Source organism: Esox lucius, chromosome 19, assembly GCF_011004845.1.
Source record: "Esox lucius isolate fEsoLuc1 chromosome 19, fEsoLuc1.pri, whole genome shotgun sequence".
NCBI lineage: Eukaryota > Metazoa > Chordata > Actinopteri > Esociformes > Esocidae > Esox > Esox lucius.
Window position 1 is genome coordinate 40,193,784 of NC_047587.1, and position 144,179 is coordinate 40,337,962.

Genomic DNA, 144,179 nt, shown 5'->3' on the forward strand with positions numbered 1-144,179 from the left:
TCATAGTCAGTAATGTTAGGCGTGTTCAAAGTCTTTCATTTAGACATTTTGAAATATTTATTCAAATTCAGGTAACCAGGTTGACATTGGGTGTATCGATGTGTCAATAAAAATACAATACAAAGATTGTTTTTTTTAAAGCACACAAGGTAATTTGTTCTCAGGAGATTGTCTCAGAAGAACTGTGACATGTTCAGATATGTTGTGCCGAATTGCTCTTTCTCAGCAGTAAGGCTCCAATCATACAACCCTCTTTAAGAGTTTAACTATTGTACCATGTGTCTGAAGGTCAGCCTGAGTCTGTGTGGCTGTTGATCAAGGTGCTTTCTCTGTGATTAGAACAATGCTTTGCTGCTCTTAAGTTTTCAATGGATACATCATGAAGCTGGTTGTGAGAATGCCAAGTGCGCTAAGCTTCATTAAGGCAAAGGGTTGTTAAATTGAAAAATCTAAATGTATTTTGATTTGTTCTACACTTTTCAGTTACTACATGCTTCCATATATGTTATTTCACAGTTTGGATGTCTTCACTATTATTCTAGAATTTAAAAAATAAAGAAATACTCTTGAATGAGTAGGCATGCCCAGACCTAATAAAGGTACAGTATATGCATACAAAAAGCATTTCATAGTTTCAAAATGTTTCTAGATGAAATTGTGCATTATTTGAAAAGGACCCTACTGCCAATACTTTTGACCATGACCGTATATTGTAATTGGACCAATGCATGACAAGTTTTGTTTTGCCTTGCATGATAATGGAAATAAACAAGTCAGAATGAAGAGATGACCGTTGTATTATGTTTTAATTCAGCAACAAAATTAAGAGTTTTTAGGAAGAACAGATGGGGGTATGTAACGCACACAGGGATTAGCAGGACACCTGCGCTGGCAGTATGGAAGGATCTTTAACAAAAATAGCTGGACTTTTAAGGCACAACCAAACAAATACCATCAAAATACAATAGGAAAGGAAGAACTTAAATAGTGACAGTGACCAGAAACACAGATGAAGAGAGGGCATTGGTCAAGCCATCCATCCCAGGACCTAACAGGGTAACTCTACTCAAGGAATAACCCAAAACATAGGATTGTCCAAAGGCGGTTAAGAGCAATGAAAGGCAAAAACAAATGCCCTCCAAAAAACAATGTGCACTGAAACTTTGTACTCCTCACCTGTTTGCCGCCACACACGCTGAACCAAATATGTTTATCTTGGTATCATCAGACCACAGGACATGGTTCCAGTAATCCATGTCCTTAGTCTGCTTGTTTGCGGGCTTTCTTGTGCATCATCTTTAGAAGAGGCTTCCTTCTGCGACGACAGTCATGCAGACCAATTTGATGCAGTGTGTGGCGTATGGTCGGAGCACTGACAGGCTGACCCCCCACCCCTTTAACCTCTGAAGCAATGCTGGCAGCACTTATGTCTATTTCCCAAAGACAACTTCTGGATATGACGCTGAGCACTTTGGTCGACCATGGCGAGGCCTGTTCTGAGTGGAAACTGTCCTGTTAAACCACTATTTGGTCTTGGCCACCGTGCTGCTGCTCAGTTTCAGGGTCTTGGCAATCTTCTTATAGCCTAGGCCATCTTGATGTAGAGCAAAAATTATTTTTTACCAATCCTGAGAGAGTTATTTGCCATGAGGCGCCTTGCTGAACTTCCAGTGACCAGTATGATGGAGTGTGAGAGCGATGACACCAAATGTAACACAACTGCTCCCAATTCACACCTGAGAGCTTGTAACATTAATGAGTCACATTACACCGGCGAGGGTAAATGGCTAATTGGGCCCAATTTGGAAATGTTCACTTAGGGGTGTACTTTGTTGCCAGCAGTTTAGACATTAATGGCTATGTGTTGAGTTATTTTGAGAGGTATTTTTTCAGTGTTGTCACATGAAAAGATATACTCAAATATTTACAAAAATGCGAGGGGTGTACTCACTTTTGTGAGATACTGTATGTAATAGCATCTATAACCTCTCCTGTTCTCATTTTGTTTGTCAAGGCTCTGTGTTGCCCATTATGATTGTGGCCACCGGTTTCATAGAGGACAGGGAGAGCCTGTTATCTAAAAGTAGCTGGGTTTTGTGTCGCTAACGTGCGTCTACGAATGAATATGTTTCGCATGTAATTATGAGGGGGAAATAGTTTTTTTAATTATACTGAGCCTAGTTTCAAAAGTAGGGAGACAGTTTCCACCTACATTTACCATTGACTATTAGCTCACATTGAAGCATACTAAACTATTTTACGAGGAATATGTTTTGTGTCATTTTTGGACAAAATAAAAGGCACATTGTTAAAAATTAAGCATGGATGGAGCAAGAGAACCTGCTTTAGTATCCGCAAAAAGACTGAAGATTGGTAGCAAATTTACCATTGAGCAGTACAATGATCCCAAGCACAAGGCTAAAGAAATAAAAGGTGAATTGTCCTACAGCTGTCCAATCGAAAACCTGATCTCAATACCACAGTCCACAAACATTGTCCAACTAACCTAATATGGTACATTATTACTCCAAAATACTTAGAGCAATTATTGCAACAATTGTTCTAGAATTATTGTGCTCCTGGTAAATATTAACAAAAAAGGCAGTGAAAAATGCCATAATTGTTTATCAGCTTGATGTTAAACTCAAATAATTATATGAATAATTTGTTTTAATTGAGTGAAAAATAAATGTTTTATTCAGAAATCTTTGTGCCAACATTATTGACACCCAAGCATTTAACACTTTGTGCACCTCAACTTTACCAAGATAACAGCATTCAGTTGTCTCCTTAAACGTAGCAAAGGTTTTGCCAGTCCTCCATACAGAAACTCTCTGGATCCTTCAGACTCCTTGTTCCTCGCTTGTGGACGCTCCTCGTCAGGTCGGCCGATGTCTGGCGACTGTGATGGCCATTGCAAAAGCTTGATTGGTGAGTGAACTATTTTCTGTGGATTTGAAGGTACCCTTTGGATTGTTGTCCTGTTGCGAGATCAAATGACGACCCAGTTTTAGCCTCCTATGGAGTCCATGATGCCATGTATCAGAATCCATCCCTTGAGTTTGTGGCCAAAAAGCTAAATTTTTATCTCGTCAGATCATAGAACCTGGTTCCTTTTATCAAGCGTGTGTATGCACAAATCTTTGCATAAACCATTTGGATGATAATTTCCACACAAGGTGTTGGATTTATCAATATGAACGTTTGCCTGAGAATGTTGGCTTTACACGAAGCAAACACCATGCGTATGAACATATCAAGAGGTGGAACAAGGGAACAGTTTCTTAAACAAATCAAAGTCATTGGGCAATATTCTGACAATGTGTGGATGAAATTGTGAGAATAATATGACATGATGTTCAATGTCATTGTTTCTTCGATTGTGAATTCAGAGAACACCAGAATTAGCAGTTCCGCCACTGGCACCCCGTTCTCTTCACAGATGACAGTACGTTCACACTGAGCACATAATGACAGATGTGAATGACTGGAGACACCATAGTGAGCGTTAAGCTGCCTGCAACATCATCCAGCATGACCGGTCCAGGAGCTCACTGATCCCCTGATCCAGGTCTGGGAGGAGATCCCCCAGGACTCTATCCGTCGTCTCATCATGTGCATACCCAAACGTTGTCCGGAGTGCATACAGGCACATGGGGGTCATACACACTACTGAGTCACAATATGATTTGGAATAGCCTATGATTTCAATTGTTTACTTTGATTTTTCATGTGCATTTGAATCCAACCCTCAATTGGTTGGTGATTTTGATTTCCATTGACCGTTGTTACATAATTTTGTTCTCAACAAATTACACAATGTAGAGTAAATAATTTTGATCTTTAATATATTTCCTTCATCCAGACTCGATGTTTCATTTAAGTGTTGTGATGGTAATTCCATGTATCGACACTCGGAGTAAGCAACACAGAGAAAGTTCTCTTGGCACATTCTAACCGTTTTATTATTACACACACATAATCGTCTGAGGAGTCTCTGACTCAAAACATCAAAGTAAAGATCTACATACCAGCCAATGGAAAGGCAGACATTTCTCAAATGTACCTTAGTTCAAAATTACCATAACACTGTTCCCTTAAAGAGCAACTTGCAGGTTGGACACCCCAATACAGCATAGTGTATATTAATGATAGGATACTAGATTTTCAAAAACTGGAGGAATATATAACCACCATAAAGAATATTTTGAGATAAAATTGTAATAAAATAACTTCTGCGTATATCTATCACTGACGTAACGCGAGGAAGTCCGGTCCAGTTCATGCTCAAATTACAATGGACGTGGATGAAGAAACCGAGCTCTTCTACTTCGGCGAGCATGCCTATGATGGCTCACTGGCCTATAATGGCTCACTGGCCTATAATAATGAGCCTCCTAGGCGAGATAGAGGTCAGGGGGAGGAACAATGGGCAGAGGAGAGAAGTAGAGTTGTGGTGTCAACAAAACCAGTGGCGAATAGGGCAAGTGACTTGGTGAGTTACTGTGTAGCACGGTGGCTAACGCTGGTTCGTCTAGGCTAGTACATTGGTGTTATACAATAAATCTGCTTCAGCAAACATACTTTCGACCTTGTTTTATATTAAACATACATGTAGATTGTCTTAATTTAAGCCAGCAACGGGGAAAACGGGGTGTTTGGGCTAGCTGCCTGCCAACAGCTCATAGCTAGCTTAATAAAATACGGGGGAAACGGGGGTGTTTGGGCTAGGTAGCTGCCAACAGCTCATAGCTAGCTTAATAAAATGCGGGGGAAACGGGGGTGTTGGGTTAGCTGCCTGTCAACAGCTCATAGCTATAACTTTGTGCAAACTGCATTGACGTCAAGGCAGACAATTGCGAAAACCTGTTCTAAAACTCAGTATCTCCCTCTCTCTGTATACTGACGCCCTGATGCTAGGAACTTGCAGTCAGCGCATTTTTTATCCAGATGAGGGAATGGTTTCAGACGCAATTTTAGCTACTCCTGTCATCAAATTAACAGCTACCAAATGTTTGCTAATGCAACAGTCAAGCTAACATGTAGCTATGTTACTAGTTAGATGGTGGATTGCCCAATACATACATGCTCAAATCACTTATTTATTCTGAAATTATTAGACTAAAACATTACAAAAATCAGCCAAATTAAAAGTAAAAATTATTAAAAGTAAGACTTACTCTGCTAAGAGCTCTTTTTCGGTGGATGGAATTTCTGCAAGTGCTAGCACTTGGTCCTCGATCCAGTCCTGCCCGCGACAGGTTCAGGTGAAAACTTTGATGGTGGTGGACTTGATTCCATCGAGTGCACAGAGGGAACAGCATCGGTAATCAGCCTCACATGGCCCTTACTCCGAAATCCCATCCGAAACTCCAACAAATCTCCAGGTCTATAACTCTCCGGAGTGAAATGAGTGCCACAAACGACCGAGTGTGTGGTGACAGACGCGGCAGTGAAGTCTGCTCTCTGCACCCAAAAACGAATTCCCTTGCTTTTCCTATAAGGAAAATGATGTACACGATTTCCAGACAGGTTGGAATAATTGAAATAATTTACCATTATGACTTGACTTCTCTAAAACGTTCTCTGTATTGTGAGAAGCGGAGCGGGAGCACAACCTATTGTTTGCCTCTGCCTATGTCATATGACTGAGAAAGTCGTATTTCAGAGCCTAGCTTAAAATTGGCACTCTTTCATGGAATTTTCTGCTTTAGGGTTTTTAAAGGACCTCTTCAGACAACATTAATTATTAATTAAATTATGAATTCAACCTGCACGTTGCCCTTTAATTTTTTTGAGCAGTCTAGTATGAAATATTGTGGATCTACCTTGATAAGAATGAGACAATAGGACACACAATTAGAGATGGCTGATGTTGGAAGAACTGGCAAAGACTGAAAGGATTTTCCAGCCCCAACTGTACTTCTTTGTTGAAAGTACAGTTTGGCTTATCAGCAGGGGAGACCGGGCAGCTGACCCCATGAACATCCAGTTTAACAAGATGAAAACGCCACGGGCGGTAACGGGAATCCCAGGCAGGCTAAATTAACACTAGGACCACCAAATGCCTACAGGAATTGATGTTTGATTTCCTTCCATGAATTTTCCTAAATGGGCGTATATTGCATTGTTACGTTGTCAGAATTCTAAACTCACAAACGGAAAACAATTTAGAGACTATTTGCCTGTTATTTTCCAATTTAATCGGCCTACAGCCGACGGCACTTAGCGTTGGTACCCAGGCAGCCCGCAAATGGTACCCAGGTGCTAATCACCCCTCACTGAATGCATGAGGTCAATGGATGAATGAGATACTCCCAGATGAATGATAGTTGAATTTGAATGAACTTGCAACTGAAATACAAGATTTCCAAGAACATTCAACAAATAAATAGGCTATGATTGAAACATAATACAAACGATATAGGCTACTTTCAAAATATGTATCACACATTACAATATTTTTAGGCTAATTCATCAAATGTAAATCTAAAATGTAAATCTAAATATTTTAAGAAATTTTCATCAATACAATCGACAAATTACTTTTCTATATTTTCATGTAGGCTACTGTAAATCATTCAATTAAATTGTATAGGCTACATGTTGTTTACATTCTTTTTCAGCTGTTACATGTACATGTCTACCTCGAGAACCTCATTGCTGCTAACCCTGCATTTCAGTTGCGCATGCCACCTTGCACCTTCAATTTGCACATTTATACATCCCACTTACAGCATACATTATTCTTAATTTTTTCACTTGTACATTTTTTGCACTCTTCTATTTGCACTTCTGGTCAGATGCTAACTGCATTTCTTTATACTGTGCTTGTACTTCAATGACAATAAAGTTTAATCTAATCTTATGAATAGCAATGAAATAGCAATGACATCAATGGATGAATGGGCGATAACCCCCGATCAACCCAGACACACCTATGCATGTGACTGAAGTGTAATGATGAAGAATGATGATGAGGGTAGAAATGTTATATAATCTGAACTCGGTGAGCAAGTCAGACACAACTCGGACGTTTAGTTCACAATAGCAAACAGAACCTGAAGATTTGATGCCCTGACAGCATTGCAGATGCTGCAAAATCAGTCAGATAGAAATAGATCCCGAAATCGACATCTCAGATGTTGGGTCTTCATCTGAATCTAATAATGAGCTGCCACCTCCAATGCCTGAGCCTCCTCGCAAAATAAAAACTGAACCAACAGCGACCGCAAATGCCACTGTGAAACACTACTGTAAGTTAACATTTTATCATCCTTTTACTCTGCTCATTGGATTTTTATTTTAAAATGTCATTATTTATCTATGTCACGTTGTGTTAAGCAAGGAGCCCAGGCACAGGATGAGCGGTGAAACAAGGGTTTCCTACACAAGGTCAATTATAGGCTGTAGTAGTGAGGATCTGGTGTGTGTAATGATGGGAAGTCCGGGGTGATGTGATGAGGAACAGGTGTGCGTAATAGTGGAGAGTCCAGGGTGTTCCATGAATGCGGTGCTACTGTAGCAGCGGGAAGAGTGGACAGTGGTGGCTAATAGGCCTGTGACAGGGAGCAATGTAGTTGAGATTTCTCGGAGGGAGGCGTGATCACTGGAGGCACTGTGACAGACTACTGTAAATTATCCTCTGAGCATCCTTTTACTCTGCTAATCCTATTTACAAATAAAATTAATTGAATAAAACATTGCAATAGTATTACTTGGAGAGGCTACATATCCTTGGATTTATCTATTTTATTTCTACGAGTAGCCTGGGTGCTATTAATTCTTTGAAACCTTTGGTGTTAATCAAGGAACCGTGCTTTAGGCCTATGTATGGCTATTCATATGGATGTCTTTTGATCGTCGCAAACTGGTCGATAATGTCTGTTATTTTACCTTGTACATCATTAAAATGAGATCAAAAATAAAATTCTAATGGATTTATTTTGAATAATTTTAAGTGTTGTGTAATTTTCATTTTGTACATTTGTAGGGCCTAATAAACAAATGAAAATATTTTAGCCTGTTCTATGTATTCTTTTTTTTGTAATTTATTTTCGTATGATAAGACCTTCAATACAAACACATTTCACAATTAATTAACCATTTAAAACAAACAAATTCTGCAATTCATTCTTTTTTAGACTATTCTATATAGCTTGATGACGACCCAGTAGATGAAGTGATGCTCTTGCTGGATGGTGATGCTGCAGAGGAGAATGTGTATGCAACAGGGCCGATTCAGATGCTAATGAGAAACAGTTTTCTATTTAACTAGATTTTTTACTCCTAGACTAAGCTTAATCCGGTTCTGTGAAACTGGCCCAAAATGGACTAGATTGTTAACAATGTTACCTTATACACTCACCTAAAGGATTATTAGGAACACCTGTTCAATTTCTCATTGATACAATTATCTAATCAACCAATAACATGGCAGTTGCTTCAATGCATTGAGGGGTGTGGTCCTGGTCAAGACAATCTCCTGAACTCCAAACTGAATGTCAGAATGGGAAAGAAAGGGGATTTAAGCCATTTTGAGCGTGGCATGGTTGTTGGTGCCAGACGGCCGGTCTGAGTATTTCACAATCTGCTCAGTTACTGGGATTTTCATGCGCACCCATTTCTAGGGTTTACAAGGAATGGTGTGAAAAGGGAAAAACATCCAGTATGCGGCAGTCCTGTGGGCGAAAATGCCTTGTTGATTCTAGAGGTCAGAGGAGAATGGGCCGACTGATTCAAGCTGATAGAAGAGCAACTTTGACTGAAATAACCACTCATTACAACCGAGGTATGCAGCAAAGCATTTGTGAAACCACAACACGCACAACCTTGAGGCGGATGGGCTACAACAGCAGAAGACCCCACCGGGTACCACTCATCTCCACTAAAAGAGGCTACAATTTGCACAAGCTCACCAAAATTGGTCAGTTGAAGACTGGAAGAATGTTGCCTGGTCTGATGAGTCTCGATTTCTGTTGAGACATTCAGATGGTAGAGTCAGAATTTGGCGTAAACAGAATGAGGACGTGGATCCATCATGCCTTACCACTGTGCAGGCTGGTGGTGGTGGTGTGATGGTGTGGGTTATGTTTTCTTGGCACACTTTAGGCCCCTTAGTGCCAATTGGGCATCGTATAAATGCCACGGCCTACCTGAGCATTGTTTCTGACCATGTCCATCCCTTTATGACCACCATGTACCCATCCTCTGATGGCTACTTCCAGCAGGATAATGCACCATGTCACAAAGCTCGAATCATTTCAAATTGGTTTCTTGAACATGACAATGAGTTCACTGTACTGAAATGGCCCCCACAGTCACCAGATCTCAACCCAATAGAGCATCTTTGGGATGTGGTGGAACGGGAGCTTCGTGCCCTGGATGTGCATTCCACAAATCTCCATCAAGTGCAAGATGCTATCCTTCAATATGGGCCAACATTTCTAAAGAATGCTTTCAGCACCTTGTTGAATCAATGCCACGTAGAATTAAGGCAGTTCTGAAGGCGAAAGGGGGTCAAACACAGTATTAGTATGGTGTTCCTAATAATCCTTTAGGTGAGTGCATATTTCAATGATGGCTTATATTTTGAAAATGAAAATACGAGTTAGCACTGCTAGCATAATATTCTTCTGCTAGAAGAACGGTAATGAAGCATCGAATGGCCATCACTAGTGTTCGGCTCTGGCTGATATTGTTTATCTGAAAGGCCTGGCAGTTCTAGTGTTAATCATTTAAAGTAATTAATTAATTCATTTAAAGTAGTTAATACATTGTAAATACATTGTAATTTAAGCACATTTTCTATGTTTTTTTTGATACAGTGTGCTGATTTTACATGGCCACCCCTGAATGGTGAATAGTTCCATCTCTGCCCCCCCATTTAAATCCTAGAAATGCCCCTGTTCATAATATAATTTTCAAGACTGTTGGAAAATCATTCCAGGGTAACAGTATGCTTGTTGATATTAATACTTTAAATGTTAATGATAATGTATATAAATGCCTCAACATTTATATACATTATAGAACTCACCAAATATTAAATGTTAACCCTTTGGCGCTTACGATCACACCGGTGTGATCAATCTAGAGTGGTCCCTGAAGCGTACGATCACACTGGTGTGATTAGAACGTCATGTTAAGAATGCACCATTAGCATGCCTAGCTACAAGTAACGTAACAATGGCTGGTCAGACCGCGCTGTTGTTTACTCACATTTAGCTCAAACAGTGTTTATAACTTTATTTCCTGATTGTAATTGTCTCAAGACCATACTATGATATTAACTAGGTAGAAAGCATTGAAATCGGGACAAGAAGTGTTACTTATGTACCAACAGACAGCCAACACTAATACACAAAAACGCATTATATTAGCGACTACTACCGATCAAAACCATTGCAAAAACTTTCTAGAAGTTACGTTACCCGTTGTATGCATTTTATATAGTTTATTCATTTTCACTGCACTGAATTACTGGTCACGATTTGTTAGCTAGCGGGCAGCTGACGTTTTCTAGCTAGCTACAGTTATAAATCAACCAACTTTTGCAGCTCTTAGAATTCGAGTCAACGAGAGAAGCTTGCAATGCAATGCATGTAGTGTTCCTTACCTAGCAAGGTGACTGTTCAAATGCTGGCGTGAGTTCAAATGCTTGAGAGTACTGAAGTCACGTGCAAAAAAACTCACGCTGGGGGGTCGGTAAGGAATATTAGAAACTCACGTGTGAAAAGGTTAATGGAAATGGTAATGCATTTAAATGCCTCAACCTTGTGGAGAAATATAGAACTCACCCAATTTGACACTAATGGGTTAATTTATTAGTAGCATCATGAATGGTTAGCTAGCTGGAGCTACTCAACTCAAGTATACACAAACTCAGTGTGCTCAAGATAATCGGTTTGTTGGTAAAAAAATTGACATTAAGGTTAACTCAGCCATGCATTTAGGATTTATTTAAAAAAAAGTCATCTTTCAAAAAGGTTTTTGGTGTGTTTTTGCTGCATTGTGTAGACCCAACTAATTGATAATGACATTTGTTGCCAACAATTTGGAAGACGATGAAGCAGAGGTAAGGGAACTCTTCGGATGACCGGATTTGGATTCTGAGAAGGAGTGCCCTTACCACCCTTATCACCTGTTGGAGGCTGGCCAGCAACAACCCTGGTGGCGCGCCAGCGACCAGCCCAGAGTCAACCCCCAACAATAATTTTTTTTTTTGGGGGGGGGGGGGGGGGTTGTGGGTCCTGCAAGGGAGCCTGAGTCGTGGCAGACGCCGAACGTTCCCTAGCTCCTGCCACCATCCCTGAGGGGTTTGGCGAGAAGCCCTTGCTGCCACCACTGGAGAGGTGGGCCAACAAGCCCCTGCCGCCTCCACCTGCTCCTAATCCAAAACCTGATTATCTGCTTGTTCATGATACTCTGCCTGTTCTTGCTCTTCCTCCTTCTTGTCCTAAAGCGGGGCCACAACCTTCTCCTGGTCCTGAGGCGGAGCTGCCGCCTGCTCCGGAGCCTCCGCCTTGGTGCCCCCTCCCCACTTTTTCTTCTCTTGCAGCTGGAGCATTTCTATGATTTCTAGTTCCAGCTTCCCTGTTTTTACAAAAAATACCTGTTTTCTCAAAAAAATTAAGGGAACACTTAAATCACACATTGGGTCTGGATGAACTAAATATATTCACTGTACATTGTGCAATTCGTTATGAAAAAAATGACGTAACAATGGTCAATGGAAACCACAATCACCAACAGATTGAGGACTGGATTCAAACTCACACCTAAAATCTAAGTAAACAATTGAAATCACAAGCTGTTCCAACTCATAATGTGATTTAGACGTTTGTATGGCACCCGTGAATGTCTGGCCATGCTCCTGATGAGACAGCGGATGGTGTTCTGGAGGATCTTCTCCCAGACCTGTATCAGGGCATCAGTGAGCTCCTGGACAGTCTCTGGCACTACTTTGCGGCGTTGGATGCACTAATACATAATGTCCCAGAGGTTTTCAATTGGATTCAGGTCTGGGGAACATGAGGGCCAATCAATGGCATCACCCCCTCCATCATCCAGGAACTACCTACAAACTCTGGCCCCATGAGACCGGGCATTGTCCTGCACCAGGAGGAACCCAGGGCCCACTACACCAGCGTCAGTTCTGACGATGGGTCGGAGGATTTCATCCCGGTACCTAATAGCAGTCAGGGTACCGTTGGCAAGCATGTGGAGGTCTGTGTGACCCTACAAGGATATGCCTCCCCAGACCTGACCCACCGCTTAACCAGTCATGCTGGGTGATGTTGCAGGCAGCATAACGTTCACCATGGCGTCTCCAGACTCTTTCACGTCTGTCACGTGCTCAATGTGAACCTGCTCTCATCTGTGAAGATGGTGCGAATGGCGGGCATGCCAATTCTGGTGTCCTCTGGCAAATGCCAATTGAGCTGCATGGTCCTGGGCTGTGACCAGAGGTCCCACTACAGGACCTCAGGTGGGCCCTCATGCCACCCTCAAGGAGTCTGTTTCTGTCTGTTTGGTCAGAAACATGCACAACATTAGCCCACTGGAGGTCATTTTGTAGGGAACTGGCACTCCTTCTCCTGTTCCTCCTTGCAGAAAGGAGCAGATACTGGTCCTACTGCTGGGTTGATGCCCTTCTATGGCCCTCTCCAGCTCTCCTTATGTAGCGGACTGTCTCCAGGTATCTCCTCCATGCTCTTGAAAGGGTCCTGGGTGACACAGCAAACCTTCTTGCGACGGCACATATGGATATGCCATCCTGGAGGAGCTGGACTACCTGTGCAACCTGCGAATGGGCTACAGGTACCGCCTCATGCTACCAGTAGTGATAAGGACACAAGCAAATCACAAAACTGAAGAAGAATCAGGAAGGATTAGGAGAGAGCAACTGTCTGTGGCCACCACCTGATAAATCATTCCCTTTGAGGGGATTAGTTTTGCTATTGCCTCTCCAGTGCACCTGCTGTCACTTTCATTTGCACAAACCAAGAGACAAACCTTGTGCTTCCGGTGCGCTGTAGAGATAGGTCACACTGACAATGGCTCTGTGTTCAGTACATAGTTCTGTGCTTATTTCTGTATATACTGTTTTTATTTTTGTTCATGCTGCACTGTCGCTCATTTGGAAATGTGTTCCAAATGAGCAAAATGAATACAGACTTTTACACTACTCACCAAAGCGCATGAAGTGATTCCTTTGTCCTGCCCCCTATTTGTTTACCCATATGCTGACGAAGGAGAAAGAAGTGGGGCAAATGTGCCTGTATTCTATGTAGATCTCGCACAAGATACTGCAAACCACCATTACCGAGCATTTTACTCGCAAATATTCAATCCCTGGACAATAAAATGGACAAACTACAGGCACGGATAAACTTTCAAGTACACTTTTTTGTGCTAGTTTTGTGCAATCCAACCCTGCCATCACCCATGCGTAACAGTTTTTTTTGCCAGAAGACAGCTATTATTTTATCACATTTGTTCTTTCTATAGCTATGAAAATGTACTGACCTTTATACACTTTGTATTTATTGTGAAAACAAAACTTATAGCTGCAGTAACCGCTTAGCTAACCTGCACACACTGCTTGTCATGGAAAAATGAATTAAAATGTCGTATTTGGTTGTGACCGGGACGTGACAAGTTCCAGTGCGTAAGTTTAACCCATTTCTAATTCTGAGGGGGATATGTCCCCCCGGCTCCTATGCCCTTGTTCCTAGCTAACGGTGATTGCAACATTGTAAGGTTTCTTTTCCTCCCTGTTTTGTCATCTCAAATCCTGATGGTCAACAGTATTTTAGATATTTACAAATCCCATGCTGTAGCAAACCTACAACATAAAAAAGCTCACACATGATTGCAGTCTATCTAATACGGGATAATCCAGAGTCAAATGTACCTAAAATTACATACTTCTAGTTGGTTAGAAAGGTAGCAAGCTATCCATCCGACATTTACCTTATACTCCTAACAGCTAATGTTGTGCTGTGAAAAGTCAAAACTAACCTTAACCATGGGAACAAGGATTATGAGTAAAGTATGACATGTATTCTAAGAGAGTCTTATTTATTTAATGAAACACAAGTGCAATGGATTTTGGAAGAGGACATAATCGAAAAAAGAGAAGAGTCTTAACATGAACAGTCACATCAGGCCCATTTCAAATGAAATTGTAAACCTACCAACATAAACATGCCAATTATATTGGGGGGGGACACATTTTCTTTCCTTCAACATTGGGGGAATACGTGTCCCCCCATTTGCCCTGGGAATTTTGCCCCTGTAGTTGAGACATAGCGACCTCCTCTTATTGTGTTTCTGAAAATAATAATCAAACCATCTCATGTAGTTCATTAAACTGCACTGTCCATAGCCATTTAAAGGCCAAGGCAAACTTTTGGCACAATTTCAGTTGTCTATAACAATTCATTATTACTCTAAGAATATTTTGGCATGCCCAGACACATACATACATACCGATCAGCCATGACATTATGATCACCTGCCTAATAGTGTGTCGAGGCCGGTCAAGGCATGGACTGGACACTAGACCTCTGAAGGTGTTTGTCCAGCACATCCCTAAGATGCTTGATTAGATTGAGATCTGACCTTCCAATTCAACATCTTAAACTCGTTGTTGTGTTCCTCAAACAATTGCTGAACCATTTTTTCTTTGTAGCAGGGCTCATTATCCTGCTGAAAGTGGCCAGTGCCATCAGGGAATACCGTTGCCAAGAAAGGGTGCACATGGGCTGCAACAATGCTTAGGTAGGTGGGACCCAAGGTTTCCCAGCAGAACTTTGCCCAAAGCATCACACTGCTTCTGCCCACTTGCCTTCTTCCCATAGTGCATCCTGGTGCCATGTGTTATCCAGGTAAGCAACGCACGCACCCAGCCATCCATGTGATGTAAAAGAAAACGTATAATCATCCGACCAGGCCACCTTCTTCCATTGCTCCATGGTCCAGTTCTGATGCTGACATGCCTATTGTAGGTGCTTTCGGCAGTGGTCCCAGGGGTCAGCATGGGGACCCTGACTGGTCTGCGGCTACGCAGCCCCATACGCAACAAACTGCGATGCACTGTGTGTTCTGTCACCTTTCTATCAGTACCAGCATTAACATTTTCAGCAATTTGAGTTACGGTAGCTTATCTGTTGGATTGGACCACATGGGCCAGCCTTCACTCCCCACGTGCATCAATGAGACTTGGCCACCCATGACTCTGTTGCCGGATCACCGTTTTTCCTTCTTTGGATCACTCATAGGTACTGACCACTGCAGACTGGGAACACATCAGAAGGGCTGCAGTTTTGGAGATGCTCTGACCCAGTCGTCAAGCCATCACAATTTGGCCCTTGTCAAAGTCTCTCAGATCCTTGCCCATTTTTCCTGCTTCTAACACTTTAACTATGAGGACAGAATGTTCAATTGCTGCCTAATACAGCTCCGGAAAGAAATAAGACACCACTGCACCTTTTTCTTTCCTTTCCAAAATAGCTGAAAAGTAAGGTTTGGGTAAGGAACAGAAGGGTTAAAATTAAGTGACCACTGCAAATTGAACACTTCTGTTCCTCACTCAAAACCTTCCTTTTCAACTTTTTTGGAAAGGAAAGAAAAAGGTGCAGTGATCTCTTAATTTTTTCCGGAGCTGTATAAGGTGACAGGTGACATGATAATGAGATTATCAGTGCTATTCACTTCAGGGGTCTGTGGTCATAATATTATCGCTCATCAGTGTATATTCTCTCTCACACACACACACGCACACACACAAACACACACACATACATATTTCTTCCAATTACAACAGTAGCCATTGTTACAATGTTACTTCCTGCGAGCCACTGGACCTTTCTAGTCTGCTCTGACTTTGTTTTTCCATGCTTTTCTTTAAGTTGGATACTTTACGCACTGTTCATCACAAAATTGGAATAGACTGTTTTTGTTAATTGAAGGAAAATTCTAAATTCCAGTGATAAAGAATCCGATGTTCACTTTTTTATTCTAATTATACATAAAAGAAAGGAAAATACACCGGAAATTCTGTGTTGTTTATTTTACCACCTTTCCCACATATACATTTTTTTTGTTGTCATTCAAACTAAAGTGGATTAGCATCAGTGCAAGTTGGTGTGTCTTTTTCAATTTTTTCTGTAATAATCCTTGACCTAGACAGTACAGTATATAGTCAAGGCATACTCCTGAAGCAATTGGCTGTGTGCCATGGCGCAACAAAAGCAGCCAGCCCAGCTGCTCCAAGAGACAACCCGGCACGCCTCAGGGGACAGAAGAGGTCTGAATTAAAGAGGCTAGTCCACAAGCGCAAAACCTAAGACTATCAAGGATCTTGAAATGTGCTGCATGAAGGAGTTGTCCAAATGTCTGCACCAACCTTATCAGGTTTACAAGAAGTGGCTCTGTGCTGTTATCCACTCCAGGGGAGGCTTCAGAAAATATTGATTGTAGGTGTGCCAATATTTATGAAACCTTTGCAAAAAAAATCTCAAAATGTTTTGTTTATAACACAATAAAAGTATAAGGCCCCCTTCAGTTTGAGGCCAAAATATGACACATTTTTGTGTTTATTTTTTGCGTATACATTTACTCAATTACACGGAGGACATTACTTCTTGAGTTGACTGTATATGTTTGTGTGCGTATGTACTGTATATATACGTACACAAATACATACATGCATACATATTGTGGTGCGAATTAGCCCGCACACCACAAGCCAGCATTGCACCAACGCCACCAATAGAAAAAGCAGGTTCCTTTCAGAATCTTCCGGGGCATCAAGCTGGGCCAGCCCCACGTCTATACTCCTGCCTCTTGGGACCTTGTCAGGGGCAAAATTTAAGGGCTCCCAGGGAGCAGCTCACGGAACAGTCTAGAATTAAAGAGACAATGTGGCACCAGACAAGGCTGCAAGGAGGTGGATAAAGACAGCAAGGAGAAGGAGAGGGCAGAAGCTGCCAAACCTTCGACTGCAGGCACTCCTTTCTCTCTTTCTCCCCATTTCAATTCATACAGTGCCCCTTGACATTATGTGAAACCCTTTTGTAATTATAGATTTATTTTGTGTTCACCATAATCAGAATCAGTCTTTTTTATTTGACATAACAGGTTTTTAGTTATTCCATATGTTGGTTTAGAGGAAATCAGGCCTATAATAGAAAAAACTAATTAAAAGTGCATGTGCAAAAATAAGTGAACCCCCAGGTCGCATGAATTAGTTAATTCAAATAGTAAGTTAAATCAGGTGGATAAAGAAATTGGGTACCAAATGAACCAATCAAAATGATCTTTAGAAAGGAGTTTGAGTGGGACTCTGATAAATAAAGATGAGAACCCAGTTTGGTGTTACCCACACAAGGGAATGCAAAATACAACTTGCAATCAATTTTAATCCTTTGACATCTCAATTTTTTTTTATATATATAAACAGATATATACAAAATTTAATAAAAGCAAATTGCATTGACCAAATTATTGGCACCCCACAGCATGTACTTTGTAGTAGCTTTAACTGCCAACAAATACTTATTGTAGCAAGCAATAAGCTCGCTGCACCTTTCTACTGCCAATTTGGCCTACTCTTCAGTAGCAAATTGCTCTAATTATTCAATGTTTGAGGGGCACCCTCCACCAAGTGCTGTTTTCAGCAATTGCCATAAGTTATGGGTGGGATTGAAATGCAGCTGGCCACTCCAGAACAGTTCCATCCTGCTAAAAGGCCCATGACCTCCCAGAAAGACGCAGTTTCTGGACACTGTGTTGAATACTGCACATGTTGATGAGTTGCTGATTTCATAATGTTGTGTGTATTTTAGACTTGCAGTACCAAAGGAAACAAAGTAACCCCACAGTATTATCAAATTACAACGAACGTTATTTTCACTGATTTTCTTTGTTGGTTGTTTCGAATGACAAGTGAGTGTGTCCTTTCACATTGATCTGACCAAGTTCTGAAAAGAAGCTTTTAAAAAAAGCAGAATGATGCAAATCAGATGCCTAGAAGAGACATGCCACAATCTCCAACTGTCTCAAACTTGATCGATATACATCAATTACATATTTATATAAACTGTTCCAGGACCGCTTTATCTATTCACAACCTATGTTGGCTTCTTCAAAAGAGTACACAGTAATATTTCTCCAGAACATCCTCAGACATTTTGTTCATTGCTATCCTAGAAGCCCACCTGAAGCCTGTTAGTGGGCGGATTTTCTTGAAGCCTCTAAAAACAATAAAACAGAGAACAATTGGATAGCTGCAAGCAATATTCTCCTTTTCAAGTACACAATCCACGTGTTGTTTGCATTTGTCAGAGGTATCATGAGAAACAGCCTCTAGGTAGAGTCCTGGATGGGTGTAATTGATGTGCAGAGTGAATTTCTGTCAGGCCTATCAGAGAGTAAAGTGAAGCTACCGTAATGCCTAAACCGAATTAAACCAATTTCCTAGATCACATATTAACACTCCCCACTGTGTATGCTGCTGAATAATTCTAGCACACTTATGAATCAAAGTACTTACACTATCTGCAAGTAAGTTAATAGAATGCACAGCGTGCTGCCTGAAGAAGTGTAAGGTGGGTGTTTTTACCAATTTTGAGCAACTATTCCCAATAATTGTCAGAATGGCCAATCTGAATTCCACCAATTAGTTGGAAAATAAGACATTTTAACATGCCTGTGTAAACCACATCTAAATTACTTGACTTTTAGATTTCCTTTGAATTAATTTGTGCACCCCAGGACTCATCCAGATACTGCAGGTTGAAGTTGTAGTCGCTTGAGTGTGCAGATGTCCTATTCACAAAGTTTGTGTGACCCTGTCACCTTAGCGTCAAGGCTGTTGCGTTTCATTAAAATAATCTCCTGAAAGGGATCTTTTTAATGTGTTAGTGCTCAACACAATAGCATACTCAATCCTGCTGCCTGACTTCCTTTACAGACAACAGTCCCATATAAGGAAGGTAACAGCTGATCAAACCCACAAAACGAGTGGTCTTTTAGTACCATACACAATCAACTGAGGGGTGCCGAGGGAGGAAACGGTCTCTGGATGATGGCAGATGACTTAGATTGAGCTTTACCTAATAGTAACTAAATAGTGTTGAACATACACTTTATACAAGTTTTGTACATCCAACAACAATATGAGAACACATTTGGGCCGTGAAGTCTCGACAATTTCAAATTCTACCAAAACAAAACATTAGTATACTGTATGTGGTGGATGACCAAACACAAGTAAAATAGCGTATATATTACATCTATTCATTGTAACACCAGCTCTACCTGCCTTGACGGTGCCCCACCTGTTCCGGCGCTCAGCCTTGCCGGTGTACTAACCTTCCCTGGTGTCCAATGGCAGAAATGCACCCCTCCAAACACCTGATCCCAATCGCCTAATATTTAAATCCCAGTTGTCACCATTTTTGTATGGACTGTTGTGTTTCTGTTGTTGTACATCGCCTGTGTGGTGCTGAAATATACAAAATTGATTTCTCTTCGTTTTGATTATTTCTCTTTTTTGCCTCCTTTTTTCCACTCACACACCTCACAGAACAATAAATTACACCCTGAGGCTTTTTTCTTTTGGTTTCATTTTTGGTTGTCATTTCTTCTTCCCTTTTTCAGTAGTTTTTTTGGTTTTCCATCTTCCATTATCGCAAGATGAGCACAGGATGGCACGAAGAGAGGTCCGGATCCCGCAACCGAGTGCTGGAGCTAGAGGATAGGCTCCAAGCCATGGAGGGACAGATCGCTAGGATGGTGGTGGCATTTGGCAATATGATGTCCCACTTGACAATGCCCTGGGCTGCCATGGCTGCTCCCATCCCTGATCATGTGGAGCCTAGTCTCGGTCCGGTCTGTGAGCTCCGGAGAGCCCTGCCAGCTAAATATGACAGTTCTCTGTAGGTCATGGCTTCCTTCTTCAGTGTGTGCTGTATTTCAGGTGGCCACGATAACCTCCCTTCTCACCGACGGCGTGTGGAATGGGTAACCCCATGGGAATGGGATCTGCGGAGCTGATGTTGTTTCTCAGATTCATCCCCCTGTTCTGAGCAGTGTTGGATCATCCCACTGAGGGGAAGCAGGGGGGCAAGTGACTTCTGCACTGTAGAAGGGGAATGGGCACGCCATCAGATTATGTTCATTCATTCTGGACAGTGACCGTGTCCATTGGCTGGAACGAGCAGGCTCTAAGGACAGCTATCCCCATGGCACCAGAGAGTGAGGTCCAAATGGAGCTGGCTCGTGTGAGCAGTTCCATGCCACTGGATGCTTATGTCAATCGGGAAATTGCCATTGACGGGCAGATCCAGGACTCTGACAGTGATTCTCCCTGGTGGCATGTGCCGGAATATGAACCAATGGAGCTGGGAATTACGAGGCTTCCCACAGCAGAGAGAGACCGCCAGAATCATCAGGGACTGTGCCTGTTGTGCAGGGAGAAGGGGCACGTCCGAAAGTAGTTTCCCTTGGCTAAGACCCGGAGCAGGAGGGAGGTGAGTCATCAGTCTAAATCATCGGGCAAAGTGCCAGCCAACATCACCAGCCCTTTGTGTTGTTCGATTTTGTAGTCTGGTGGCTTTCCTCCTTATGTTTCTACAGCCCTGATCGACACCGGGCTGTGGGGTTTCATCGATCAGTCCCTGGTCTCCGCTCTCCAGCTGCTGTGGTGCAGGCTGACCTCCTCACTACTCATCCAGGCTCTGGATGGTCGGCCTGTGGGATCCAATACCATCACTTTCTGACCCACCCACTCACTCTCACCATCAACGGCTGCCATTGAGAGAGACTGGAACTGCTGGTGATGACTTCATCCATCCACACCTTTATCCTGGGTCTTCTCTGGCTCCAACAGGACAACCCCAACCTCATCTAGAGCAAGCGGAGGATTTAGAATTGGTAATCTAGAAGCCGGAAGACCTGCCTGACCATCATCTGCGGTGCTGCATTAGTGGAGAGCCCGGAGGGCGTCCTCCAAATCCCTTGCTTCAGCAAGCATCTTCTTCATAAAGAAGGATGGGGGCTCCAGCCCTGCATCGATTACCAGGGCCTGAATGACGTGAATATCAAGTATACGTACCTGACGACCCTCATCCCCTCGGCCATAGAGCAGCTGAGGGGGGCATGCTTATTCACGAAGATTGACCTCTGGAGCACGTACAACTCGGCTTCGCCAACATTTACCGCTGGTTCATCCAGGGCTTCACCACGCCACTCACGTCATTGCTGAAAGCCCAACCTCAGCATCTCTGCTGGACCTCAAAAGCTGAGGCGTTCCTTGAACTGAAGGGCCAGTTTTCCCCAGCCCCCCTATTACATCATCTGGACCTGATAAAGCCCTTCATGGTCGACCTGGACACGTCCAAGGTCGGGGTGGGGGCGGTGCTCTCCCAGCAGCACGAAAACCCACCCAGGCTACATCCTTGCACCTGCTGCGGAGGGATGGGTGACCGAAAGCTACTGGTGATAGAGGATAGAGGATAGAGATAGAGTGACATTTTGAAACGTAATACTACATAAAAATTTACTTCACACTGCCTATCCAAATACAGTGGACGTGAAGACGTATGATTGAAAACTGCTGTCTATGTAGTATATATTGAGGAAATTACTAAATTATAATACATTAGGCTACATCACATTCTACATAATGTATCTGCACCTTTTACTTCAAAATCCACGTATGATCTTGATGAAGATGATAGCTATGAGAAGCTCTTTTAAACTGTCATAATACTTAAAACTCCTTTAGCACAGAGTATAACCATATCAAAACTCTCGGGTTTAATTGAGCTAGCTAAAGTGCATTTAATCTGATGCTCAACAGGTACTTTTGCCTGTCAGTACATAATTAAGTAATGTGTAAGGGGAAATGGTGATGGCACAGAATTGTATAACAAAGCCAAATGCTGAAGTAGCGTGACCAAAAGTGGGAAGATACTGGTCTCTGGTAAGGTATGTATGAAGTGTTCACAAATGCATGAGATAAAACACTAAAGTCGCATTAAAGCCAAGTGTTTGAGAGTAATGTTAGAATTCAACCTTTCAAAGGGAAGGCAGAAAAAAACATTATTTTGGTGAACTTGTGAGAGTAACCTGTATGAAAGTTTGAGAATGTTAGATCTTTTTTTTCCTTCTTCAATTTTCCTAAACTGATAAAAACCAGTTAGGGGCAATGCACTTAATTTTCACATCTAAAGGTAACAGATTACATTAAAAAAAAGTCAAGCACTTATCTTTGTCAAATGCCATCTCAAATTAATGTCTGCACTCATCTCTCAGGTGCCTGAATTTATAGAGAAAAGAAATATTAATATATTTGAAGCAGACCTTTTTTCTAAAATAACTGGATTTGCTGGGAGAGTTGTCCTACGTTATAAGTGGACTGATGACAATTTAGTCAAGTAGTTGAAGAAATGTTGAACAGCCAAGTTTGGCTCTGGCATTTTAAAAACAATAAATACTGCAGTCTGTGACTTGTGAATAAAAATAGTATTATACAACTTCCCATTTCGGGCTGGATGTGTAATGTTTGTATAATCTAACTAGAATCTGTCATACCTCAACTAGCTATTTGCCACATACTACATAACATACAATATTATACCATGTTCGCTTTTACAGCGTCTCTTTTACAACATGTGGCCAAAAATTGAAGAAAGCATCTTCAAAAGAACATTCCCAGGCCCATTCATTTGCTATGATAGAGTATTATAAACGAATATATTTTGACAGTTTGAGGATGATTGCCTATCACCAAGATACAACCCGAGTCAACCAGACATGTCACGGTAAATCAAGTTAACAATGGTTTGATTTAATAAGGTAGACCTTGATTTCCCCTGCAATTCATTGTGAGCGAACAATGTCACAATGGCTTGATGCCCCTTTAGGGCATATTCCTGGGCATTGCATTGATGGTTTCCCATCTTAAAAATGTACGGTAAGACTTCAAACATGGAAAGATTGATTGATAATGAAAGAAAAGCTCACTGTCAAACAAGAGGGCACATAAATGCTCCACCATTAAAAACTTTAAATCAAATATGTTGTACTGAGCTTTCAATAGTCTATTGCATGCATGGCATTGCCAAACCAATGGGCCTTTAATCTCTCTGGAGGCTTAGAGGGCTGGAGCATTAATGTCTGACTGAATTAATGGCCATCCTTTCAAATGAAAACTGGAGCAGTGGAATAATTAAAAGCAACACCATATTTCACAAATCTATTCCCTGGTCGAACTGGTGAGCAATTATTCGACTCCAACTGCCCAAGGTGTCTGTACTCTTAGGGCCCTTTTTAAGTGCTATGGCCATCCAGTTACCTCTGAAGTGTTAACAGGGGGTGTTGAACGTAATCTCTGGCCTTCCATCCCCACACTACTTAAATTATTCATTAAGAGCTCCGTCAATTTTCCAGGGCAGTTGTCAGACATCTCATAAAAGCCATGTGTTTGACATTCACTGAGAGACAATTGAAGGACAGAAATCGATAGGTCTATATTGCCAAAAGGACATGGCAACTCTGATGTTTGTATGTCACTTCATGTTCCAAGATGCTGAGTTAACCTCTTGCCTAAATAGATGTTTTCTAGAAAAACATCTTACAGGTTGAATTTTGTTCAGGTAATCCTTTAAGCATAAATGTTTTAAGGCTATAATATAACACTGAAAAGGCCTACAGTACAGTACTTCACTGCAAGATAATGATTAACCAGTGAAAATGTTTGCAGTCAGAACACTCGTACTGGTTTATTCATGCTTTTTGTTATATGCATCAACTTTCCTTTTCTAGTTAGACTCTCAGGTCTATTCCCAATCCTAAAATTATACAAAGATTCTAAAGTGCTAATCAGAACATTTTTTACTGGTTAATCTAATTGACAGTTGGCCATCCTACACATTTAACCTCGATCAAGTCAGACTGCTCTCATTTTCAGTCATTAATGTTAATTTATTTAGATGAATCCTTTGAAAATAAATTTCCACCTGTTGACATCACATTACCTGTCTGTTATGGATCCATTAAAAATTAATTATATGAGGCCCAGTAGTCTAAGTCAATGCCTCGCAGTATAGCTGCATTATTGTGGCCAAGAGATTGAATCCTGGTCACAGCATACCGCTGACAGTGCCCCGGGGTCTCACATTATGGGAGTGAAAATTAGCTCAGCACTGACTGAAATTGGTGAGGTGGATATCAGACATGTTTGTCTCTCCTTTTTGCACTTTATCGACTCCTTGTGGTAGGTTAGGTATCAGCAAACTCCCTTGTGATTTCTATTTGTCTTTTTTCCATAATGTGATGAGAAGGAAAATGGCTTGGCAAGATATGCATCTGAGGACACATTCTGCCACTCTCCCACTAGGGAGTTGTTGCAATGAGACAAATTGGACATCATATAATTGGAAATCAATACAAAATAATTCAGGTGAATATACGTAATACACTGGGGGAGGAGCAACTGAGATGTTGAATACAGCCACCTTTCATGGAAATCAGTTTACATTTGAATACAAGTTTATAAAAAACACGTATTACAAATAAAAATGTATTACAATTTTAACAGTAAAATACCCTATTTCAGGGAAGTCAGCACCCCTCTCAGTTAAAACTTGGTGGGACCAACTTTTGCTTGAATTCCAGCAGTGAGTCTCTTTGAATACTTCTCTATTAACTTTGACCAACTTTGCACACCTAGACTGTACAATATTTGCCCTTTCCTTGTTGAACTGTTCAAGCTTAGTCAAATTGCATGGTGGCTGCTCATGGACTGCACTCTTCAAGTCATTCCGCAGATTCTTACAACTGCTAAATGTCCCCAGTAATGTTACATTTGTTTCACATGAAAAGTAGCTTTAGAAAATCACGACCCCCTTTCAAAATGCTACTTGTGAAACAAACTTAACAGGACTGGGGACATTTAGCAGTTCTAAAGTTAGTATTGCTCTTAATACCAAAGCGTTGAGCAGAATATTCATAATAATAATAAACCCAACAAGCCAGTTAAACAGGCACTGTGTAGAGTCCTGCTTGTATTTAAACAATAACATAATTTGGCTCCTCTTCCCTTACCGCACAAAAAATAGTATCAGCTTGTCCAGGGTGGTTTAGGGTGAGAAATGTTGATGGGAAATATCTCAAACATTTTAAAAACAATTCTGTAGAATTTTTTTTTTAAACATAAATTCAAACATTAGCTGCAAATGTCTTGTCATTTATGCTTCTGTTTATGCAAGAAGTACAGTAAAAATACATATCAATCAATCAAATGTATTTATAAAGTCCTTTTTACACCAGCAGTTTTCACAAAGTGCTTTTACAGCTGGAGTCGTCAGGTATTGTCTTGATCTTCAACATAGCCAGGAGAACTATGGACAGGAGCAGCCAGGAGTCTTCCGAGCAGCGTAAGTCCTTGGGGCTGAGACGGGGGTCCAGTGACACTATGGCCCTATGGGGGAGGGCCCAACAGGCAGGAAGTCAATCCACCCACATATCCATCCGTTAAACATTTACAGTTAGGTAGCAACTGCTAAAATATTTTTCAGCTACTGTAGTGTTGCCCTTTTTCTTAATGACTATTTAATAATTTTGACAGTTGACTTTCTAAGTATATAGACAGCTAGATGACAATCACACAGTAATATTTATTTTACTGTGTGACAATTTTTAATCCCTTGTGCTTCTGATGTTACAAAATCATGTCATTACCTACCTTTTATTAGAAATTAAAACAATGTTAGGTGCCAACATGTGACAGCTGCTCAGTGGGGCGCTGTTCGCCCTCTCCAGTGCTCCACCTTGCCAGCGTACTAACTGCCAGCTGGGGACGACGGCAGCAATGCACCACACACACACACCTGCACCTCATTAGTTATTATGTGGTTATTTAAGTTCCAGGGTTGTCACACACACCTCACAGGTTATTACGTTTTCTCTCTGTGTTGAAACCATGTGGTGCTGCCTTTTTTGAGAAGTGATAAAACTACGAATGTGATTTCTGTGTCATTATCGTTTTGTTATTTTCATTTTTTGCCTCACTTTTATGCAAATGCTGCCCTCGCACCTCACGCCTAAACTCAAATAAAACAAGACATTCAAATTATTTAAACTAAGTTGAATCGAATTGTCCTTGGATGTAATAGGCAATTGTAATCTGTATTCCTTGTTGTACTTTCATTTTGAAGGTACTGTAAATTGTTATGGAATTGCAAAATGTAGCATATAATGCCTCGTTTCCATTTGTGCCAGTCTTCCTATTCTGTCCCTGATGCAAGTAGGTTGCACTTCAACAGATAGTTAAACAGGATGAGGGTTGAAGAAAAAGTCGAAACCAAATAAATTCTTTTTCGGTGTTTTACTTTGAAATCTTCAGTCCCACAACGTAATTATTTGTGAAACTACAATACAAACAGAAAATGCACATTAAGTACTAAGTATGAATAAAGGAAGATTATAAGAAGGAACACAATCTAGTGTGAATATATGAAATAGATATAACAATCTTCTTTGAAAATGTACAGCAAATGTTTTCTTAAATCCTATGAAATACTCATTTTTTTAGCATATATGATTTTAAATAAACAAACTTACAGACGATGGCCTCTTTGGCATGAAATAACAGAAGAATATATCTTTTATCAGAGAGACATCTGCTGCTGCATCACTGCTGTTGTGAAGTGAAAACTAAGATGGCCACCACGACCTCTAACCTAAGTCACAAGATGCATCTTAACCAATCAAATAAAACCTAAATTAAATGACTACTTAAATAGTCAGAACACTCCCCGTCTGGCATTTTAGAAATATCACTACTAACAATGCAACAGTTCCATAAAACTTCATTCCGTCTGTCCTTCCGGTGACAGAAGAAGAATCACTTGCGACACAGGTCTCAGATAAGTTTTACTCTTCCCATCCTTGATGACCTTGATTTCAATTTTCCTGATCTTTTCATCATCGCCTGGGAAGACCTTAGTGACAAGAGCCATAGGCCACTCATTCCTCTTAACTTGAGTCTCCTTCATAAGTACAATATCTCCTTCCCTAATGTTAGGCTGGTTGGTGTGCCATTTGCGGCGACTTTGAAGATTGACTAGGTACTCACGTCGCCACCTTTCCCAGAAGATACTGGCAAATTGTTGAACTTGCTTCCATTTCTGGCGACAAAGATCATTTTCAAAGTCCCCTGGAGGAGGAGACAAGACACCAACTTTCTGAGTCAAAAGAGTGGCCGGAGTCAACAGGGCAGGTGAATTTGGGTCACTTGAGATTGGTGCGAGAGGTCTTGCATTCATAATTGCAGAAACTTCTGCCAAGAATGTTGCCAGCATTTCATGAGTGAGATGAGAGTGACTGTTTTGAAGCATCATGGAGTCTAGTATGCGACGTGCAACTCCGATAAGACGCTCCCAAGCTCCTCCCATATGGGATGCATGAGGGGAATTAAAGATCCAACGACATCCTTCCTCATTCAAGTAGCTCCTTAAACTAAGCTCATCTGCAAACATTCCCAGCTCCTTACAAGCACCCTTGAAATTTGTGCCACAGTCTGACCTGATTTGTTTCGCTGGACCCCTTATGGCAAAGAAGCGGCGGAGAGCGTTGATAAAGATGGATGCATCAAGAGAATCAATCAACTCAAATAGATTTTTTTTGATAGATGATGCATTTATGAATCACACTATGAATGCGTCTTTTCGCCCCGACTATCCAAAATCCTGCATTTCTGATTGCACCTTCTGTAAACAAGCGACCTTGGTGTCTGACCCGTTCATGAAAGTGTCACGTGATGAGAAGGGCTATGTGGCTTTTCCCAGGAATGATAACCGGATGCTTTTCTCTTTGTTCTATAGGAGCATGCTTAAGTCTGCCACCTACTCTCAGTAGGCCCATCTTCGTCAATGAAGGGGTTCAGAGTTCTCAGTCCACAGGTTTTTTGAATTTCCTTCCCTTCAGAAAGACGAGCGAACTCAACACAGTAGCTCTCCCGTTGGGTACATTGTATTAGCACAACTTCTGCTCGTGAAAGTTCCTCTGGGAGTACATTGTAACAAAGATGCCACTTTTTACAGCTACTTGCCAACTCAGTTTCAAGTTTGAATGAATGGATGATGTGAATTAAGTTTCATATAGCTTGTAGGAGACATTTCCAGGTCGAAAAGCGTTCAAAGCGATGTGAGCCAAGTTTGACAGGAAAGTCATGGGGTGTCAGATCTGTATGGTTGGAGCGTACTTCCACATCTGAATCAGGGTCAATTAGATTGTATGATGGATTGTCTTCAAGACGCTCTGAATCAGGATGAGAATGAAACGCAGGACCAGAAAGCCATGAGGAATCTTTCAAGTCTGAGGCGGGCACTGAACGGGTTGCATGATCAGCAGGGTTTTGACTTGTGGAAATGTAATGCCACTGTTCTGGCCTTGTAGATTTCCTAATCCGTTGGACTCTATTACTCACGTATACATAAAACCGTCTGGTTTGGTTATGAATGTACCCCAACACTACTTTACTGTCGGAATAGAATTCTACAGCGTTTGGTGTAATATCCATCTCATCTTGAACGAGGTCTGCTACTTCTACTGCCAGGACTGCTCCTCCAAGCTCTAATCGAGGTACAGTGTGAGCGGACAGTGGAGCAAGCTTAGACTTGCCTAGCAGAAACCCTACATGATCCATTGTCATTCATCACTCTCAGGTAGGCTACTGCTGCAATTGCCTTTGTGGAAGCATCTGAAAAAAACATGAATTTCTTTCCTTTGTGCTGAAGATAACGAAACCTTTGAGTACACTCTGGGTATTTCAAATTGAACTAGATCCTGCAAAGAGTGTTTCCAAGTCTCCCATTCAGCTTCCCTGACTGTTGGCAGAGGGGCATCCCAGTCTTTGGTGTTTACTGTCAGGTCACGAAGAAGGAACTTTCCTTGTATTGTAACAGGTGCTGCCAACCCAAGAGGGTCAAAAACAGTGTTGACAGTTGCTAAGACACCTCTACGTGTAAAAGGCTTCTCTTCTGCATCAACACGAAAAGTGAAAGTGTCTGTTTTAAGATTCCAACTCAGACCAAGGCTCCTCTGAATAGGAGGAGTATCCTTTTCCAGATCGAGGTCCTTGAGGTCTTTCACATGATCCTCCACAGGAAAGGCATTCATTACAGCAGGACTGTTAGATGCTATTTTATGAAGCCTCAAGTTGGAACTTGCTAGCATCTCTTGAGTTCTTTTTAACAGATCAACTGCTTCCTCAGCTGTGGGCACTGATTTCAGGCCATCATCCACATAAAAATTACGCCCCACGAAGGCTCTTGCGTCTTTCCCAAACTCAAGTTCTCCATGTTGAGCTGCACGGTGAAGTCCATAGATCGCTACCGCGGGAGAGGGACTATTCCCAAAAACATGGACCTTCATCCTATACTCCATGACGTCCTTAGAGAGGTCATTGTCTTCAAACCACAAGAAGCGGAGAAAGTTGCGGTGATCCTCTCTTACCACAAAGCTATGGAACATCTGTTCAATGTCAGTAATAAAGGCGACTGCTTCTTTACGGAAACGCAGCAAAACACCCAGCAGGGTGTTATTCAGGTCAGGTCCTGAGAGAGACACTTGATTCAAAGAAAGGCCTTTGTACTGTGCACTTGAGTCAAAAACAACTCTGATCTGTCCTGGCTTGCGAGGGTGATAGACCCCAAATATCGGCAGGTACCATACTTCCTCATTTTCCTTCACAGGTGGAGCTAATTCTGCATGACCTGCATCGAAAATCCTTTGCATGAATGTGATGAAATGTTCCTGCATTTGAGGCCTCTTTTTTAGTGTCTGACGGAGTGACAAGAGACGTTTCAAGTCCCTATTGTTGGGTAGCTGTTGGCGCAGATTCCGGAAAGGAAGAGGTGCCACCCAGCTGTTTGAGCTGTCAATGAACATTTCCTTGTCCATCAGTTTCATGAATGCTCGATCTTCAATGGAAGGGGCTATCTTTTCGTCGTCTTGTGTCCGTTCGAAAATAGTGTTACCCAACAAGTACTCAGGGCAGGTGGATGGGTACGAATGACAGCCATGTAAAGAGATGGAATGATCTTTACTGCTCGGCTTCTCTTTCACCTGTATCTGATTAGGACATGGCTCACATATGCTTGGACGTCCATCGTGAAGTATGTTTGTGCGGAACACGCCAACTGAGCTAGGTTTATGTGCTGACCCCAAGCAGACATTTCCCACTATCACCCAGCCAAAGTCGAGTTTTTGTGCGTATGGTGAATTGTTCAAACCATTGAGCTGTTTCCTCACTTTGTGGACTTGGATGATGTCTATTCCCAAGAGAAGCAGTATCTTAGCACATGGATCTATCTCTGGTATTTTGTGAGCGATAGATTTCAAGTGAGGGAACTGGTGTGCAATGGTGGGAGATGGGATCTCAGAATGGTCGTCAGGCATATAATTACATTCGATGAGTGTTGGGAGTGATACATGTGTCTTTCCATCCATAGATACAGCTTGAAACCCAGTGGCTCTTCTTCCTGAAGTTTCTGTTACCCCAGCACAAGTTCGAAGAGTGTATGGATGTTCTGTTCCCTTTACTTTGAATAGATCAAAAAACTCAGGTCTAGCTAGAGACCTATTACTTTGCTCATCGAGCACTGCGTACATCTTCACCATCATTTCTGGATGATCCTTAGGATATACTCCTATCGGGCATATCTTAGAGCATGATTTGGGTATTGGACTGTTTCCACAAATCTCTGTGCACTGTGAAGTTACATTAGGAGAAGGGCCTTTATCCTCCTCCCCGCCATGATCTGGTACGGGTTCTTTGATGGACCACGGTGGAGGTCCAGGATGAAGTGCGGACACATGTCGGTCGCTCTCACATTCCTTGCATTTGATTACTGCCTTGCAGTTCTTTGCCAAGTGAACCGTCGAAGCACAGCACCTATAGCACACACCATTTTCTCTAAGAAATGTTTGTCTTTCTTCTAGGGTCTTTAATCTAAACCCACGGCAACGTCTCAGAGGATGAGGTTTATTTTTGTGTATAGGACACTGGTTTTCTACGTCAATAGGTTCATTATCGGAACGTCTTGCGGAAAGAAATCCAATTGACGATGTTACACCCGTTTTGTGGGTAGACACAGCCATCCTTCTTTGCAATTGTCCTTTAACCAACGGCTCCGCTTTGATCTGGGTTGTACTGGCTGCGCTAATGCTAAAGCTTGGATCATTTCGAGCACGTGCTTCCTGACAGACAAAGTCAGTAAGAAAGGAGAATGGAGGGAAGGTAACGTTATACTTCCTTTTGTACTCAGAACCCTGATAAATCCATTTTTCTTGCAGGTGATAAGGCAGCTTCTCCACAATTGGATTGACTCCTCTGGAGGTATCCAGATAAGAAAGTCCTGTCAAGTATCCTTCAGCTTTAGCCGACTGAATCTCACGTAGCGATCTCCGAGCTCTTGTAATTTCAGAGGATCTTGTTTACTGATTTTTGGAAATTTCTCAATTTTGTCGAAAAGTGCTTTCTCAACCACCTCAGGGGATCCACACATCTCCTCTAGACGATCCCAAGCCATTATAAGCCCTGCGTCAGGATACCTTATATTCACTGACCTGATACGTCTCACATATTCTGATGACCGACTGCCTAACCACTTAATCAGTAAATCCAACTGTTCGCTAGAAGTGAGTTTGAGCCCACTGGTGGCATTTAAGAAAGAAGATTTCAGCCCAGTAGTTTTCTGGGTGATCTTCAAATTTTGTGAGCCCGGAGCTAATGATCTCACGACGGGCAAGAAACCTTGCTAAATCACTCATTTCAACTTCTCCATGAGAAGGTGACTGCATAGGAGCGTTGTGATTGTAAGTCTGTGCAAGGGGCCAGTAATTAACTGGACTGTACGTGGCAGGCTGAGGCTTTTCAATCTTGATAGCGTTAGGCTTTGAGACTGAATTATTGACCTGTTCGACAAAATCAGGTGGCACACTCTTACGAGAGCTTTCCGTGAACTGCATGTTTTCACTTCCGTCAAGATTTATGAAATCAACAGGTGGAGTGGCTAAACTTATTTCCTCAGAAGGAATGGCAATGGAGTTATTTGAGTGCTGCTCCACATAATCACTGGTGCGCTGCATGGGGTCTGCAGCAGGAGCAATCGAGCTATGTGAATGATAACTGCCTCCCTCCATGCTCTCTACAGCCTCCTCTAATATTCTTGCTTCGGCCATAGCGGCAGCAGCCTCCTTTTCATGTTCTAGCGCTGTAAGACTGCCTTCCATGCAGACTTTTTCTACTTTTATTTCAGTTTCTTTCTTGACAAAATATGCACGTGTACGCTCTGCCTCAGCTCTAGCACGTGCTTTAGCCGCAGCCATGCTAGCCGATGTCCTACTAGACCTTTTAGATGAAGTTGTTGAACGTGCAACAACAGATCTAGTTTCCGATATCTTGTCAGTCTCCGATTTTCTCTCACCCTCCATGACATATAATGGTTAGATAGTACCTCAAAGTTTAAGACTGGATCGATACAGAAGAAATTAGATATGAGGAGATAATTCACTTGAGCGCAGACTCTGTAGCTTGATTGAAGAGATTCCGTCTTTCCTCGGACAGAAACTACATCTTTTCACTATTCTTTCCCTGATGCAAGTAGGTTGCACTTCAACAGATAGTTAAACAGGATGAGGGTTGAAGAAAAAGTCGAAACCAAATAAATTCTTTTTCGGTGTTTTACTTTGAAATCTTCAGTCCCACAACGTAATTATTTGTGAAACTACAATACAAACAGAAAATGCACATTAAGTACTAAGTATGAATAAAGGAAGATTATAAGAAGGAACACAATCTAGTGTGAATATATGAAATAGATATAACAATCTTCTTTGAAAATGTACAGCAAATGTTTTCTTAAATCCTATGAAATACAATTTTTTTTAGCATATATGATTTTAAATAAACAAACTTACAGACGATGGCCTCTTTGGCATGAAATAACAGAAGAATATATCTTTTATCAGAGAGACATCTGCTGCTGCATCACTGCTGTTGTGAAGTGAAAACTAAGATGGCCACCACGACCTCTAACCTAAGTCACAAGATGCATCTTAACCAATCAAATAAAAACTAAATTAAATGACTACTTAAATAGTCAGAACACTCCCCGTCTGGTATTTTAGAAATATCACTACTAACAATGCAACAGTTCCACAAAAATCTTGAAATACAGGCAAGTCCACAATTTTAAATTAATTATTATAATAAATATTGCTGAAAAATGTCTGTCATTTCTTTGTTAAGAAACAGGTGGCTGATGAAGTCCAGAATTTGCTGAGTGTTGGACTCCACAACTTCAAATACATAAAATCGAACAATGTGATAATGTGATTAAACACTACAGGGATGCCGAGACGCTCCAAATGGTATGACACCACTGACTCCATAGACTTCAGAAACACGAGCAACTCCCCCAGAGGTTCCCAGGCCCCACAACTAGCTCAAAATCAGATATGCCCTAATCCAACTGTAAACTAGCCCATCCTTCATCAGTTGGCAACCAAGCCAAACTTTCGGTAAGATTAATTTGACACGCTTTACCAACCTACAGACTGTGAAAACTTTTGCTTCTTTATTTTTTAATTCCTTTTTTTAAAAGTGGATTCAGCTCCTCCTTCACCTTATTTAATTTTTTTTATAATGTAATTTGCAAGTGGTATGCAAAGGAATTGACATGTAAGACCTCGTATTTTTTCAAATGTATAATACAACATCACGTTATTACTATAATCTGCACTTTCGTTCCTCGTCTAAACTGCATAGTCTCTGATATGATATGTCCACGCTGTTAGATTCTGTCCAAGTTTGATCCATGAACAAAATAAATAAATTTCTATCTCTTCTATAATTACAGAGGCAACACGGTCTTTTATGCAAGGATACATAGGAGGTGGCCAGTGGTCATAACCAACCATTACACATTCCAATACCCTCAAATAAGAAAGGTTTATCCTACAACAGACCCTTGTATGGTATGTTCCAACCTATGGTCAATGGACCTATCCATATAGCCTATGTCAGTCACATGGGCAACTCCTAACAGGAGGTATGGACAGAATGTATGGACAGGATGTATGGGGCCCATCAGTAACAGGCAACACGTCCTATCTATGGTCCTTCTTTCAGAGTTAGTCAGCACATCTGTGTTGTGTTAAGTTTCACATGCCCATTTCCCATCAACAGTTTAGGTTGCATTGAAATACACTGCTCAAAAAACACATAAGGGAAGACTTGATTCACACCCCGGGTCTCGATGAACAAAATATATGAAAACTCAAAATCTGTACTGTACATTGTGTAATTTGTTAAAATAAAATTGTAGACCTGCACGAGGCTGGGATGGACTATAGGACAATAGGCAATCAGCTTGGTAAGAATGCAACCACTGTTGGCGCAATTATTAGAAAATGGAAGAAATTCACGATGACGATCAATCTCCCTCGGTCTGGGGCTTCATGCAAGATCTCACCTCGTGGGGCATCAATGATCATGAGGAAGGTGAGGGATCAGCCCAAAACTACACGGCAGGAACTGGTCAATGACCTGAAGACAGCTGGGACCACAGTCTCAAAGAAAACCATTAGTAACACACTACGCCGTCATGGATAAAAATCCTGCAGCGCACGAAAGGTCCCCCTGCTCAAGCCAGCACATGTCCAGGCCCGTCTGAAGTTTGCCATTTGGATGATCGAGAGGAGGAATGGGAGAAGTTCATGTGGTCTGATGAGACAGAAATAGAGCTTTTTGGTCTAAACTCCACTCGCCGTGTTTGGAGGAAGAAGAAGGATGAGTACAACCCCAAGAACACCATCCCAACCGTGTAGCATGAAAGTGGAAACATCATTCTTTGGGGATGCTTTTCTGCAAAGGGGACAGGACGACTGCACCGTATTGAGGGGAGGATGGATGGGGCCATGTATTGCAAGCTCTTGGCCAACAACCTCCTTCCCTCAGTAAGAGCATTCAAGATGGGTCATGGCTGGGTTTTCCAGCATGACAACGAGCTGAAACACACAGCCAGGGCAACTAAGGAGGGGCTCCGTAAGAAGCATCTCAAGGTCCTGGAGTGGCCTAGCCAGTCTCCAGACCTGAACCCAATAGAAAATCTTTGGAGGGAGCTGAAAATACTATTCTGGAATAGTATTGAACTTCTTGTTAGTATTGATGTCGACTTCTGCCTGCTCATGGATCTTGAGTTAATTAAATTCAACTCGGTCTGCAATTGGGACAATACCGCTAATTACTGACTGAGACAGAGCTGAATAATGGATTTATTTTTTTCATTACTATGTGCCTGAAGGACCTACTCGGGGTAACGGGACAGTCACTGAAATATGATTTTTGGACAAACAATCCCTTTAATAATAATCTACCACGCTCAAAATATCCTGTAATGGTCCATTAAACAAGAAAAGAAACCAGGCAAGCCTAGTTCAGCCGGCCCGCAATAGAAAGTGTTGATTGTGGCTGCTCTCTTGAGAGTCAAACCCAGGTCACCCATGTGAAAGGCTGTGTCTTTAACCACTACGCCACAGAGCTGACCATTTGCCAGGTGTCAGTATATTTCGTAAGACACCATTAATCATCGCGTTAAACTGAGTAACATTTCTTATTAAGTTTACCTCCACCACAAATAGTTTCTATGAACTGCATGACATTTGCCACTGGCTGTTTTAAAAGCTTATTAGCCAGTAATATGTCGCTATTTGCAATTACGCAATGTGTTTTACTTTGTAACATTTCTCATTAATTTTACAACCACCACAAATAGCATCTATTATTTGTATGGCTTTTGCCACTGGCCGTTTAACAGCTTATTAGCCATTTGTGAATGACATTGATACAATAACTACTTTATTAATATAGGTGACGTCAAGTGAAAAGACGAGAGAATCGTGTAGCCAGTGAAGTGTTTGACTATCCTAAAATCCACCAGCAATAGTCACAATATAACAGTAAACTAGTGATGGCTGTTCTTCTAGCAGCGGGATATAATGCTAGCAGTGCTAACTCAGATTTTCTTTTTCAAAATAAAAGTCATAATTGAACTATATAAGGCGATATAGTTAACAATCTAGTTAATCTAATCAGTCTTTTTATGTTTAATGTCCATTCCAGTGTTGTTGTTGTCTGTTGTTTTATACATACTAGATTGTTAACTATATGGGCTTATACATTTCAACTATGGCTTTTATTGTGATAATGAAAATCTGAGTGCTGCCAGCATAATATCCTGCTGCTAAAATAACGCTAATGAAGCTTTGTTTGGCCATCACTACAGTAAACAGTTTCATTTTAGGCTTCCTGTAGCTACAGAAGGTTGTAGCCAGCGAAGTTTTTGTCCATTCTGAACAAATCCTCTTTTACAATTTGCCGTTTTAACAGCTAATTAGCCATTCGTGAATGACATTGAGTATCTAGTGTATTGAATAGGCTAATTCTTTTAGTGCTTCTTTTTAAACTGCTTAAAGCTTTTAAAGCTTAAAGTAATTTTCTGAGAGTGTTATTTTTATAAAACAAGCTATACCTTTTTCAGATAATCGGGTGAACCTGCTGTTCTTCAATATTGAACTTATCAAATATTAAAGAATAATGAGCTAATTTAATTAAAATGAGTGCCTGATAATTTTTAAGGTAATGAATAGGTTATTGCATCTTGTCCAGTCTTTATATTCTTACTTTATCTTTTTTAGTTATGCAAGACGGTTTAACACATTTTTGGCAATAGTAGGACTTACAAAGTAGGTACATTTTATACTGTATGTCTCATGCAGATTTTAAATCACCTCCTATGACCTCCTATGGCTTTGCATTGTGAGATTGTTGACGTGCTGTACTCTGCTTGCTGTTACCTACCTGGCTACTTGCCAAACATTTTTGAATTTACTCTATATAAACTAATTGGTTAAATTCTACTTTAGGAGTTTACCAACGCAATATTTTTATGTATTGACTTTTTACCCAACTTTTCTTTACCGGGACTCAATTTGGATATAATTAATGGAACTACTCACCCCTGAACACCCAAAGCTAAGTACCATTATTATAGTTGTTGTAGCTACAACACGGAGGAATAGAGATAACAGAGTTAGAGGCTTGGCTTCAGAAGCAAATGTCCGTCGCAGGAGGTAGAGTTTGTAGATAACTGGTTCTCTTTTTGGGACTCAAAAAGCCTGCTAGCATAGTGGAGTCTGTCGATAGCATAGCAAGAGTAGTTAGTACAGTTTTGACTATTGCGACTGTAACTCATTCCAGGCTGAGAAAAGTTAAACAAGATAGTGCTAACAATAGCAACCTTATTAAGATAAAGCCTTCCTCCAACTCGGTCACAAATAAAAATGACTATATTACCTCGCATCTCAAAATAGGACTCCTAAATATTTGATCCCTTGCTTCAAAGGCAGTTGCAGTAAATTAATTAATCTCTTATCATAAACTAGATGTTAGATGTTGTGTGAAACATGGCTAAAGCCTGATGAATTTACTGCCCTAAATGAGGCCTCTCCTCCGGGCTACACTAGTGATCATATCCCCTGTGCATGCTGAAAAGGAGGGGGTGTTGCTAATATTCATGACAGTAAATATAAATGTACTCTTAAACACATCACTGGTTTTCATTCTTTTTAAGTTTTAATCATGAAAGTTAACGAGGCTGATAAATCGTTTTACATAGCTACTATTAATAGGCCCCCCGGGCCATACACAATGTTCCTCAATGAGTATCCGGAATTATTTTCTAACCTTGTAGTCATAGCAGATAGTATTCAAATTTTTGCCGATTTCAATATTCATATGGAAAAGTTCAATGACCCTCTTCAAAAACCCTTTGAAGCAATAATTGACTCAGTGGGTTTCATCCAAAATCTCTCAGGTCCAACACACTGCCACAATCATACCTTACATTTTGTCCTGTCAAAAGAAATGGATATTGTAGATCAAATAATTTGTCCCCAAAATCCTGGAATATCAGATCACTATCTTATTACATTTACCATTACAACAAGAAATCCACTTGCTCTGCAAACAATGAGTTTCAAAAGCTATACTATAAATTCTCAGACTACAAATAGATTTGTTGATATTCTACTCAAGTAAATAAATCTGCAAACGATCTGATCGAGGATCTAAATTCAACGCTGCGACATACTTTAGAAATGGTTGCACTACTAAAAACAAAAGAAATACGCAACAAGAAACTTGCTCCCTGGTGGCGCTCAACCAAGTTGGATGTATTCAGACTAGCCTGGATAGATAATACACTACAATACCTAAAAGCAGCTTATTTCTCCAACTTGATTGAGGTGAACAAAAACAATCCCAAATTTATCTTTGATACAGTCACAAAGTAACGCTCAACAAGTGAATTGGGTCTTCACTTTAGCTGTAATGAATACATGTACTTCTTTGATGAAAAGATCATCACCATTAGAAAACAAATAACTGACTCCTCCTTAAATAGTTACAGTCCCCAAAATCTAAGTTGTCCTGAGAATGTCCTGAACCTCCCTGACCAGGTGTCAATGGGGACACTTGAATTTTTTGATCCCGTATCGCTCGACACATTTACTATATTTGTAATGAGTTCTAAACCCACAAATTATCAGCTAGACTCGATTCCAACAAAATTACTTAAGGAGCTATTTCCGGTGCAAGGTCAGCCAATCTTGAATGTAATAAATTGCTCCCTTTCTTCCAGATGTGTACCAAACCCATTAACAATAGCGGAAATTAAGCCTCTTCTAAAAAATATCGTATCTGGATCCTGACATATTAAACAATTAAAGGCCAATATCAAACCTCCCGTTCCTCTCAAAATTCTTAGAAAAATGTATTTCCCAACAACTGAATGCCTTCCTGAAGACAAATAACATTTATGAAATGCTCCAGTCCGGTTTCAGACCCCATCATTGCACTAACACTGCACTTGTGAAGGTAACAAATTACTTTCTAATGACCTCAGACAAAGGTCCTGCATCCGTCCTGTTGCTTCTTCAACTTAGTGCTGCCTTTGACACTATTGATCACTCCCTTCTCTTAAAGAGACTGGAAACCCATATTGGGCTACGTGGACATGTTCTAGCCTGGTTTAAAAGATATCAGTTCATATGTGTGGATGGCATATCCTCTGACAAATCAAAGGTAAGTTCTGGTGTTCCTCAAGCCTCGGTTCTGGGCCCATTATAGTTCTCACTACATATGCTGCCTCTGGGTGATGTAATCCAGAATCACAATGTAAATTTTCACTGTTATGCTGATGACACACAGTTATATATTTTGATGAAGTATGGAGAAGCCCTAAAATTTGCTACTTTAGAAGCATGCATTTCAGATATTAGGAAGTGGATAACAGAAAAACATTTATACTCAAGAAAAAAAGAAACGCTCGTTTTAGACCTTTCCTTTGATGAACATATAAAATATATCTCAAGAGTTGCTTATTTTCAATCCTCGAAACATTGCACAAATCTGAAACTTTCTATCAAAAACTGATGCAGAAACATGCATCCATGCTTTTGTTACTTGATTAGATTACTGCAATGGTCTTCTTTCTGGTTACCCTGATAAATCAATAAATAAACTTAAATTAGTGCTACACATGGCTGCTAGAATCCTAACTAGAACTAAACACATTTGAAAACCAAATTATTTGAACACATTACTCCAGTATTAGCTTCTTTACACTGGCTGCCTGTTAGGGTTAGGGCTGATTTTAGGGTTTTATTGTTAACTTATAAATCAATACATGGACTTGCTCCTACTTACCTCGCTGAAATGATCCAGCCATACATGCCTACACATAACCTACGATCACAAGATGCAGGCCTTTTAATTGTACCTATAATTTCGAAACAAACAGCCGAAGGCAGGGCCTTCTCTCATAGAGCTCCACTACTGTGGAATGATTTGCCAATTAAGTTTAGAAATGCAGACTTTCAAGGGTCTACTAAAGACTCATCTCTACAGCATGGTCTATGATTAAGTATAGTCTGGCCCAAGGGCGTGAAGGTGACCAGAATGGCTTGATACTGTCCACCCTTGCTGTCTTGCCAGGTGGGCTCTCATCGCCACTGGGATGGCCTCCCTCCAATGCCATTTGGGGGCAGATTCACTGGCTTGTTGTTGTCTCTCTGTTGCGCACTTGTGCAATTGGGCTCTACTCTGCTGGCAATACTCAGCCTTTATTCAGGGTGGTTGCGGTTGATGCGTGTCCCTTTGGTTGATGCTCGGCAATTGATTTCCTGCCTGTTGTGCCCTGTCTGGGGCCTGTCTCAGCCCCAAGGTCTTACGCTGCTATATTATTGGGCTGGGGGAGTAGGGTAAGTTCTCTTTCTCCACTATAAATCCTTGTAGATCTAAGGAATGCATTTTAAAAATGTTCCTTGTTTTCTGCCCTGTTTTAAACTTAGGAGGACATGAGGTCTTGGTCCACACCTGCAGAGTACCAGGCTTGAAATACATGTTACTGTTCCTGTCCAAAGTCCTCCTGGTTGTGTTGCAGATCAAGACGATACCTGGATCGATACCAGATCAAGACGATACCTGAATGTGCCATCCTGGAGAAGCTGGACTGCCTGTGTAACCTGAATAGGCTGCATGTACCGCCTCATGCTACAGGTAGTGACAAGGACAGTAGCAAAATGCAAAACTAGAGAAGAATCAGTCAGGATGGATAAGGAGAGATCAATTGTCTATGGCCACCACCTGCAAAACCATTCCATTGGTTGCCAATGTCCACAGTGCAGAGTCAACCTGTCTTGCAATGGGCATGCAGCGGTATTTTGCGTCTTGGTGTTCCATCACAGGTCTCAATCTTTTAAAGAGGTAGTGACCCCAGGGATATATGAAAGTCACAAACCCACTGGACGCTCATATGGGTGGACACAACACTGTCTTACCAGTCAGTGGATCATACAGGTGTCCATCTGGATGGTGCATGTTTTTTTCTGTGGAAATTCATAATAATCTAGAAGTAAAAACAATTTGTAATAGTATAAACATATAAATATCCCTGACAAAATAAATGTTGTTTTTCCTTTTTCATCACATCTTGTTTAGATTAGCGCATTAGTGCCTTTCCATCAAGCAAGCATGAAACATTTCTGATTAGTACACATTCTGCTACCAGATTCCAAACCTAACAAATAAATTAGAAAACATCATGTCAATTTGGAACTTTTCCCCATAGATTTCTGTACAAACTTCAAAGTCCTATTATAACATATCAAGCCAGTCTCCCACCTACCTTAAGGACATGTTAACATTTAACACAGCAACAAGAACCCAGGATGATAGCCTTGTTTTTCTGTCTATGTTCTAAAGACATGGGTAGGTGGAAGGCTCCCCAGTAGAGCGCAAGCTTTCTGCAGTAGCCTGCCAATCCATAATCTCAATGTTTTTAAGAATGGAAACTAACTTTTTGATCTGTTATGGTTAGTCTGTTTCATAATGTGTCATATTTCATTTTTTTCATAATACTTCATGTCTATCATTCAAGCATTTGTTAGGTTTTGGCACCAGAGATGACAACACATTGACAAGGCATTTATTCTACCAGTCCACCCTCTGGCCCGCCCACCTGACTGACTTTGTGGCTGCCATCGCCATCGTCAAACCACCACACTCTCATCCATTCTCCATACAGCCCCTGTGATACTCTGCCAGCTAAACTTACATTTGCACAGACCCAGACATACAGATGATAGAGACACAACCCATGGGTGACCAGCAAACAAATAAGCTGACTGGAGGTAGTATGAAAACATTCCGTCAATTTGTGGGCCAGTTCAGCCAGTTCACCATTCTGGACAGAAACATTAAGGATCTCGTTGTGTTGCATTCATTGCATACCAAATTCCATTCTGTCAGAAGTGAGTCAGTCAAGAGGCTGTGCCAGAAAAAGTGAGAAGGGAACTGTCCATAAAAAGTTCTTATAACACCTTCCATGCTTTATCTAGTTTCTAAAGTAGGCGCACAGCATTTAAAGGGGCAACATGTAAGATTGGTACTCTATTGATGTAAACACCAGCAAAAATGATCTACAGATAATGGATGTATTTCAAAAAAGCAGGGTTAACATACTCTGAGTGGAAACCACGACTCTGGCTTGACTAACTCTGAGCTGTCAAACTCAGAGTTAACGATTTCAGAACAGGTGGTAACAATTAGTTCAGTCAACTCGGAATTAAGTTAAACTTGAGTAAAGCACATGCACAAGGAGATAAAAAGCTCTCATCAGTGGAACGCAGATAATGTGATTCACCATAGCAACAGGAGAAAAAGGTCTCAAACCCCATAGTTCTCCCCAGTGGAGATATATTAATGAATGCACAGAATATGAGTATATGGCTCCAGAAAAAAATAAGAGACGACTGCACCTTTTTTTTCCTTTCCAAAAAAGTTGAAAAGGAAGGTTTTGTGTGAGGAACAGAAGGGATCAAAGAGACCACTGCGAATTGAACACGTCTGTTCCTCACTCAAAACGTTCTTTCAACTTTTTTGGAGAGGAAAGAAAAAGGTGCAGTGGTCAAAAAGAATTCCGGAGCTATATTTTCAAGAAAAAATAAATAAAGTATCAGCAGCAAAAGAACGTGAGCTAGCATGTCAGAAGATTGCCCAACTCAGACAATCCGTGAGCATTAATTGAAAAAAAGTCACATCTCGAGTGTTCCACTCATTAAACGTTTATATAATGTGTGTCTGGGGGTGTACTAATAAGTTCAGAGTATATTTAACAAATGCACCGAATAACGCGGCGTCATTCGTGACATGGCACACATCTGCATAGTAAGAATTAAGAAATATATAAAGCAAAAATATAGCTATAATATATATAAAAATGTAAACCAGTAGCAATTGTAAGAGAGTAGGATGGGAAATATGAACAATATGGATAGAAGTATTGAATATTATAAATATAATAGGTGTAATATTCCTATGAATGGTACATACAAAATAATATTCTAATGTACATTACATAGAAAGATATCAGAGCATTTGGAATGTTCATGTGTGATCAGTATGATCATAAATCATTGTTGCTGGTTGAGGAGCCTATCGGCCTGAGGGAAAAAACTGTGAGTCTGGAAACGCATGCCCCAATGTTCCGGTAGTGTCAACCAGACGGCAGCAGTGGTATGAATAGACGATAGCCTTGGTGGCTGTAATCTTTGATGATGTTCCGTGCTTTCCGAAAGCATTGTGTATGGTAGATGTCTTGCACAGAGGGGAGGTGGCAGCTGATGACGCACCCCGCAGACTTCAGCACACTCTGGAAGGACTTGTGATCGGAGCAGCTGCCGTGCCAGGCAGTAATGCAGCCTAAGAGGATGCTCTTAATGGTGCACCTGTAGAAGTTGGTGAGCGTTTTTACAGACATGACAAACTTCTTTAGACTCCTCAGGAAGTATAGTTGCTTTTGGGCAGTTTTCACTGCCGAGTTAGCTTGGGTCATATATATACAGGTCTATACAGGTGCAACCCAACAGGCACAAAATTTACTTGGCAGCAACTGAAGATGAAATATGAAATATACTTCAAACAGGACAGTATAATATCAGTACAAACAATTTTGATGCTGTTTAGTCTCCCCTACCTAATTCAACACCTTTCAGTGGATTCATTCAAGATATATTTATGTAGTAAGTGAAATTTAAGCAAAAAATAAGTACAATTCTCAAAATAATTAAATTTCTTTGCTGGCCTATCTGCACATTAATGCTTTGGAAATACTTCATATTCACATAATCTCCTTCAGTTACTGAAGGAGCTGTGATAGGAGTGAGTGCTATCTATGCAGCCAATCCCTGGACTCCCTAAAATATGGACTGATTAGTGCTTCAAGCCTCAAAGCTTCATACTAAATAAACTGATTACTGCTTAGACTGAGACTTGCAATTCTGTGGAATTCATTTTTGATGAGTCTCGTGGGTCTGTGACTTGGGAACACATTTATTTACGGCGGTTGCCTTGGACATAATGCTCATCATCACAGTTATACAGAAAACTGCAACACAAATAATTTGATTATTATATGATTATCGATATGAGGGCTGAGAATATTGTTCAGGTGAATGATCGCTTGTGCAGAAGAACGATAATGCTCAAACAGATAATCATTAGGGAATGATAAAAAACATCCAACCGGGGTCTGATCATTCTGATTTCTGCAGAGTATTTGTGCTTCAAGTGGCTCTTTGAGAAAAGGACACACCCTATCAGAGAGCACGTTTCAGTTAAAGAGTAGAAAAAACCTAGTTGGATAAAACCTGCTAGCGAGCAGGTTAGCTTCACGGAGTATGTTGCCGTAGTATCTGACTCAGAGTAACGCTGAACTGGCTCTTTGAAACCGTAAAACCAGAGTCTAATAACTCAGAGTTTTCACTAAAACCCGCTTTCTGAAATACCCCCAAACATCTTGAGTAAATGTTTCAAATCGTTGTCCACAAAATCTGTGTCTAAGATGTTCCCCATTAAAACTTTCTCGCTGGTCCCTCTTTCATTTTGCATGACTGGTAACCTCCTTATACACGATTTAGACAGTTGATGTACTATCCTTCCCAACCTAAACCATCATAGACTAGGTAATACCATTCAGATCTTGTAAGGGACGAGAAAGAGGCGACAAGTCGTGTTATTGTTCAGGATTCTAAACAGTGCCCCTTAAAATAAATCACTGTGTTAAATACGTCTGTGCTTGACAACCAAAAGTGAAACACTTGTTAACCAATTATTAGCAAAGCTTGGAGCCTACATCCAAATTAGTGATCAGAAAGCACTTGTTCTGCCCATTCAGATACACAGGAACCCTATTTACAAAACCCTCATTAACCAGGTAAATGTTCACAATAAAGTATTCATTTCAGGCCGATTTTCTATTCTGTTGCACTCTGTCAAGTTGAAAAGAGTTGTTCATTGCCTTGATCTGTTAGATGAAAAGTAGGACCCTCCTGGTTCAAGCTGTGCCTGCAGCGCTGGAGAGGGCTTCATCTTTAATGGGTCAGAGGTCAGACCTCACACAGGGTTTCTTTGCAATTGGGCTCAGTCTTTTTTACTCTTACACTGCCTGACTGTCCTGTTGTGATCTTCAGGGTACTGATTGAGCTGTCATCTAAGAAGAATGACATGTAGATGGAAATGACAGAGCAGCGTTGCCTCTGAGCCTTCATCCTTTTCAGCCCAGGTTAACACTCATATCTCCAAATCACCCCCCCACCCCCCCTTTTACATCGAATGTCGTAACAAAGAGATTCTCAGACATTGCCAGCCTCAAACCACAAAGCGCAAGTAATGCAGTGTTGGTATAGCTAGGAAAAACTCCCTTCAGGCAGAAGTCTAAGGCTCTGAGGGGTGGACATTCCTTTTCTGGCTGTACCAGGTTGACATTTAAAAGTACACGTGGCCATTATGAAAAAGATAATATTCCCAAGATATTCAAAGTTTCATAAAGTGGCCCAAGTGGTCCAAGCTGCAGTCAGTGCATGTGTACTGCTGAAACATAGGTTCAAATCCACCTCCTGCTCTTTCAGCAAAAAAATTCTACTTTCATTACTTTCCTGTCTAAAAAAACCACATAAATGCCTAAAATATATATCTTAGATGAAGAAAATCCTAAGATTACCAGCAGTCAGAAAAAACATAAATGGTCATAACTGATGCAACATTAAGATTCTCACGTCACATGGCTTTTCATAGTCAGAGGTTTAATGTTCCAAAATAGGTAGTGGAAGTACTCCTATCACCATATTGTAGAGACCTTCAAATCTAACCAACTACTGATGTTCAGTTTATTAGTTGGAGCAGTTCTATAAAAGTAAAAAGAAGACTTAACCATCCAGTGGCTCCCAAGAGGAGGGTCAGACAGCACTGCCATAAATGTTAATAGTTTGTTTTTGCCATAAAAGGCATGAGTTGTAATACACAAAAAGATAGTTAAGCTGTTGATTAACAGAGTAAATTGTAAGCTATAAAATAAGTTGCTGATGCTATGTTATTATGCTCTCAGTGATTTAATGAGTGAAACATTTAACATAGAACAAAAAATATTAGGTTTTAAAACATGTCACATATTACAATTATTTGTAACATGAGTCTGATGTATACTACTTATACTTTGACTATAGAAATACACTCACCTAAAGGATTATTAGGAACACCATACTAAAACTGTGTTTGACCCCCTTTCACCTTCAGAACTGCCTTAATTCTACGTGGCATTGATTCAAGAAGGTGCTGAAAGCATTCTTTAGAAATGTTGGCCCATATTCATAGGATAGCATCTTGCAGTTGATGGAGATTTGTGGGATGCACATCCAGGGCACAAAGCTCTCGTTCCACCACATCCCAAAGATGCTCTATTGGGTTGAGATCTGGTGACTGTGGGGGCCGTTTCAGTACAGTGAACTCATTGTCATGTTCAAGAAACCAATTTGAAATGATTCAAGCTTTGTGACATGGTGCATTATCCTGCTGGAAGTAGTGGCAGAGATGGGGACAAGTCACACATGGTCAAGTCCAAGCAAGTCTCAAGTCTTAACCATCAAGTCTCGAGTCAAGTCTCAAGTCACAGTTCAGATAAGTCAAGTCAAGTCAAGGGTTCACCCTAAGCAAGTCAAGTCGAGTCCTTATAAGTTTCAAGTCAAGTCACAGTACTAAAGAGATGAACACACACACACACTGTCCTCTGTTTCTGACGTCGGCGAAGCTCGATTTCAAAATCAAATGTTTTTCTCCTCCGCTGTAAAATGTTTTGGGGGGACGAAGCGGAGGGATCTTGAATCAGCCTGAAGGGGTTGTATTCGCTATAACAACCGCCTCGCTATACCTTATCCCGCTTATTACATGGCTACCTATCAAATAAATCTATAATTTGACACAAAATATTGATTTCAAAAGGAATTTATTGATTTAAAAACGATTGTATTGCTTCCTCTAAAGAAAATAGTCCGTTCCGTTGCTGGTTAGAATCCCGCTGCGTCCATAGCAACGCGCTGTTTTTCATGGCAACGGCCTGTTATCAAGAAATAACACGCATTCTGCACTGAAATTCAGCCAATCCATGTAATAAAGGCTAATAATAACAACCTTTTAAACTAATTATTGTGACTGAAAAACTGCCTAATATGTAATTACGCTGTAATTATTCTTGTCTGTATGAGTAAAAAAAAAAAACCTCTTCGAAATGTTTAGGTGCTAGTAATCACATCGGCGCCTCCATGCTAGCCTTTCATGCAGTAAAGTTAACTGTTATGGTGTAAGCACAATGCTTTTTAGTTTCCACACGCAGTCCAAACACTTGAAAATGCCTACATTTAATACAGACATTATAGCCTACGTGTAATAATATACATGCCCGCTCATTTTAAGATGCCCATCAACATTAAAATTCAGGCTATGCCACTGTTATAGTCAAATTCCCTTACATATATTTACCAGACGTATTCAGTAATGATAATGGTCACATTTCTAACAAGAAAAAAAACAAAACATAATATGCAACCAAGGCCAAATTATGACAAACAAAAGATTAATTCATTACATTACTAACTTAATCGTTATAGATCTTAGTGAAACTGAATATAAAGAGATTACTTTCTTACCTTTCCTTGTGGTTCTTAAAATAACGAATTAAATTTGACGTTGTTGCATATTTTGCATCTGGCAAATCTTTTTTTATTCACACGGTCCAGTTCAAAGTCCTTGTATCCAAACGATACTATTTGTGGAGCTCGACTAACGTTACTGTCTGCCATGTTTGGCGCGGTTTGAATTGTGCAGCGTTAAAGGCACATACGCTGATTAGTGGTGCTGATGTCACAACTTATAAAATAATTGTATTGCTGTTTGTTTATTAAAAGTTCAAGTCATTGTAGAGTCTTCCACTTCAAATCAAGTCTCAAGTAACTTTTTCTCAAGTCAAAGTCAAGTCTAGTCATTTTCATACTTTAATCAAGCAAGTCACAAGTCCTGAAAATTGTGACTCGAGTCAGACTCAAGTCAAGTCATGTGACTCGAGTCCCCCACCTCTGGTACATGGTGGTCATAAAGGGATGGACATGGTCAGAAACAATGCTCAGGTAGGTCGTGGCATTTAAACGATGCCCAATTGGCACTAAGGGGCCTAAAGTGTGCCAAGAAAACATCCCCCACACCATTACACCACCACCAGCAGCCTGCACAGTGGTAACAAGACATGATGGATCCATGTTCTCATACTATTTACGCCAAATTCTGACTCTACCATCTGAATGTCTCAACAGAAATCAAGACTCATCAGACCAGGCAACATTCTTCCAGTCTTCAACTGTCCAATTTTGGTGAGCTTGTGCAAATTGTAGCCTCTTTTTCCTATTTGTAGTGGAGATGAGTGGTACCCGGTGGGGTCTTCTGCTGTTGTAGCCCATCCGCCTCAAGGTTGTGCGTGTTGTGGCTTCACAAATGCTTTGCTGCATACCTCGGTTGTAATGAGTGGTTATTTCAGTCAAAGTTGCTCTTCTATCAGCTTGAATCAGTCGGCCCATTCTCCTCTGACCTCTAGCATCAACAAGGCATTTTCGCCCACAGGACTGCCGCATACTGGATGTTTTTCCTTTTTCACACCATTCTTTGTAAACCCTAGAAATGGTTGTGCGTGAAAATCCCAGTAACTGACCAAATTGTGAAATACTCAGACCGGCCCGTCTGTCACCAACAACCATGCCATGCTCAAAATGGCTTAAATCACCTTTCTTTTCCATTCTGACATTCAGTTTGGAGTTCAGGAGATTGTCTTGACCAGGACCACACCCCTAAATGCATTGAAGCAACTGCCATGTTATTGGTTGATTAGATAATTGCATTAATGGGAAATTGAACAGGTGTTCCTAATAATCCTTTAGGTGAGTGTATATTGGTGCCTTATGTATAAATCAATATTTAGACCTTCATTATTACCTAAAATAATGTCTATTAAACATGATTTGTCTCTTAATTGACAGGCATAGTGCACTTTGGAGAAGATTAAAATCGTTTAAGACTCATTACAACATGCTTACAATTGATGCAATCCTACTATTTCAGCTTCTCCCATGAGCTAACTTGTCACACTATATTAAAAGATGGAGCTGAGACTGATGAGATCCATGGACAAATCCTGCATTTGGGCAATCAAATATTTTTGACATGATAATAAATTCTCTACCAACCAATGGAACTTTATAAATCAGGTACATTTGCCAGTAGAAGGATATTTGGATACAACATATTTGGTTTCAAATATGAGCAAGTATAGGGTGCTGATATTGATGATAATTGACAAGACTACTTTACTGTACAATAAAATATGTAATTTTACTTTTGAATGAAAAATTCACAATATTTTAACTGGGATTCAAATCTTAGAACATAAACAGGTAACATGTACGCTGACCTGTGATATATGGCTGTTATTTATTGGAAATTATACCTTTATACATAAATATAATGTTGATCCACGTGATACACTGGTTGGAAAAAGTGTGAAATATTGCAAAGGCATGGTGCAGATGTATGGGACAAAGGTAATGGACATTCCTGAACCCAATGTTTTTTTTTCATTAGACACATCTAATTATTCAGTTGGAAATGGCAAGATTGTGAAGGGCAGAATTAGATCTTAAGAATAATGCAAACATTAACTGACCTAGGGTGGTACAGTGTTCAAAGCTGCTGCCTCCATTGCACATGTATTCCTGCATAATTGGATTAAATCTGTCACATTGTTCATCGAACAGAAAACCTAAGCATGTATCAAAGGATGCAAGGTAGCTACTTATGAATTAGTTTTATTTCATTTTCAACCTGCTAGCTGCATTTACCTTTCTAAAACACAACAGTAACACTTTACATTAAGTTTAGCTTCATAAAATGGTCATCACACTCTAATGACACATTTTGAAATATTACATATAGTGATTTTTATGACTGATTAGGACACCTATGCAAGTCTGTCAAAACATATCTAATCATTCTGTAACACCAGTCTTCTTATAAACAGTATTTTTATATTACATTTCATTATAAATGGTAGATATCAATATAATTATGCATGAAGTGATGTCAGATATTTACCTTCCCCAATGCTTTGTTTCTCATAACTAGGATGCCAGCAGTAGATTTCAGGAGCAGGACATGACATCCCCTTTGTGACTAATGACCAACATAAGGGCATGTACAGCTAGGTGATAGGCATATCTGGTTCCAGTGATTATGGTCATAATGCTTCTTTTGTATTGTCATAAACTGTATTTTCTCAGTTCAAGTAAAGTGACACAGGATGGTAATAATGCTATCATGACATTTTCATGAACTGTATTTTGTCAGTTCAAACTGACACAATGTTTAGTCATTTATTCAAAATAAAATGATAGGAAGACCATGGCATATGACTTTGTATAGAATATAAAATCTACACTAACATCAATTGCATGACTAGCATGGTCTCATTTTGTCTAAAGTTAACACACACACACACACCCACACATATATAAATATATAAACATACACACATATATATACACATACACACATACATACATACAAACAATAAAAACCAAAACAGGGTTTTGGAGAGTTTCAAACTAACCTTCAGAGTGTCTGACTTGCTAATCTTCTTACCATTAACTGGACATGCTATAGGGAGACTGAAGTGTTAAACATTGCAATGTACCTATAAAGTTAATATTTTAAATGAAATACGGTTTGATTGCAGCCATCCTTACATTTGCATGGTCTATGTATGAACTCCATGCATGAGCCAACAAAATAATCAAAATAATGTTTGTTTCAATGCATACATCCTAGTTAACATAATTAACTAAACAGGCTACAGTTTGCTGCTAACATACAACATATAGCTTTGGAAAAAAATAATGTATGTTTAATAATTCCATGCAATTAAAAAAGTGGTTATTAGATAACAAAGAAGTCATAGCTACCTAAGTACCCGTTGCCCTCCTACAAAAACTAATTTCAAAGGCACCTTCCTGTTATGATCCACACCAAAACAGATGTTTGGAATCCAGACTTGGAATCATCTGACGCAAACGTACAAAATTGCTAGGCAGGGAGAGTGGTCTATGGACAATGCAGATATCAACACACAAGTAGTCTAATAATGGTTGGAAAAAGGCTTAGTACGTCTCAGACAAACTTTCAACCATACTTCACATAAACCAAAGAGAAGCACAGGTAGAAATAGAGAACATAATCAAAAACAGGTGTGTAGGAAAACAGGTGAAACCAATCAGATCCAAAATTCAAACACAAAAACATTCAAAAACAAAGGGATAAAAAACTAACAGAACAGGTGACATTTAAGAACAAACAACCAAAACCGAACAGAACAGAACCTCATACCTTCTTCAATTGTGCTAACAGACTTTGCACCAACCATTATTAAAACTCAATCGATACGTTTACTTATGGACATCAAACTAACACTGAGGCCGCTAAAATTTCAATAGAGGTTGACTAAGTCAACATTTGCCACTCAGCCTGGCTAGCTAGCTAACAATAATGTTAGCTGACTAACTGTTTGAAAATTTGATTTTTTTAGCTTGGAGGCTAACTACCTAGTAATGTTAGATTGCACAATACATTTGTTACATTATGTTTTTAGCGGGCTATATGTTAATATTCATCTGGGTCAGCCAAACTTTATTTGCTTAAGAGAGAAAGGAAAATACATATATTATGTCTGACTCTGAATACGAGCAGTAAGCACATTTTTCGGGGGATATATCCTTACTTGTTCTAACAATAATACACAGATTGTCACGGTCGTGGGATGGAAAGGACACAGGCGCAGAGTAGAGGTAGGGAAGGTAATCCATGTTTAATCAAAAAAAAGAAAGAAGGAAGGAAGGAAGGACTCCAACAAACAAAAAGGCAGCAACCAGTGACATGGGTCTTCCTTACACAGGATACACAAAACCAAAATGAACCACGCCTTGGGGCCTAACAAACTAAACTTAAATAGGGTCCCCAATTGGAGGCAATAACTAACACCTGCCTCCAATTGGGGAAACCAAAAAAAGGAGTAGAGGTGGCTAAAGGCCACCTCCTGTCCTGTCCCGGCTATGCCCAGAGCCCAGCGCAGAGATGGCTAGGGGCACAGCCGGGACGTGACACAGATGTTGAATTCACCGAATAGAAGCTTGGAGAGCAGCTAAAGGGGGGCGATGGTGAACACGTTAATCCCCAAACCTTGCCCAGAATATCCGGTGGCAATGAATAATTTGTGTATTACAACATAGCAATCAGAAGAATTACTTCAACCCACGGGTTGAACTGGGTAACTTGATGAAATGGATGTGTACAGTTTAAATACATTTATACTACCATGACATATTACTGAATGTAGTTTGAAGTGTTTTGGAGTCATTTTTGGACGATGATAATAACACTAATTACAGACTGGGACAGAGCTGAATAATGGATTGTTTGAAAAAATGACTTCTGGAAGATCTTTTGGTAAGTTATCTTTGAGAATAATATGAGTTTTGGACAAAGTACCTCTTAAAACCTAAAATACCTGGAAAAAGTTCACTTTAAGACTGGCCAATACAACAACTTTAAAAATAACCCAACTGCATTGCTTCCAACAAATGCTAGTCAGAGTTTTCTGGTTGTCTAAAGGGGTGCACATTAACATTTTTGCCCATAATCAGAAAAAACTAAACAGGCAACCCCTCACCAGGACCAGGATTGGGAAACACCCTAGGCCTAGTGCATTCTTACTAAATTTAAAGTTAGTAAAACCATATAGTGTTCCTTGATTTGTCCTCTAAATGGAACCTTGTTTAAATAACTCTTTGCATGTTCATCCTTGTATATGGTTGTAACTAGACACTATATAAAGGGTTCTACCAAGAACCATTATATAATCTAAAGGTGTATCAATCTGCATTAACTTATTTTAGATCAGGAGCATGATAATTGTACTGTAGCCACGTGAACCAAATGTTTTGAAATCACTAATTTTTCCTTACCAAGTAGGCCAAGGACCCTGTTTCACATAAAATTAGCCTTCATTATATAAAAATATATAATAATTATATAAAAATAGGAATTATATTAATGCTATTACATACTGTAATTATATATATATTTTTTAATTAAAAGTGTATTCATTTTTATTTGAACTACATTATTTGAACTATAACTACATCAACATTCATATCTGGAAATCTTGAACTGTGAAAGGTGTTCACAGTTTTGCTGATTGATCCCACTAATTGATGGGTACAGACCAGATTTTGAATTTTGGGTATGAAAGTTTCAAGTTAGGTATTTTTCACAGGTGAAGCATCATTACTATAATCATACAAACCAGATAGGCCTATCACCTAGCTGTACATGCCCTCATGTTGGTCATTAGTCACAAATAGGATATCTTATATGTCCTGCTCTTGAAATCTACTAGTACTGGCATATTCATGAGAAACAAAGCATTGGGGAAGAAGACAAAATACAGTATATGAAAATTTCATGAGAGCATTGTGACCATCCTTGTCAGCCTGACAAAATAAAGTTTATGACAATACAAAAGAAGCATTATGACCATAATCACTGGAACCAGATAGGCCTATCACCTAGCTGTACATGCCCTTATGTTGGTCATTAGTCACAAAGACAATGTCATGTCCTGTCAATGTCAACTTTATTTATAAAGCACATTTAAAAAAGCATGTTGACCAAAGTGCTATACAGGGCAAAATGGTAAAACATTTACGTAGGTACACGTAACAAGAAACAGACAAAATAGCAGCACAGACATTTGATGCCAACTCAGCTAGAATTAAAATCCAGAGTAAAAAGTTGTGTCTTTAGCAGTGACTTAGAAGTGTATATAGTATGGGCGTTTCAAATATGCAGTGGTAGGCTATTCCAGAGGATTTGACCACCCACCGCAAATGCTTAGAGAACTAAAAGTGACTGGTTAGCTGACCTCATGTCCTGCTCCTGAAATCTACTGCCGGCATCCTTGTCATGAGAAACAAAGGATTGGGGAAGATATCTGACATCACTTCACATCATGCAATATATATATTTATACAAGAAGACTGGTGTTACTGAATGTTTTGATATGTTTTGACAGTCTTATGTAGGTTTCATAACCAGTCATAAAAAATGCAATATATCTCATAATATTTCAAATTATTTGTGTCATAAGTGTCGTGACCATGTTATGACAGGCTTTGATATGTTATGTCAGCTGACATGGCATGTTTTATGACAGAATTATGACCATGTTATTACATGACAAATCTAATAAAAAAATAAGGGTTTCAGAAGTTAGTATTTCTAATCTATACTCAATGACCAGACCAAACATGATAGCTGTTTGAATGTCTGATCATTAAGATCTCTCACTGGATCTTTGTTCAGTATGCTTTCGCAGAGAAGAGGCACATGAGTGTTAAATTAACTCAATCGGGGTCAACAATTTCAATTGGTTAACCCTTTTATCAAGCACAAGTAAATAAAACATTTTCATTGTCTTTTCATGCTACAGAAACTGTCTAGTTAAATGTTCTCAAGTAGCCAAGTAGTGTTGCCATTTTTAGAACCTACAATCTTTGTCTGGTAGCAGAAACATCCTTGTGTGTTAATGCCCCTGGATGAGTTTAAAACTCTAATTCTTTGACTGTAAATGTTTCAAACAGGCTGCATCAAGTTGTTGTATTGATTTTAATGTATGTTGCGTTGATTGCTTCTGCAAAAGTGGTTCTAACATGCAATGATGTTTGGCTAAAAACGATATTATGTGAGACCATTTACAACAAGTATGACAAAAAATTTAAAACAAATTCCGTTGGTACTGTGACAGGTTTATAATGGCAATAAGGCAACTCAGGGGTTTGTGGTTTTGTCAATATGCCACAGCTAAGGGCTGTATCCAGGAAATCTGTGTTGCGTAGTACATAAGAATGGCCTCAGTGCATATAGAAAACCCTGGGGTGCCTTATTGCTTAAATAAATAATACAAATGTTGAATAATAAAAAAGAACACAAAAACATTGAATTTTGAGGGAAGCCAAAAGTAATGTAGATGTCACCCCTAAGGAAATGCTTTGTCTAGTTCAAAAAACACACATAGCTGGGTTCCAACTGACAGGTAGCACCATGCAGAGAGAAGGATGCAGTATTCATTTACACGAGCAGCCCAAATCGGATCTGCATTTGGATCAATCACACCAGCTCTTCCCACATCAGATCTTTTCCCACCGAGTTGCTTTGACTCATCAAATTGATTTGAAGACAAACTCATCTGACTCATCTGACAACAATTATTTGAAAACAAAACCACCATATACACATTATACCATTATATATAATATACACAACATATCCATTGTACCTATCACCATTACTTATACGGCTTATTAGACAACATGTTTGATCTCATATGCTTTGAAAGGATTGAGGCGAGATAAGGATGAGATTTGATTTCTGAATTAGCACGATATTACAGTAGCGATGTGTACTATATATTAAATGTGAAACTTGTAAATAGCTTAACATTTCAAGATCTTTTGCAGAATCTAACTAATAGCAAGTATTGCACATACTTTTGACCAATTCAACTGATTGAGGTAATGGTTATCCACAGAAAAGACCTAGAAACATTAACCCTTGTGGGTGAAACTAGGTCAAAACATTCATTGTGCAGTGTTTTGATGTCCTCAGCATCCACATGTATTATCTTGTGCATGTGTCATGTGTATGGGCTGTGTGCGCAATATGTGAATGCACGTAAGATAGTTCACAATTGACTTCCCTCCTGTGGTAAATGTGGTAGCAAGCAGCAAATGCAATGATAACGTCCCGGATTCACAGAGTTTGGCTTGTGAATCATCCCTGAATATGTAATGTGAGTTGCTCTAAATATAGACTTGATGGCCCTCCCCTAAGAGGCTCTCAGACAGGGACAGTCAATGATGCGACACTCTGAAAAAAGATTTTTACATATCAGCTCCCTCCTGTCTTGACTCTACACAGTTCTCCCTACATATGCATGGGCTTCCTCTTTGGTGTCCTTAGTGCCAGATGTAGCCATTTTAACTGTCCATGTATGTTATGCATGGAATCGTATTTGAGGGAGAGAGAATTATCTATACAATTATAACTTGTTGTTTGTGTTGCTTGCCTTTCATGCGCTATAATTAATCACATATATCAGTCACATTAACTAAAATAGGGCTTTTTAAACATTTTAATATCAAGTACTCCTACATATGTTGAGCCAGTGTATTTGGACCCCGTCCAGGGTAAATACAATTTATATTTTCAGCCTGTAGGCTACGCATATGAGTAGGATTCTAATATTACCAAGGCATGTATTAAGTAGCTAATAATATAATACAGCGTTCATATGTATACTGTATTGGCTGATAGCCATGGTATATGATAACGCATACAATGGGATTGACATCACAACACTTCTGCTCTAATTACATTTGTTACCAGTTTATAATTGCAATAAGGCCTCTCAGGGGTTTGTGGTATATTGGCACTATACCACGGCTAAGTGCTGTGTCCAGGCACTCAACAACACGTTTTGCCTAAAAACAGCTCTTTGCTGTGGTATGTTGACCATACACCACTCTCTTGTGCCTTATTGCTTAATCATATTTCAGTGAGTCAAAAACTGAGACATGCCTCCTCCAATGCATGTCATCATGCCATTCTGCTTCACCGGGACATTTACACCAGCACACGCTGGAAGGAGAGTGAATTTTTAATCCAACACCCACAATTGAGCTTCCAGGTGCCTTCCATCCCACCTACACCAGACAGTGCAAAGGCATTTTGCACCACCCCATGCCAGACCCCTCTAGGCATGCGGCAACCAGATTTTTAACTATCGGACGCAATTACACAACTTTAATGTGAGGCAGTGACCACTGCAGCACTTGGGGGGAGGGGGAAATCCATACACGCAAACTGTGATCTGTGTGCTTTCCAGCTAAACAACTAGCCATTCTGACACATAGAGCTTCCGTTTATTTCCCCCCACAAAACAGGAGCAATTGGTCCAGTGCGCACAGCAAACTGTAAAAAAAAAATCCCTGAGACAGTAATGAGGATCTGGCAATGAGGGCCTGTTCAAATCGTCGCACCACTGGCAACAAAGCAAACACCCACATCAGTGCACACACAGAGACACTCACACAGCCATACATAAACATCAAGGCACAGAGTAAAATAAAGACATGTACTTGACAGGTACATTAACACCAAGACACTGCAAATGTGGAAAGGCATTCAAACATACATGACAGGCATATATATTGTTGATATGTTTTGTGGCAGGCACAATTTTTTTATTTTAAAGTGTATTTTCTTAACAAGTACAATAGGCTAATAAGCTACCATTTGCACAAATAAGGCAGTTTAGTCATTTTTTATTTTTTTCTGGATTTTAAAGTAACCTGATCCTAACAAAACAGTCGATTTAGTCTTCAACCAACAGCTGAAAAAAGGAAATCATTAAAAGGCTACTGGTAGATATTAGTTGATTGGCTCATTAGTATGTCAAAAAGCCAGGCAACTTAAAATGGTTGAGTAATGTTAGTTAGGTCATTTGTAAATACGAAAGGGCTGGTTATTTAACTAACAATAACATACATTTCATACAGCTCCTTAATGTGGGGTTACAAATGCACACATGTTCATTTCCTTAGTCCAGCTCTGTTTTGCACAACTTTAGTACCATAAGTTGATTAACGTGATTGCAAAGCAATTTACATAAGATGATTTGTGGAGGGTTTGATTTAGCTCTAAAGGCCATGAAGACAAGTAGTTGTATGTCCTGACGTAGTAATGCATATGACAGTATGTTACACTTAACTGAAGTAACTGCATACCTACACAACCTCTCATCTTGCTCCAATATCCAATAATTATATTAGCCTAGTTAAATTAATTTAGGTTAGAAAAAAATTCACATTTGATGCAGGGACTCCCTGGGCCTGAGCATGCGCTGTAATGTGGAAGATGAGTTCATGGCCCTTGGATCAGTTTTGTTTTGGCTTGCGAAAAAAACCCAGCAAACCCACACTGACATGTGCGGTTTCACAACCACATAGCAGAGAAGCCTTCACGTTGATGCTCAACCGATGTAGTCAGTAGCAAACCTGAGCTGGTGACTGTCATCCTCCATGGGGGTCTTCCTGGAATCATGAGGAAAATGGTCCCTCCTTCTGTATTCATGATCAGAGACCAGGGACGAGTCATATATTGCTGCTAGGGTCCAAGGTCATGTGCCTGCATAATCTCAGATGAATTGTTAGCAAGGGCAGAAAACTACATGGATTTTGTCAGCCGTTTTTGGAGTGTCTGTGCCTTCTTTCAGATTTACCAATACCACATTATCTCTGTGGGCCCCTCCATTTCAACAAGCTTTTTCTTGATGGAGACAGATTTCTCAGTGTTGAGTGCTTTCTGTTTCATTGTGGCTTTCTCCACATGGATTGCATTTATATCCTCAATGTGTTTTGCTGGGGTATCTTTAATACAGTCCGGTTGTTTATGCAAGAGAGCAAATCTTTCTTTAGGCTGGGTTTAGATTACACACAGAAATCCAAACAGACACACTGGCATTGCCTAGGGTTGCATGCTTGTGTGCCAGGAGGAATTTTGAAGCATTTCTTGAATTCTTGTGTAGCACCGGCCTTTTCAAATGAAGCACTGGTTATTAAATGGCTATTAACTGTTGCTATGAAAATATGTTCATCCAATGTATGCAATTAATCCACATATACTGTACACTACCGTTCAAAAGTATAGGGTCAATAAAAAAAATATTACTTCCATAAAAATATTTTTTATTGAAATAGTTCTGTCCTTCAAGCTTTCATCAAAGAAACCGCCATTTGCAGCAATTACAGCCTTGTAGACCTTTGGCATTCTGGTTGTCAATTTGTTGAAGTAATCTGAAGAGGTCTCCCCATGCTCCCACAAGTTAGATTGGCTTGATGGTCAATTGTTACATACCATACAGTCTAGCTGCTCTGACAACAGATGTCCTTCCTTTTTCAAGATCCCTTTTACCATGTACAAATCTCCCACTTTACTACCACTAAAGCCTCCCAGACCATCACAATGCCTCCACTGATAGACAGATGGCGCCAAGCATTCTTCCAGCATCTATTCATTCTGTCTGTGGCTCACAAATGTTTTTCTTTGTGATCCAAACACTTAAAACTTGTTATGGATATTTTTTCCAATCTTTCTCTGTCCCATGTCTGTGTTATTTTGCCCATCTTAATCTTTTTTTAATGGCCAGTCTGAGATATGTGTTTGTCTTTGCATCCCGGAGTTGCCATGACACAGTTTACATTAAGAGTTGTGTTTTGCAGGTTCTATTTAATGCATCTGCCATTTTGGGGAACTGTGAGGAATCTGATTCTCAAACTTGACTCTCGAATGTATTTGCCCTCTTGCTCAGTTGTGCACCGGGGCCTCCCACTCCTCTTTCCATTCTGGTTAGAGACAGTTTGTGCTGTTCTGTGAAGGGAGTAGTAAAGAGTATGGTAAAAGATCTTCAGTTTCTGCAATTTCTCACATGGAATAGCCTCCAGTTCTCAAAACAATAATAGAGTGATAACTTTCAGGAGAAAGTTTTTTGTTACTGGACATTTTGAGCCTGTAATCAAACACACAATTGATGATGCTCCAGATACTCAACTAGTCTTGAGGACAATTTAATTGCTTCTTTAATCAACACAGGTTTTCAGCTTTGCTAACATCATTGGATAAGCGTTTTCTAATGACTACTTAGCCTTTAAAAATGATTAATTTGGATTAGCAAACACAAAGTGGCATTGAAACACAGGAGTAATGGTTGCTGCTAATGGGCCTCTGTATGCCTATGTAGATATTGCATAAAAAATAAGGTGTTTCCAGCTACAATAGTAATTTCCAACATTAGCAATGTCCATACTGTATTTTTCATCAATTTTGTCATTTTAGTGGACAACATTTTTATTTGCTACTCATTTCTAAGTGACCCCCAACTTATCTTACTTACTATGAGACAATTTTTTGTAAGATTACATTTCTGCCCCGCAATTTGATTGATGGCAGCAGAGAGAATGGCACAATCATAAAACCAAATATGGCAACAAAGAAAGAGATAAACTGACCCCTGTTCAAAAGTCTGCATACCATTAGTTCTTAATACTGTGTAATGCCCCCTTTAGAATCAATGACAGCATGCAGTCTTTTTTAATGGCTATAAGGCCCAGAATTCTTGCAGGTGCCCAATCGTCATGGCTAATTGCCTCCAGGTCATGCAAAGTCTTTGGTCGTCTTGCATTAACCGCACGTTTGACATCTCCCCAATAGTATCTTCCATCCAGTATTTTCTGATAACACTCTGCATTCCTCCTGCCATAAATTTTCACAAGATTCCCCATTCCTTTAGAGGCTGCCCCCTGTTCACTACAGGCCTTGTTGACCCCTCTCCAAACATAGCGCTTATGGTTGTGACCATAAAGCTCTACTTTGGTCTTGTCACTCCAAATTACAGTGTGCCAGAGGCTGTGAGGCATGTCAAGGTGTTGTCAGACATATTGTAACCAAGATTTTTTGTGGCATTGGAGCAGTAAAGGCTTCTTTCTGGCAACTCTACCATGCAGCTCATTTTTGCTCAAGTATCGTCATATTGTGCTCTTTGAAACAACCACACCATCTTTTTCCAGAGCAGCCTGTAGTTCTCCTGAGGTTACCTATGGGTTTTTCTTTGTATCCTGAACAATTCATCTGGCAGTTTTGGCTGAAATCTTTCTTGGTCTACCTGACCTTGGCTTGGTATCAAAGATCCCTGAATTTTCCACTTCTTAATAAGTGATTGAACAGTACTGACTGGCATTTGCAAGGCTTTGGATATCTTTTTATATCCTTTTACATCTTTATAAAGTTCCAGTACTGTCACGACTCCCTCCCCTGGGGCTCCCCCTGCTGGCGCACCTGGGCTCCGGCGGTCTGCGTCACCGGCCTTCTGAAGTCACCGCCCCCTTTCCTCTGCTACACCAGCGCACTTGTTCCTTGTTGTGTGTGTAATTAAGTTAGGTATATGTCTGTTTGTCTGTTAGGGGGTGTTGTGGGTTATTGTTTGTTTGACGATGTTCTGTTGAAACCTATGTTATTCCTTTTCCTGGGCACATTGCTATTGCCCCAGTGGTCTCTGTGCCTGCCTGTTTGGGCACCCTACTATGCTCGCTCAACCCAAATAAAAAGTCTGCAAGCTACCTCCATGCGTGTGGCTCCTGTTTACACCGACAGTCCATGAGAAGTACCTTGTTATGCAGGTCTTTTGACAATTATTTTCTGCTCCCCATGGCTCAGTATCTAGCCTGCTCAGTGCATCCATGTGAGAGCTAAAAACATGAATTGACTATTTATACAAAGACACTAATTGCAATTTCAAAAGCAACATGTGTGGGAAATTCACCTTTAATTGCCATTTTCACCTGTGTGTGTCACCTTGTGTGTCTGTAACAAGGCCAAATATTCAAGGGTATCTAAATTTTGATCTGGGCCATTCGGGTTATTTCTGTTATCATTATGATTTAAAAATGAGCCAAACAACTATGTGATAATAAATGGCTTCATATGATCACTATCCTAAATAAATGTTTTGCATGATCAGACATTTTTCAAAACCAATGACAAAATTCCTCAATTTCTGCCAGGATATGCAAATTTATGAACACAACTGTATATTGTACTAAAACGGTTTTCTTTGTTTAGTCATTGCCACCAATCGATGAGTTTTTCTTGTTCATGACTCATCTGTCCATGGGTCTGAAACAGAAGGAATTGGCCCATTGTTTTAATATCCACCAGTCAACAGTGAGCCGGATTATCATCTCTTGGGCCAACTTCCTCTACTTCCTGCTTGGGTCAGTATGCATATTGATTCGTAAGGATACCATCAAAGCCATCAAAGCCATCAAAGCCATTGAACCCAAGTTCAATGTATATAAAGACTCATAAAGGTTGTTATCGAATAATTGACTAACTGACTGACTACCCCTTGTTAAATAGTGTAGTGATTAGAGACATTGATCTCGTCACAGTCAAAAAACTATGCATTAGGATTTGTTCCGGATAGACAAAAACTTTGCTGCCTATAATCTTCAGTAGCTACGTTATAGTAAGCCTATACTAAAACTGTTCACAGTTATATTGTGACTATTTCTAGTGGATTTTCAAAGTACGCATCCATGCATGCTTTTTGGGGTAATATAGGCTAGATCACAACCCCTTTGGCAGTAAAAGATTATGGGTTTCCATGATTAACTCATCTTTTCACTTGACGAAAATGTCAGTTATCGTCACCTATATTGAGTTATTGTATCAATGTCATTCACAAATGAAAGAAAACCAATTGTTGTTGGTCATGAAATTAAATAGTTTACCATACCATACCATCTTCTTCCGCTTATCCGGGGCCGGGTCGCGGGGGCAGCAGTCTAAGCAGGGATGCCCAGACTTCCCTCTCCCCAGACACTTCCTCTAGCTCTTCCGGGGGGACACCGAGGCGTTCCCAGGCCAGCCGGGAGACATAGTCCCTCCAGCGTGTCCTAGGTCTTCCCTGGGGTCTCCTCCTGGTGGGACGGGACCGGAACACCTTCCCAGGAAGGCGTTCCGGAGGCATCCGAAAAAGATGCCCAAGCCCCCTCAGCTGACCCCTCTCGATGTGGAGGAGCAGCGGCTCTACTCTGAGCTCCTCCTGGGTGACCGAGCTTCTCACCCTATCTCTAAGGGATCGTCCGGCCACCCTGCGGAGGAAGCTCATTTCGGCCGACTGTATCCGGGATCTTGTCCTTTCGGTCATGACCCAAAGCTCATGACCATAGGTGAGAGTAGGAACGTAGATTGACTGGTAAATCGAGAGCTTCGCCTTGCGGCTCAGCTCTTTCTTCACCACGACAGACCGATACATCGACTGCATTACTGCAGAAGCTGCACCGATCCGTCTGTCAATCTCCCGTTCCATCCTTCCCTCACTAGTGAACAAGACCCCTAGATACTTAAACTCCTCCATTTGAGGCAGGCACTCTCCACCAACCTGAAGTGGGCAAGCCACCCTTTTCCGACTGAGGACCATGGCCTCGGATTTGGAGGTACTGATTTTCATCCCCACCGCTTCACACTCGGCTGCAAACCGTCCCAGCGCATGCTGAAGGTCCTGGTTAGAAGGGGCCAACACGACAACATCATCTGCAAAGAGCAGAGACGAAATTGTGTGGTCCCCAAACCTGACACCCTCCGGCCCCTGGCTGCGCCTAGAAATTCTGTCCATAAAAATTAGGAACAGAACCGGTGACAAAGGGCAGCCCTGCCGGAGTCCAACATGCACTGGGAACAAGTCTGACTTACTGCCGGCAATGCGGACCAAGCTCCTGCTTCGGTTGTACAGGGACCTGACAGCCCTTAGCAAAGGACCCAGGACCCCATATTCCCCAAGCACCCTCCACAAGATGCCGCGAGGGACACAGTCGAATGCCTTCTCCAAATCCACAAAACACATGTGGATTGGTTGGGCAAACTCCCATGAACCCTCCAACACCCTGTAGAGGGTATAGAGCTGGTCCAGTGTTCCACGGCCCGGACGAAAACCACACTGTTCCTCCTGAATCCGAGGTTCTACTATCGGCCGTATTCTCCTCTCCAGAACCCTGGCATAGACTTAAAATAGTTCTGGCTGAGTAAAGTTCAACAGTCTCGTTAGCAATTGCTCAATTCTTATGACTATTCCAATTAGTAATTTAGTAGATACTAGTAAGCCTATTACTGGCTAATAAGCTGTTAAAACAGCCAGTGGCAAAAGCCATTCTAATTCATAGATGCTATTTGTGGTGGAGGTAAACTTAATAATAAATGTTAGTCAGTTTAACACAATCCTCAATGGAGTCTAGAGAAATATTAAAACTTGTTTTGATGTTAATGCGTGTCCTGGGTTTAATTGAGGGCACATTCAGTGAAGGCAACATTAATTGTCATTTTTAATTGCGGGCCAGCTGAACTAGGCTTGCCTGGTTCTTTTCTGGTTATTAATATAATGTAACACCCAATGGCCACATAAACTCCTCTTCTCTCTTCTGATTCACTTTAAAGTACTTAAATCCAACCCCTGCAAATCCTTCTCTACCTCAGCACAGCCCAGCGATGCAGCATCAAGTGCTCCTGTCCCCCTGTCCCCTGAAACTGCTGTTATTCAAGCCTTCGTCTGTGCTTATATGACCAGAATGAAACATTCAAATCTGAGGAATATTGTCTACTATAATCCTATTCATGGATTGCTATGTTGCTGTGTTTGATTCCATGTTATAGATCTACACACATGAATCTCTTCCTTTTCTTTCACTGTAATTATTTAAACCGAAATACTAAGTATTTGACTGGAAATATAGCTGTTGATTGCAATGATGAAGTTAACATTTGTGTAAGCTAATTGCAGATTTTTACCAAGTACATTACTTATTGTGTCACTAATGTAACTTTTCTGCACAAATATTTCCTGAAGACTGCATCTGTTTTGATCAATAAAAACGTATAAAACATTTTTTGAGTAAGTGCAACAAATAAGTAACGCAAAATGAAATTAAATACATTTCTGGCCTTTCAAAAATACTCAGTGACCGATTTAGCCACCTTCTTTTCAATAACTGCCATGAGCCTTCCATCCATGCAGTCTGTCAATTTCTTGATCTTCTCACAATCAACTTTCGCTGAAGCAGCAACCACAGCCTCCCAAATGCTGTTCAAAGAGGTGTATTGTCTTCCCTGACTGTAAATCTCACATTTGAGAAGGGTCCACAAGTTCTCAATAGGATTTAAGTCAGGGAAGGAAGGGCATCTTTGTTAGCCAAGCAGTGGAGTACTTGGATGCGTGTGATGGAGCATTGTCCTGCATAAAGAACATGGCCTTCTTGAATGCTGAGGACTTCTTCCTGTACCCCTGCTTGAAGAAAGTATCTTCCAGAAACTGGCAATAGGTATGGAAGTTGAGTTTCAGTCCATCTTCAACCCAAAAAGGTCCAACTACCTCATCCTTAATGATATCAGCCCATACCAGTACCCCTCCTCCACCTTGCTGGCGCCTGACTCGAAGTGGTGGTCTTCTTTCAGCCTTCTTGACCTTGGCCATGTCTCTGAGCACTTGACACCTTGTACTTCTGGACACTCCAGGTAGGTTGCAGTTCTGGAATATGGTGGCACTGGAGGATACTGGGTTCCTGGTAACTTCACATTTAATTCTACTCAAGTCTTTTGCAGTTAATTTGCGTCTTTTCTTCTCCAAGCATTTTTTGCACCCCAGTTGACAAATCGCAACAAAACGTTTGAGTGTCCGGTAGTAAAGCCTTAAGAGTTTAGCTATTACAAGAGTGTTGCATCCGTCTGAAAGGCATTTTACAATTTTCAGTGTCAGTTAAATCTCTTTTTTGACCAATTGTTCCTGAGGTCATAAAGATGCACACCTTGATATAATTATGCACACCTTGATATAAGGTGTTATTCACATTTGCCACACCCTCCCTCATTACACTAATTCACATGAACTTTTGAAATTATACACATTAAAATACTTTCTTCATACAATTCATATCTGTTTTTTTCCTATACGAGAAAACTAATACTTGTTTTTAAAACTGACTTTCTATAGATGGTACAATATAACAACAAATAAATACTAATTCTTAATATTAATTTATAACAACTGAACTGGCACTCACACAGGGGGATACATTAAATTGCGAAACAGATTTTTCTGCAAGTAGTGGCAGTGGTATAGTGGTGCCCAGAGAAGTAGGTATACTGTAATCAGGGGTGTAGAATTAGGGGGATATACTGTAAAACTGACCCCCCCCCCCCCCCCCCCCCCCCTCAATATTACAGACAGGTCAATGTGAACCTCCTGGAAAAGAGTGAAAATCCTGGGATTTAGCAAATTACTCATAATTGTATCCTCATTTAGTTACTTGGTGTTTGGTAATGAAGTACCTACTTTGCATTAGCAACACTGACTGACAACTGATGACACCTCTATTCATATCAACTAGTTTCTAAGTAATTAATCATTTGATTGTTAATCATAAATATTATAATAAATTGTGTCAGGCAGTCATTCATGTAATCATATGCAAAAACATGATCCTATTAGACAGCTACTTCAATTAGGGTACAACAATTTAGCAATAAATTATTTATTTTTCAATCATTGGACACCTACAGTGGATATAAAAGGCCTACACAACCCTTTTTGTGATGTAAAAGACTTAGACAAAGATAAATCATGTCAGAACTTTTTTCACTTTTGATGTGACCTATATAATGTGAACAGTTAAATTGAAAAACAAACTGAAATCTTCAAGGGGTAAAATGAAAAATAAAATCCTAACAATAACCTGGTTGCATAAGTGTACACACCCTCTTATAACTGGGGATGTGGATATGTTCAGAATTACCCAATCACATTCAAACTCATGTTAAATATAAGTCTTTACACACCTGCCATCATTTAAAGTGACTCTGATTAATCACAAATAAAGTTCAGCTGTTCGAGTAGGATTTTCCAGAAATTTTCTTAGTTGCATTTCAGAGCAAAAGCCATGGTCAGCTTCCAAAGCATCAGAGGGATCTCATTGTTGAAACATATCAGGAGAAGGGTACAAAATCATTTCCAAAGCATTAGATATACCATGGAACACAGCGAAGTCAGTCATCATCAAGTGGAGAAAATATGGCACAACTGAGACATTACCAAGAACTGAACGTCCCTCCAAAATATATGAAAAGACCAGGAGAAAACTGCTCAGGGAGGCTTCCAAGAGGCCTACAGCAACATTAAAGGCACTGCAGGAATTTTTGGAAGCCTTTTATTACAAAGAAAAACACCAAGCCTGGCTTAAGTTTGTGTTATGTGTTATGGTCTGATTAAACCAAGGTTTAACTTTTTGGCCATAATTCCAAAAGGTATGTTTGGCGCAAAAACAACACTACACATCACCATACCCACAGTGAAGCATGGTGGTAACACCAACATGCTTTGGGGCTTTTTTTCTTCAGCTGGAACCGAGGCCTTAGTAAGGGTGGAGGGAATTATGAACAGTTCCAAATACCAGACAATTTTGCCACAAAACCTTCAGGCGTCCTTCAGAAAGATGAAGATGAAGTTCACATTTCAGCATGAAAACAACCAAGAACCTGACATTTTAACAAGGGTGTGTAGAATTTTTATATCCACTGTATTTGGAACTTGAAAACAAACATTTCAGCATTTTGTCAACAATTATTAAATGATCAATATGTTTGGATTTTAAATGTAGCCAGAAACATAATCAGAAAATAGCAATAGAAATGTTGAACGTGTATATAGTTTAAATGTGAATGTGTAAATGTATTTGTTATGTGTATTTATAAATGCTATGTTTGTTGTTTTATGCAGTGTTATGTCGCTTTGTGTTGATTTGTCCTATCTTAAAAAAATATTTTAAAAAGTTGATCACAAAAAGAAAGTAGCAACAGAACTTGTCAAGGACTATTAACCCAACTCATACCACTGAATCTATAGAGAAATGCAGAATATAGGTATAGGGGACACATACACATTATAAGTGTAGTATGAACATTTACTTACACTCCAATGGGGAATACTACAGACCAGGTATTCCAAAACAGTTCAAAGGTTCTACCAAAAACAGTTAAACTTATGCATGACTGTAGGTGAGAAAGAAAGCATGTGATTGAGTGAGTGTGTGTGAGAGAGGGAGTATACTGAATGAGAGTGTGTGCCCCGTGGGCTACATTGCAGAGGTCTCTTTAGCTACTGATCCCTTTAAGAACCACTAACCTTTCAAAAGGTGTGTCATTTAGATGTTGTTGATGGGGCCGGTTGATCAGTCCAGCAAAGGAAAATAAACAATCTACGGGAGCTGAGGATGGGATGATTGTGCTTGATTAGGGGATACTGCTGCAAAGACGCCAAGTACACGTTTCTCACCTTGACCTTCTTCAGGTATGGATGCCTTTTCTGTTTTATGATGTCATCATTTAATCTTTTCTATTTTACAGGATTTTAAGCTACAAAATACAAAAAATATTTTTATATGAAATATGAAGCTATTTTCATCAAATACAAATGACAAAATTCTATTTTGTATTTGAAATACATATTTAAAATACATACATGAATAAATACTGCCCATACCTGTCTAACCCCATGTAGATATATTGGAAACCATGTCTTTGAACTACCCTAACTTTGAACTACCCTAATTTTGAAAACCCAAGGATTTTGGACTTTATAGTAAATCTTTCACTTACTTTACTGTCTATAGGTCTGGCCAATCATTGGTGTCCATGAAGAACAACAAAAATTTGTAATCAGTCATTTACAATTAAAGTGCAAACAAGAGGACCAATTTACACCAAAAGATTGCAATATTGTATTAAAATAGCAAGCAATGTACTGTATGATCCACTCTTGGCCATATGAAAGCTGAAATATTTTAAATAGGAAATCTAGCTAACTGTCTACAAGTCCTGATATCAGCTTCCCTACCCGCATTTTCCAACTGAACTAGCAACCATTTCCAAAAAAAAATCTAAAAAATGTTCAACAGTAAAGTTAGGAAGTCTGGAAGTGTACCAGCAGAAGTTTTGTCTGCTGCTTGACTACGTTTATTTGGTTGGACAAATTGGACAAACTTTTTTCATGTGTTCGTTTCATAATGTATTTCGGAATTAATGTTAAGCCTAAGGAAATATCATTTTGCCTTGAGGGTTAAAACTCTGAACATTCTGGCAGGGAAAAATATTTTACTGAAGTGAAGTAACATGAGATTCTAAATAACCAGCCAATCAGAGCCATGTCATAGGTCGGTCTTGGGCACATTATTGGTCATTTTGAAAATGTTGCATTTGTAATAATTATGTGACTGGCTTTTATGTGGTATGTGGTTTTATGTGGTTTTGCATGCTTTATTTACCACAAAAATTATGTATATTGCATACACGTTCACTGTACTACATTGATACGCATCAGTAAGAAGTCAGTATATGCTATGCCCGCTGACAGAAATCTGACAGAAACCTGCGTATACCCTCCACTACACCACTGAGTAGTGGTAAAAATAAGTGGTCAACCTTCTCTATAATTGTGTTTGAAACCTGAAGATGATATATGCTGATATATGCTATCAACTAGGATGTCTTCCTGAGCACAGGTGACAAAGTCACACCCGTTACAACCTGTTAGTAGGATTTGACCTTGCAGCTGGCAGTAGCAGGCATGTGATCTCTTCAACTTCAGCTCTCAATTCTGTATCTTCAGGGAAGGGTAGTCCACTTAACTTCATACATTTGGTCACTTAGCCTCCAAGATTCCAAAGTGTGAGCTCACACTTGGGACAAATATGATGCCACCTGGAGACGATCCTAACATGGGGCATCTGGGTGGACTACATGTACAAAAGCCACATGGGAAGAAGTTAATATTTTTCAGTGTACACTGTACAGTACTCCTATACAACCACTGGCTCCATGGCTAGCACCCTTATCTCCATGGTCTGCATACAAGATCCCTTGAACATCCGTTCCACTAGGTGGTCAGTGGATGTCTCCCCTGGTACATGGCAAACCTCTGGGAAACGTGAGGAAGATATTCTCATTTTCCAAAGCTGATGCCATTTGGTGCTGCTGCTCTGCTCCCTTGCACCAGCCATCATTTTGTGTGACATCTCGTAGGTTGCCTCTAATGCTTTGATGTCGAGCTGCTCTAGAGGAGTTAGGATGTAGACGCACTGAGGACTGAAGCCTATAGCCAACTAATAGAATTGTTGGTGTAGAAGGGGCATCAGATATTTTCACAGTGTCACAGGTTTTTGGGTGTTGAGGTTGATTAGACTGTATACTGCCAGTGTGCACTGGCCAAAAAGCAGATTCATCCAGGGGAACTGTTATGTTATGTGTGTGTTCATAAAGACTTAATAAAGACACCGAGAGCTGTGTGTATTCCACGTGAACGTTTACTTGAACTTGTGTGTCTCCCAAAACAGTCCCCATCACACTATAGTAAAACCATAGTTCCCTTTACACAACACCTCCCCTCTTAAGTAAGAATGTCCCCATGAATGCCATCTTTCAACAACCCTCAGAGGCAAGACACTATTGGCATAGTCTAACAAACCGAAAACGTCCCAATACAACATCGTTGTTATTCCCTTTTCTCACAAATCCAGACGCTCTGGAGGGTGTGACACTCTTCCTGAGGTTGTCGCATATGGTGCGTTGGTTGTGACTGCATGTCTGTGACTGCCTGTGTCAGAAGTCACATTTTGTTGTGTGTCAATGTTACTTGGCTCCATAGTTGTAACAGTCTTATCCGGCGACACCAGAGGTTGTGGACGGTGCAACGTGTGCAGATGTGTACGGTTCCTTCTGATCCGTCCTTCTTCTGTGTGGATGATGTAAGACCTGGGTGTTGTAGCCTGATGAATGACTGTCCCTTGTTATTCCTCACTTGGAAGCCAGACACTTTGGCCTGACTGCAGTGGTAGCAGGGGGTGGGCTCTGTGACGCATGTTGTAGCGGCTTTGTTGTTTCTGCTTCGACCTCTTCTCCACCTTCCTGAATCCTCTAATGTTCGGCCACTGTGGGAGCAAGGATGCTGGAAGGTAGTGCGTAACTGGCTCCCCATGAGGAGTTGTGCTGGAGTGTACCCTGCACTTCAGAGGTGTAGCTCTATATGTCATCAGGGCTATTCATTTCTCACCTCCTCCTTTCCACAGCCCTTTTACGGTCGCCACAGCATGCTCTGCCTCTCCGTTCGCCTGCGGGTAACTTGGGCTACTTGTGATGTGCGTAAACCCATACTCTGTGGCAAAGTCTCTGAATGGCCCACTGCTGTATTGTGGTCCGTTATCCGACATGACTGTTTCCAGTATCCCGTGCTGGCTATATGCCTCTTTCAGAGCTGCAATGACCGTGTTGGCAGAAGCGATGTGGAGGTGGGCAACTTCAATATAGCGTGAAAAAGAATCCACTATGAGAAGATAGGTCTGTACCCACCCTTTGCCAAGGTCTCTCCTGTACTGGGGTGGTCAGCAACGGCTCTCTGTGCTCTGCTCTGTGCTGTGAGCATGTGTTACAGTTCTGCACCAACTTGCTGATGTGTACAGACAGTCCTGGCCACCAGACGAACTGGCGTGCTCTTGCTCTGCACTTGACAATACCTTGATGGCAACTGTGGAGGTTGTTGAGAGTTTCTTGTCTCATACAGTGGGGAATAACAATTATTTGCCACCTGAGAAGCAGCTCTCCTGTCAGCGTGTGCGTCTCTCTCTCTGGCCAGTATGGCCCCAGTTCCAGAGGAAGGGCATGTTTCTCAGGCCACTCTGTCTTGCAGTATCTGATAAGTTTTGCACAAACTGGGTCAGTTTTCTGTTTCTCTTGAATTCCCTTCAATCTTGCTTCTGTGGCAGGAAGGCTTTGGATGACAGCGTCCACAAAGACTTTAACCTCTGCCTCGTTGTCTTTTTCCTCCTGTGTGAGTGCGTGTTTTACAGGGGCTCTTGATAAGGCGTCTGCGGTTATGAGGCACTTGCCTGCTGCAATCACTCTCATCATGGCTTTTGCTAGTGTTAAATCAGCGTCCAACTGTAAACTTTCTGACAGTTTAGCATCTCTGATGCCAACCACAATCCGGTCCCTTATTAACTGTTCTCTCAGGGCCCCGAATTCACAATGCTCAGCCAGTGTGTGTACCGCTGTTAAAAATGACTGACATATCCATGGTTGTCACAAGAGGGGATGTAAGTGGAGAAAAAAGTTAGCATATGTTTCTGAGAAGCAGAAAAGGTCCATGTCAGGAACTATTCTGTGGAGAGCTTTGTAGAGAGAAATCCAGCAGCCATCCGGGCCAATCCCCCTCCTGACACCAATGTAGCGTCTGGTGGAGCAGTGTCTCCAACCCATGACCTTCAGCTACCCAGGCCTTACCAAGGTCGCTACATGTCAATGTTAATGCTTCTCAGCAGGACACAACAAAACTCCAATATCACATTTCTAAAACATTAATTTGAGTTGCTTCTGACCGTACCTTATTTCAGCACACAAGTTAGTTGGTTTCCAAACCTCCATGCTATCAACCGGACCAGGCTTCACACCCTGATGAACAAGGAATAACTTTTTGCAACAGACTTACAATAACATAGGATAACTAATGTATGTGCATTGTTTTGCACTGATTCACAAATGTTCTTGGCTGGTGCCACCGTTGTTCTGTCTCAGTGCACTTGTGATTAGGTGGTGCAGCAGGAATGTTGAGTAGTGAGAAGTGTGCCGTCTGGCAAAGAACAGCAACCAGGTGGTTGCATATAGCACTTTCTGCAACACAGGAGCAGTGGCTTTGAACTACTATCACTGTTTCAACACATCTATGTAGTGAAGAAAAAATATTATGAAGTGCAGAAATGAAGAGGACAACTCAGGCCCTCAAGTAGGCCAAAAAGACAACAGGGGCAGGTTAAAGGTTTCATTTCTTCTTCAACAACCCTCAGTTATGTTACTGATGGTGAGTGATATGATAATCTGGTGATAAGGTTAAATGTTAACGCTGTTTCCTACACATGTTGACCAAAATGATAGTGTCATACAGAAGATATTTTCCCAGCAATGTTGTTAGTATCAATAGTATCTATCATCTTTCCCTACTTGCATGCTGTGCAGCTTTTTGCTCTTCCTCATGGACCTGTCACAGGCAGCCTCCCCTGGCAATGTATCTTTGTTAGATACTGTGTAGAATATATGAAATAAGAGAGTTATTATTAGGCATTTTAGCTGGCTAGCATAATTATATTACAAGATAAAACAAATACTTTGCTAGATTCCCTGTAAGTTAGCTAACATCAATGTTAAATTCACTGAGTAACTAAGTAGTCAAATTAGCAAATTAACTAGCTAGTTAGTGTGTGTGATTCCAAATCTGTCATTGACGTGGCACTTACCTTCATAGTTGTCTAAGTACCTTCTATATACATCTTGATGGGATGCTCGTTTTATACCCAATCAGGTTACTGACCTGGTGCCAATTAACCTAATTAGTTTTGAGATGTTCCACCAGGGGCCATATTCACAAAACATCTTAAGGCTAAAGGTAACTTGCTGATTTAGGTGTTACCCTTAAAAAAAAATGGGCGTGTCAGTCCTAACTGTTAGACCCCTATATTGTTGGCCTAAGAGTATTTCACAAAGTGCTTTAGCACCAAAACCAGCTCCTAAATCTGGGAAATGTTAGGAGTAGTCAAGAGGATTCCTAGGTCACTAAGACCAAATCACAAACAATCCTAAATGTGTTGCTGCCAGCAATGGACTTTTTAGAAACCTTTAATGATACTGAGCTTTATAAAAAGGTATTACCTTAAACGTGAACGTATTATGTACGGCTAGACATTGATGCAAACACTTCATCAACAAACAGAAACAACCCAATAACATCGGATATGAAGGTTGTGACCACTCTACGCTACTTGGCCACAAGGAAAATGTAGATAAGCAGCGCAGACGGACTACGCATATATCAGTCATCTGTCAGTATATTACATCAGAGAATAAATGCCCTCCCCAGACCCCATATCGACAAATCATTCCGTTTCCTCATTCGCCAACTAGAATGAAGCAAAGCTGACTTCATGGCCATCGTTGGACCACACGGTGTAGATGTGTAATAGGGACATATAATTATTATCCGATTATCCGACATATAATTATTATATTATTGCACCATCAAAAGACAAACACGCATTTCGTTACAAGCTGACAGACATGTATGAGGCTGACAATTAGCTGAACATGTCTTGACTGTTCCGGTTTTCATTTTTGGTTTCATGTTTAATCAGTGACACTTGGCCTACATTTTTATTTTGATATCTTTATTTCAATATGTCAACGACATATCGTTCTACAGTATTGCTATGATGAACTCACTGACAGAGACCATCCCCTATCAGCCAGTCACTGTGGAGATAGATAAGTAAGCTTGTTCGTGGAACACGAATGGCTAGGCCACACCAGGACCTTAATGTGTTTCTTCTTGAGCCATTCCTTTGTTGCCTTGGCCATGTGTTTTGGGTCATTGTCATGCTGGAATACCTATCCACGACCCATTTTCAATGCCCTGGCCTTTGGGAAGGAGGTTCTCATCCAAGATTTGACGGTACATGACCCCGTCCATCGTCCCTTTGATGCGGTGAAGTTGTCCTGTCCCCTTAGCAGAAAAACACCCCCAAAGCAGAATGTTTCCACCTCCATGTTTGGCGGTGGGGATGGTGTTCTTGGGGTCATAAGCAGCATTCCTCCTTTTCCAAACACAGTGAGTTGAGTTGATGCCAAAGAGCTCGATTTTGGTCTCATCTAACCGCAACACTTTCACCCAGTTCTCCTATGAATCACTTCAGATGGGCCTGTACATGTGCTTTCTTGAGCAGGGGGACCCTCTGGGCACTGCAGGATTTTAGTCCTCCATGGCTTAGTGTGTTACCAATTGTTTTCTTGGTGACTGTAGTCCCAGCTGCCTTGAGATCATTGACAAGATCCTCCTGTGTAGTTCTGGGCTGATTCCTCACTGTTCTCATTATCATTAAAACTTCACGAGGTGAGATCTTGCATGGAGCCCCAGACCGATGGAGATTGACAGTTCTTTTGTGTTTCTTCCATTTGCTAATAATCACACCAACTGTTGTCACCTTCTAACCAAGCTGCTTGGCGATGGTCTTGTAGCCCATTCCAGCCTTGTATAGGTTTACAATCTTGTCTCTGACATCCTTGGACAGCTCTTTGGTCTTGGCCATGGTGGAGAGTTTGGAATCTGATTGATTGATTGCTTATGTGGACAAGTATCTTTTATACCAGTAACAAACAGAGATTAGGAGCACTCCCTTTAGGAGTGTGCTCCTAATCTCAGCTCGTTACCTGTATAAAAGACACCTGGGAGCCAGAAATCATTCTGATTGAGAGGGGATCATTGCTTATTTCACACATTAAAATGCAAATAAATGTAAAAAAATATTGACATGCATTTTCTGGATTTTTAAATTTTTTATTCTGTTACTCACTGTCCAAATAAACCCACCATTAAAATTATAGACTGATCATTTCTTTGTCAGTGGGCAAACGTACAAAAGCAGCTGGGGATCAAATACTTTTTTCCCTCACTGTATTTGCATTTTAAGCAGCGTCCCAACTTTTTTTTAACAGGGTTGTAGTTTGGAAGAATAAATTATTGTTATCCTCTCCAACGATCATTAAGCTATTTTCTCCAAAATAATGTTTGATATATTGAACAAATAATGTTCTTCTATTCAGCTTTTATCTGCTGCCAGGCTGTTTTTGCTCCCACAGAGTTACATCTATAGAATGTTTTGTTAAGAAAAGAACATATTAAATGAAACAATTTTTGTAAATATATTCACCATTCTTGTTGAAAAATATATTCTGAATGATCTAAAGGATCTATTCGTGGTGCAATTTATAATTTTGGACACCATGGCGGGCTCCGGTGTCAACTAGGTTAGGAACAGGCCACAGTGACAGAATAGAATCTGATTGATGGATAAGCCTTTGTGTCTTTTCAGTTGGACAGGATAAAATTAACTTAACCTATTAGTTATATGTTGTGGAGTAGAGCACCATAGGTGCTATGCTCCTACTTGTATACCCCACTGCCAATTGCAGCCAATGCTGAAACTTTTCATGCACATGCTCATCCAAACAGGACACACCTGTCCCTGTTAACTGAGTTCAACTGAATGTTTCAGACTGCACAATAAGATGATTACTCTTTGCCAGTTATTCATATTCATACAAGCATGGTCTATAATGAGCAAGCTACTCTGGGCTGAGTGCCATTGCTTGGCCCTTGCAATGGCGGTTATTAATGTTTTTTGTGTCGGGGCCCCCAGCAGAACAAGGATGGGTTGGTGGACCCATGGAGTACCCATGCTGCACCATCCTTTGCCTCAAAGTGAGGAGGGTAGGCTTTGAGTACTTCGGCGAGGAGGTTCCTCCTCTTCTCTGTGTCAGTTTCTCTCTTCTTTGGGGACCTTGGGCAGAACTTGTTGAGGAGGAGGATCCGGTGGCCCTTTGCAGGGACTCCTCACTACGAAGGCGGCGGTCAGGTCATAGGTTCCCTTCACAAGGGTGGCGGGGAGAGCGGAAGCAATCAATCAAGCCACTCCCCAGTTTGAGCAGCCACTGGGAGCTGATTTGCTCCCCTCAGTGAGTAGTTGGCAGGCTAAGAAGCCCACCCTACTCACTCTGAAAGACCGCTTCACGGCTGGTCAACAAGAGCTGATGGGGGCACAGGCACTGGTGGCCTCCAAAAACATGGTTTTGCTGGTTACTGACATTTCCAGGCTCACCATGGGAGTGTCGACCCTCTCAGCCCCTGAGATTGGGGAAATCCCTAGTATGGTTGGGGCCATAATGCGCCTCAACCAGGTGTGTGCGGTCTGTGTCGGCCGTGGCATGCCGATGTCCGTTGTGAATCAGTGGCACCTGTGGCTCTCCCGTCAAGGAGAGGGAGCAGGCCCTCTTCCTGAATGCCACTATCGTCCCCACAGGCCTCTTCGGTGACACAGTGGAGGAGGTCAAGGAGCTCTCCAAGTACCTTCTTCTTGCCAGATCAATTGCTCGGCCGGCTTCTTCGGCCCCCAAGACAATGAGCAAGGCAGGCTCCTCAACCAGACCCAAGATGCCAGGAAGCGACGACTACATCAGCGGTGGCAAGGGCTTTGGTGATTCCCCCTATCTCGGCACGCAGGCTAAATACCTCATCTAGTGGACAAGGAAAGCATCAAAAGATGTGATGGGGCAAGACGGTGAAAGACAGGAGTGTTTCTAACAGGTCATCTGTCTTACAATGTGTGTCAACAGTATATAGCAGATGCTTGTGTTTACATTGAGGTTGTGTATCTTGGTCTACTTGTTTCCCAGCCTCTTCCTATGACAGAGGGTAGGGGTACACAGTGACCAGTGGTGCACTCTGCTGCACCCGTGATTAGGGATTTGGTGCCTCTGCTCTCGCCAGTTACCACCTTCTCCATTAAGCTGCTCCTGTGAGATAATGTGTTTTGCCATGGTTCCTCTGTCCACTGAGAAGAGTGGTAACATCACACATGGTGGATTGTGATGCTTAGATCATAGACATAAATAAGGCGTCACAAACCCAGATGTTTGTAAAGAGCAGTGTGTGTGGATCACCTGTTTCTGTCACATGCCCTGTGGCATCGTGCTCTGGTCGTATCCTACTTGTTCTCTCTTTCTAAGCCACAAGTGTGTCCATGGTGTTGTCTCACTCTCCCATGCCTTGTTGCTAAGCACCCCCGCCTCTCTGGGCCACATTGTTTCCTCCCCAGTTGGGTCTGTGAGGATCAGGTCTGTGCCAGAGCATGTGTGCACTGCTCGTTCAGAGCCTCTTTCACAGAAGTGTTGGAGACGGCGATAACCTCACCACAGAAAGTGACAGCTCTACTAGCAGAGATAGCGGAACTTCGAGAGAAAGGCACTACTGATGCTTCTGTACCGATTGTACCATGGCACAGGAAGTTCTTACACTTTGCCTTACAGGGCACATGCACGAAAACACGAGCAACGTGCACCAAATCCAAATGTTCTAGCCTATCTAGATGACCTGTTGATGCTGGCATCGTCAGTGGACATTGTTCATGCATTTGTGGTTGGCTGTGAATTGGAGGAAGAGCTCACCATGACGCAGTAAGCAGGTGACCCATCTGTCTTCACATGCACACTATAGTCTTCTCTCTGCCCTCTCCTGCATGGTTGATCATGTCTGTACCAAATCTCATGTTACCAGGGGTCTTCGAGATGACTAATGGCAGATTGTTTAACGATGATCCTAATTGCTCCGCATTGTCCAGGGAATATGGTATCCGGAGAGGATTCAAATCGCACAAAACGGACCAGACCATCATTCAACTCTTTTCAGAGTTGTCAGAGTCAATGGGTATTTGTAAAGCAGGGTGGTGGTCGACACCTTATCCTTTCATCCGATTCTACCTGATGGATATATTTTTGACCTCAGTCCATTCTCAGCACTCTCACTGGAGAGCTCTGAATGTGTGTAAAGTGGCTTGTTGTTTTCGGGCATCTCCTCTCGACCTGTTACACATTTTTTGGGTGGGTATTACAACAGAGGACGGGTTATATTACAACCATCTCCATTAAGCTTATTACGGGACTTATCGTGTGGATTACTATCACCACTGTGTTCATCTCTGTAGTGTTACCCTCCGCTCGCTGTCTTTTTTCACTGAGGAGTATAATTAAATGGATTTTACAGCTTAGTATTTCATGTGTGGTCTGGTTAAGCGGCTCCGCCCTGTACCAGTATTCCTTTAAAGCTGGTTCTTTTGTAGTTTGCCATTCAGTTACACGTTACTGTTGTTCTAGTACTGATTGATTCCCTCTCCCTCCCTTCCACTTTTGTCTTCACTTGGGTGTGTGTGGGACACATTTCGGGCTCTGTATGTGTTGGGGATACAATACACGTTCCTATGGTAATCTGTGTAATGTAGACTAGTGTGTGCCATGTCTGGGACCTTTTTTTAATGGTACTGGCAGGGTATACATCCCGGCATCCTTTGCCCCCCCCAAAACTCACACTTCCACGACAAATAACGTTAGTTACTGAAACTCTAGTTTTGAGGGGAGCAGAGCCCAGTAGACTTTACACCCTTTATTTTTTTCTTGCCGAAGAAATTATTGGGAGGCTGTGTGTGTGGGGTTGCACTTTGGCTGGGTGCGTGCCTGAATAGTTCCCAGTTTGGCTGCTATTGGCAGCAGGGTTAAGCAAGAGGAACGATGCACCTCTATGGGGCTCCGCTCCACTCATATCTGTATTTAAATACCCAGTGAAACCTCTGGTTGCAGGTTTGGTTCAGAGTTTGCAGGTTTGATCAGGCTTCACTTCCTGCTCCCTTTCTGGAGCCAAAAAACTCAAGTTTGCCCAAATTCTGGTTTGATGGAACTTGCTAGTTCATATCCTCAGTTATAGGTGGTCTTCAGTTTATGTATCCTGTAAAAGATCAGGGGCCGTATTCACAGAACATCTTAAGACTAAAAATAACTCCTAACTTTCTGATTGAGAAATAACTCTTAAAATAAATGAGTGTAAGAGTAACTCTTAAAAATAGTTATTTAGGAGTCCTTTTGACTACTCCTACCTTTTCCCAGATATATGAGTTGGTTTTAGCACTGAAATGCATTGTGAAATACTCTTAGGCCAAAAATTTCCTAAATTTAGGCCCGACACGCCATTCTTTTTTTAAGAATTACTCCTTAATCAGGAAGTTAGGAGCACTTTAAGCTTTAAGATGTTTTGTGAATATGACCCCAGACATTTTCTGGCTGTTGTAGTCACCAAAAATCCCAAAGCAATGGGTTTCAAAATATTCCCACAACAAACAATTGTAACCCCCCCCCCCAAAAAAAAGTCAAACATTGCTTAGATAAATGAACTAAAACCAAATTGGGTTTTTAATAATGGGCTGTGGAGAGGCATCCACAGGGGCATCCACTATAAATTGACTAGTGAAAATAATCCTTCCCAAAAGAAATGTACCCAGTATGAATGTACACTATATTCAAGCCCGGGAAATGGCAGGAGAAAACAAATAACCCACACCAATTTAGGATTGGGAGTGAAAACAATTGTGGAGCATAAAACACAACAGATAGAGGAAAAACATAAGGTCCAGACTACTTGCATTGGTAGAGAATAAAGCAAGAGAGAACAACTAATACGCAACAGATGGGTGTTAGGTGTAACTCTCTCAGGTGTCTCATGCCAACTAAAACATTCTGCTTCCAGCTCCTAAATACCAGCTGGGCCTGCACAGGCGCATAATATTCTGGCTAACGAGGCAACCAGCACAGGTGAAACCTAGCAAGTCCTAAATCTGAGTAGCAGGTTTAGAACTCATGGTGATCAATTGAGACATGCTACATGCAACATTACAAGCAAAAGCAGCATGTCATGCAAATCAGGCTTGCTTGAAGAAGCACAGGCATTGAGATGAGACCGATGCACCAAAATAATTTGAATGCTTCTTGTTGACATACACATTTTGTTAATTGACATCAAATTTGTTTTGTTACATCTCCGCTTCCGGTGAAGCAAGCAGTTCTCTGTGTAGTCTTTTCAAAGGAAAATTAATTGAACAATATTTTATATAGGATGGCTTCTGTCACTTTTACATATAAAGTCATAAAGTCAAAGAAATATGTAAAAATTGACATGCAAATGTAACACATTGCTAAATGTACATACAAATGTGCATATCATTTTTCTGTGCACTACAGTGTGGTTTGGCAAATGCTCCGTGGCCGACGTTCTGGGCTGATTCCTTACCGTTCTCATGATCATTGCAACTCCATGAGGTGAGATCTTGCATGGAGCCCCAGACCGAGGGAGAGTGACAGTTCTTTTGTGTTTCTTCCATTTGCTAATAATCGCACCAACTGTTGTCACCTTCTCACCAAGCTGCTTGGCGATGGTCTTGTAGCCCATTCCAACCTTGTATATATATTGTCTACAGTCTTGTCCCTGATATCCTTGGACAGCTCTTTGGTTTTGGCCATGGTGGAGAGTTTGGAATCTGATTGATTGATTGCTTCTGTGGAAAGGTGTCTTTTATACAGGTAACAAGCTGAGATTAGGAGCACTCCCTTTAAGAGCTCATTAAAATGCAAATCAATTTATAATATTTTTGACATGCGTTTTCAGGATTTTTTTATTATTGTTGTTATTCTGTCTCTCACTGTTCAAATAAATCTACCATTCAAATTAAAGACTGATAATTTCTTGGTCAGTGGGCAAACGTTGCATTACTGTATGTGGGATATTGATTGCAACAGATTGCACAGGATTCACATTTATGCTTTTTCTGTTGGTCTGTCTTTCAAATTACAGTACAATGTCATTGTGATACAGAAAATAAAAAGACAAGACTATTTTACAACAAAAAGGAAAACAATATAAAATGAGCAAATTCAACATAGGAAACACCCCCCAAAGCAGAACTGTACATGCGACACTGTATGGGGAATTACAGTGCAATCTTTCTATACCCCCTGACATCCCAGTCTGTCGGGACACATCACAAGGGATATCTTCCCTTGCAATGCAGCGCAGAAATAATCTTACAGTATCTGCATTTTGTTGTACTCTATTCGAACTGTTCAGTGACAATAAAGTTTAATCTAATCTATTGTACAGTTGACTTTTCCCAGTAGACTTTTACCTACTGTTGAAACAATAGCATTCAGCTAGACAAAACTAACATTATTGTGCAGTGCAGTAAGCAGTCAGTGTCAACAAAATGTAGAACAAAACAGAAATGTATACATAAATATTTCCAGGGTTGACTGCCATGGTGAAAAAACATAAACATTTTGACCAGTATGACACAAATTTTGGTGCCATTGACCAATTTACCAGGTTTTGACGCATTAATTATATGTTTTGGGTGAGTTACTACACTATCTAGACATGCCATAGAGTTGTGATGTCCCATGAAACAATTGTGATGATTGCAATTAAAGTTTTGAGAATGTTAAGACTGTTTGAAAAAATAAGGTAAAGCAACTGAGTAAATTGCCAGTAATTAAATGTATGACTCACAGATTAAATGTAATTAAATGTATGACTCACAAAATTGTGCCAATTTTAGACAATGGTACATACTCTTTTGCATATGTGCCAAAACACGTGCAATTTGCTTAAATTATTATGAAATTCTTATCTGGTGTGAGCAAGAAAATAACTGTTCAGAGATTTGAAAATGATCCTCATTCGAGAATTGAGCCAAAGCAATTGAGAAAAACTGTGATATATTCAGAACTGCCCCTGGTGGACAGTTTCTGTTGATAGGTAAATGGCCCATCTCATATGTTGACAGTTAACATTATTATAAGTCATTAAGGACCAATAGCACTGGGTCCAATAGCACTGTTCATATTGAACGTAATAGCACGGCAGATATTTTCATACTGAACATAATCACATTTTCCAAAATAGTTACACATGTACTTAATTCCAGCGATGCTCCAATTTCGTAGAAAACTCCAGATATAACTGATATTGAGATGGAGCTGCAGGAACATGAAACTAAGCTGGTGCCGCTGGGGAAGGCAAATTGATTAGGAACCAATTCTTATTCAAAGCAACGACCTGGGAAGAATGTTACAGGGTGAGGAGGAACAATTAGGGTTAACTGTCTTGCTCAGGGATAGGAAAGAGAGGTTTCACCTTGGCAGGGATTAGAACTAGGGACCTTTCTGTCCTAACCAATAGGCCACCTTACCACCCACTTTGCCGCTCCTTCTGACTAATACCGCACTCTTGGATGTACAGATGGTTGGGGAGGACTGAACACTGAAAATACCTAGCGCAGACGTGCAAATCCCTCAAAAGGATAAACCCTTGCAAGGCTCCTAGACTGGGAAATATCCCCAGCAGCAAGTTATGTGCAGACCAACTGACTGATGTCTTTACTGACATCGATATATCACTGCTTAAGTCCTCAAATGTTTGATGACCACCATGTTCCCTGTCTGTAGAAAATCCTCAGCCTTTAAGACTACCACCCTTTAGAGTCAGCAGCATCAAGTTCTTCAGGGTCAACATCAGCGACGGCCTGCCCTGGTCTCAACACTCCAACATTGTCGTCAATGAGGCGAGGAAACAGATTTTCTTCCTCTGCCGGCTAAGAAGGTTCGGCATACTGTACTCTGCAGTGGCCCATAAGTGCGAAACACAACCACTAATAAGTACACAAATGATTGTGTCACATAATTGAACCCATTCGTATTTATTATTATGAGGGACATTCTTATGAGGTCATCCCCAGACAGCATGCATGAATCTTCCCAATGCAACATCATATTTGCATATAGAACATCAAGAGAAAGTTGGCTCTGCCGTGAAAGATCGAATGGATGGGTGATTTGGATCATCAGCTAAAATAAAAAATTAAATAAATCAGCCATCAAATTGCCCTGCATTTTTTTGTAAATACATAAATACAAAGGGAATCTTTAATTTGGGAACACGATCAACACTCTCACCATGCGGGTACCAGCAATACATGAACATCACTAGCCAGAGCTTAGATATTATGTGTTTGTCAACTTTTCACTACATAAAAGTTGTAGCTCTTTGCCACAACCAACGCAAAATGGTGTAAGTTTGTTTAAATGATTGCCACAGTTAGGGTAATACATGTCTGAGACATGTACTTCTCTTTGCCTCTTCTTTGAATCCTTCGTCATTTCTCGTTTACCCTGTATAACAGCCTGAGCATCCATCAGCGATGAGACTCTTATACCTACACTTTCCGTTGTCTGTTAATGTTGTTGTTTCATATTAGGGAGGAGAGTGTTCATGTTTGGGAATAGGTATTGTATTGAATTGGGAGTGTGTGATTGTATTAGTTGTTATGTTGCGTGTTATTTGGGGGGAGGAATTGTTTTGGGAGCGTGTCATTGCATTACTTGTAATGTATTTGTATTGGGAGGAATGCATTCATATTTGATGAAGGGGAAGAGTATTGAATTGGGAGTGTGTCATTGCATTAGTGGTTATGTTTAGCATTACTGGGAGGAGTATTTCTATTGGGGGTGTGTAATTGTATTAGTGGTTGTGTTTGGCACTTCCAAGCCACCATAATGGAAACTTGCCCTTTTGGAAAGTGTGTGGAGTAAGGTCCAATGTTGTCTGGCATCAATGGTACATCCTAATATCACATAAATGAGCAGATTCACTTTCTCAGAGGAGCGAACACACAAGGTGGGGGTGGTCAAAGCACAAGCTCAGACAAACCAGGTGTGAAGATAAAAAAATTAAAGTAGTAAAATAAAAATGTAATTTGGTCTTATAATGTCTCCCATTATGTTTCAGTGCTGTACGTGTTATGTTTAATGTTTAATTGTTACAGGTACATTTTTGCTTGATGAAGAATTCAGTTAGACCAAAAGTCTAGTTTTGGGTGGCACTAATTGCATACATGTAAAGGTGTGAATGCTGATTTCTTTATTTTAATTGTTGTAGCCGAGGTGAAGGGATCCTATTGTTGATGCAATGGGAGATATTGTTTGGTGTGAATAATGAAGTTGTACTCAGATCTGGAGTCTATGATTAACCAATACTAATAGCACATGTTTTGCTATTAGTATTCCCCACCCAGGACAGAAAGTACAGGGTTTTCAATTGCGGAATTTTTTTATGTACACGCTAGCAGCCTACATGTCTACATATGGTTAATGACGTAAAGCTCACTACCTTCATGTTTGGTTACGTACAATAACATGTATTTACCAACAACGTGGAGCCAGATTAGAGATAATAAATTACTGTATCAAGAAGGTTATATTCTCCTGCACTAATTTTCCTATCAGTCTCCTCAGCAACATTCAAACGTTTACAATTTAACTACATTATAGTTTAGTTTAGTAGAAACATTTGTGCTTCTGAAAGAAACATGCTCCAATCTTTAAAGGGAGTGTTCAGGTAAAACCAGGTGACTAACTCAAGAGCTTTACACTTTTTAGCCATTCTAAAATCTATGGTAAATATGGCAGTATGTCCTGCAGCATTATGAAGAGCTGTAATAGGAGTGCTGAAGCATTGGATTTCTGAGCAGACGATGTGTTTATGTACATTTCAGAAATCAATTAACAATTGAAGATTTAATGAAGGAGGTATTTCATTTTGTAAACAGTATTTATCAATTCTCAGAATGAAACGTAAGTAAATATGTCACATAATTAGCACGCCTATCAAATTGTGTGGCATTGCACAAGCTCTAAAATAATTTGACGCCTTATGGGATTCCACTTCACACTTGGAGGCTTCATCTTGCACACTCGCTAGATGGGGCCACTGGAGGGTCTAATTAGCCCTACACCCTCAATAACTTTCACTTCCTCAGCTTTGGGACTCGTGTAAATGGAAGAGGCAATCATGATGGAGAGAAGAAGGTGAAGTGGAGTGAGAAGGAGTCCATTTGGGATTTAGCAACCCCCCTCCAACATATTTCACAGATAAGTTGGTATGTCAGGTCAATTTTTCTCTGCTGTAATTGACATCACTTTAGTATATGTTAAAAATGTGATGTCAACTGATCATTGAAAATTAATCGCATAATCTTCTGTAGTTAATTGATATATACATGCGATTTTAATACGTAAAATTTTGGACCTAAATAAACAGTTTTCTGATTAAAAAGTTTATTATGTTAAAGACATACTTTTATTTTAAACTATGGATAGACTTGGAATTAAATAAGTGCAGAAGATGTTTTTCCATGTCATTCCATTAAACCAGGGTTTCATGGCCCTTACGTTTTGTCCCCCAAATTACCACAATACCTACAGTAGCAGTGTCTCTTTGTATAGCCCATGTAAATCTAGGTTGCTGGTTTCAGAACCTATAGTTTTACCATCTATAGTACAATTGTCCTCTTGATCAAAGGACCAAGTACAATAACTGCTGTTAGGCTACTGTATAAAACACTTTTCAGACCCAATATAGACAGCTGCTGGGTTTGCTGGCATTTGATCTAATCCAGAATAAAACCTAAGCTATTCAAGGTATTGTCCTTTAACTGATGTTAGGCTAAAACATGGTTTTAATGGGGCTCAGGTGTAAGCACATACAGTAGCTTTCCTGATTAATAATTGGCCACAACCATATTCTTGTGTCTCTATTAAATGAATCCCAAATTAAATTAATAGGATACTAAATGCATGTATAAACTTGGATTAGCAAACACAATATGCCATTGAAATACAGAATTATTGCTGATAATGGGCCTCTGTACGCCTATGTAGATATTCCATTAAAAATAAGCCAATTCCAGCTACAATAGTAATTTACTACATTAACAATGTCTACACTGTATTTATGATCAATTTGATGATATTTTAATGGACAAATAATTTGCTCTTCTTTTTTCTTCTTTACATTTTCAAAACTCTTCTGGGTATACTAGCTTTTTTGTAAAACTGGGTAGTCTATAGGCCAAATATGTAAACAGAGTTTGGTTGTTGTTATGTTAAAATATTTTGAGGTATGTTGCCTCTCCTGAGTCAGAGTTGGAGCAATATCCCAGTTAGAACCACCAGAGCTGCAAAATGGGGAACTTGAATGCGGCTCAGCTGCCACCCCCTGACAAGGCACACCTGCGTCCAATCAGGGCAAGCATTGTAGGGCCCAGAAGAGCAACTTGGGCAGAAAAAAAGAGAGAATGGAAGTTGAAATGGAAGAGCAAACCTCAGAGTTTCAAGTAAAAAATTACTGCTGAGGCAGACGACATGACCACTTGCACCAATGCCTTCGGAAACGCCACCTCATCTTCATCAGCGGTTTTGTTACATTTTGATAATTACATCTCCATGCTAAACACATGCTCTGTGTTGCTCCATGTTTTTTCCTGTTAAAGATGATTTCTTCAGAGGGAAAATATACCATATGTAAATAAATGGGAAAGAAAATAGGGAATAGATTAGACTGGCTTTTATTTTATACTATCAGGAGTGTTGTATACCCTAACAGGCTCTGTAAATATAATATTTGACTAAACATCTTACTTGACCTTGTTTCAGTGTTTATAGTAATATTGTAATCTTGAATGGAAGTCATTATTTCAACATCATTCCGAGAACCAAAATAAAATATTAAAAGCAAAGCCACAGTTCAGGGTTTCTGCCCTTCACATTAAGTCCCCCTGGTATCTGATAGTTTTCAGTGAAAACAAATCTACCATTCAAATACTTAGCCTTTTTGTATTTTGCTTAATGTAGGATACAAGCTGTGTTTTGTCCAACTGTGCTATCTTGGCAACACACTATAAACACAGATCTTTCTTATGAGGACCTAAATATCATTTCATATTTGAGAGTCCTCTAGCTTAAACAATCTGTATGTGAAAGTAAATTCTTAGGTTGAGTTTATGTAGGGTGCACTGAAATCTGTGGCAATGAGAGATTCTGACCTTTTTGGACATTTTGATAAACACTGTATAGTGACTGCTGACACCAACACACCTTGATGATTCAATCACAGTTTATGGCATTGTTTGCATAAAAGACCATATGTTTCCCTTTGAAAGAGTGATTCAAATCCTGAGATCATATTTCCAGCCTGGGGCTGAAGACAGTTGGTAGAAATGTACAGAAAGTACAGAAAATTTAATTTGGTTACTGCCACCCTCAAGCCTGAAAGTGATTAAAATGGAACCTGCCATTTTGAATGTACACAGCAAATTTGCAAGTGTTAAAATCTTGCTGTTTAAGTACAAAGTGTTGTTATTATAACTTAGCGTTTAAACTAGCTGAAGGCATACTTAAGGATTTTAGTAATAACCTCCTTTATCTACACTGCTCAAAAACAGTAAGGGAACACAATCATCTAAGTATAACACCAAGTCAGTTAAACTTCAGGGATATCAATCTATCCAGTTAGGAATCATAAGAGATTGTGAATCAGTGTCACCTGTTTTGGTGCATATTTTTAGTCCAGCGCCACCTGGACGGCACATGCATACGTGCTGTCGCAAAATGGTTTGCTGTGTCTCCCAGTGTAGTCTTAGAAGCATGGAGGAGAAAACAGGAGACAAGCCATTACACGATGAGAGCTGGACAGGGCCGTAGGAGGGCATCAACCCAGGGACAGGAACGGTCTCTGCTTCTTTGTGCGAGGAGGAACAGGAGGAGCACTGCCAGAGCCCTACAAAATGACCTACTGGTGTTCGTGTTTCTGACAAAACTGTCAGAAACAGACTCCATGAGGGTAGCATGAGGGCCCAATGTCCTCTAGTGGCACCTGTGCTCACAACCAAGCACCGTGCAGCTGGATTGGAATCTGCCAGACAACACTAGAATTTGCAGGTCCGCCATTAGCCCCCCGTTTTCTTCACAGATGAGAGCAGGTTCACACTGAGCACATCTGTAAGATGTGAAAGAGTCTGGAGATGCCGTGGTGAACATTATGCTGCCTGCAACATCATCCAGCATGACCAGTTTGGTGGTGGGTAAGTGATGGTCTGGGGAGGCATATCTTTGGATGGTCACACAGACATCCACGTGCTAGCCAAAACTACCCTGACTGCTGTTAGGTACTGGAATGAAATCCTCAGACCCATCATCAGAACTTACGCTGGTGCAGTGGGTACCGAGTAACACCACAGACTGTCACCACAGAGCTCACTGATGCCCTAATCCAGCTCTGGGATGAGATCCCCAAGGACACCATACGCCATCTCATCAGGAGCATGCCCAGATATTGTCACACTACTGAGTCACATTATGAGTTGCCATGATGAAATTCCCGCAAGTTGAAACAGCCTGTGAATTAAATTGTTCGGCCCATTTCTCTGGCATCTCCTTCATGCTCTTGAGACTGTACTGGGAGACACGGTAAACCTTCTTGCGACGGCACATAAGTATGTGTCATCCTGGTGGAGCTGGAATACCTGTGCAACCTGAAAGGGCTGCAGGTACCGCCTTCTGCTACCAGTTGTGACTAGGACACTAGCAAAATGCAAAACTAGAGAAAAATCTAACAGGAAGAATAAAAAAGAGCAATAGTCTGTAGCCAGCACCTGCAAAACCATTCCCTTTTTTGTGGTTGTCTTGATGTTGTCTCTCCAGTGCACCTGTTGTCACTTTAATTTGCACCAAAACAGGTGACATTTATAATAGTCGCTTATACTTCCTAACTGGACAGATTGATATCCCTGAAGTTTATTTGACTTGGTGTTATACTGTGATGATTATGTGTTCCCATATTTTTTTTTTAGCAGTGTAGAATGTTCCAATAATTTTTTAACCGGAAATATCAAGTAATGTTAATTTGGAGTCAGGGGTGAGTTTTGTTTTTTCCATACAAACATAAATACTCATTACTTTGAGAATACTGTGTCTTCATGTATCAGACAAACACACACTGTATTTACTAAACTGATCTCATGTTTATCTGTAAAATTTAACTATACAATTTTGGCCAGATAACAGCAAATGATCACACTTGTTTTTGAAGTGTTTGGCTTCGTCTACTGATCAGTCAATAGACCTCTTTGGTCAACGGTATTCCCAGTGTGATTATGTTTGCGGGTCCTTGTGGTGGGCCGGCAGGTCATTAAGGCTGGATGGCAGCCTGACAGGGAATTCGGCCTGCTGCCCAACCGTGCACTGCCCGGCTGTATCCTGCCAGGCCTGTTCAATAGCAGCCACCCTCTCTCTGCCTGTCCGTTCTGCGACTGGATCATGTCCTGTAACCACCTAGAATCCCCTGTGGACAGAGCTACCTGCACCCTTTTCACCTTCCGCCTCATAATGACCTTGTTCTATGTAGCAAGAGGTAAATGGAGCTATATGGAGAGAGAAAAGCCCACACAAGGCCTAAGGAAGAAATGATTCATTTCCAGTCTTTTTTCCTAGAGAGCATATGGGTGACCTCCCTTGGGGACAATGTGGAATATTGTAGCGAATGGAATATATTGTCCCTTTTCATGTTCTGGAGACTCTGCAAAAAAGAGATATAGATTCATCGTGAGCCGCAGCGAACATTAATTTGGCACTTGAGAAACTGACAACTGTAAAGTGCAAGCCATCACAAGAGACAGTTGCAATAAGAGGCAAAGGCAGAGCGGTAGAGGTAACGTTGAAGTGCGTTCTGGCAATTCCCGGCCATGCGTGCACACACCCTGGCATGGATGGTTATATCGTAGTGCTGTCATGCATGATTAACTCAACATTACTGTCCTACCCTAATGTGGCTATGCCTAATTCAGGATATATTCTGGGAACTCTTCCTGTAATCAACCCAATTAAATGTAACCAGATTAACCTGGAAGAAGGGGGGAACATTATACAACTAAATTAATTGTGACCGTTGCCCCTATTTCCTCTCATTCCCAAGGAGTACTATGCTGCTTTGTGATTAATCACCCATTGACCAGAGTTGCGTAATGACCAATAATCGCCTCCTGATGATGCTGATGAATCATTGTTTTTCGGAATAAACAGTTGAAGGTATGATAGATTTGAGAGGGGGTGCAGAATATGAATTTGAATATGTCTCACTCAAACCTCACGATCCCAGCCTGCAGTGGACAAGATTAGAAACTTGGCAGCATGTATCTGGATTGCCTCACTTCCATATCGACTGTATAGGGAGACGGAGACAGATGGGCATGGAGTCACTTTCAAGAGAGCAGAGAGCCAGCTACAAGGTCAAACATATTCATCACGTTAAAATGATATGCCCAGAAAAACAATGAACCTGATTTGGCCACTGTCAAAGACCTTTTGAGTGATCACTGCTTTGATTCAACACCAAAATTACAATGGGACCAGCCCAAATTGTGTTGAAATATGTCAGTTGTGCCGGCAAATGTTTTGCAGAATGTTAATTAGCCTGCACTATATTCAGTGAGAATTATTTAGTTGCACTTTTTACATCTGAACATCCAGTTGGAATTTACTAAATCCTGTGTACTGTTTGGTTACTTTAGTTGCTGGTTGTATATATGCTTGTGAGAAAAAAAATAATAATCAGTACTCTGGAGGTTTGGTTCACATACCTGGTGTCATGTTTTTAGACGCATATACAAGACATAAACATACTACAGTACATATTCATTATCCCATGGAACAGCAATAATTAATACCACCATACAGTAGGTTATGAGAGGCAGCAAAGTAACCCAATGTGCTTCAAAGCTGAACGCTGTTGTCTGTCTAAATGTTCAGGTCATCTATCTGTCTCCATTGTCCATTCGATATGCCTGCTCATTTATATCCCTCCACAGCGTTGCTCTCTGTGGTACAAACACGGCCCACGGGCAGAGTGGGCCTTCTCTCCCCCATTAATCTCCATATATGAGCGGTGCGACATGGCCAGGGGGATGCGCAGAGGCACTGATAGTTGAGCCTTAATGTATCACTGCACTGAGCCTGAGACTCTAAGCCAGAGAAGCAATAACAAGGCAAAAGGCTGGCACTCATCAACCCCTTCACCGTACCTGGGTTTGTTTATTTGCAGCTGTGGTTAGAGTTGTGTATATTGTATTTGCAAATCAACTGAATGTATTGCAGATGATTTTGAGGTGCTTACCGGCATATAGTAAATGGTAAAATGTTATTTTGATAGAGCAAGTATTTAAACTACTTTCCTTTTTAATGGTCTGGATCAATCACTCTGGATTCTCCCTAGGTTATGTACACAATTCTCAAATTAGGATATAGAATGTGTAATCTCTATTAATTTACAGACTTGGAGTGGTACCACAATAAAACAGTGTAACGTTAAACTTCCACAGCGGTTTCAGTAGGCTTCTACAGTGGCGTAAGTGTATTCCTGTATGTAAATATCTTCCTAGGACTTTTCTAGGCAATAAAATAGGTGAATAAAACATCCTAAAGATAAAAATACAATTACCATGCTAAATAATGCACAGCTTTAACCCAGGCTAATATGCCTAGCTGCAGAGCCAATACAAATACATGCCTGGGTGGGAGACCCTCCTGCCTGTCTTGAGAGTCAAGTGCTAAGTATCCCCGGGTATTCTGGTTCTTTGATTAGCATTTGTATGGTGGAAAGTGGCATTCTATTGCTAGCTGACGGGAATAAACTGCACCTGAGGTGTATGTGCCATAAGCCAGGTTAGTGGACTAGTTGGCTGTATTTGGGGCTTCTACCCCAAAGAATAAACAATAATTAGATTGCAGTGAGATTTTAAAGTTTATTGAATCTGCTACTTAATCTACTCATTTATGGATATAGTTTATAAACATGATGTAATTACTGGAAATGTTTTCTGTCTTCATAGTTACATGCTATGTTTTAAAAGAAGACACACTGGAGCTATGCCTGGTTTGAAAACAAGAAAGCAGATGCACTGCAAAAGGTTAGATTAAATCCATCTCACAATCATGAACAGTAACAAAACATATCTCTCTAATCACGTCTGGTTTTAGAACAGTCGAGAATCAGTTACAATCTAATTAATTCTATTACTATCTGCACCAGTGTCAACATAGATCAAGTCACTGACTTCTTTGTAGCATTAACCATTTAACGGATTTAATATTTTATCTCCTTTCAGCCAATATTATTAAAAGTAAAATATGTTTTGTTGATTTACACTTTGGTAAACATACTGTGATGATGAAACCATACCAACACTAGTTAGTAGTAAATTTGTACGTTGGGGCAGTCTGGATGATGTGACAGGTAGCTTGGTCAGTACTGCCACTGCGACCACATATAAATGAGGAACACAACCAACATTAGACAGGACTTCACTTCCAATTGAGACTGGTCACAGAAACAGGCCATGCAGATAAGACAGGTATCTCTGTTAATCCAACAGTAGGAAAACAAAGTAGCCTGCAAATGCGACAGTTGAGTCACTAGGCATTCAAATTCAAACATGTGTCCCTATGCAACTTTAAATCATGGGACACTAACACTAAAGGGACATAAACACTATGCAGTGGATATAAAAAGTCTACAAACCACTATTAAAACGCCAGGTTCTTGTGATGTAAAAGAATGAGACAAAGATAAATCATGTCAGAACTTTTTCCACCTTTAATATGACCTAAAACGTGTACAATTCAATTGAAAAACAAACTGAAATATATATTTAAAAAAATAAAACTCACTATAACCTGGTTTCATAAGTTTGCACACCCTCTGTTTTACACAAATACTTTGTTGAAGCACCTTTTGATTTTATTACAGCACTTTTTGGGTCGGAGTCCATTAGCATGGCACATCTTGACGTGGCAATATTTGCCCACTCTTCTTTGCAAAAGCGCTCCAAATCTGTCAGATTCCGTAGACATCAGACTTCAGATCACCCTACAGATGTTCAATTGGATTCAGGTCTGGGCTCTGGCTGGACCATTCCAAAACGTTCATCTTCTTCTGGTGAAGCCATGCTTTTGTGGATTCGGATGTGTGCTTTGGGTCGTTGTCTTGCAGAAATGTGAACTTCCTCTTCATCTTCAGCTTTCTAACGGATGCTTGAATGTTTTCTGCCAAAATTGCCTGGTATTTGGAACTATTAATAATTCCCTCCACCCTGACTAAGGCCCCGGTTCCAGCTGAAGAAAAACAGCCCCACAGCATGATGCTTCCACCACCATGCTTCACTGTGGGTATGCTGTTCAGTGGGTGATGTGCAGTGTTGGTTTTGCACCAAAAATATCTTTCAACATTAGTTTCATCAGACCATAACACATTTTCCTATGTGCTTTTGGGAGACTTGATGTTTGTTTTTGCAAACTTCAGCCGGGCTTGGAATCTTTTTCTTTGTAAGAAAAGGCTTCCGTCTTGCCACCCTACCCCATAGCCCATTCATATGAAGAATAACGTAGATTGTTCACATTATAGGTCACATTAAAAGTGGAAAAGGTTCTGACATGATTTATCTTTGTCTCATTGTTTTACATTACAAAAACCTGGCATTTTAACAGGGGAGTGTAGACATTTTATATCCACTGTACCTCCATCAGCTGTGCACCTATCCCCTAGATACTCAAAAAAAGAAATGAACTACAATGTAAGCCCAGAAATGTATGAACTACAATGTAATTGGCATGGTGTTATAAAATACTGTTGCGTAATGTTAAACAGATAACGTCATCTTTCTTGCAATATAGCTTTCTCCTCTGTCTCCCAATAATGGGCTCGACTCCCTCCTCAACAATGTACTAAACATATTACATACACACACACACGCATATATATATATATATATATATATATATATATATATATATATATATATATATATATATATACACACTCACCTAAAGGATTATTAGGAACACCTGTTCAATTTCTCATTAATGCAATTATCTAATCAACCAATCACATGGCAGTTGCTTCAATGCATTTAGGGGTGTGGTCCTGGTCAAGACAATCTCCTGAATTCCAAACTGAATGTCAGAATGGGAAAGAAAGGTGATTTAAGCAATTTTGAGCGTGGCATGGTTGTTGGTGCCAGATGGGCCGGTCTGAATATTTCACAATCTGCTCAGTTACTGGGATTTTCACGCACAACCATTTATAGGGTTTACAAAGGATGGTGTGAAAAGGGAAAAACATCCAGTATGCGGCAGACCTGTGGGTGAAAATGCCTTGTTGATTCTAGAGGTCAGAGGAGAATGGGCCGACTGATTCAAGCTGATAGAAGAGCAACGTTGACTGAATTAACCACTCGTTACAACCGAGGTATGCAGCAAAGCATTTGTGAAGCCACAACACGCACAACCTTGAGGCGGATGGGCTACAACAGCAGGAAGACCCCACCGGGTACCATTCATCTCCACTACAAATAGGAAAAAAAGGCTACAATTTGCACAAGGTCACCAAAATTGGACAGTTGAAGACTGGAAGAATGTTGCCTGGTCTGATGAGTCTCGATTTCTGTTGAGACATTCAGATGGTAGAGTCAGAATTTGGCGTAAACAGAATGAGAACATGGATCCATCATGCCTTGTTACCACTGTGCAGGCTGGTGGTGGTGGTGTAATGGTGTGGGGGATGTTTTCTTGGCACACTTTAGGCCCCTTAGTGCCAATTGGGCATCGTTTAAATGCCACTGCCTACCTGAGCATTGTTTCTGACCATGTCCATCCCTTTATGACCACCATGTACCCATCCTCTGATGGCTACTTCCAGCAGGATAATGCACCATGTCACAAAGCTCGAATAATTTCAAATTGGTTTCTTGAACATGACAATGAGTTCACTGTACTGAAATGGCCCCCACAGTCACCAGATGTCAACCCAATAGAGCATCTTTGGGATGTGGTGGAACGGGAGCTTCGTGCCCTGGATGTGCATCCCACAAATCTCCATCAACTGCAAGATGCTATTCTATCAATATGGGCCAACATTTCTAAAGAATGCTTTCAGCACCTTGTTGAATCAATGCCACGTAGAATTAAGGCAGTTCTGAAGGTGAAGGGGGGTCAAACACAGTATTAGTACGGTGTATATATACACAAACACAGCTCTGGAAAAAATGAAGAGACCACTCAATTTTTCTTAAATCAGCTTCTCTGCATGTATGGCAGCCATTCCATTACAGTGTCTGTTAAATTCCAACACAGGCACACCTCATTTTACTTAATGAAGTACTGATTAGGTGATTACCTGAACCAAATCTAATTAAATGAGGAAAAGTATAAAAACCACTGCTGCAGTTATCAATAACAGTGCAAGTAGTACCTCAAAAGGTAATTTAAATGACAAAATTAATATTCAGCATGACAAAATAGTTGAAAAGAAAAGCTTTGAGCGAGGAAAAGAAGGGTTTAGTTCTGGCTTTACTGGTAGAGGGATACAGTAAGCATCAGGTTGCTTCAATCCTGAAAATTCCAAAGACGGCGGTTCATAAGAACATGGTCAAGCAACAAACATTGGGGACAACAAAGCTACCGACTGGCAGAGGGTTCAAAAACGACTGTCCACTGACTGAGATGGCCGTCAACTCATTCAAATGTCACTGAACAATCGTAGGACTACATCAATTGATCTACAAAAAGAATGGCAAACAGCAGCTGGGGTGAATTGCACGGCGAAAATTGTTCGGAACAGGCTCCTAGGGGCAGAGCTGAAGTTGTGCAAAGCTAGAAAATAGCCTATCATCAATGAGAAGCAAAGAAGAACCAGGCTGAAGTTTGCAAAATACCATAAGGATTGGACCGTAGAGGAATGGAGTAAGGTCATCTACTCTGATGAGTCAAATTTTCAGCTTTGCCCAAAACCTGGTCATCTAATGGTTTGATGGAGATCTGGAGTGGGTTACAAGCCACAGTCTCTCGCAATCACTGTGAAATTTGATGGACGACCTGGGGATGCTTCAGCATGGCTGGAATCGGGCAGATATGTCTTGGTGAAGGACGCATGGATCAAGCCAAGTACGAGGTTATCCTGGAAGAACACCTGCTTCCTACTGCTCTGACAATGTTCCCCAAATTGTTATTTCCAGCAGGACAATGCTCCATGCCACACATCCAGGTCAATCAAGGTGTGGATGGAGGACCACTAGATCAAGACCCTGTTATGGCCAGCCCAATCTCCAGACCTTATCCCCATTGAAAACCTGGAATTTGATCAAGAGGAAGATGGATGGTCACAAGCCATCAAACAAATCCAAGCCACTTAAATGTTTGTGCCAGGAGTGGCATAAAATCACCCAACAGTAATGTGACAGACTGGTGGAAAGCATGCCAAGACGCATGAAAGCTGGGATTAAAAATCAGGGTTATCCCCCCATGTATTGATTTCTGAACTCTGAAGTTAAAACCTTAGTATTTTGTAGTTGAAAAATTAATATGAATTTGTTTTCTTTGCATTATTTGTGGTCGGAAAACAATTCATATTTCTTTGGTTATTTTTACCAGTTGTTGTTTTCTACAAATAAATACTGTAAATCACAATAATTTTTTGGGGAATTTGGGTTTAATGTTGTCAGTAGTTAATAGAATAAAAGAAAACTGTTCATTTTACTCAAACATATACCTATGAATAGTAAAACCAGAGACAATTGAAAAAATACCACTGCACCTTTTTCTTTCCTTTCCAAAAAAGTTGAAAAGGAAGGTTTTGAGTGAGGAACAGAAGGGTTAAAATTAAGAGACCACTGCAAATTGAACACTTCTGTTCCTCACTCAAAACATTCCTTTTCAACTTTTTTGGAAAGGAAAGAAAAAGGTACCGTGGTCTGACCCCTCTCCAAAAATAGTACTTATGGTTGTGACCATGAGTAAAGGCTTCTTTCTGGCAACTACTTTCTGGTATCTAACCTGCTCAGTGCCTCCACGTGAGAGCTAACAAACTCATTGACTATTTACACAGACACTGATTGCAATTTAAAAAGCCACAGGTGTTGCAAATTCTCCTTTAATTGCCATGTTCACCTGTGTGTGTCACCCTGTGTGTCTGTAACAAGGCCAAACATTCAAGTGTATGTAAACTTTTGATCAGGGCCATTTGGGTGATTTCTGTTATCATGATTTAAAAAGGAGCCAAACAACTATGTGATAATAAATGGCTTCATATGATCAATGTCCTGAAATAAAATGTAAAAAAATTGCATGATCAGTCATATTTACAAACATCAATGCCAAAATATCACAATTTCTGCCAGGGATCGTGTGAGTGAGCGAGTGAGTGACTGACTGAGTACCCCTTGTTAAAAAGCGTATTGGTTAGAGAAGCAGACCTCCAGACTATTGGTCCCGTATTCTTATCTCCTCACAGTCAAAACAAAGTATGCATTATGAATTATTCTGTATAGACAAAAACCTTGCTGCGGCTATAACCTACATTACATTACTACAATATAGTAAGCCTGAAATAAAACAGTTATATGCTTATATTGCAACTGTTTCTGGCATGGAAAAGTTTGTCTTCAGTCTCAGTAGCAATTGCTCAATTCTCATGACTTCCTGGTAAGTTAGTAGATACTAGTAAGCCTATTACTGGCTTATGTGACTATTTCTGGTAGAGTCCATGATTCTCTCGTTTTTTTCACTTGATGAAAAAGTTATCGTCACCTTTATTGATAGTTTTTTTGTATCAATGTAATTCACGAATGAAAGAAAAAAGTATGTTGTTATGCCATGAAATGAAATAGCTTTGGCAGTGTAAAGTACAGTCTAGCTAGAAATTGCTCAATTCTTATAACTATTCCAGTAAGTTAGTTAATACAGGTAAAGCCTATTACTGGCTAATACGCTGTTAAAACGGCCAGTGGCAAACGCCATACAGTTCATAGACGCTTGTGATGGAGGTACAATTAGTAAAAAACATTAGTCCGCTTAACACAATGCTTAATGGTGTCTGTCCACCAAGGAAGTGTGGAGTGGCTTAGTGGTTAAAGACAGTGCCTCTTATGCTGGAGACCCAGGTTTGAATCCAATGAGAGCAACAGTACTTGTTTAAAATTTCAATTGTGGGCTGGCTAAACTAGGCTTGCCTGGTTCCTTTATTATTTTTAATTTTTCAAGGGAGACCTCAACCTCAATATTTTCAAAAATCTATCATCTGATTTATCATACAATTGTTTAAATGATGGACCCAACATAATTGAAAAATGAGTTATTTATCTTAATTTTTTAAATCAAAACAATGAAGTAACAGGAATGAACAATGGGTAACCGGAATGAGTGCTGAGTAATAGGAATGAGTGCTTGTGTGTGAAAAAGAGAGCCCACCTGGCAAGACAGCAAGGGTGGACAGTATCAAGCCAATAGGGTCACCTTCACGCCCCCGGGCCAGGCTACACCTAATTATAAACCGTGCTGTAGAGATACATTTTTTAGTAGACATTTGAAAGTTTGCACTGAGTTTGCATTTTTAACCTTAATTGGCAGATCATTCCACAGTAGTGGAGCTCTATGAGAAAAGGCCCTGCCGCCAGCTGTTTGTTTCGAAATTCTAGGTACAATTAAAAGGGCTGCATCTTGCGATCGTAGGTTACGTGTAGGTATGTATGGCTGGATCATTTCAGCAAGGTAAGTAGGAGCATGTCCATGTATTGATTTATAGGTTAAGAGTAAAACCTTAAAATCAGCCCTAACCCTAACAGGCAGCCAGTGTAAGGACGCTAGTACAGGAGTAATGCGTTCACATTTTTTTGTTCTAGTTAGGATTCTAGCAGCCGTGTGCAGCACTTATTGAAGTTTATTTATTAATTTGTCTGGATAACCATAGAGAAGAGCATTGCAGTAATTTAGTCTAGAGGTACCGAAAGCATGGATACATTTTTCTGCATCAGTTTTTGATAGAACGTTTCTCATTTTTGCAATGTTTCGAAGATGAAAATAAGCAACTCTTGAGACATATTTTATATGTTCTTCAAAGGAGAGGTCAGGGTCAAGGGCAACGCCAAGGTTTTTTACAGTTTTTTGGGATACAACCATGCAGCCGTCGAGGTTCACAGTGAGATCTGCTGACAACGCTCTTTGTTTCTTGGGTCTTAAACGACCATTTCTGTTTTCCTTGAGTTTAAGAGCAAGAAATTCTCTGTCATCCACTTCCTAATATCTGAAACACATGCTTCCAAAGTAGCTAATTTAAGGGCTTCTCCATGCTTCATTGAAATATATAACTGTGTATCATCAGCGTAACAGTGAAAGTATCAGTGTAATCTATCATACACAATGCGTAATCTATCATACACAAAGAAAGCACGGAACATCATAAAAGACTATAGCGTTTTTGTTCTCTATTATTGTTATTTTATTTATCTATCTTACTAAAATAATAATAATTATTTGTTACCTATTATATAAAGTAAATATTACTATGCAAAATGACTGAAATGCCAGGCTGTGGTCTGTTCACACCGCTGCTGTCCAGAGCATCAGGGCATGTACTTCCATACTCACAAACTTTTTTCTCCCAGGCCATAAGGCTTCTCAACTAGCAAAATGTTTCTATTGATCACATGAACACTTCATATACTCTGGTCACTTTCTATGTACAATCAATGTATATTAGCACATTGTATTGTATCCATTAGGCCCTACTACATACAGCTCCGGATAAAATGAAGAGACCACTGCACCTTTTTCTTTCCTTTCCAAAAAAAGTTGAAAAGGAAGGTTTTGAGTAAGGAACAGAAGGCTTAAAATTAAGAGACCACTGCAAATTGAACACTTCTGTTCCTCACTCAAAACATATGAGTGAGGAACAGGTGCAGTGGTCTCAATTTTTTTTACTGAGCTGCATATTTATAATATTTAAGATTCCTTTTCATACTGTCCATATTCCCATTTATACATTCTCTGGAATTGCTGCTTGTATCTATTGTTAAGTATATTTTTGCTATAATTTGTGCTTTATATATTTAATGCCAATGCACATATATTGCATGCCAGGTCACTGTTCAGAATGACGTTATGTTATTCGGTGCATATGACAATTAAAAATAGACTTTGAAATTGATGCATCAGGTACTCAACTAGTCTAAAGAAGGACATTTTAGTTTAATCTTAAATCATCACAACAATTTCATCTGTGCTAACTTAATTGCAAAATGGTTTTCTAATGATCAATTAGCCTTTTAAAATGATAAACTTAGATTAGCAGACAATGGACCATTGGAACACAGGACTGAGGGTTGTGGAAAATGGGCCTCTTTCTGCCTGTGTAGATATTCCATAAAAAATCAGCCATATGCAGCAACAATAGTCATTTACAGCATTAACAATGTCTACACTGTATTTTTGTTCAAGTTTGTTATTTTAATGGACAAAAATGCTTTTATTTTGAAAGCAAGGACATTTCTAAGTGACCCCAATTGAACAGTAGTTTATATACCAGACCCATTTAAAAAGGCTATTTCTTTCTAAATAAATAACTCCTGTTACTTCTATTTACCCTTCATACGAGTAACAGGACTACATTTTTAGCATATCATTTGCAAATACATGAAATGTAGCTACATGACATTAATGATAGTATCATGAGAACACTTACCACCTTCAAGTGCATACATGCATACATACATCTTCTTCCGCTTCATCCGGGGCCGGGTCACGGGGGCAGCAGTCTAAGCAGAGATGCCCAGACTTCCCTCTCCCCAGACACTTCCTCCAGCTCTTCAGGGGGGACACCGAGGCGTTCCCAGGCCAGCCGGGAGACATAGTCCCTCCAGCGTGTCCTAGGTCTTCCCCGGGTCTCCTCCCGGTGGGACGGGACCGGAACACCTTCCCAGGAAGGCGTTCCGGAGGCATCCAAAACAGATGCCCTGGCCACCTCAGCTGACCCCTCTCGATGTGGAGGAGCAGCGGCTCTACTCTGAGCTCCTCCCGGGATTTCGGCTGCCTGTATCCGGGATTTCTACTCTGAGCTCCTCCCGGGATTTCGGCTGCCTTATCTTTTCGGTCATGACCCAAAGCTCATGACCATAGGTGAGAGTAGGAACGTAGATTGACCGGTAAATCGAGAGTAGGGGCCTCTTTCGTCACCACGACAGACCGATACATCGACTGCATTACTGCAGAAGCTGCACCGATCCGTCTGTCAATCTCCCGTTCCATCCTTCCCTCACTTGTGAACAAGACCCCTAGATACTTCAACTCCTCCACTTGAGGCAGGCACTCTCCACCAACCTGAAGTGGGCAAGCAAGCCTTTTCCGACTGAGGACCATGGCCTCGGATTTGGAGGTACTGATTCTCATCCCCACCGCTACACACTCGGCTGCTAACCGTCCCAGTGCATGCTGAAGGTCCTGGTTTGAAGGGGCCAACACGACAACATCATCCGCAAAGAGCAGAGACGAAATTGTGTGGTCCCCAAACCTGACACCCTCCGGCCCCTGGCTGCGCCTAGAAATTCTGTCCATAAAAATTACAAACAGAACCGGCGACAAAGGGCAGCCCTGCCTGAGTCCAACATGCACTGGGAACAAGTCTGACTTACTGCCGGCAATGCGGACGAAGCTCCTGCTTCGGTCGTACAGGGACCGAAGCAGAAGTTAGTGAGAACTAAAAAGTTAGTGAGAACTAACTTTTGGTCTTCCCATGGCCTTCAGGAGACTCGAATGATGCTACTTCCTGTTGCTCATGTGATTTGTGGAATATCCGACATTTTTATAAGGGGGAATGTGTCAGAGGAACAGGACTGAGTGAAAACCTGGTGACATACTTTTTTTTTTATTTTAGCTAACATATGGATTTCCTATGAGATATTTTTATATACAGCTCTGGAAACAATTAAGGGAATCTTTTTCATTCCTTTCCTAAAAAGTCGAAAAGGAATGTTTTGAGTGAGGAACAGAAGGGTTAAAATTAAGAGACCACTACAAATTGAACGCTTCAGTTGCTCACTCAAAACTTTCCTTTTCTACTTTCCCCGAGTTGTATATATTATTGTGACTCTATTTCCAATTTAGACAAAAAACTAGATTTCTGAATGATTCTAATCATTCACTAAGTGTAGTTTTAGAGCATGGGGGACCGTCTAAAATCTACTTCTTTCAGTGTTCTGGGAATTTTTTATAAAGGTTTTACATGATGCATCATCAAATTGCAATTAGGACAAAGTGCAGGACACGTTGCTTGATAATATAATGTATTAAACAGATACTTTTAATGCATATTTATTCATGTACTTTATCGCAACAGCTATAATTTCAGTCAAAACATTGTAGGCCCTATTTCAGTTTAAAGAAAAGGAAATGTTTAGGCTATGCATGTTGACCTATAATAATATTTACATTCTCAGATATAACAGTTAACTTAAAATTAAAACAATTATTAAACAGTTTATTAAAACATGGCGATGTGTAATAGAAAAACATTTTATTACTTTACAAACATTTCTGATTGCGTGACAGTTGGGAGTTTATGGAATTAAACACAGCAACATAGCAGTCCATTAATAGGTATATAGTATTTGAATGTTTTATTTTGGCCATACAAAAATAGACCCATGCTTGAATTAAAAGCAGTAAAAACAGAAAAGCAGAAAATATTTCAACGCCTAATATGCAATCATTGATCCGACTCGGTTAAGTTGGACCCTTATCAGTTTGCATATAGAGTGAACAAGTCTGTAGAGGATGCTGTGTCCCTGTCTTCATTCTGTTCTGCAGCACATAGAGGGTCCAGCTACCTATGCACAGGGTCTATTTGTAGTCTTCCCCTCAGCTTTTAAAACTATCTTACCAATTACATTATTTGATAAGTTAGGGCAACTAGGCATTAGCCAATCTCTGTGTCACTGAATTAATTTTTTCTGTACCATAGAACACAAGTGGTTAAAATCAACAGGCTCTCTAAAAAGCGACAAGTAAACATTGGCGCCCCACAAGGTTTTTTACGCTCACCTTTTCTGTATTCTCTGTATACAAATGACAGCATTTCCACCTGTAAATCTGTTATACTGTTGAATTTTGCAGACAACTCAACAGTGGTTGGGCTGATTTTATCATGAATCCCCATAATCTTGAATTGAACATCTCTAAGACAAAATAGTTGGTGGTTGTAATGAAAACCAGGACCAGGGGTTTGAGGTTCCAATTGCGGAATGCCACTGTCGATTTATTAGCAAAAGCACAGGGGATGCGGCACGAGCAGAACGAGAGAGACAGGCAGGCAGGTTCGGTAACCAGGTGATCAGTCTGCGAAGGCGACATTACAGGCAGGGGCAGGCAGGTAGGATAGTCCACTGGGCAGGCATGCAGGTCAAGATGCAGGCTTCTATACACAGAGACAAATGGGGACAGGGCAAGGAGAGGAGAAAACAACAGGGTGGGAATGAATGCCAAGGAAGAGCGCAATGCGAAGGCTTGGCGGGTCCACTACGAACAATACCTCACACCTGAGTGGCGGTGGAGAACAGGCTAATATAGAGAGAGAACGAGGTGCAGGTGTTTAGTATTCCGGTGATTGGGACCTGGATTGCGTTCATGTACACTGGGATGTGAGTGCGCAGTGGTGGCTGGCAAGGGACGTGAGAGGGAGGAGCTGGAGCAGGAACGATGCAAGGACCTCACAGTGGTGGACTTCTGCAGAAACAGGAAAGCTCTCCTGTTACTGACCATCAATGGTGTAGTGGTGGATAACTAAGTTTCTGGGTCCTCCTCTCTGAAATGGGATGATAACCTGCTCTGTATCATCAAAAAAGCTCAGCAGAGACAATTTTTCTTTTGCCAACTTGAACGGTTTGGTTACCGTTCAAGTTACCTTTTCCATTACTGTGTGGTATGGTAACTACAAACTCAACAGAAGAAGCCGCTGGATAGAATAGTTCATTAACACTAAACTCACCTCCATATCAGACATCAATGTGACTCGCATTCAGCGCAAGGGCCTTAAGATTTTAAAGGACCCCACACATCCCGCTAATCCCTTGCTGGTGACCCTGCTCTCAGGGAAAAGTCTAATCAAAAACCAATAGTACCTGCTGTAGGACTATCAATCTACTAAATGAATCTGACCAGCAGTGTCTTACAGTACTGGCAATCTTCTTACATTTTTATTGGGCTATGAGTTGGTGGCGGCTTGTGCTCCGCTCATCAGGTGTGCCGCCACTTGTTTGTTTATAATGTGGTTAATTGCGGCTGAAGAATGCTGCAGACTTTTTAACTTATTATCTTCTTAAATATATATACAATGTGTGTGTGTATGGAGGGATGGGGGACGTGGAGGTTGCTTGTGTGATATGTGTTTATGTGTTACTGTTTAGTTGCATGGCAATAAAGTATTGAATCTTGAATCTTGCTTGTTCGGCACTTCTCTACCCCTTTTAATGTTACTCTGTTTATGTATGTCTGTATAACACTATTAACTACTTACTAAACATTCCCCATGGGGTAACCGTTATCATGATGTCCATCACGTTATTTCCATTGCTGCACGCACTTTACACAGCACACCACAGCAGTGCGCATTGACGCGGGCTGTTGCATTCCTCCACCTCCAGTGAACTCTCTGTTTCTCATCGGCAAGTTGTGAGTATAACACCCTTTAGTAGTCACACGTTTTGCTACCAGACTATGTAATGCAAGGTTCAAACTATCCAAAACATTCAAAATCTCAATTTCCACGAAATAAAAATATTTAGAGGGTTCTCCAGTAGGAAAAACGTTATTGTTATTATTATTATTATTGTTCTTGGTGCCTAAAATGCTTAATAACTCAAAAAGTCCATGGTAAAAATATAAACTTGCAAGCTGTTAAAACAGTTCACGTGTAACAACCATACAGACCCCCGTGATTCCTCCACCAGGGGCGCTACAGTACATGATTAAATTTGCTCATTTAAAATGATGTTATTTCCACTCCGTTTCACCCTTATTTTTTTGTACCTGCCTCATTTCTCATGATGAACAAACAAGCCTCAAGAACCCATAAAGTCGGCCATGATGGATTTTTTGGTACGATGAACATTTGTCAATTTATCCAATTGACTTGTCCTTTGGCATATAGGTGTCTCATTCATGCCTCCCTAAAATATTTTCAGGAATAAGAGAACATGCAAAATGACAGAGAAAATGGCTGATAACTGTACAATGTATGTATGCACGTGTGCAATTCTTTATTGGAACAATAACCATGGCACTTCATATTCATTGTGCATCCAGATACCACCCCCATATAAGACCATGTGCATTTGTTTGTTGATATCTCAAAAGACGGTAAAATGGCAGCTGACAGAATTCTGTAAATCTTTAGCACAAGCGAATGCTAATAAATGCCTTCAAAACTATTTTTCTCCTGAACCGTACATCGGATTTACTCGCCAGTATATTTCCAGACTCTAAGTCATACTTCTTAACAGGGTTGACAATGAAACTAGTTGGAATGTCAAAAATCAACTGAACTATGACTTCACAAAGTTAGCCCTTTATGCTATCTCTAATGACCACTTGCGTTAATTAACTATTAGGCTGTTCAAGCTATAGACACAAGATCTGACACAAGGCCGACAGTTTTATGCACATTAACTGTCATGTATGCTAATTTATGCTTATTACCCTAACCAAAAGTACCTCTTGAACCTTAGAAAATACAGACTCCAAACCTTTTGATAAGTAAACACTTTTTTGAAACATAAATTATTTTTTAAACAGCTAGCAAGCACACCACATTTTCTTCCTTCAGGAAATGTACTGCTCTAGTTTCATATTGCCTTTTTATATTGTTTTAATTACTTACCTCCACTTCACCATTTTGGGGTTACCCTGGAGGTGCCCTGTTTATTCTGCTTATTCTTCCTATCTATTTTGCCCTTTCGTAGATTTTGCACTGACGTTTTCTGAACTGCTTCCCTATGGTGTGTACTATATTTTTATTCCTGTTGTTTTTATTTTGTTTCATTCATAGATTCTTTAACTTTTTCATACAGTTTCTACTGTGTTTAACTTCCTGATGTTTCATTGTTTCATAGACATATTTTTACTCTTTTTTGTACAGTTTCTAAAGTGTTCTTCTTTTATTATTATTTCATTGTTTAATAAATATCTGCTTCAATACTTACCATATTAACCCTCTATGGCAGTACTTTGTATATACTTATTATGCTTCCATGCTGTCTTTCTCTTTGACACATACACAGGCACATACATTTTAGATGGTGGACTGTTTAGTCAGAGGTCTGTATTACTGTACAAACATATACATTGCGAGTGTACGCTACCAGACCATTTTCCTATACTCACCATATTAAAGGCTTTTTACCCCTTTCTTCCTACCATGCCTCCTAACCCCATTTTACCTGCTGCTACATACATTGGAGGTGTGACACATATTCCAAACAACTGAGTGAAATTTGCCTATCATAATAATTATATACTGTGTAACTTTTTATTTATAGGTCCTTTCAATATGTACAAGGTTGCTGTACGTCCAGCCTACTAACAGCCCACTTTGTGTTCAAGGATATTGCTTTAAAACTGTCACATATATGATCTAAATGTAATCTCACTCTCTATGGGTGTTAAAGTACTCAGAGGCTGAAGGAATTGCACCACTACTCCAGAGAACAGAGATATGAAAGATACCTTCACTCTACTAGATCTTCATTTTTCAAAGTACTTCCAAGTTTTCCTCATGTATTAATTCATCCTGTCAAATAACATTTTGTCCATCATCTTGGTTTTGTTTATCTTCAAAAGTGTTACTTTAGACAATGTCATGTAAATCTAAACTTGTAATGCAAGGATGTAAGGAATTGTTCAGTCTATAATCTGTTAGTAAAGGCAAAGTAAAACATAAGTTTGCTAGCAGATTTCAAGTTGATCACAAGCTATAGTTATTGATGGCTTGCTTTGGGTAAAAATTTGCAGGCTATTTTGCTATGCAAGCAGATGTTATTTGCTACTTGTTAGCCATATGTCACTTTTTTAGTGTAGAAGTGTTGTTTCAACATATATAAAATACACTGATGAGTCAAAACATTATGTATAATGTTGATCATCTCCATGTCAAGGTCTGGGTAGATTAGATTGTAAGTGAACAATCAGTTCTCATAGTCAATGTGTTGGATGCAGGAGAAATGGGCAGGAATAAAGACCTGAGGGACTTTGACAAGGGCCAAATTGTGATGGCCAGCTAACTGGGTCAGCAATGATGAGTACCTACCAACAGTAGTCCAAGGAGGGACAAACCACAAACAAGCCACAGGGTGTTGGGCGCCCTAGGCTTATCGATGCACAAGGGCAACAAAGGCTATACCGTTTGATCCGAACCAACAGAAGGTCTACTGTGGCTAATGTCTTGGTGCCAGATACCACAGGACACCTTCAGGTGTCCATGCCTTGGCAGGTCAGCGCTGTTTTGGCAGCACACGGAGGATCAACAGTATATTAGGCAGGTCATAAAGTTATGGCTCATCAGTGTATCTTGTGTGCCCTATTCATGAGGTTAGAGGCAACCAATTGTCCAAGGTGTTGCACGTTTTTTGTGTGGTGTTTTCAAACCTGGAAAGGAAGGCTGAAAAGAAGAGGCTGGCGTTCATATGGAAGTACAATAGATCATGGTTTTCAATTCCAAATGCATTAACCTTTGGAGTCAAGATCAAAGCATCACTTACCAGACTCTACTACAGTCAATAGGACCAGGACTAAGATAATTGGTATTAGCCAGACAATGACTTCAGTGGTGTTCTAAGAGAAAAAGTTGACTAGAAATCCTTCACTTTTACCTTAGGTATGTGTAATGCAAAGTATCCTTTGATATGTTACTAAGAAATCTGTGGTAGGACTGTTAATTGGTGAGCATTAAAATAAATTCCGTAGCCTTGCCTTTAGTTTCCCTGAAGATATTTTGCAATTATAGTTCCTCTCTTCATGAATATTCTTCAGGGGGATATGGTGAACATTTCTGAGGTACAGTGTTTTTTTAATTTAAATATGACAACTGCTTTCTCTGCCTAACATTTAAAAAGATCTGTGAATGAGTAACGGTGCAGCTTGGACTGTTGCTCTTAGTCTCACTCTTCATAGGAACGGTCCCTTTTCATAATAGGTGACCCTCAAGTTATCGGTCTTGAATGACATATGTTTGAGACCTATTAAAACATAAGTGCACTTATGTGAGGTCGAAGCGTACCCGTTCTGCTGCTTCTGCTATAGCAAACACACATCAGAGTATATTGGACTGTACATAACATCATATCAACACAACAAACTGTACACTTTTGCCTGCAAAGCAACGATTTCATTTGAAATAGAAATCTAACAATCAAATGAATGACTAGTTGTCTTGGGTTGCAACTTTGTAAATATAGCAACCTCAGACTGTTTAGTTAATCTTGGGCCCAGAAACACATGTGCTAACATAAAAAAAAAAATTGGCATTTGATTACTAACAAGAAATGAATCAACAGGAACAGCTGAATATGGTGCATTTAGCTGTCTTTATGTGCTATTCAGGAAGACTAGCTTTTTCTTTCCTTTCCAAACAAGTTGAAAAAGAAGATTAGTTTTGATTAATCACAATTTTAGAATGTGTTCAAATGTTGCCCTTAATACATTTCTGGTTAAAAAGCAGTGCAATATGGTAAAGACATACTTTTTTTTATTGCAAACTATGGACAGTGCTTCACTTGGAATTAAATAAATGAACGTTGTCAATGCCCTTAATTTAGTTTAATATAGATACACTGTCAGTCCATAACTTACAACAATAACTGGCTGCATCTAAATGTAGCCCATGTAAATCTAAACAGAATCTTTCCATCTCATAGTATTTTCTTGATTAACGCGCCAAGGACTACTACATTAGGCTACTGTATAAAACACACATCAGCCCCTCTTATCTGGACAGCTACATGGTGTGCAGGCATTTAATCCATTGAATCACACCTAAACAGTTGTCCTTTGATGTTTAGGCTGAAATGTGGTTAGAATGGGGTTCAGGTGAATGCCTGTAAACATTTAGATTTCCTGAAAGATGTTAGCCACAACCAAATATTTCATGAAGTATCTCAATAAAAATTTCCCAAATTAAACCAAATGCATGAGGTAGGCTACTTTCAATAGGCAGTGGCATAAAGTAGTCATTATGACTACAAATGTTATATACAAACATAAAATCAGGGTACATCTGTAATTCATGCAGAGCACAGTTGTTTGCTAATTTCACTATGAGAAAATGCTTCGGGAACCAACTCAAACGCCCGGAGGACTGCACTTTTAACTCGTATTTCTGGCAGTTCTCCAAGGACAGGGACGACACTACTTCTTGGGCTTTCACAAACAATTTGCATTGTAGTAGTAATGGCCACATATTCTTCGGCCACATTAAAGTCACTGCAATTCTCTCAAACACCCTAAATTATGCGGCAACTGGGCCAACAAGTCTTTAGACGAAGCCTCAATAAAGAGATGTGCCAAAGCAGACACCATTACCGCAACGGGATACCTACACAAACCTACACACGCACATTAAAGCTAATCCGCCCCAAATTCTGGACAAGCCCAAAGTTGTTACTTCTCCACACTTGACCTTTCTCAAAGACTCAATTCAGATATTTGACAAAGTGCATATGCTTGATTTTGTTACTACTGTTTTTATATTTCAATCTTTAAACACTACCTGCCCATTACTTGAAAATGCTGTTACTGATGGTCATCAAATCAGAAATCAGTTGTTTGGTATTCAACAAATTGCTATCTCAGAGGTACAGTGGGTAGAACAAGTATTTCATTGTATGATTTTTAAGTAAATAATTTGCATTTTATTGCATGACATAAGTATTTGATACATCAGAAAAGCAGAACTTAATATTTGGTACAGAAACCTTTGTTTGCAATTACATACGTTTCCTGTAGTTCTTGGCCAGGTTTGCACACACTGCAGCAGGGATTTTGGCCCACTCCTCCATACAGAACTTCTCCAGATCCTTCAGGTTTCAGGGCTGTCGCTGGGCAATACGGACTTTCAGCTCCCTCCAAAGATTTTCTATTGGGTTCAGGTCTGGAGACTGGCTAGGCCACTCCAGGACCTTGAGATGCTTCATATGGAGCCACTCCTTAGTTGCCCTGGCTGTGTGTTTCGGGTCATTGTCATGCTGGAAGCCCCAGCCATGACCCATCTTCAATGCTCTTACTGAGGGAAAGTTGTTGGCCAAGATCTCGCGATAAATGGCCCCATCAATCCTCCCCACAATATGGTGCAGTCGTCCGGTCCCTTTTGCAGATAAGCATCCCCAAAGAATGATGTTTCCACCTCCATGCTTCACGGTTGGGATGGTGTTCTTGTGGTTGTACTCATCCTTCTTCTTCCTCCAAACATGGCGAGTGGAGTTTAGACCAAAAAGCTCTACTTTTGTCTCATCAGACCACATGACCTTCTCCCATTCCTCCTCTGGATCATCCAGATGGTCATTGGCAAACTTCAGACCTGGACATGCGCTGGCTTGAGCAGGGGGACCTTGTGTGCCGATGACGGCGTAGTGTGTTACTAATGGTTTTCTTTGAGACTGTTGTTCCAGCTCTCTTCAGGTCATTGTCCAGGTCCTGCCGTGTAGTTCAGGGTTGATCCCTCACCTTCCTCATGATCATTGATGCCCCACGAGATCTTGCATGGAGCCCCAGGCCGAGGGAGATTGACCGTCATCTTGAACTTCTTCAATTTTCTAATAATTGCGCCAACAGTTGTTGCCTTCTCACCAAGCTGATTGCCTATTGTCCTGTAGCCCATCCCAGCCTTGTGCAGGTCTACAATTTTATCCCTGATGTCCTTACACAGCTCTTTGGTCTTGGCCATTGTGGAGAGCTTGGAGTCTGTTTGATTGAGTGTGTGGACAGGTGTCTTTTATACAGGTAACGAGTTCAAACAGGTGCAGTTAATACAGGTAATGAGTGGAGAACAGGAAGGCTTCTTAAAGAAAAACTAACAGCTCTGTGAGAGACGGAATTCCTACTGGTTGGTAGGTGATCAAATACTTATGTCATGCAATAAAATGTAAATTAATTATAAAAAAAATCATACAATGTGATTTTCTGGATTTTTGTTTTAGATTCCGTCTCTCACAGTTGAAGTGTACCTATGATAAAAATGACAGACCTCTACACACTTTGTAAATAGGAAAACATGCAAAACCCACTGTACATGATGCCCTCAAATCTTTAAATACAATAAATCAGCTGGTGCTGATCGTTTAGAATAATTGTTTTAAGGCTAGCTGCTGATTTTATTGTTCCAATTTTATCTTATCTTTTCAATCTTACGTTAAGATCCAATGAAATTCCATTAATTTGGAAATCGGCCTATGTGATTCCCCTGTTAAAAGGAGGAGGTCCCACATTTACAACTATTTTCAAACTCTGTTTTAATGAATGTCTTACAATCACTTGTAAACAACTGATTTTTTTTTTAACTTATTGGTTTATTGGTTTATCAATCTGGTTTCAGAAAAAAAAACGGCATCACTGTGCAGCCCTTTTCATTGACCAATCAAAGGCTAGTGATATGGTGTATCATGAAATTATGAAGCAAAGACTCTTGGATATAGGCTTATCAGTACAAACTGTCTTATGTTTTAAAAACGATCAAATAGATGTTTACAAGGTCTCACCTCTAAGCCTGTGAATGTGTTAATAAAGGATGTGCCACAGGGATTTGTTCTGGGACCAATCCTCTTTACAATTTACGTAAATAACATAGCTTGGAGTACATCTATGCCTAACTTTCATTTCTATGCAGACTACTGTGATTTCTTTTTCTGCACCCTCTCAAATGCTGTCCCTTTCTCAGTTACAGCTTGCTTTTGATATTGTTCAGCAAAGAGTTCATCACCTGAAACTTGTTTTAAATGATGATAAAACAAAATACATGTTGTTTTCAAACTCAACGATTTGTTTTTACTGATCTTCCATTTCTTACTACATTGCATGGTGATGTAATTGAGTCTGTATCCATATACATATTGTTATGGAAATTTTGAACTAAGGTGCATTTGAGAAATGTCTGTCTTTCCATTGGCTGGTATGTAAATCTTTACTTTGATTGTGACACACATGTCTGTATAATATCAGAGGATTATTAGGTATTTGGGCCATGTCTTCCTGCCTAGACAAAGAAGGGTGTCAGTCTTTTGTTCCTCAGGAATGTGGTCCTTGGGGGGAGTAAGGTCAGTTGGCCCCTTTAGGTAAACACTACAGTAAACATTATGGCAGTAAGGATAAGGTGGGGGGACAGCCCGCCCTTTGGGTAAAACCTATGTAACACAAGACAGATGGGCAACAACTTACCACACCCCTTTTCTATGTAATATATACTGTTGAATGACATGTTTTGAGTCAGAGACTCCTCGGACGATTATGTTTGTAAGCGTTTGACGCGTCTCTCTTATTTGCAAATAATTAATAAACTGATAAATTGTGCCAAGATAATTTTGTCTCTGTTTCTTACTCCTTTAAGAGTGTCGATCGATGGAATTACCATCACAACATATCTTGGGATTTTAATTGATGACACTCTCAGGGATGGGCAGTATTTATGATATGTATTTCAAATACAAAATAGTATTTTGTAATTTGTATTTGACAGGGTTGTTGAAAATGGCATTGTATTTTGTATCAAAATACTTTAGTGTATTAAAAATACTGTAAAATACTTGTGAGAAGTGTACATTAAGCACATCATAAAACTGCTGCGTCTGATTGGTACCGAATCAATAATTTGCCCAGATTTGTTGGGACCAGTACAGAAAATGTGCTTAATGTACCAAGTGCTTTACTGTCATTAACACTCACTCAATCACAGGCTTTCTCTCTCACCCACACTCACACATAGGTTTGACTGTTTTTGGTAGAACTTTTGAACTGTTTTGGAATACCTGGTCTGTAGTATTCCCTATTGGAATTTAAATAAATGTTCTTATTACACAATGTGTTTGTGTCCTCTACACCTATATTCTGAGGCTGTCAATATATTCAGTGGTTGGAGTCTGGTTAATACTCCTTGACAAATTCTGTTGCTACTTTCTGATTATGTTACATTTAAAATCAAAACATAATGATCATTTAATAATTGTTGAAAAAGTGCTAACATGTTTGTTTTCAACTTCGAAATAGGTGTTCAATGATTAATAAATAAATAATTGATTGCTATATGATTGTATCCTAATTGCAGGACGGTACCACAGAGGGGCAAAAGGGGAAATGCCCCCTTGGGTAGAAAGTCGTGCCCCCCCAGTTTTGTTTCCCCATATACACAGCTGATCGTATATGAATTTGACCCAGTCCGATCGTCTTGTTGGGGGGGGGGGGGGGGTTGCACAGTGATTAGACGTCCCCTCATTTATACAAAATGTACCCTCAGTCATATCATCCTGGCACCGGTCCAGCCTAATTGAAGTAGCGGTTTAGTACGTTCATGATTTTGCATACCATTGCATGAATGACTGCCTGACACAATTTATTATTATACACTGCTCAAAACAAAATAAGGGAACACAATCATCACAGTATAACATCAAGTAAATTAAACTTTATGGGATATCAATCTATCCAGTTAGGAAGTGTAAGCGATTATGAATAAATGCCACCTGTTTTTGTGCAAATGAAAATGAAAACAGGTACACTGGAGAGGCAACAGCAAGAAAACCCCCAAAAAGAGAATGGTTGTGCAGGTGGTGGCCACAGATATTGCTCTCTCCTTATCCTTCCTGACTGATTCTTCTCTAGTTTTGCCAGTGTCCTTGTCACTACTGGTAGTGTGAGGTGGTAACTGCTGCCCATTCAGGTTGCACAGGTAGTCCAACGCCTCTAGGATGGCGCATCCATATGTGCCATCGCAAGGTTTGCTGTGTCTCCCAGTACAATCTCAAGAGCATAGAGGAGATACCAGGAGATTAACACAAGGACTGCTGGACAGGGCCGTAGAAGGGCATCAATCCAGCTGCAGGACCGGTATCTGCTCCTTTGTGCGAGGAGGAACAGGAGGAAAAGGAGGAGTGTCAGGAACTGTCAGGAACAGACTCCATGAGGGTGGCATGAGGGCCCGATGTCCTCTAGTGGGACCAGTGCTCACAGCCAAGCACTATGCAGCTCGATTGGCATTCGCCAGAGAACACCAGAATTGTCAGGTCTTCACAGAAGAGAGCAGGTTCACATTGAGCACATATGACAGATGTGAAAGGAGACGCCGTGGTGAGCGTTATGCTGCCTGCAACATCATCCAGCATGAGTGGTTTGGCAGTGGGGCAGTGATGGTCTGTAGAGGCATTTCCTTTTAGCGCCGCACAGACCTCCATGTGCTAGTTAACGGTACCTTGACTGCTGTTTGGCACCGGGATGAAATCATCAGACCCATCGTCAGACCTTACACTGGTGCAATGGGCCCAGGGTTCATCCTGGTGCAGGACAGTGCCCGGCCTCATGTGGCCAGAGTATGTAGGCAGTTCCTGGATGACGAAGGCATTGATGCCATTTACTGGCCCTCACGTTCCCCAGACCTGAAACCATTTGAGAACCTCTGAGACGTTATGTATCGGTGCATCCACCGCCGCCAAGTAGCGCCACAGACTGTCCAGGAGCTAACTGATGCCCTGATCCAGGTCTGGGAGGAGATCCCCCAGGACACCATCCCCCGTCTCATACGAAGCATGCCCAGATGTTGTCGGGAGTGCATACAGGCACGTGGGGGCCATACACACTACTGAGTCACAATATGAGTTGCCATGATGAAATTCATGCAAGTTGTAACAGCCTGTGATTTCAATTGTTTACTTTGATTTTTGGTGTGAACAGCCCTCAATTGGTTGGTGGTTTTGGTTTCCCTTGACCGTCCATACGTTCAAGTCATGTTCTCAACGAATTACACAATATCCAGTAAAGATTTTGATCTTTAATACATTTCCTTCATTAAGACTCGATGTGTGATTTAAGTGTTCCCTTAATTTTTTAGAGCAGTGTATTTATGATTAACAATCAAATGATGAATTACTTAGAAACTAGTTGCTATGAATAAAGGTGCCTTTTGCTGACTTCTTATCAATGACTTGTCAGTGAGTCAGTTTTGCTGATGCAAAGTAGACCCTTCATTACCAAACACCAAGCAACTAAATTAGGATACAATTATGAGTCATTAGCAAACTGTAGGTTAAACATTAAACTGTTGGTTACTTTAAAACTAACCTTCATCTGGGGGATCACAGGGATATGTGAATATTCAATCTTTTAGCTGGTTGCATATGTCAGATTTATCATATGACTCGTTAGGCAGAGAAAAGCTGTTGCTAAGAAACACTTTCTACTTAATCCACTGAGTCAGTGTACTGGTGAAGGGGTAGATCAAATAGGCCAATAGATGGATGGTTTGCGAAGTGATTTCATGCTCCCTTGTAAAAGTATTTTAGTATTTTTAAAATACAAAAATACAGTAGTTTATTTTGATACATGGTGTGGCTGCTGTATTTTGTCGTCATTATGATACATTTAAAATAAAGGTAATTGTTATTATATTGTAAAATACATTTTGATGTATCTTTGCCCATCTCTGGACACAAATTTAATTTAGTTTTTCAGAAATAGGTCCACCTTGTGTATGCTACATTTGTGCCTGTATTAGATTATGGTGATGTATTGTACATTCATGACATGCATGTCCACATTATGTATGCTTGATCCAATATACCATGGGGCTTGGAGGTTTGTTACAAATTCTAAATCTCTCACCCCATCGCTGTACCCTATATGTGATAGTGGGCTGGTCATTACTAGCTCTGTGCAGATTATGCCATTGGTCCATTTTTATTTTCAAGGCCATTCTTGGAAAGCTCACAGTTTATTTTTGCTCTTACATTGTCCTACACACTAATGAGAAATATTGCTTGTGCTCTCATTACTGTATTTTGTTGATGGTTCGTAGGACACATACTGAAGGTTTTCCAGTGCTGTGCAGCCTGCACCTGGAATGAGCTACAAAAGATTTAAAAACTAAATTGTTTAGAGACAATAATTTATTTGGAGTCCAAAATCAAAACCATGATAGATATTGAAATGGGTTGCTGTAAATGTTTTTAATCTTGATCTTAATTGGAACTATGGTAATATATGTTTTATGTTGTGATTTCAAGTACTGTAACTTCTGTTGGTCAGGTCCTTCTTGAAAAAGAGATTGTAAGTCTCAATGTGGCTAACCTGCTTAAATAAAGGTTAAATAAAAAATTAAATAAATAAAAATTACACTTCCACCTCCTCGATGGTAAAGAGAGCTTGCTGGAGGTGGGGGAACACAACAGCCAGCATAAATGCGCACAGGAGTGGTGTGCTGTATAGTGCGCGTGCAGCAACTGGAAATAATGTGACAGACACCATGATAACAGTAAGTAGTATTATACAGATATACACTCACCTAAAGGATTATTAGGAACACCTGTTCAATTTCTCATTAATGCAATTATCTAATCAACCAATCACATGGCAGTTGCTTCAATGCATTTAGGGGTGTGGTCCTGGTCAAGACAATCTCCTGAACTCCAAACTGAATGTCAGAATGGGAAAGAATGGTGATTTAAGCCATTTTGAGCGTGGCATGGTTGTTGGTGCCAGATGGGCCGGTCTGAGTATTTTACAATCTTCTCAGTTACTGGGATTTTCACACTTTAGGCCCCTTAGTGCCAATTGGGCATTGTTTAAATGACACGGCCTACCTGAGCATTGTTTCTGACCATGTCCATCCCTTTATGACCACCATGTACCCATCCTCTGATGGCTACTTCCAGCAGGATAATGCACCATGTCACAAAGCTCGAATCATTTCAAATTGGTTTCTTGAACATGACAATGAGTTCACTGTACTGAAATGGCCCCCACAGTCACCAGATGTCAACCCAATAGAGCATCTTTGGGATGTGGTGGAAAGGGAGCTTCGTGCCCTGGATGTGCATCCCACAAATCTCCATCAACTGCAAGATGCTATTCTATCAATATGGGCCAACATTTCTAAAGAATGCTTTCAGCACCTTGTTGAATCAATGCCACGTAGAATTAAGGCAGTTCTGAAGGCGAAAGGGGGTCAAACATAGTATTAGTATGGTGTTCCTAATAATCCTTTAGGTGAGTGTACATAAACAGAATAACATTAACAGGGGTAGAGGAGAAGGGCCAAACAAACAGGGTCAAATCAATGAAAGGAAACAAAAGAGTCCTACTCTTCCCTGCCCCTTACCTGCCTAGCACTCTCTAAACTACATAAAACCAAGGGTGATACCTGCTCCTATCTAACCTAATGTGTATAACAGAGGTAATCTATGAGCTTATGTAAACCCCAGGGTATTTTACCTGACCCTTCTCTTAAGGGCTTATACATAAACGAGTGGCACATAGGAGGTAACTAACAAGTAGCGTATAGGAGGTAGCCAACAAGCAGCACATAGGAGGTAGCAAACAAGTAGCATAGAGGAGGTAGCATACAAGCAGCATATAGGAGGTAGCAAACAAGTAGCATGTAGGAAAGAGTTCAGCAGCAGGTAACAGGATTTAAATAAATGCATAGGCAATGCTAACAATATTAGCGCTAGAGTGGCACTGGTCTCTCAAGCAAACACAAAATAACTTATTTTTATAGGGTGCATAGCAAATCACTGGCAGGTGCAGCTGCCTCGGATGCCTAGTAGCCATGCCGGCACTTGTGAACAAACAGCCACTCATGCACCCACACCACACAACCCAACACAGCACAAACAATGTGGAACCTAACAGGGAAATAGTAACTTTCCAATGTTTTTTGACATGGTACCTAACAAGATTCTTAGGCCACGTGAAGTCATTAATGTCCTCCATTGTGAGAGCAACTGACTTTCCCTAGATAACAGATCTATGATGCTAGCTACATAAGAACTTAGTCGTATTAAACTGACAATAATGATGCAGTTATGAACAGATGGGTCAGATGCCCCTCCCCACGACATTTACTCTTCTAGTTCAACTTGATTGACAGCTGTCAGTCAAGCAAGGATGGTAGTGTTGATAAGGTAGAATAGTAGCCTGTTGTTTGAAGAATTCAGTTGTCATTAGGCTTGGGCAATGTTGCCAGCAGTTGATTTAATGGAATTCATTAATGACTTAAGGAGTGATGCTAACAACTGTCAGTATGAGAAAGTGAGTGACATCAAGTGACACTGATGAGCCATAATAATTTATTCTTGTAGTGATTATTTTCAATGCAAAAATATGCTGTTTTAAGAATAGTAAAAAGATGAATAACAATCTGTTTTGAAACAATCAAGCTGAATGTTGATGTTTATGTCATGCCTCTAAATGGATTAGAATGAAAAGTAATGGAGTTTTAGAATGCAATTTGTAGTACGAAATATATTCAGTCCCAAAAGTTAATTTCACCATGTGAATGGTGTCCCCCAGCTGACACACATAAAGACTTAAGACTTTCTTTTTTTAATAGGTGATGCAGGCACTAAGAAAATATTATTTCGGCAACACTATCATTGGCATTGTAAAATGACTAGAAATGAACAGCTTATAAAAAGACTGAGATTTTAGTTTTGTAAAAGATAAACAACAAAACAATCTATGAGTGGCAATAGCCCCTGCTAAAGTAGACAGTCAACATGAATCTATTCTAAATGATGCCCTATCAACATGGCTTCTCATTTTTCACTCATGAAACAATGTTGCTTGAGAACACTTTTGAACATGATGAACTCATAGTAATCTCACATTCTTTCACCTGAGAAAACAGTTCTCCAAGGAACTCATAACTGACCCTTACAGAAAGTTTATACTGTTGTTTGAGGGCTGACTGTGATAAATGTAGGCAGTAAATTATTAATTTGTATCTTCATCCAAAAAAAGGGGTGACAATATTTAAAATATTTAAGCACATTTCATTACAATGCTGGTAGTTATAGCATTAATATGGTTTAATCCAGTAAAAATAGGATAAAAGCATCACATTATTTAGGTTATTAGCAGGCTGATGGTGTGCATGTTTCTGACCAAACTGTCAGTAACGGACTCCCAGAGGGTGGCATGAGGGCCCGACGTCCTCTAGTGGGACCTGTGCACAAAGCCCAGAACGGTGTAGCTCGATTGGCATTCATCAGAGAACACCAGAATTGGCAGGTCCGTCATCTGCTCTCACAGATGAGAGCAGATTCACACTGAGCACATGTGACAGACGTGAAACAATCTGGGGATGCCGTGGTGAACATTATGCTGCCTGCAACATCATCCAGCATGACTGGTTTGGTGGGTCAGTGATGGTCTGGGGAGGCATATACTTGGAGGGTTGCACAGACCTCCACGTGCTAGCCAATGGTACCCTGACTGCTATTAGATACCGGGATGAAACCCTCAGACCCATCGTCAAACCTCACGCTGGTACAGTGGGCATCATTCTGGTGCAGGACAATGCCCGGCCTCATGTGGCCCGAGTTTGTAGGCAGTTCCTGGATGAAGAAGGCATTGATTGCATTGACTGGCCCTCACGTGCCCCATACCTGAATCCAATTGTGAACCTCTGGGATGTTATGTATCGGTGCATCTGACGCCGCCAAGTAGCACCACAGCTTGTACAGAAGCTCACTGATGCCCTTATTCAGGTCTGGGAGGAGATCCCCCAGGACACCTTTTGCTGTCTCATCAGGAGCATGCCCAGACGTTGCCAGGAGCGCATACAGGCACCTGGGGGCCATACACACTCTTGAGTCACATTATGAGTTGCTGTGATGAAATTCAAGCCTGTGATTTTAAATGTTTTCTTTTTGGTGGGAGTTTGAATCCAGCCCTCTGTAAGACCAACACAAAATGAGAAAATTACAGATCTTTCTGTTATGTATTCAATATTATGTAAAAAGATTTCTTTCTTATATGTAAAAAGATTTCTTTCTTATATGTAAAATGATTTATTTACTCAGAATCGTGAGATTTTAAGTGAAATGCTTCAATGCCCATCAGCAAGGGCATTGAAGATGAAATGTGGCTGGCTCATTCAGCATGACAATGATCCCCAACACACCACCCAGGAAACGAAGGAGTGGCTTCGTAAGAAACATGTCAAGGTCCTGGAGTAGCCTAGCCAGTCACCAGATCTCAACACCATAGAAAATCTTTGAAGGAGTTGAAAGTCCGTGTTGCCCAGCGACAGCCCCAAAACATCACTGCTCTAGAGGAGATCTGCATGGAGGAATGGGCCAAAATACCAGCAACAGTGTGAAAACCTTGTGAAGACTTACAGAGAATGTTTGTCCTGTGTTATTGCCAACAAAGGGTATATAACAAAGTATTGAGATGAACTTTTGTTATTGACCAAATACTTATTTTCCACCATAATTTACCAATATTTCATTTTGTCTCTCCTAGTTGAAGTGTACCTATGATGAAAATCACAGGCCTCTCTCATCTTTATAAGTGGGAGAACTTGCACAATTGGTGGCTGACTAAATACTTTTTTGCTCCACTGTATTTCCTATACATTTGCTATATTATGTATTTAAACTCATTTCATGTATATTATAATGGAATACAAGCACATTTCTAAGTGACCTTTGAATAGTAGTCCAGAATTTAATTAATTAAAACATCCACCCATATTATTACCCTAAAAGAGGTCTTCCCCTATATATATAGTCCAGTATTGATTTTCCTGGTTGAGCAAGCAGCATAAGAATCGCAATGGCATTGGATGTGCTTTGGAAGACATATGCCAACATCAACTGTTCTGAGTTGATACGGTGATGAAATTACAAATTGGATATACATTTGTATTAAGATATATTTGTATTTGGACATAGTGCCTAAATTACAAATGGGATATAATATAATTGGGGAGAGAAACTGTGTAAAAAAACTAAAATGAGGCACAGTATTTAGTAAAACATTTTTTACAGCTGAATGTTAAAGTAAATGTCATTGTATTAGTTATTTAACTTCAATGGATTATATAAAGCATGTTCTATGTAGAATTAGATTGGCATAAGGCTTTACCATATCCAGGAAGCTGGCCATAAATAAGCAAATAGCCCGGATAGCAGTCTTTGGGAAAATATCTAGTGCATTTGACTGCTTGACATATTTTGTTTACCCATACAAACGTGAACTGGGGTATAACCTTTTCTGTACAGTGGGTGTTTTGCAACATGAAGGTTGAGAGTTAAAGAAATACAGTGCTATAATAACCATCAAATAAAGACACCTATGATGTAAAAGGCTTTAATAATTAATCATTATCTTAGTCTTGTCCATCACAAATCACGAGGATGCTATACAAAAGGGCATGAAGTAATGGCAAACCACAAACCATGTCACATGTATTGCAATCACATAAAAACTCTTATTCTGGTTATATAGTCTAGAGAAAAGTCTGCTTCCCCAAAAGACCTTGAGCAGAAATCACGATATTCATTCAATTAAACTGTGTAATACAAGTTGAAATCCAAAGTTGATTCCATCAGCATTATCTGCAAAAAAAAAGACAAATGCCATGTCTAGCATTCTCTACCATGTCCAAGAAAACACTTATTTTTACAAGGCCACTAATGTCACTGGTATAACAAACAATATCACATTACAAAATGTAAAATTAGCTTCACACTCACCACCACACTAAGCTTCCTAAAAAATGCTTAGTAATTATGTGACTGCTTAACATGGATACCCGACCGACCACACAGAGTCGCTAGTGTGAAGCGACAAGGGAGGCGTGTCTGACATCCATTCTGCAAGTCTTTTAGTCAATTTGCGCCATCCTCTGCACGTTATGCCATGAACAGGCTTCCAACACCTGGCCAAAATAGTGTTTGGTAACCTTGCACAGCTTATACTGTACAGGCAAGAAACGTTATGATCGGTAGCTGGCTGTCAACTTGGCTTAAACACAGAGGCTTTAGACTACATATGTTAATACAAGAGTTGTCTTGTGATGTCAAGGCAGTCAGAAGTGGAGAAATCCTGACCTTAATACACTGCTCAAAAAAATTAACGGAACATGTAATCATCACAGTATAACATCAAGTCAATTGAACTTCAGGGATATCAATCTGTAAGGAAGCATAAGCTTGTCTCAGGTCCAACGCACCGCCACAATCATGCCTTAGATTTAGTCCTGTCACAAGAAATACATATTGTAGATCTAATAATTTCCCCCCCAAATCCTGGAATATCGGATCACTGTCTTATTACATTTAATGTTAAAACAAGAAACCCACTTGCTCCGCAAACAATGACTTTACTATACTATACAGTATATAGTTTCCTAGATATTCTTCCAAGCTCGCTCATCAACAACAGAGTAAATAAATCCGCAAACGATCAAATCGAGGATATAAACTTAACACTACAAAATACTTTAGATAAGGTTTAAGATCTAAGGTATGTTTTGGTGTTCTTCAAGGCTCGGTTTTGGGCCCATTATTGGTCTAACTATATATACTGTGAACCTCGACAGCTGCATGGTCATATCCCAAAAAACTGTAAGAATCCATGGTGTTACCCTCGACTCTGAACCTTCCTTTGATGAACATATAAAATGTATCTCAAAGGTTGCTTATTTTCATCTTCGGAACATTGCTTTCTATAAAAAAACGAATGCAGAAAAACTAATCCATGCTTTTGTTACTTCTAGGTTAGATTACTGCAATGCTCTTCTTTCTGTTTACCCCAATAAACATAAAATAATGCTGCACACGGCTGCTAGAAATTTAACACATTACTCTACTACAGTGGTCACCAACCTTTTCAAGCCTAAGATCACATCCCAAGTCCAAATGTAAACCAAGATCTACCACTTCCAAAAAATTATGAAAAAACAAGGCCACAATGTAGTTTGACATTCTTTGTTGCCTGTTAGTCACTACAAAAATACTTTTGTATTAATTGTATCTTAATTCTAACATTTTTTGTATGAAAATTAGTTATTAATCCATATGAAATGTGTATTTCTCTCCGGCGCGTTCTGCAAAGATCGCGGGTCAGTATAATCAACTTCATCTTTGCAGCCGACACAAAAAAAACATTTGTTTATTAATAAACAATTAAAACGTCTCATTGAAATATTTTACATATTCATAATCATTACTTTTGCTGGTTCTTTGAGACAGCTTTTAGGTGCCGTTTACATGAACGCGTCACCACTCCATCAGAACCGAAAACATAGAGAGAGCTCTTCATATGTAAACTATAGGCTATTTGATTGGACAGCCTCTCCCTCCCCTAGACACCATTTACTGCACACAATAGGCTCACACATGGTGCATTTTAAATTAATAAATAATAATGAATAAAAATATATATATTTATTTTTTCTCCGATTTTGAAAACTCTTCATGATCGACTTAAAATGCTTCCAAGATCAACTTGTTGACCGGGATCGACAGTTTGGTGACTCGAGCTCTAGTACTAGCCTCTTTACACTGGCTGCCTGTTAGGGTTAGGGCTGATTTTATTGTTAACCTATAAATCAATACATGGACTTGCTCCTACTTACCTCGCTGAAATCATCCAGCCACATACCTACACAACCTTAGATTGCAATATGCAGGCCTTCTAATTGTACCTAGACTTTCTAAACATACAGCCAGGAGCAGGGAATTCTCTCATAGAGCTCCACTACTGTGGAATGATTTGCCAATTAAGGCTAGAAATGCAAACTCAGTGCAAACTTTCAAGTGACTTCTAAAAACTAATCTCTTTAGCATGGTCTATGATTAAGTGTAGTCTGGCCAGGGGCGTGTAAGTGACCAGACAGGCTTGATACTGTCCACCCTTGCTGTCTTGCCAGGTGGGCTCTCATCGCCACTGGGATGCCCTCCCTCCAAAGCCGTTCGGGTGCGGAGTCACTGGTTTGTTGTTGTCTCTCTGTTGCGCACATCGTGCAATTAGGCTGAACTCTGCTGGCAATACTCGGCCCTTTGGTTGATGCTTGGCAATGTGGGTAGATTGATTTCGGGGGCCCAACAATGAAAGGACTGGTGACCAGTCCGGGAAGAGGTCTGGTCACCCCTCTGAGCCTGGGTCCTCTCTAGGTTTCTTCCTAAATTTCTGTCTTCTTAGGGAGTTTTTCCTAGCCACTGAAATGCAACACTGTTGTTGTTGGCTCCTTGGCGTTTAAGGCCAGGTGTTTTGTAAAAGCACTTTGTGACAACTGCTGATGTGAAAAGGGCTTTATAAATAAATTGTATTGATTGATAAACGATTGTGACTCAATGCCATCTGTTTTGGTGCAAATGAAAGTGACAACAGGTGAACTGGAGAGGCAAAAGCAAGACAACCCCCAAAAAGGAAATGGTTTTGCAGGTGGTGGCCACAGACAAATGCTCTTTCCTTATCCTTCCTGACTGATTCTTCTCAAGTTTTGCGTTTTGCTGGAGTCCTAGTCACAACTGGTAGCATGAGGCAATACTGTACCTGCAGCCCATTCAGGTTGCACAGGCAGTCCTGCTCTTGCAGGATGGCATATCCAGCACAACTGGCATTCATTGAAGATTTGCTGTTCTCTTCACTGATGAGAGCAGGTTCACACTGAGCACATGTAATGAACTTGAAAGAGTCTGGAGACACTGTGTTGAACATTATGCTTCCTGCAACATCATCCAGCATGGCCGGTTTGGTGGTGGGTCAGTGATGGTCTGGGGAGGCATATCCTAGAACGGTTGCAAAGACCTCCATGTGCTAGCCAAACGTACCCTGACTGCTGTTATGTACTGGGATGAAATCCTCAGACCCATTGTCAGACCTTACGCTGCTGCAGATGCCCCAGGGTTCCTCCTGGAGCAAGACAGTGCCTGGCCTTATGGGGATAGAGTATGTAGGCAGTTCCTGGATGATGAAGGCATTGATGCCATTGACTGGCCCTCACGTTCCCCAGACCTGAATCCAATTGAGAACCTCTGGGATGTTATGTATCGGTGCATCCGACACCGCCAGGTTGCGCCACAGAATGTCCAGGAGCTGATGCCCTGATCCAGGTCAGGGAGGTGATTTCCCAGGACAGCATCCGCCGTCGCATCAGGAGAATTCCCAGATGTTGTCAGGAGAGCATACAGGCATGTGGGGGCATGTGGGGGCAACACACTAACAAGTCACATTATGAGTTGCCGTGATGACATTCATTCAAGTTATTTACTTTAATTTTCTGTGTGGGTTTGAATCCAGCCCTCAATCGGTTAGTGAGTTTGGTTTCCATTGACCATTTTGTTTTCAACTAATTACACAATGTACAGTAAAGATTTTGATCTTAAATATACTTTGTTCATCGAGATCCAATGTGTGATTTTAGAGTTCCCTTCATTTTTTGGAGCAGTGTATAACAATTGCAAAGATAGCATTGCTACTTCACAGTCACTACTCACTACTGCCTGTTACTGAATGGCAAAGATACACATCAAACCATAACTCAAAACCAACATTTTAATTCAGCTTTGGCTTCCTCATTTCTTAATATGAAAGAATGAAAACAAGCTAAAATCAATTAGTTCAGTTGCTCTATAATCTTAGGTTAGAAGTATTGTCAATAAGGTTTGTTGCTTTATTTCAGTTAAATTACAGAATATTACATCATTCAATGATGATGTTTCAGAACAAAAAGGAATAGCAGTCTGAGGGTATTTTAGAATACTTCCTAACATCTAACCACTGGCCAAGCAGTTACGTGCCCACCAATAAATGTTAAACCAGGTGGTGTGACCCTGGTGTTGTTCTGTTGATTCCCACATGGCAATATAAATAGTGGCAATGTTGACTATTAAAGTGGAAAATGTTGGCTCTGGGGAAAGGCCAAGAGGTGAGCAACAAGGCTCTGGATGTGAGAAAACTCTCTTTGCATTTGTATTTGGGATTCTATGTGATTTACTAATATGGTCGCTAACATTCTGTAGATGTTCCAGTTTTATTGATGACAAGAAGATCAAAGGGAGCTAATGACTAAACTTAACTATAGGGGCTTGGAAAGACTAAAACATTGTTAAAATAAGTTATTTAGTGAAAAACTGTCATGAAATGTTGTAATTAGTTGAAAAAATATGTCTAAAATTGGTAGGAAAAATAATCTTAGCTCCTAGGGACTTACCTCATCAGCCTAGAAAGGCGGGGCCTTGTCCAGGTGACTCTTCATTCCTCCAGGATATCAGGAGAAATAAGCACAGTGCATGATTGATGGCAGGAAAGCACCACTAAATCTAGACCGCTTGGCTTGGGCTTGGACAGGAAACATTTGACATGCCTGGAGACTGAAAAGAGGGTTAGCCGGTGGAATTTCATCGGACTAACATGTGAGCCAGGCCATTCCCTTTTATCATGAGCTTGAAACACAGGAACTACACGGAGCCGAGAACCAAGGACGGCAGCGGAGCTCATGTCAGACTTTAACCATTGCAAAAACACATCCCACCTCGAGGGCAGTTTCCAACAGACATTGCACGAGATGCAATGAACAATGGCAGAAGTAGCATGACCCAGGCCAGGACTCAGCAGGTTCCTCATAGGGGTCGGTTGAGGAAATGTAAAAGCAATCTGAGCATGGACATGGCCAGGAATGCAAACCCAGCCCTAGAGCCATTGTCAGCATTTGCTGCATGCACAAATACCGCCTGGCTCAACTCAGCCTTGCAGTGACAGACCACAGCGACAACCCCGATGGAGATGTAACCCAAAGTGGACAGTTTCATTGCCAGTTAAGTTAAGAAAAAAGAAAAGAAGCGACAGAAAGAGAACCACCTTTATAACTTTCCGTATTCAAAAATACAAATTGACTGCCAATAATTTTTCTGTACGTTTGATCATTATGTTTATGGTAGTTTTATCATTATACATTATTAGAAAAATTATGATAACACAATTAGGCTGGGTGTTTTGTAAAAGCACTTTGTGAAAACTGCTGATGTAAAAAGGGCTTTATAAATACATTTGATAGATTATTACAGATAACCCCATGTAGCTACCATATTTTACAGATTACAACATTCATACCAAGAAATAAAGTGTGTGGGTAAGAAAAGTAGAGAGGAGAAATTAAGCAGCATCTTAATTATTTTACTGAGACTGTCATAGTTAAGCAAATAGAGACTAAGTGTAGACACAAGTGTAGAACAACCCCATCCTCCAAAGCTGTAGTTTGAAGGACTTTTACAACCTGGCTCAAGTTTGTTATAGACAAGTTTAAATTTCACATCATATGATAATACATTTGATTTAATGCATCTTAAGGAATGTGGCACTGAATGTGTGCCATGAACTGACAAGGCATGTTATATGTTATATATCATTTGTTATGTCATGGCAGTGTTGAAAGGTGAAAGCTGTCCTATTATCCTACTGTAGGTTGGTTTTTCCATATGAATATTACCTCAGAACATATCTAATATGCCTCACATCCAAATATTCATCAAAAATTACAACTGCTCAGTGCACATGATTTTCAAAGCTTGAAGTGTCAATAGAGACATTCTTGTTATGCCCTTTTTGGCAAAATGAAACTAATCCGTTCCAAATATTGTTGAGTGTTAATTATAAAGCTGCTTTTTAAGTTTTGAGTGAAACCAGCAACAGCAGATCCTACCTCACTTCAAAATAAAAGGGATAAATGTACAATGCTGCACAATGGAATTTAATTCAGTCACACAAAAGCTCTAAGAACTACAGTTCTTTTGTTTAGTTATTACATTTTCAGTTTGAATATGAAACAATCCAGTAGCAATGGAAAGCCAAGCTCACAACAGAAAGATGTGAGAATGCAATGAAGATTAAAAACTGCAATGATAATGTTGTGTGTCCTAAATCCTTGTGGTCTGTACTGTCGTATCTTTTGGCACGATACAGCGCAAAAACCTGCATTCTGTAATAGAAGACGATTTTTAAAAAATTGTGTATTCAGGTTGTTTCATATACATCTCTGTTGCGATTCCACTCTTTTTGTTGATGGCTTGTTGTGCTTAGAAAGGTACAGTTGCTTTCTGTTGGAGAAAGAATTGTACAACTGCCCTGCATTGTGAGGTGTGGTGTGCTGGTATGCTATAGGAGAATTTAATTGAAAATAAGTGTTCAATCCTGAATTCAACTTTTGGTACCCCATCTAAATAAGAATTCTACTCCAGGAAATCTTGCAATATTAATTATTCATTATGAAATGTGTACTTCTACAACATACCCAGCATGTGAAAATACAATTTTACTATTTAAGTTGCTGGTGATGATCCTGTTTCTGTAACTGATAAAAGGGATTTGGTGAGTATCTTGACCGGGAGTTGAACTCAACCAAGTAGTTTGGACTATCTCAGAGCCTGGCTCGGTTGTGCACAGTGTAGTGAACCGTTCAGACATAAATATATTATGTAGAACAGACATGCTACTGTGACATAGAGACTGAGGTATTCCTGACATCTGCAAGATTCAGTAGGCTGCGCTCTCCTGAATGTGAACCCTAGGGTATCTATTGTTTTACAGAACCAATAGCTGAAAACAAATCTAAAGGATATCTCCCAGTTCATTCAAGGTAAACCTTTTACTGACACTGTTGGTATTTTGCATCTCATTATTAGGGCTGATTAAAATGCATGGGCAACTTTAAATGTCACATAAAGGGCATAGATTGTTATGCAAATGTTAAACATGGAATGCATATTCCCCTTCATATTGTGTTTCTTTCTTTGAAAGAACATAATCAAAGCCTCTGTTACAGTTAGTTTGTCAAGCTGAGAACCTAGTTTATCTGAATTAAATGGCATTTGGCTCAAAATTCAGGTGATACATTTTCATTCTGACAAAAACTAAATTCAAAACCCTCACTAACAGAATACCAACAAGTCTGCAGGAACATGTGGTAACACTTAAACCAGCCTGTTGGTGGCATCTATTTGTTCTAGTAACTTATTTACTGAATGTTAGCTTTCATGGAAACACCAGTATTTTATTTCCACAGAGATTAAATATCTTATACTTATTTGACAAATACAATTATTACTATATAAAAAGTTCTACATTTCTCTCAAGTACCACATATCACTTCTTTAGACCCGTGGACTTTAGTTTCCATGTATGGAGCCTGAGCTTCCAGGTGACACAGCCGTTTTAGGTAATATTTTGTGGTACTGTCCACCACAGTGTAGGTTTAAGACAGCTGGCTGGCTAGCATGTGGCTGGGAGTTTCATGTGGTGGTATTGTCAGCAGGAATTTTACTTTATGCTTTTCTCTCTTGAGACTCTGTCAGATGGGGAGTTGTTGTGTAGACAGGACCATAGATATGTACAAATGGATAACATAAAAAAAGGGATCAAATACACCAATCAGTCATAACATTATGACCACCTACCTAATATTGTGTAGGTCCCCCTTTTGCCACCAAAACAGCCCTGAACCATCGAGGCATGGACTCCACTAGACCTCTGAAGGTGTGCTGTGGTATCTGGCACCAAGACGTGAGCAGCAGATCCTTCAAGTCCTGTAAGTTGCAAGGTGAGGGCTCCATTGATCTGACATGTTTGACCAGCACATCCCACAGATGCTCGATTGGATGGATATCTAGTAAATTTGGAGGCCAAGTCACCACCTTGAACTTTTTATGTTCCTCAAACATTCCTGAAGCATTTTTGCTTTGTGGCAGGGTGCATTATCCTGCAGAAAGAGACCAGTGCCATCAGGGAATACCGTTGCCATGAAAGAGTGCACATGGTCTGCAACAATGCTTAGGTAGGTGGTATATGTCAAAGTAACATCCACATGAATGGCAGGACCCAAGGTTTCCCAGCAGAACATTGCCCAAAGCATCACATTGCCTCCAACGGCTTGCTTCCTTCCCATAGTGCATCCTGGTGCCATGTGTTCTCCAGGTAAATAATGCACACCTGGCCATCCACGTGATGTAAAAGGAAACATGATTCATCCTTCTTCCATTGCTCCGTGGTCCAGTTCTGATTCTCACATGCCCATTGTAGGCGCATTCGGCAGTGGACAGGGGTCAGCATGGGCACCCTGACTGGTCTGCGGCTACGCAGCCCCATATGCAAAAAACTGCAATGCACTGTGTGTTCTGACACCTTTCTATCTGTACCAGGATTAAAATGTTCAGCAATTTGAGCTACAGTAACTCATCTGTTGGATCGGACCACACGGGCCAGCCTTCGCTCCCCACGTGCATCAATGGGCCTTGGTTCACCACTTTTCTTTCCTTGGACCACTTTTGGTAGGTACTGACCTCTGCAGACCAGGAACACCCCTCAAGGGCTTTTGTTTTGGAGATCCTCTGACCCAGTCGTCCAGCCATCACAATTTCGCCAATATCAAAGTCGCTCAGATCCTTATGCTTGTCCATTTTTCCTGCTTCTAACAAATCAACTTTCAAGACAGACTGTTTACTTGCTCCCTAATATATCCCACCCAATGACAGGTGCCATGATAAGATTATCATTGTTATTCACTTCAACTGTCAGTGGTCATAAAGTTATGGCTAATTGGTGTACATTTACAGTATTAGTGTTGCCCAAATTCCATCCCCTATCTTGTGAAATAATTTATAATGTATATATACACACATTGCAGTGAAAAAGCATTTCTGGCATTGAATACTATCAGATCTTCAACTAAAACTTAATATTAGAAAATAGAAACTAAGTGAACAAACAACACAAAAATGGCTTTGTAACCATTTCCATACAGATATGCATTCTATTTTTTACTACAACCCATAAAAACATTACAATAATGCAGAACATTAGACAGGCTAATTACTGTTTCACGGCACTATGTATATTATATCCTGTACATGACAGTGTAATGCTGTAGGAACCAGTTTACATTTATTTACTTTGTTTTCGTTTCATGTACCAAACCATAAACCTTACATTCAAGTGAGTTACAGTCTATACCAGTTACTACGCAACCCACTACACATTGTCAGGATTGTTCATTCTGCGTTCTGAGGCGATTCATTTTTTTCCGGTCCCTTTGGCTGTTCTTGGTGATCCAGCCTACCCGCTGCTTCCATAGTTGATGAAGGCCTCTCCCGACAACAACAGGTACCTCACACCCTGCACACAAATACAATTATTGATTCGGTAGTGCCAAGATAGTGGACCGTGATTTTGGAATGCTGAAAGAAAGGTGTTGAGAATCAGCTGGGTGTCACTCGTTATGACAGCATGCTGTGTCCTTCACGATCTCTGTGAATTGAACAACGATGCCTGTAAAGGGGAACTGGATCAGCAGCCCATGCACTACGCAGAAACTATGTCTGATGGCAGACCCTATGCTGAGAGGGATGCCATATAGACTGCTTACTAAAGATTGAGTGGCATTACTTGCAGAGGTCATTATGTTGGTGTGCAACAGCAGTGAAATGTTCTGTTGTGAAATTGCTTTATCCAATGCAATACAGATTGTATATTTGTTTTATTTTTAGGGTAAATTAAGCAATAAGGCAACATGGGGTGTAGTATATAGACAATACCCCATGGCTAAGGGTTGTTCTTAGGTACAACACAGTGCCTGGATACACACTGCAAACCCTGAGGTGACTTATTTTTCTTATAAACTTATGTTTATAACTGTGCTAATATGGTTTCATATACCACAGCTTTCAGGTAATCCATATTCACAGTTTGTACAAACACATTTATGAATACAATTTTATAACTGTCAAATATTGTCCTACTTATGACATACTTTTTGACACTCATTTAAACACTGCTCAAACAAATTAAGGGAAACCGTAATCATCACAGCATTACACCAAGTCAATTAACCTTCAAGGATATCAGTCTGTCCAGTTAGGAAGCATAGGTGATTGTGAATCAATGTCATGTGTTTTGGTGCAAATGAAAGTGACAACAGGTGTACTGGAGAGGCAACAGCAAGACAACATTGAAAAAGGGAATAACAGATTCTTCCCTAGTTTTGCATTTTGCTAGTGTCCTTGACCATACTCGTACCATGAGGCGGTACCTCCAGCCCATTCAGATTGCAGAGGCAGTCCAGCGCCTCCAGGATGGTACATCCATGTGCCATCACAAGAAGGTTTGCCCTCATGCCACCCTCATGGAGTCTGATCAAACTATCAGAAACAAACTCCATGAGGGTGGCATCAGGGCTCGATGTCCTCTAGTGGGCAGTTCCTGAATGAAAAAGGCATTGATGCCATTGACTGGCACTCATGTTCCCTAGACCTGAATCCAATTGCGAACCTATGGGGCATTATGTATCAGTGCATCCGACACCGCCAAGTAACGCCAGACTGCCCAGGAGCTCACAGATGCTCTGTTCCAGGTCAGGGTCCGCTGTCTCATCAAGAGCATGCCCAAACGTTGTCGGGAATGCATAAAGGCACATAGAGGCCATACACACTACTGGTCACTTTATGAGTGATGAAATTCACACAAGTTGGTTTGTGATTTTGGTTTCCATTGACCGTTGTTACATCATTTTGTTCTCAATTAATCACACAACATACAGCAAAGATTTTGTTCTTTAATATATTTCGTTCATCGAGACCCAATATTATTTTTGGTTTCCTTAATATTTTTAGCAGTCCAAGCACTGGAGTAGAGCAATGCCAAAATGTATTTGTACAAATACACAAATGTGTTAATTTAGGATTATCTGAAATCATACTACTACTCACCCGATATGGATTAAAGTACCTTCCAATCAAAACTGATAGTCTGCACTTTAATCCAATAGTGTATAATTTTGAGCCCTAGGGTACACATTAAAGACAAAAATGTTTCACTGTCCAAATAACGTTGGACTTATTGTAATGACTTGACCAGTAGGTTTGATTGTTGTAGCTAGTGTGTAGTGTCTGTATTTCTAAGTATTTGTATTATTTACCAGTTTACCATACGAATGCTTACCATAACAATTACTAAGCAAAGGATCATAATGCGTGAAACATGCAATTTAGTGCAATAATTAAATACTATTTTAGTGACAATTATAGATAAGATAATATCAAAATATGACATCAATGCAATATGAGCATACAAAAAATATAAAAAAACCTATCAAGTGTGTGACAAAAAAATGTATGCAAAAAGCCCATTGTGGTCCAGCGTCAAACGCAAAATTACAGCCAATGATAATTGATTTTGCCCTAGTTTGATGGTCCTTGAGGTGCTTGAAGCCTGTGTACAGGAATGCTGCTGTGTGCTGCCACCTGACCCTGCAGAAGCGGCATCAGTGATTGGCTGTGGACAAGGGCCTGCTGAGCCACAGGTGCACGGGGGGTTCAGGCCAACACTTGGAAGTATATGTGACTATGCGCCATCATGCCAGTAAAGGTGCCAATCAGCTGCCTGTCTTTCTCAGTTTGCCTTTCTTGAAATGACATGGCGATTTAATGCAGCTCCTTTGTGATCTCCTTTTAAGACTCCAGCTTTTTTTTCTCTTGTTCCCTCACTCTCTTCTACCCTCTACCTCATTGCCTGATCTTTTTTCCCTTGGTCTCCCTCTCTCACACACTCACTCTCTCATTGGTATTCATTTCTATGATTATCTTTTAGAATATTTTTCCACCTGGAGTGAAAATGAAAGACCCAAGTAAGCTATTTATGCATCATTTGATTTGATGCATCATCACCTATCCAACAACTTCAATAATACATGCTGTTCTGACCAACACTCAAGCCAAGGGATGCTGCTGAATATGAGTCTGTATATGTTCAAAGTTACTTAACAGGAACCCTTTTATTTGCACATTGCAGCACATAGCAGCTAATGATGAAATAGCCTTCTAGTACTTGTTATCGCAAGTATTTGGATTTGTGCTACACATTTTGTAAAATGAATTGAAATCTACACAAATTTGCTGAAAAATATAGCTGTTCTACTGCAAATTAACATATTCTCGTCATACATCACATTATGGTGTTATTATATACAAATTGTTAGTGTGTTATGTATTACAGGATTGGGGCTGGGAAAAATCCAAGGTATCATAAAAAAAAACAAAAAAAATACTGCCATTTGACTTCCCCCTCTAAATATTGCAACCAGAGTAAAGGTTATAAATTACTCCTACCTCATGAAAGTGATGTCAACGTGCTACTCTTCACAGACTAGCTTCCACACTGACAGTTATGTGGATTAGAGGTCTTCAAGTTCAGAAAAAGCCCCAGATCTTTCCCACCTGACAACTGAAGCATTCATAAAATAGAAACATTTAATTATGGTGGAAATTTGAAACTGAGGACCAAAATATGATGTTTAATATTATTATTTTATATTAAGTTGGCAGTTATGTTTTTTATTTTCTATTGTGTTTATGTTAATTTCTATAGAGTTTTCATTTAGTAGGCTGTGACCTGGGTCAATGAGTATGTAATTAACAGAACATAGGGCTCTCTGTTTATCTGTTGAAGAGATCTTAGCTTCAATTGAGAATGACCTGGTATCTGTTCTGTGTTCAATGTGTCAGTAATATGAGTAGGGGGCATGGCCAGTGAAGGAGTATAAAAAAGGCTGTTCTACATTGATTCTTTGAATACTCAGAGTGCAGTCATACATAGGTCCCATGCAAATTTAACAGTAAAAATTAATAGACATTTGGACTGTCATGTAAATTTGTATTTTACATGACAACCTACCAGTGTGATGACAAGTCAACAGATTGTTCTCTGGTTAAAGTTTATATAAGGTAACAGTGACTTGATTCTTGAACCAATGATGATTATGAATAAATCTTTACAAGGGGGACATAATTTGGTTGTCATTGGTCTTTACCTCATGGCTCTGCCATATCATTTAGAGTAAGTTGAGTTAGCTGTGACGTATTCTGTCTAGAGTCGTTTTGTTTCAGAGGATATATTTGCAGATAAATTAACTTATACCTATGGTGAACCTTTTTCATGGTACATACAGTTGTGCTCATAAGTTTTCATTCCCTAGCTGAAATTGTGAAATTATGGCAGTGATGATTAAAATGTCTTTTATTTAAGGATAGTGATTATATGGAGCCATTTGTTATCACATAGTTGTTTGGCTACTTTTTAAATCATAATGATAACAGAAATCACCCAAATGGCCTTAATCAAAAGTTTACATTCCCTTGGATGTTTGACCTTGTTACAGACATATAAGGTGATTTTTTTTATTTATTGCAATTAGTTTCTGTGTATAAATAGTCAATGAGTTTGTTAGCTCTCACGTGAAAGCACTGACCAGACTAGATACTGAGCCATGGGGAGCTTTGGATTATTAATTTTTTTATCCATTTCCATCTTCATAAAGTTCCATTACCTTGTTACGCAGGACTTATGACAGTTCTTTTCTGCTACCCATGGTTCAGTGGAGGAGTGCTTGATGCCATCTGTCAAGCATGGTCGAGGCAATGTGATGGTCTGGGGCTGCTTGGGTGGTGGTAAAGTGGGAGATGTGTACAGGGTAAGAAGAAGAGGGAAGGTGATGACTCCTTTTTTCAATGCCATGCCATTATCCTGTTGACGGCACTTGATTGGAGACAATCAACAGGACAATGACGCAAAGCACAGCTCCAAACTATGCAAGAACTGTTTAGGGAAGAAGCAGTCAACTGGTATTCTGTCTATAATAGAGTGGCCAGCACAGTCACTGGATCTCAAACCTATTGAGCCGTTGTGGGAGCGGAGTGACCTGATGGTAGGTAAGAAGTGTCCATCAAGCCAATCCAAGTTCAAGGAGGTTCTGCAGGAAGCATGGGGTGAAATCTATTCAGATTACCTCAACAAATTGACAACTTGAATGCCAAAGGTCTGCAAGGCTGAAATTGCTGCAAATGGAGGATTCTTTGATGAAAGCAAAGTTTGAATGACAGTTATTATTTCAATTAAAATTCATTATTTCTAACCATATCTATGACAATTTCCAATTTGTTTTTCTATATTTCCTATTCAAAATTTCATGTATGTTTTCATGGAAAACAAGGACATTTATAAGTGACTCCAAACCATAGTTTAACGGAAGAGTATATACATAAACACCGATCAGCCTTAACATTAGGACCACCTGCCAGATATGATGTAGGTCCCCCTTTTGCCACCAAAACAGCTCTGGCCCATCCAACCATATACTCCACTAGACCTCTGAAGGTGTGCTGTGGAATCTGGCACAAAGAAGTTAGCAACTGATCCTTCAAGTCCTGTAAGTTGTGAGGTGGGGCCTTTGTGGCAGGCCCATTATCCTGCTGAAAAAGGCCAATGCCATCAGGGAATACCGCTGCCATGAAAGGGTGCACATGGTCTGCAACAATGCTTAGGTAGGTAAGCATCACACTGACTCTGCCGGCTTGCCTCCTTCCCATAGTGCATCCCGGTGCTCTCCAGGTAAGCGACGCACACTCACCCGGTGTATAAGGAAACGTGATTCATCAGACCAGACCACCTTCTTCCATTGCTCCATGGTCCAGTTCTGATGCTCACTTGACCATTGTAGGCGCTTTTAGCAGTGGACAGGGGTCAGCATGGGCATCCTGACTAGCCTGCTGCTATGCAGTCACATACAAAACAAACTGCGAAGCACTTTGTGTTCTGACACCTTTCTATCAGTACCAGCAATAACCTTTTCAGCAATTTGAGCTATAGTAGCTTGTCTGTTGGATTGGACCACACGGGCCAGCCTTCGCTCCATACGTGCATCAATGAGCCTTGGCCGCTCATGACCCTGTCGCTGGTAAACACCTTTTCCTTCCTTGGACCACTTTTGATAGGTACTGACCACTGCAGACCGGGAACACCCCACAAGGGCTGCAGTTCTGTAGACGCTCTGACATGGTCATCCGGCCATCACAATTTGTCCTTTGTCAAAGTCACTTAGATCCTTATGCTTTCCCATTTTCCCTGATTCTAACACATCAACTTTGAGGACAGAATGTTCACTTTGCTTCCTAATATATCCCACCCAATGACAGGTGCCATGATGAAGAGATTATCAGTGTTATTCACTTCACCTGTCAGTGGTCATAATGTTATGGTTGATAGGTGTATATCTATAAAACAATAAAAACCTAAGCAGGAGTTTGAGAGTATCCATCGAACCTTTCCAGTGTCTGACTTCTTGCTAAACATCTTAACTTGAGTCTTAAACATTGCAATATAACTTATATTAAATAAAATAATTCATGTAAATTACACAATGACACAGCTGTTTCCTCACCTGGTAAACTGTCTATGGACAACGCTATGGATAGCATTCAATAATTCTGCAGCCTCTGGTGCAGGTATTTCCTCACACTGTTTTCTCTTCTTAGATCCATTCTGAAAATTTCAAAGAATTTTAGCCATGTTATCTTTCAATGTACCTATTAAGTTATTATTTGAAATAGTTTGATTGCAATCATCCTTACATTTGCACGGTCTATGTATTAACACTAGGAGAGCCACAACTGCCATTTTGAAAGCTACACCCTCTTCCTTCCATGGCTTTTCCTAAATAGGCGTATATTACATTGTTCAGTTGACCGAATTCTAAACTCACAAACGGAAAACTATGTAGAGACAATTTACCTTTTTTTTAACTTAATCGGCCAACTGCCCACGACCCCAAACACATCTCGAAGAATACCACTGCCTTGCTAAATAAGCTGAGGGTAAAGGTGATGTACTGGCCAAGCATGTCTCCAGACCTAAACCCTATAAAGCATCTTTAGGGCATCCTCAAACGGAAGGTGGAGGAGCGCAAGATCTCTTACATCCACAAGCTCTGTGATGTCGTCATGGGGGAATGGAAGAGGATTCCAGTGGCAACCTGTGCAGCTCTGGTGAACTCCATGCCCAAGATGGTTAAGGCAGTGCTGGAAAATGATGATGGCCACACAAAATATTGACACTTTGGGCCCAATTTGGACATTTTCACGTAGGGGTGTACTCACTTTTGTTGCCAGCGGTATAGACATTAATGGCTGTGTGTTGTGTTATTTTGAGCAGACAGCAAATGTACACTGTTATACAAGCTGTACACTCACTACTTTACATTGTAGCAAAGTGTCATTTCTTCAGTGTCAGATGAACAGGTATAATCAAATATTTACAAAAATGTGAGGGGTGTACTCACTTTTGTAAGAGACTGTAAATAACTGATTTCTAAATTATTGTACCCTTGATTGAAGAAGCTGTTTTTTGCATATCATTGATCATGATTTTGCATACCATTGCATGAATGACTGCCTGACATATAATTCATTATTATGTTTAAGATTAACAATCTAATGATTAATTACTTAGATACTAGAATATGAATAAAGGTATGAAATAGGTGCCATCTGTTGTATTCTTATGAATTACTTGTTTGTCATTGAGTCAGTGTTGCTGATACAAAGTAGGCCCTTCATTACCAAACACAAAGTAACTAAATTAGGATACACTTATGAGTCATTAGCAAAATCCCAGCATTTTCACTCTTTTTCAGGAGGGTCACATTGACCTGTCTGTAATATTGGGGGGTCATGACCCCCGTCTCCCCTAATTCTACGCCCCTGATTACAGTATGCCCACTTCTCCGTGCACCACTATACCACTGATGCTAACTGCATTTCGTTACACTGTACTTGTACTTGTTCAATGACAAATTTGAATCGAATAGAAATGAAATAACAATGACGTCAATGGATGAATGGCCGATAATTCTCAGACCAACCCATACATACCTATGCATTTGACTTAAGTGTAATGATGAAAAATTATGATGAGGGTCAAAGTTTTATATAATCTGAACTCGGTGAGCAACTCAGACACAATTCAGACAATTTACAGCATTTAGTTCACAATGGCAAACAGAACCCGACAATTCAAAGCCCTGACAGCATTGAGATGAGATGGAGTCAGATTAAAACAGAGCGCGAAATCGGCGTCTTGTATATCAGGGCGCCATCTGATTCTGAGCTGTCACCTCCAATGCCTGAGCCTCCTCGCAAAAAAAATGAAACGAACAAACAGCGACCACAAATGCCACTGCAAGATCCTACTGTACAATGTAAAAAAAAGAAATTGATCAAAGAATACAAAAAGTGGTATTGACCGTAAAAAAGTGAATCGTTCTGTTAAATTGTCCAGATGAAACTCATTAACAGATATCAAATCATCGCTAAATAAAGACATTTGCCATGAATTTACAAAGGAAAATGTTTAATGTTTAAGTCTAAATTAATGCACTTAAACTGGCAAATAACAGAAACATTTTGTAGGACAACAATTGTATTTTTTTAAATTTAGGACTGCATTGTTACAGACTTGAATTGTTATCAAAAAATCCTAAGAGGTATTGAACAGCAAAAACATTGTCATTCTCCTAAAAAATATAGTTTCTGGTGATGAACGTCAAAGTTCTGAATTGTGCTGCAATGAAAGAAATAGAGCAAACAGACTTCAAAATAGATTTTACAAGTTTATTTGCCATATCCTTCTTAGGGAGTTTTTCCTAGCCACTGAAATTCAACACTGCTGTTGTTTGCTCCCTGGGGTTTAAGGCCGGGTGTCTCTGTAAAGCACTTTGTGACAACTGCTGTTGTAAAAAGCGCTTTATAAATAAATTTTGATTGAAATTTTGATATTCAAGTTTTGGTACAGGACAAACAAATCACATGTCAATTTCAATAATGGTTCTCACACCATTAAAACAAAGGCAGATTATTATTCACTAATGATCTAAAACACTTTTCTCAACAACATTGCCCAGAATTAGGAGCTGACAGAAAATGTGTCACATGTAAATACTTTGCACCCATGCAAGAATCATTCTGTAGCAAACTGTCCATCCACTTTAAAGTTTCCAAATAAAAGAGCCTCAGTTTCACCAACTTTCGGCCCATATTCCATGCTTCCTTTCAAATTTCTCACAGCCATAAGGGCTTTAGAGAAAGTCAGGTTGCAGACGCATTATTCACAATCATAGCCATTCAGGTTTGAATTTTAAAATAAACGGCATTCAATTAAATGTTCCCCTTTTAATGAATGGGGAAAGGGAGAGAGGCTGGTTCCACCCGCAGAGCAGGCGGTGTATAAGGGAGACGAACTCCCAGTAGGGCTAGGCGAAGGACGGTCGTGCAGGCTAGAGTCAGAATCACGAGGTACTTAACAATCCAAAATCACAGGGCTAGAGACGAAGTCGAAGAGCAGATCAGGCGAATGTCAAAACACGAGACTCGATATCAGGATAACACTAGGCACCGGAGAAAAGCGAAGGCTCAGTAATGAATGACGCCGTGACAAACAATACCTCACAAAGGGCAGGGAGAACTGAACCAAACTAAAACTAGACAAACTAAAACTAAACACAGGTGCTCAGAATGAGGGTGATTGGGATCTGATGACTGGGGTGCGTTCGTGTGGCGTGGAGTTAGGGGTGCGTTCATGAGAGGTGGAGCGTGGAAGCGGGTCCACGCCGGAGGAGGACGTCACACCCCTACATTCTCCAAATTAATAAACAGGCATGTATTCACACCCCATGTAAATAATTAATGGAGGCACTTTGTAAAATGTTTAGGGCAACATCAATCAATTGTTTTTATAATAATTGCTCTTACTTAGTAAATTTGGTCAGGAATCATTGTTGGACAGCAATATTTAATGTCTCTGATTATTTGAGCCTGAGTCATTCTGGTAAATCTTTTAATGTGTGTAATTGTCCAGTGGAAATTTAAAAAAAGCTACAGTGGATATAAAAAGTCTACACACCCCTGTTAAAATGTGAACAATTCAATTGAAAAACAAACTGAAATCTTCGGGGGAAAATGGAAAATAAAAACCTTACAATAACCTGGTTGCATAAGTGTGCACACTCTCTTATAACTGGGGATGTGGCTGTGTTCAGAATTAACCAATCACATTCAAACCCATGTTAAATAGAAGTCATTACACACCTGCCATCATTTAAAGTGACTCTAATTAATTACAAATAAAGTTCAGCAGTTCTAGTAGGATTTCCCTGACATTTTCTTAGTTGCATCTCAGAACAAAAGCCATGGTCCACAGGGAGCTTCCAAAGCATCAGAAGGATCTCATTGTTGAAAGACATCAGTCAGGACAAGGGTACAAAATAATTTCCAAAGCATTAGATATACCATAGAACACAGTGAAGACAGTCATCATCAAATGGAGAAAATATGGCACAACAGAGACATTACCAATAACTGGATATCCCTCCAAAAACTGATGAAAAGACAAGAAGGGAGGCTTCCAAGAGGCCTATAGTAACATTAAAGGAACAGCAGGAATTTCTGGCAAGTACTGGCTGTGTGCTACATGTGACAACTATCTCCCGTATTCTTCATATGAATGGGCTATGGGGTAGGGTGGCAAGACGGAAGCCTTTTCTTACAAAGAAAAACATCCAAGCCCAGCTGAAGTCCCCTAAAAGCACGTGGGAAAATGTGTTATGGTCTGATGAAACCAAGGTTGAACTTTTTGGACATAATTCCAAAAGGTATGTTTGGCGCAAAAACAACACTGCACATCACCAAAAGGACACCATACCCACAGCGAAGCATGGTGGTGGTAGCATCATGCTTTGGGGCTATTTTCTTCAGCTGGAACTGGGGCCTTAGTCAGGGTGGAGGGAATTATGAACAGTTCCAAATACCAGGCAATTTTGGCAGAAAACCTTCAGGCGTCCGTTAGAAAGCTGAAGATGAAGTTCACTTTTCAGCATGACATCGACCCAAAGCACACATCCAAATCCACAAAAGCATGGTTTCACCAGAAGATGATGAACGTTTTGGAATGACCCAGCCAGAGCCCCAGACCTGAATCCAATTGAACATCTGTGGGGTGGTATGAAGAGGGCTGTACACAGGAGATGTCCTCGCTATCTGACAGATTCAGAGCGCTTTTGCAAAGAAGAGTGGGAAAATATTGCCACGTCAAGATGTGTCATGCTAATAGACTCCTACCCAAAAAGACTGAGTGCTGTAATAAAATCAAAAGGTGCATCAACAAAGTATTAGTTTAAGGGTGTGCACTCATATGCAACCAGAATATTGTGAGTTTTTTATTTTTTATGATTCCCCCTCACAGATTTCAGTTTGCTTTTCAATTGAATTTCAATTGAATTCACAAGGTGGAAAACGTTCTGACATTATTTATCTTTGTCTCATTCTTTTACATCACAAGAGTGTGTAGACTTTTTGTATCCAATGTATGTAGGGCTAGAGTTTTAAATGGGCTTTGCTCACTGCATATTTCTTTTGATCCTAAGACACATCCCCTGCCTATGAAGTGTAACGGAATAAGAATGAATATCCTGTTTTCCTATATTAATATAATCATATCCGAAGTTTGTATGAACTGCTGCCACATAATAAAACTTAGCTTACTGACATGTGAAAGCTGCACTATGTAGCTAGTTGGCAATCTATTAACTTGTTGAAAGCACATAGTACTTTTGCAGAGCTACACTGGTCTCAAAAGATTCGTTTTCTGGACCAAAATTACCTAATTACCTGGGTAGAACAAATATTTGATACACTGGCGATTTTGCAGGTTTTCCCAGTTACAAAGCATGTAGAAGTCTGTAATTTTTATCATAGGTACTCTTCAACTGTGAGTGACGGTTGAAAAATCACATTGTATGATTTTTAAGTAATTCATTAATGACATAAGTATTTGATACATCAGAAAAGCAGAACTTAATATTTGGTAAAGAAAACTTTGTTTGCAATTACAGAGATAATACATTCCTGTCAATCTTGACCAGGTTTGCAGCAAGGATTTTGGCCCACTCCTCCATAAAGACCTTCTCCAGATCTTTCAGGTTTCGGGGCTGTCGCTGGGTAATACGGACTTTCAGCTCCCTCAAAAGATTTTCTATTGGGTTCAGGTCTGGAGATTGGCTGGGCCACTCCAGGACCTTGAGATGCTTCTTACAGAGCCACTCCTTAGTTGCCCTGGCTGTGTGTTTCGGGTCGGATTCATGCTGGAAGACCCAGCCACGACCCATCTTCAATGCTCTTACTGAGGGAAGGAGGTTGTTGGCCAAGGTCTCGCGATACATGGCCCCATCCATCCTCCCCTCAATACGGTGCAGTCATCCTGTCCCTTTTGCAGAAAAGCATCCCCAAAGAATGATGTGTCCACCTCCATGCTTCACGGTTGGGATGGTGTTCTTGGGGTTGTACTCATCCTTCCTCTTCCTCCAGAGTTTAGACCAAAAAGCTCTATTTTTGTCTCATCAGACCACAGACCACACTTCTCCCATTCCTCCTCTGGATCATCCAGATGGTCATTGGCAAACTTCAGACGGGCCTGGACATGCGCTGGCTTGAGCAGGGAGACCTTGCGTACACTGCAGGATTTTAATCCATGACGGCATAGTGTGTTACTAATGGTTTTCTTTGAGACTGTGGTCCCAGCTCTCTTCAGGTCATTGACCAGGTCCTGCTGTGTAGTTCTGGGTTGATCCCTCACCTTCCTCATGATCATTGATGCCCCACGAGGTGAGATCTTGCATGGAGCCCCAGACCGAGGGAGATAACACAGGTAATGAGAGAACAGGAGGGCTTCTTAAAGAAAAACTAACAGGTCTGTGAGAGACAGAATTCTTACTGGTTGGTAGGTGATTAAATACTTATGTCTTGCAATAAAATGCAAATTAATTACTTACAAATCATACAATGTGATTTTCTGGATTTTTGTATTAGATTCCGTCTCTCACAGTTGAAGTGTACCTATGATAAAAAATTACAGACCTTTACATGCTTTGTAAGTAGGAAAGAAGGTCTTTATCAAATACTTGTTCTCCCCACTGTATATGGTTGTCAGCTTCATTGACAATACATTGCAGGGGGATGTTTAGTGGCATTTAGAATTGCCTTTTGTACTGCATTTGCCTGCATTGCACATCTATACATTGCACATCTGTATGTCACATCTGTAACATAAGTTATACTTAATACATTTTCTGAACTCTTCTTGTTAGAATGCAAACTGCATTTTGTAGTACTGTACTTGTACTTGTTCAATGACAAAGTTGAATGCAATCTAAAAAATTAAATTGAGAAATGCGCTCCTCCAGTTAAATAAAACAAGTAGCAAGGAACAATTCGGTGACTGGCAAGAGATTATTCTAGTCACTTATCTGAGG